The following is a 144,179-nucleotide window of genomic DNA, read 5'->3' as shown; positions in this document are numbered from 1 at the left end:
AATCAGATAAACAAAACACTGAAAATTTAATCAGATTTGGACAAGGAATATGTATAGTGAAGAACCAGAATGATGATGATAATGAAGACTGCCCTCTTGTGGTTATAGGATATATAGCTTGGTTGTTTCTTGCATGTGTTCCAAAACACTAATTTATACTTTCACTGGTTGGCTTCTTACCTTGGATAAGAAGAAGATAAATAGACTATACAAAGAATCAGATCCATAAGGAGAAGAATACACTATACAAAGGATCAGATCCATAAGAAGATAAAAATCTGCGCTCTAAAAAATGAAGAGCTAATTTAGCTCTTAAAGAGCATGTATAGTGACTGCACTTTGGAGTGGTGATTTGTCCAGTTCAAATTTGAACAAGAAAAATCAGCACTTCGAAGTGCAGTCACTATACATGCTATTAAAGAGCTAAATTAGCTCTACATAGCTCTTTGTTTTTTAGAGTGCATTCAAAGAATCAGATCCATAATAAGTAGCAATTGCTTTTGCTAGGCTTTTTCTTGGCTTTGGCTTGATTTTGTAAGCATAATGAGCAAATGCATTTATTTTTAATCCCAAACAATTGCTAACTGCCTGCTGGGTTTTGCTTGATGGGGTAAGAAATTCATATCAGCTTGCCAATTATGCTAATTCATGAAAAATAAAAGAATAGAACTTGAATTAGCTAAATAGTGATTTTTTGTCAAAGGTGAATAAAAGAACATAGATTGGAGTGATTTAATATCCTTTAATTTCTTCCTGGTCTTCATCTAATACCCTTTTCTCATAACGTTTTCTTAAAGAAGTACTTCAGACTGTAAGTATTTATATTTAAATAAGTACAGTAAAATTCACCAAGCAAAATGCAAAAAATATCATCAAAATCTGATAACAAATAACAAATATTGAATTTTAAAGTCAAGCAATATTTTGTGAAAAAAGTTGTATGCATGTCAAGAATATTCATTAGGCAGACATGTCAATCAATCCCTTTTTAGAGTATCTGTTCCTCTTTTGCTATAAATACACTAATACTTTTTAAATGATTTGTTACTTAAAAAAAAAATCCAATCATGGAGTATGATAAAATACTTTAAAAAACTATTACAAGTCTTTTCTTCAAGCTCACATTTAATAATATGTACATTACATCAGAGTATCTATTTGCATATGTAGTTATTTTTGTGCTGGGTTTGTCTGGCCTTAAGGAATTTCTCCTTTTAATTATATACTGGTATATTTCTATCCAGTCTCTGTTGCTCATCTTTTCTACTTTGGAGCTCATTTTATTTTTCACTTCTCTCCTATCTTTCACTTTCCATTTTATTTCCTTCTACATTTACCCCATCTCCTGACTCTTCTCTTTATTTCTACCATTTTTCAGCTTCCTGCTCCAACTCTGTGTTCTTCTCGTTTATCTATAGCTATTTTTTTTTCTTATTCAGGCTACCTTGCCTGCAGGCCTCTAGGCCTTTTTAAGTGTGTCTCACAGGCCTTTCATTATTTTTAGAACACATCCTTTTATTTTTCCTATTTTATTTTACCTCAATGCATTATGGAACATCATAATGTGATGAGCTGCTATACATTGTTATCTTTAAACTGTTTATACTGTATGTTGTTTTTAAAAGAGCTTTTTTAGCCGGATTGTGAAATAAAGATGAATTTAATTTAATTTACATGTATTATATACAGCGCATGACACTAGCGCCAGTTTGACAGTCCCAGGCTAGTAAAAATCAATGTCGGGCCGGTAACTTGTTGCATAAGAAGAACACATAAATTCTTGCATACGAGCACATGTTGAAAAGGGTGAATTATCAAGTTTTCAATTATCAAATTAGAGTAATTTCACGTTTTTTTCACCGATGTCACTACAACAGGCAGGCAATTGTTACGTTGAGACAAATTTAAAAAAACAACTCTTTTTTGTCCAAAAATACTTTTTTCCTTCTAAGAATACTTATTTTTTGAGAAGGTTGGCAGGTCTGATTAGGTCACTCCTCCACTTTACTTTTTTTATTGATGAAATCAGAATTCATTCATTTTTTTCATATAAGTGTAAAATATATGTCCCCCTTATGATAAAATATGTTACAGAAATGGATATCTAAATGCAATAAAATCATTTGTCATTTCAGTTCTTGGTTGAAAATTTGAATAAACATTATTTCATATTTTAAAATACAAAAGAACAGTGAATGAATCATTGAATTTTTCAGTGATCTCAAAATTTTGCACTCGTAGTTCTCCAACTAAGCTAGCAGAGAATTATGAACACTGCCCCCTATACACTGTAGTTGAGTAGCTTTTAGGTGCAGTATACGTCTCTTGTATTGGATTTTTATAGCATTGCAGCACTATGAATATAATATATTTCACCACAGTTACTTTGATCACATCACTTTTTTATTGCTTTCACTTTCTTTCTGTAGATGAGTGAATAATCTTTTTGCCTCCAATTACATTGACCCCAAATAGCGACAGTGCCATGTTCTTCTTATGTATTCCTATACTGCAATCATCTTTTTTTCTTCCACCAAAATCCCATTCATGTAATACATAGTTTGTGGCTCCTGCCCTGGCCCTGTCCCTCGTCTAAATTCTTCCAAACTTGGTAGGAATGTCGTCCAGAACCCCTAATTGTGTACCTGACATTCACTTAACTAAAATCACTCATGCATGACCATCCAAGCACCATTTTGTCCATTTCAGACCCATTTTCATACCATGCTACAGACTTCTAACAAATTGCTGTAGATTGCTGTTTAAGAGTTGGTCTTTCATCCGTGACATATAACTTATCTTCATATATGTGATAAATTGAATTTTCTTGTAAAATCTTTTTTTTTGGAGACACCTTGCGAGAATTTAAAGCAAAAGTGTACTTCTTTTTGGTCGATATTTTCCGTTTTTTACTCACCTGTTACGTATTAAAAAACGTCGATGATGTTGTTACTCCAAAAAGTAGAAGTAGTTCCTCAGATTTATAGCTGATTATTCTCATCAATACATGATGTATATGATTTTTGTGTTAAAACCACAGTTTTTTCATTATACTTTTCATTTATTCTAAATCCAGTAATATGTCATAAATATTTGTGATGTTGTGGAAGGATATTTACATAAGATAGCGTTCAAGTGTAGGTGGCGCGAAAGAATAAGCGTTTATGTTGTTACGGCGGTAGGATAAATCAGACAGCGATTTGTGACGACAGGGCACATTAGGGTTATATTCGTTCTTCCAAGTCTAGCTCGACAAGGAGGCATGTAAGTTTGAATCTAAAATATATTGTTTGTCAGTTTAGCAGCTTTGATTTTGACTACATTGATATTATTCTTAAGAATACAATTATTACAGAGAGTAGGGTTGAATGTCAATTCAATTTTGTATATCTGGTACATGATCGTTATATGCTTCATGTTATTATTATAGTCAATTTCACATTATAAAAGAGAAGATTTCTTATGATCAGTTTATAAAATGATATTATATTATGTTTATTTTCTATGAGATCGAGTATACTAAACGAAGTTGATATTCTCGTCAGTATTTTGTCACGATCAGTTTTGTATAACCCCCCCATTCACTAGATACGTAAAAAGTGAATGAACTTTATTTATTTTGATTTATAATTGGCGAGTGGTAGTAGTAGTCTTAGAAATTCAGACTCGATTAAATTAGATGAGTTTTATGAAAAACCATACTAGCTAATTTTGTTATGCCAATTTTTAGGGAATTTCATTGACGTATTCCATGTCTGAGCGATGCAGAGTGAAATCTCTTGAGGGTGACTTGGTGGATGTACCCTGTTATCTCTTGGCCTATAGTAGGGTGAGTTAGTAGATAGGATGGCCAAGTTATGGTTATTTTGTAATGATTTACATGTACAACTAGAATTTAATTCGTCATGCGGCCGAATTAGGTGGTCTGTCATGATTTGTTCAGTGTCGGCTGATGTATGAAATAAATCATTTAGATATCATTGATAATCTTGATCGTAGACATCCTAAGAATAAGTTTTGACCATTGCTAAATGTGATTATTGATGTGGTGATGACAATCGTCAGACATACATCTTCAAACAGATACATACAAGATAGATGATTATATATATAGATGGATGGAGTGGTGGATGGAGCGATGGATGGATCAAGTGATCGATTGAGAGATAAATGATAGGTGGTTATATTAATAAAACATAGATAGACAGACAGACAGACATATAGATAGATAAATAGATAGATAGATAGATTGATATAGATAGATAGCAAGACAGACATACATATAGAAAGATAGATAGAGACAGGCAGATAGATTGATGGATATATAGAACGATAGATCGATATACATATCTAAACAGATAGATATGTTATATTAGACAGAGAGAGAGATAGATAGACAGATACATATACAGAGTAGGTAGATAGACAGATAGACATATATATGGATAGATAGATGGATTTATAACAGATAGCGGATGGACGGATATGATTAGATAGATATAATACGAAAAAAAGTAATTACAATCTGTTTTATTTTGCAATATTTTAGCTATTAATTATTAGAATTGTTATAATTGATCGTGCGCAAGATAGTAAAAAAAAAAAGAAAAAAAAAAAATCATGTCCACCCGCGGACTCGAACCCCTGCCCGCATGATTGAATGAGATGCAAGTCTGACGCCTAACCGATTGAGCTAGCATATTTCCCATAGACTTTACACGTAAGCAAATTTGAGAATTACAAGTCCAATTTTGCAAGCGAAATACGGGCATGATCCCGGCATCTGATCAAAAAATGGAGGGCAAACTTTCGAAAGCTTAGAATCTCAGCTACAACATACTAAAAGCTCAGGGAAACCCGACCAGAAAAAATGGAGATATGGCTCACGAAATAGAGGAATGTCGAATATAGTTTTGAGAAAAAGTCATGTCCCATAGAGATTACACGCAAAATGAGGAAAAATGACATGCCTCTTTTCATCGCTGTTTTACACAATGATGCGTTTCTCAAAACGAAAATTCATGTTAATAAAGGAGAAAGAGTACATTCTAAACTACAACATATCAAAATCTGGGCGAAAACCAATTTATATTCGAGAAGTTACAACCAAATTTGCATAAATTCGATGACGTCATTTTTGAAAAAATGAATTTTTTAGTTTAGGCGCCATTTTGATGACGTCACGGGATAATTTAGGGACAATGGTGACATGAAATCAAATCTACAACTCATACTCTATCGATATATGAAAAGAAAATTGGGGGTCAACGGACTATTTAAAGAGCTACAGTGAATTTGCAATAGGCATGTTTTTGCCCATATATGGCCTACAGTGAGAGTAGTATAAGGTTGTCTCCAGCGTCATGACGTAATGTTACGTAACCCTCATGAATATTAATGACGGTCATGAATATTAATGAGGGTCTTGAATACATAATGAGGGTGTCTTGGGCGTCATGAAGTCACACGAGCCCTAGGCTCAACCCTAGCCGTAACCCTAACCGTAAGAGTACCAGCAACTGTAACCCTACCCGAAACCCTAACCCTAAATGTACCAGCAACCCTAACCCTACCCCAAACCCTAATCGTTCGATGTCCCTGACGTCAGTCAGTGACATCGGAACACGATGGAAGATGATGGTACTGACGTCAGTCAGTACCATCATCGATGACATCGATAATGACATCGTTGGATTGCAACAGGGAAATGCAATGGTAGGGGTACGAACACGATGTGACATGAAATGGGTGGGGGTATAACAGTAGGATAAAAAAACCAAGGGGATTTCTATGACATCATACTCGATATAGTTATCCATGACATCATTGGATTGCGACAGGGGAGTGTAGAACGTGATGGGACATGAAGGAAGGGGTAAAACAATAAGTTAAAAAACATGGAAACCTCTATAAAAGGTGTGGAAAAACCATCATCCGTCATTATTGCGACGAAGAAGGAGTAACACGTTAAAAAAAAAGAGAACAAAATGGCTGGATATTACAACTACATCGAATCAGGAGATCACCAGTTAACAGATACGTATTCTGAAAACCCTTTGATGATTGACGATGGCCTTGGCGCATACACGGAAACGAAACATTACAACCGAAGCCCTGAACAAGAAAGAGGTGAGAAAAAGGGGGATGGGAGCCCCTCCTCCAAAAAAATGAAAACGTCCAATCATCAACAATCTTGCAGAGACATGGCAGGTACAAGCACGGCTTGGATGCAACAACCCATGGAGAAAGACGGTGACGTGGAATCGGAGATTCTCTTCAAATGCCCAATCAGCTCGAAGCAAGACCGCCGGAAATACGTAGTGGCCAAGACGTATCTCAATAAAGTGTATGTGGACATCCGAGAATACTTCGAGAAAAACAGCGAGTTCTTACCCACCAAAAAGGGCGTGACTTTGACGGCGGCAGAGCTCAAGGCGTTATGCAAAGAGAGCCAAGCCATTCAGAATATTCTACAGAAGAAATGTAGGATGTAACTAGTCATTGTATATATTTGATGTGTATAAATTCTACCCGCATAATTACGTACACGGTGACAGGCTTAAAATTGAAAATTAGTATACAAAATTAAGAAGCCAGGTCCCCCCGCGTACTAGCGTGAAAAGAGAGGGTTGGATTAGCCAAAGCTCACCTCCGAAGTGGATTAATCTACCCCGAATCTACCCTCAATGTGATGATAAGAAAGTCTTCTTACATGGATTAAACAGCAAAAGTAGGAACAGGTGCCTTTCTAGGCGTACGAACGTCGACATGACCATCCGGTCTTTTAAACATTTCTATTATGAAATATTAGTTCTTTACGATCCTTAAATGTTGACAATTGTCTAATTAGCAGGTACCGAGGATTCAAGGATGGAGGGTTAGGGAAACCTATTTAAACAGTAGCACTCTCCATTCGAAACACATTTAGCCCCGCGGGTGACTGAAACCGTTTTAGTCTTTTCATAACTTCATAATGGGTTCTATTAATACACCATCCCCGTCGTCTTCTCCACGTAGTACAAGGCTTAGGGAAAATCTTCAAAACATATTTTCTAATTTGTACGATCTGACCCTTTCTCAAATACAACCTTTAGTGCATAGAACAATCAATGGTGGCCAGCAACTTGTTCAGCAGCATCCAGCTGAAATACAGCCTCCAAGTCAAGCAACAACGGTAAGTGAATGCAACGTTTCTTTACCAAATTCTGTAAGAGATGTGGGTCGTAGGGATAACCCTGCGAGCCATGGTGTTTCTGAAGCCTCCAGCATAGCAAATCAAATTGGTAATTGGTCTGATGGTGATGATGATGATTTTATCGAGGCTCCGCCTTCTGTGCATATTACTAAAAAGAGGCAGCGCGATCTTGCGCCAAAAAGCGATAAATCAAAGGCTAAAAAACGTATGGCAAACAGACATGCGCTTATATCAAACATCTCTAACGAAGGGGACATCCCCGCCCCTTCTCATCACGAAGGTTCGGGGGTTCAATACGCGTCAAATCACCCTCCACCTCCCCACGTCAACTTTTTTTCCTCGGGCGATGAAGAAGAGGTTCAAATTCCAAAAAAGAAGAAAGCAATACCGAGACCCATAAAAAAGAAATCAAATCCGTATTCAAAAAAAGGGGGGAAACGCATTAAGGGCGAGGGTAAATTTTGTTCCAACGTCTCAGTCCCCAAGCCTATTCTTATCAATTCGGACATCCCAGCCCCTTCCCATCACAAAGGTGTGGGGATTCAATACGCGTCAAACCACACCCCACCTCCCCACGTCAACATTCTTTCCTCGGACGATGAAGAAGAAATTCAAATTCCAAAAAAGAAGAAAGCATTACAGAGACCAATCCAAAAGAAATCAAAATTGTCTTCAAAAAAGGGGGGAAAACGTATTAAGGACAAGGGAAAATTCTGTTCCAACACCTCCGTCTCAGAGATCAATTCTGAAATTCCAGCCCCTTCTCATCACGAAGGCCCAGGAACTCAATACGTATCGAAAGAACCCCCACCTCCTCACGTCAACATTTTTTTCTCCTCCGACGATGAGGACGCTATTCAACTTCCCCCCAAACCCGAATCCCCCAAATCAAAAATGGAGCGTAGAAATAAACTTAGAAGAAAAAAGGCAAAACAACCCGATAATCCAAGTTCTTTTACGACAAACCCAGAGCCTGTCACTATTCCAATCAATTCTGATATTCCCGCCCCGTCTCATCACAATGGCCCCGGAACTCAATACGCATCGAAACAACCCCCACCTCCCCACGTCAACATTTTATCCTCCGACGATGAGGACAGTATTCAACTTCCCAACAGGACTTTGACGACACCGCAAAAAGGTGGAGGTCAAATAAATTCAAATTCCAAAAAAGGGGGAAAACAGAAAGAAAAGAAAAATAATGTCGAACCTGTTGATGACTCCACCAGTGATGAGTCTACTAATCCAAATTCAAAAAAAGGGGGAAAACGTAAACAAAAGAAAAATAATATAGAACCGATGGATTCCCCCCAAAATGATGACTCTCTTAATGCCCAATCGGATTCAGAAACACCGAAGTGGAAATTTGTTGATTCACGGATGTCCAAACGGTTTGGCGTAAGAGAGTCGTGGTATGATTTTGAGGGGAACATTAGAAATCATACATCGGTAAGGGATGTACTGAATTACATAGCGTCCTCTCTCGAGGAGCTAAAGCACATGTTACTTGAGGGAACCTCTCAAAGAGATTACGTTAGACTCGTGTTGGTCTCCGATCAACTGAACATACCCATTGCATTCCCTTGGTCCACCGTTAGGGATTTTGATATAAGCGCGATTCTGGACCGCATTGAGCGAGTTTTGAATAGCAACCAAGACTTTGTATTAAACCCTGGCTTTACCATCCGTTTCCATCATGTCATCAACCCTGCGGGTGGTTACGTGAGAAAAATGGACGGGGTGCGCGATGACGAGGCATGCTATCGAAAATCATCCATCATCACCGTCCCTTCTTCCAAGGAAGAGAAAACATGTTTTGCCTATGCAGTGGTCATTGCAAGGTACTTTGTGAACGACCGTAAATTTAAGCTTTGGTCGCGCACAGATCGTAAACCTACTGATGGGCTCAAACGAGAGGCTTCAAAACTCCATGAGCTGGCAGGGGTACGATTAGGAGAGGTAGATTCGAGCCATTATAGTAAATTTCAAACAGTGTTACAGCCAGATTATAGGTTGGTTATTTACAGAGGTCGCAAACGTCACTCTAGGATTTACGCGGGTCCTCCTGCCGATAAAAACATATACTTGTATCTGACGGAATCGGGCCACTATAACGTAATAAAGAACATGGCGGCATTCTTATGCGTGAAAAATGTTTGCAAAAAGTGTCTTGAAGTATACAATGATGCGCGGAAACACGAATGCTGCGAAATATGTCCTGACTGTTATTCAAAGGATTGCGATCGTAATGATCCCGCCAAACGTTCACCTCACACATGCGCAGATTGTAACATGGTGTTTCTCACAGACCAGTGTTATCGTCTACACAGCGTGACGTTGTTTAAAGATGCTACTGCTTGTGCCACCAAAACAAAGTGTCCAAAATGCGAGCGCGTGTTCGATGTCGGTGTTCTTCCAGGTAAAAGGCGAGACCACGACTGCTCTCAGGTATTTTGTACAGTATGCAAAGAGTATGTAAACGGGGCGACCCATCAATGTTTTATGAAGGTCACCAAAAAAGTCCTCATTATGTACCGACTGAAAAGGAGAAACAAATGAATGAAATTTTCAAAAAAAGAAAAAAGAACAAATCAAAGAAAAAGAAAGGTAATAAATCGAAAGTGGGAGGGAGGGAGAATGAAAATGAGAAAGAAAAAGAAGACTTGCCCACACCTCAGAAGTATATCTATTTCGATTTCGAGTGCACTCAAAATACGGGGTCCCATGTTCCGAATCTGGTACATGCATCATGGGAATGCACAAATTGCATGGATGGGATCCCTCCCGAAGACGAAGAAGAAGGTTGCTTGCATTGCGAGTCTAAATATGACAGGGAGATAACTTTTCAGGGGCGGGATACGTTAGAAGAATTTTGTGACTGGTTGTTTTCTTCGGATAATGAGGATGCGATAGCTATCGCTCACAATAGCAAGGCTTATGATTCCTATTTTCTCCTCAATCACCTCGTTTCGAAAGGAATCGTTCCTGAAATAGTAATGAATGGTGGGAAAATAATGAGTTTGCGTACAAAAGATCCTAAAATTGTGGTAAAAGACAGCCTGAACTTTTTCCAGATGGGCTTGGCGAAACTGCCGAAAACATTTGGGATAGAGGAACTGAAAAAGGGTTTTTTCCCACACTTGTTTAACGTAGAAGCGAATGAAAACTACGTAGGACCCCTTCCAGATAAAAAGTACTACGGTACATCTTCTATGATGAAGAAAACTCTTGACGAATTCAATGAGTGGTACGATAGTGTCCCCGAAGACTTTGTCTTTGATTTCCAGAAAGAAATTTTGGAATACTGTAAAAGCGATGTGAAAATACTTCATGAAAGTTGCAAGTTGTTCAGGGGTAATTTCAAGAAGATCACACAAACCAAAACAAATCCAGATGGGATCGACCCGTTTCTATACAACCTGACGCTCCCCGGCGCGTGCAATTTATTGTTTCGAACGAATTACCTGAAGCCAGACACCATCGCGCTAATTCCTCATGATGGATACACCAACCCCAAAGCTCATTCTCTGAAGGCGGGGGAGTGGTTACATTATCAGGCACAAGCATTAGGAATTGACATTCGACACGCTTTTAATGGCGGTGAAAGAAAAATTCACGGGCGCTATGTGGATGGGTACAGAGAAGATGGGGATAGCAAATTCGTCTATGAATTTTTAGGATGTTTCTTTCATGGGTGTAACGTTTGTTATCAACCCAACACTGTAAACAAACGATGCAGCAAAAGAATGGGAGTGTTGTACAATGAAACTGTACACCGGATCGAACTTTTGGAGAAAGCCGGATATATCGTTGAAGTTATGTGGGAACATGATTGGGATATGGAGAGGGTCAGACCGGAGGTGTCCCGTCACATACAAAATTTGGGTGAAAATTTCAAAGATCCCCTCAATCCCCGTGATTCATTTTTCGGTGGTCGCACCGATGGGTGCAATCTTTTCTACAAGGTGAAGCCTGGTGAAAGGATACAGTATTACGATTTCACCAGTCTTTATCCTTATATCAACAAATTTGGAAGGTACCCTCTGGGTCATCCTCGCATCTTCCATTCCAATTTTCCACCTATTGCTGAAATTTTTGGTCTGATCCAGTGTGAAATAACACCACCTAACAATCTCTTCCACCCTGTGCTTCCCTATCGCTCCTCTGGCAAGCTCACCTTTCCTCTCTGTGCGGCGTGTGCAGAATCCCTCAATCAGAGCAAATGTACCCATTCAGATAGCGAACGTAAATTGAAAGGGGTTTGGGTTTCGGAAGAACTAAAAAAGGCTCTGGACATGGGATACTACGGTCTGCGCATGTTTGAGGTATGGCATTTCGAACGATCCAGTCAATACGATGAAGCGACGCAATCAGGAGGTCTTTTTTCAGACTATATAAATGCATTCATGAAATTAAAGCAGGAAGCCTCGGGGTATCCTGCCAATGCAAAGACTCCTGAAGAACAAAGAAGCTATGTCCAAAAGTACTATGAACACGAAGGGATTTCGCTTGACCCTAAGAAAATAGAAAAGAACCCAGGTCTTCGAGCAATCTCGAAACAAATTATCAACGTACTCTGGGGAAAATTTGCCGAACGCAATCAAATCAAAATATCACTACGTCCGAAGAATTACTAAAATTGTTTAACGATGATTCGGTAATTGTGCAAGACTTAATCGTCATGAATGAAATGATGCAAGTAAATTATACCTCCAGTGAAGGGTTTGTCGACCAGAATGTAAATACCAACATAATAGTGGCAAGTTTCACCACAGCCATGGCTAGATTGAAGTTGTACAGTGTTCTAGAGATGCTAGGAGATAGAGTCTTGTATCATGACACAGATAGTGTGGTATTTAGGACGGATCCCTCCCTCGAACCCTCCGATCCTAAAACGGGCGATTATTTGGGAGAATTGACTAATGAAATAGACCCCACGAATGATGAATACATAGAAACGTGGCTCTGTGCAGGACCTAAAAATTATAGTTACAGAACTAATAAGAACAATACCGTCTGCAAAGTGAGAGGGTTTACCCTCAACAATGCAAACGCCCTTATAATCAATCATGAGACTCTCCAAGAGCTCATTCAATCTCGGTGTGAAGAAAAGCGCACGATCCATGAAACAAAGATCGTGCGCGACACGGAAACAAGGACCATTCACACCGTAGAGCGAAAGAAGGATTATCGCGTCGTTTTTACTAAAAGGGTTCGAGTGGGGGATGGTACCGAGACCTTACCCTATGGCCATGTAGAAATCCCGTAAGTAGCCAGCATAAACATATGACATTTGTGCTTACTTGATATCAATGTATAATTTCAATTGGAACGTCAATGAATAAATAAGTATTCGTTATATTACAGACTTCATATTTTATCAAAATGGGATCTTAAATCCTACTCTACAGGATGGTTTTAAATATAACGTTGAGACTACCCCCCCTTGAAAGTCTATTTATACCTCATGATGTTCTATTTTATACCATTTAGTCGATAACGACGTAACGAGAAGGTAGTATTTTTTTTTTTAAAGATCGTACATTCAACATGGATTTCAATACGTTTGTGCGTTTACGCGCATGTTTTATCGAATCATTACCTCGAAATACTTTTACAATGAATATTATCCTAGGCATCCTGCTTGTAGTTATTTTTATATTACGATTTACTCTCGACATATTGTTGATGAGTCAAAACGATAGCAATAGTAACTTTACTTATTCGTATTTAAACGATACCCTTATGGATGAAAGCTTCAGTAGCTCATTTTCGGGAGAATGAAAGGTTGCCCCTTTTCGGCTGTCTGGCTATTGTGTATTTATAGTTTGAATGTAATGTAGTTATGTTGTATATCTAATTATTTTGTAATAATTACTGTATTACTCTACCCACATCTCTTAGGCTCGAATAACGTTGCATTCACTTTCCTGTTTTGTTGCTCCATATATGTGTAAATATATATATATATTAACAATAGTAATAACATTACTGGAAGATAATGGATGTTAGACTGAGGCATCCTTTTACCATGTGTGTTGTCGGTCCAACCTTTTCGGGTAAAACTATGTTTGTTAAAAGAGTATTGAAAAACCTTCCGGCTATGTTCGATCGTACGCCTGAAAAAATTGTTTGGTTTTATGGTGAATTTCAAAACGAGTATGTCACCATGATGAAAACCATCCCAAATATTGAGTTTCATGAAAATCTGCCGGAAGATTTTTACGAATATACCGACAACACAAAACCTCTATTTATCATCGATGACTTGATGGACGCTGCGGGTGATAACAAAAAGGTGGCGGCTCTGTTTACCAAGGGCTGCCATCACAGAAATGCAAGTGTTATTTATATTAGTCAGAATTTGTTTCATAAGGGAAAAGAGTCGAGAGTTATATCGCTCAACACTCAATATTATTCTCTATTCAAGAATTGTAGAGATAAAATGCAAATTAATTGTTTAGCAAGACAAATGTACCCAGGCCGTGTAAAGTACTTTCAAGAGGCCTACGCCGATGCCACCAAAGAAAAGTATGGTTACCTTTTCATCGATTTAAAACCCGACACTCCCGATTCCTTTCGTCTGAGAACCAACATCTTTCCAGGAGAGACGCAGTACAGCTACCTCCCAAGAGTATAAATGAACACTTCGCCTCGGAGCAACGTTTATTCTTGAAAGATGTCCCGCCGCATCAACACCCACGCAGTTCTTCTCAAGACCCTTGCTCATTGTACCAGCAGTCAGCGAAAGGCATTGCTAAAAGCTGCAGACAAGGGTCTCGTAGATGCCATATGCGAATGCATCGTCAACGTCATCAATGGTAATATAAAACTTTCTCCCCATCACAAGCGTTCACTCGCTAAACACAAAAATAAACTGAGAAAACTGTCTGATCGCAGGACCTCCTTCAAGGTGAGAAAACAACTTCTCAATCAACGCGGTGGCTTTCTTTTACCCCTTCTGAGACTCGTTGTACCTGCTGTGGGAGCCATTGCAAGCGCCTTCTCCGGTAAAAAATAAATAAAGGACAATGAGCACTGAACATATTCGTAAAATGGTTCTTGTACCCCCGGGTGTACTGCAATCCATGCAAGGGAGCCCGGCTACACCTACCCAGCACACACTCGATGATCTCGACGAGAAAATGCGAGGTATCTTAGAAAGAAAGGATTTGAATGTGCACGATAAAGCACAGATGTACTCACAATATCTGCGAACATTTCTAAACACATCGGACAATGCTAAGAAACCCATTCCCATCGAAGTCCATGATGTTCAACCTCAGCCCAAAGGCAGCGGAGACGAAACATCCAACTTATCCAGTGTGATGAAAGGTGAGGAGCTGCCCGATCCTATCGAGCTCGACATCAAGCAACACATCCCTAAATCCTATGCAAATCGTGCGCACCAACTTGTTCAAAAATTAAAGACGAACCCAAGTTTCGGATGGACATCGACAGGTCAAGTTGTCATCCATGGCAGACCGATCCGGGGATCCAATCTTTGTGATTTAATGTATGACATTTTTCGCGAACGCAAAGACTACGTGCCAAGCGGGAGTGAACAGTTTATACGCCTTCTAGCGCAAATGAACATTCCTGAAACTTTCGTTTCCAACCCTAAGAGAAGGCAGGATCTTCAGCGGTGGAAGCGACAGGACGGGGTCGACAAGGAAGAGGGAGATGGGGAATGGTTGGTAAATCAAGATGAAAAGGTAACCAAGCGAACGGGGGCGTCTGTACATGTAACTAAGCCTGAACGTGAGAAGAAAATCAATGTAGCTCCTAAATCAAAAAAGTGGATACATTTCTAATGAAAAGTAACGGTTTCAGTCACCCGTGTTATACAGGGGCCCCGATTACTCTTTGGTAATCAATCATTCTATTTTTTTCAATTTCATGTCAATCATGTAACAATATTGTTATCATTATGACGTTTTGATATTTTAGGATTACGTTTGAATGCCTTAAATGGATGTGAATCTTGATAGATATTCTAATGTGCAGAATCAATGATAGTGGATTGTCTATGATTGACCGAATGAGTAAATGAGTAAATTGGCAAATGGCATAACGACCAAGTTGCCTTGTATGTTTATGGTTTTAACTCTGTATTTGTTTTACATGTTGTTACTCAAGGGTAGTATTGGTTGTATATATATTGTAGAGCATTAAACCATGTAAATAGATTCGTATACGGTGTATACACCGTTCAGAAATATGAATGAAATTTTAAATTCAGCACGCTTACATAGCAAATAGGATCATGATTTGTTTCAATTTTGTAATAAGTACATTAAGTACATTAATCTAATTTGTCCCTAAATCTATATAGAAATGTGATGCTTTTATTTTTAAGATCAGATTCACAAACATGGATGATCTTATTTTACTGTACATTTAAAACTCTATAGAAATGGGATCTGATGTGCGCAGTTGAAGGAAACAGATTCATGATGAATAGTTTTAAAAGATGTGTTATGACATACGTTTTTTAAAAGAGCTGTAGGTTTCTTAATTAGTGAAGGAGATTAGAATATAATATATATAAATAATAATATATATCGCTGAAAAAAGAATAATGTACATCTTATTTATTGACTAGAATATTATAGTATATACATTATGTAACGAATACAAAAGAACGGACTGTAAAAAAAGAAAGTCTTTGACACGTATATAGTTTGGATATAACTGTTTATTGTTCATTAAACATACATTTACACTGCAAATTATTACATTTCATTGTTTTATGTCAAAACGCATTCCTTGGTGAATAATCAGAGAGGGAGAGGTAGGGAGAACGAGAGGGGGCGTGGGGAGGTAGAGAAAGAGAGGGGAAGGGGTACATGAGAATCCATGAAAGAAGGAGTGTGAAATGAGAAAAGAGAGAAAGATGTGCATGTGTGGGTGTGAATGTGTATATTTCTTTAGTAAACATATAAATGGGAGGGGGGTGGAAGAGATTAAGAGGGGGTTGGCGTTGACGGGTATACTGAAGGTGGTTATCGAGAATTTAAACAGTGTGAAAGATTTCAAGGATGTGATAATAATAACAGCCCTTTATACCGCTTCATCTATTAAAAAAAAAGGTATACCGAGGCGACTTGTTAATATTATCATTACCCAAGTTTAAAGGCTAAATACATATAATTTTAGTAAATATCTTATTATGAAGGGTTCGTTTCTCGAGCTTCAAAACTGCGAGCAATTTGAGAGAGAGTGAATGTGAGATCATGCGTGGGGAACGATGAATTATATTTTCGATTAAACCATTCGTTAACCCTTCTATCATTTTCATTTAATTCAGTACCAAATACGTTCACAATATCCCTCAATTTCTTTCCTTCCATTCGTTTTGTCAAATAGTAGATACAATATTGTCCGCATACTGTCGAAAAGGTTCCCTGAAGTCTCCTTTTATTCGAATCCCATTCTTTGATGTCCTTGTTTAAAAAATCCTCAAAGTCGGGGCTGTAAAATTTAGGGTCATTTCCATAAGAGTCGAAAAATTCTCCGCGACTTCCGTCGTAGTAAAAGGCGAGCCAATGGGAACCGGGTTTGTCGCGGGTGTCTGTATTAAAAACATAACAGTATCTGTTTTGGGTCGAAAGGCGGGGTATCTCATCCAGTGCAAAAACCCCTTTAAATTGATCCTTGGTAGTGGGCTGGGTCTTGAGCACGTAATCTATCTGAAACGTATCCATGGCTAATTAATTATCTTCAGATCCAAGGGGTCGTCGTTTTTTCTCTCTCAACCTTTGAAATCGTAGATGACATTCCTACTTCTGTCAATCTGAAGGAGTCCTTGTGATTCAGAGTACACGATACAATTCAGGGTATTGGGTAGAGCAACATCAAATCCCGCTTCCAGACGAACGTTTCCCTCCTTTACAAGATTCAAATGACAGCCATCGCTTAGATCGGGGGTGAGGTCGAAGGCATAAAGTGTGTACCCTTGTGCATACTCTTCCCTATTTATAGCCATCCCACGGTCTGAAAATAATCGACTTGTTCCCATGAACAGTGTATTGTAGGCTTCTACATAGTTCTGATTCTTCCCTTCTTCGAAACAGGGGCGCAGCGGTCTCATTGGTAGGGGCTCTCCATCTACTGTGATGGAAATATAATTCAGATTGTAATGTTTAAAGTTATACGGGTTTTTTCCATAATTACCGTTGAAAGCGTTGTTGTCCACAAACCCTATAATAATTCGGTTAGGAATCTGTCCAAGAAAAAGATTATCTTTATTGATCGACATATTTCCAGAGGGAATAGTAAAGGAACGTACGTCCACTTTATTGATGGGGTACTTGGCTGGGGTGTTTTCCAATCCTTTCGCGTGCGATAACATCACGGATGGGTTGATTTTCACTTTTCTAACGTAGAGGGCAGCCTTCTCAATAACGATCTTGTATTTCATCGTAGCATGAGACGTCAAAAGGCAGAATGCATCTTTATTTCGATTGAGCTTGATTTTTACGTCCACGCCTGGGAGCATGAGTCTCTCTTGAAAAAAAATGTCCCCGTACAAAGGCCCCAGTAAGGATACAGTCTTGCTTTCACTCGTGAAATCGTGTCTTTTTTTCAATCCATCGTTCACTTCAGGGTGGGGGAGTAGAGGGTTCACCACATCCAATTTTCCCGCTTTATCCTTGTAAAATAACTGCTGGGTCAACTGAGATGACATTGAATCGTTCCCATAGTGGGTTAACACATCTATGAATGCTCTGTAAGCGTTTGTATTGGATGGCTGTGACACGAGGGTCTCATTCAGTTTGACATCTATCTGACTAAAAAGTGAGGGTAAGAGAAGATTAATGGGTCCAACCGGGGCATCCTCAGCAAGATCGGTGTTGTCTGGGTTGACGACTTTCACTAATACGAAGGATTGCCAGAATCTCAAAAAAAGAACTTTAACTTAATCAAGGCCAAGTTATCACAAGTTTTTGGAAGATCCCAGTACATAGAAACTTTCAAATCATGTATTACAGCCAGGGTTAGGCAGTACAACGAGCCCTTGGAAGTCTTTGCTTCTGCCATTATCACTATGGTTGAAGAGGCTTTTCCTAGCTACGATCAGGAGGCAAAAGAGGGGGAATGTTTTCGCCGGTTCATCGCTGGTCTCAACACTCAATTGCGAGTGAAGATACATGAACTTGGTGGTATGACTCTCAACGACGCACTTCAAATCGCATTAAGAGTCGAAAGAGCGCAGCAAACAGAGAAGACGCAACCAGTCTCCCTTAATCCAACTCCAAGTCCTGTTGCAGCAACATCACTAGATCCCCTGTACTTGAAGTTGATACAACGACTGGACAATATAGAGAAGAAGATGGATGGTTTGTCGCTTTCTCCTTCTTTGCATGACACCTACCATCGTCAGGCTGATCGCCATAGGTCTCCTAGTCCTCCACCCTATCCTCACCAATCTTCTCGTTATCGATCGACAAGTCCACGTCGCTATGATGATCGTCGGAGGTCAACACACCCTGAACGTTATCGATCACCAAGTCCACGTCGCTATGATGATCATGGTAGGTCAACACACCCTACACAACGACCTCGATCTCCATCCATTACTAAAGAACCTAGACGCAGTTTTGATCAACGATTCCAACGATCACCCTCTCGTCATGTTCGTTTTGAAGAGGGAAACTACCAATAGTTGGTGACGAGGGTCAGTCATCAACAGTCACTACCCCGACCCATGTTGACATAGAATATGACTCCTCAAAGGAACAGCAACCACCCTACATCCCTATCACTTTCGATAACAAGTATGTTTTGGCATACATTGACTCAGGCTCTTACATCTCTGTCATCAGCAGTGAGTTTTACGAGTCCATACCCAAATCTAAAAGGAGCCCCTTAATGAAGTGTCATTTAGCAGCTACTTCAATCACTCAAGAAGTACTAGACATTATAGGAACGATTCACTCCTTGGTCCATCTAGGCAACACCAGTAGACGACACACATTCATAGTCGCAAGAGGTATTAGTCACTCCGTCGTAATAGGATGGGACTTTTTCTGGAAGTTTGATGCTACAGTCTCCCCTACTTCCTTCACTCTACCAGGTCAGACAATACCACTTGTAAGCAAAGATCAACATCAAGAGCAATCATCCTTGAAATGCAGTGTTTCACTCCTCCCTACTTCAGACATTTCTCAGAGTCAACAGAAGAATGCTGAACAGTTACTCTCAGCCTACTCAGATGTCTTCAGTTCATCATCTGATGACATTGGCAAGACAGATTCAACCTATCATCATATCACCACCACAAGTGATGTTCCCATCTGTCAGAGAGCTTACCGCACTTCTCCAGCTATGCGTGTAGAAATTCAATCCCAAGTCGACGAACTTTTACGAAGAGGAATCATCGAAAAGAGTTACAGTCCTTGGGCAAGTCCGATCGTGATGGTCAAGAAAAAGGACAAGACGTTTCGCTTCTGCGTAGACTACCGAGCCTTAAATGCCGTGACCATCAAAGATTCACATCCCATACCCAGGCAAGATGACTCAATCGACGCCCTCTCATCCTCAAAGTTCTTTTCAGTAATCGACTTATCAAGCGGCTACTGGCAAGTCCCACTTAACCCAGAGGACAAAGAAAAAACAGCGTTCACTACTGGCACAGGGTTATACCACTTCAACGTAATGCCCTTTGGACTGAAGAACGCTCCAATGACCTTCCAACGACTAATGGAATCAGTTCTACATGGTCTTCATTGGTCCATCTGCTTAGTCTATCTAGATGATGTTATCGTCTTAGGGAAAAACTTCGAAGAGCATCTACGCAACCTAAAAGACGTCCTCCATCGCTTCAGAGAAGCTGGTCTAAAGTTGAAGCCGTCCAAGTGCCAATTCTTTCGTAGAGAAGTTACTTACCTAGGCTATGTGATCAATGCCAATGGTGTTCTACCTGATCCTTCAAACATCACCAAGGTATCATCCTGGCCTCGACCTCGAAGCCCAACCAACATCAGGTCATTCCTTGGTCTTGCCTCGTTCTACCGCCGGTTTATTCAAGATTTCTCGAAGATAGCATCTCCGCTCACCAATCTTACACAGAAAGGTGCCAAATTCATCTGGACAGAGCAATGTGAAGTCGCATTCAACACTTTGAAGAGAGCTCTTACCAATCCTCCATTGCTAGCTTACCCTGACTTCTCAGTAGAATTCAACCTCTCAACAGATGCCTCGCTCAATGCTATAGGTGCTGTACTATCTCAAGTACAAGACGGCCAAGAGAGAGTTGTTGCCTACTTCAGCCAGATGCTCTCAAAATCTCAGCAGAAATGGTCAACCTACGATAGAGAGCTTTGGGCCATCATCGCTTCTGTTCGCAACTTCAGGCATTATCTTAGAGGTCAGCAATTCACCATCTTCACTGACCATCAACCTCTTCTTGGTTATGAGAAAGTGCCTATTCAGGACGATCTCTCTGGATGACGAGCTCGTTGGATAATCGAACTGGATGCCTATTCTTTCCACATTAAGCATCGCAAAGGTCATCAGAACAGCAATGCTGATGCTATGTCTCGTCTTCCTACTTCTTCTCCTGAACAAGTCGCTAACGATGAGGTAATGACAAGGAACCACACTTCCTCTACTCGAGTCGCCCTTCCATTAGAGTGCAATGTGATGCAGACTCGTTCTTCTACTCAAGCCACACATGAAAGCCAAGCTGAAGACAAGTCCCAGCCTACATTCACTCAACCCCAAGATGCACCAGAGACCTTCACCCTTACTGGTCAAGAATCTGAGCTACGATACTATCAGAACAAAGATAGAGACATTCGACATGTAAAAGAGTTTGTCAAGGATGGATATAGACCCTCTGTAAGAGAAATTCGCAACTACAATCCGCGAATGAGGAAATTTCTTTGGGAGTATCCTCGTCTAGTCATCGACCAAGACATCCTCTATCGTACAAAGCTAGATCAGTTTGGTGCAACAACACAACAACCAGTAATACCAGCAAGCCTCATCCCGAAGGTATTACAAGAGCTTCATGGTCATCCGTCTTCAGGTCACTTTGGTCTCCAACGTACATTACTTCGAGCTGAAGCAACCTGCTACTGGCCATGTATGCGTAGGGACATAACTAACCACTGTTCAACATGCACAACATGTCAAGCATTCCGCTCTCCTAATCCGAAGTACCAAGCTCCACTACGCAACATAACTACAGATCACCCTCTGCAAATGGTCTTTGCAGATATTGCAGAACTTCCTACATCTCGCCGAGGATATAAGTATATCTTAGTCATCGTAGATCATTTCAGCAAATACGTTAATATCTATCCGATGAAGATTAATTTTAAAATGAGGACATTTTATTTGTAAGAGGAGATATTGTTTGTAGAGCTGTTGTGTGAACAGGGTTTTAAGTTGGAATAGTTATGTTACTTTAATAGATGTCTTCTGCATTATTCTTGATCATCCTCTCTTCTCTGTTAGTCATCAAAATTCCATCCTTTCTTCCATCACCTTCTTTACATGCCTTTCAACATACCAGATTCACTCTTCCATCCATTTCTTTTGTTCATGCTCATTTTCACTCATACTTCACTCTTGCTATTAGTTAGTTCTTATTCTCTGATTGGTTCTCTCCCTCTGACTTAAGTTCATTAATATTCATTAGCAGCTATTCATTTGCCATGTATATTCATGTATTTCTTTTATTTGCAATCTTTGATATTTTAATATTCATTATTTTCCTTTGTTATATATATATCATGCATGTTAATATTTTATGCCTAATAAACCCCTGAGGTTTAAAGTAACTCAGCCCAGGGCAGTTCATCACAGGCAATCACTGAGTGAGGTTGTCTCTGTAAGTTCTTAGAACCACGCCCTTTACCGCTCTGGCCACACTACACATGGTTTGGGATAGGTCCATGTATTCTTCGGCGGTACCGGACAGGTTGAATTCGATAGGGCCAGAATCGGTTATATTACTAACTGGATGGTATTCTATCCATGGTCCTTTTACTATACTCATCTGCGTATACGGTACCGAAAATATGTCCAATTCAGACTTGCAACAGATGTCACTTTTTTCATGAAGAAGGGCCATGATTTATGGATAAACCCGTGTAGAATTTGTAGAATTTAATCGAAAATATCCAATCGACGTCTTTTCACATGGGACTTCTGCGCTCGAATGACACGTTTCTTCCCTCGCTGTTTCCTTTTAACTATAATCACACGTCCACCTCCGCCCTGTGTTTTCTTTCTCGCACCATTTAAAGCTTTCCTGGCCATCCTTTTTCCAGCCTGTGAAACATTTCTTTTTGCTGCGGCTTTCAAGGGTTGTCCGCTTAATGTGTCCTGTACGATGTTCAGTCCTGTGTTCAAAACTTCTTTTCCCAATGACATTGCCCCCTTTTTTAGCAGAGGGGTGGCTGTTCGAAATAATCCTCTTACAAGACTTCCAAGGCCATGCCCCCGTTGCATCACGGAGCCCCTAAACACAGGGATTCCCATCCCATGTTGCTTTACATAGAGTGGGGTTTTGTGTATAATTCTGTTAAAGTTGTTCATACGGGTCATTTTGGATCGTTCTACCCTCACGGCAAATTAGAAGAGCGCTCTCGAAAATGTAGTTTCACAATGACTTTCCCACGTTCAAATGGTACCACTTCCCCCGTTTCAGTGGTTAATATAATCTCGATGGTTTCAAAATGATGAATCTTGAGAGGAACGTAGTGTGGAGATGTATAATACATGACGATATTCTCATGTCGTTTGTTTGGTACCACGGCAACCGTTCTTAGTAATGGGACAGCTGCATCCCCCACATGCTGAGATTGTACAATATCGGAATAGATGTAAAATGTATGAAACTGCATATGGACGTCTACCGGTAGAGGGCTCTCAGTCGATTCTCTAATACGGCATTCCCCATCAAATCCCAACAGTCGGGCTAAATAGCAAGATATGACAATTTCAAGCCGTTCCCTCATGTCTATGTGGCATCGTCGGGATCTTCTCTTGAAATAGAAACCGAGCTTTGAGCGGATCGCATCTGGAAGGATGGAGTTGATGGCTTCGCATAGGTCGTCTCCTGAACTGTAGTATCCGGTGGGAACCTTTAACATATGCGTTAAAGCTAGAGCGTTGTCGGGGTCTCCATTTGAGGTATACAGCTTTATCCAGTTTTGCCCGTCTTTCAAATTCCCCCATGTATTTTGAAATTGGATTTCCGCAAGCCCGACTTCGAAATCGTCGCTCAGTGAAAGTGGTCTGTGTAATTTAGTGGTGAAGTGACATGTTTTGTTTTCCGGAAAGTAACTCATGGAACTGTTACTTGGTAATGTGACATAAAACTGTGAACCCATTTTGTATATCCTATTCCTATCCTTCTCACACCCCAAAATGATTGTTCGGCTGTAGATAATCTACTTTTAACGGTTTTCGATTCTCTGTACCCAGCTATCAAACTCACTGCCATACCCTTTCCAACGAACCAGATATTCCTTTCTCCCCCTTTTCATCCGCGTTTTCAATACTTTCTCCACTGTATAGAGTTCCTCTTGCGATTTTGAGACTCTTTGCAGTTCGCGTTCATAGAAGGTACCTTTTATGACATGCCCATTGAAGTCCTTTATCCTATACACGACAATAGGTCTTGCTATTCTTGCCTTAATGGTAAATATTTCTTCCGACCAATTTGCTTTGTAACCCTTTTCAAAACGCAACTTACTTTTGCTGATACGCACCTTGTCACCTACCTCGAATTTGAATTTTTTACGCGACCTAGCTTTCTTGTATAGCTGCTTTCCATATAAAGCATCTAAGGCTTGTTTTTGATTTTCAATGTTTACCTGGTTCGGTTTCATGCGAATACTAGTATGGTATGTATCATTGTACCCTTTCATAACTTTCTGTATCACATCAATATATCTGTAAGAGTTTGTATGGGTAAAATAACGCCAAAGTCTTTCCCTTATCGTCCTGTTCAATCTTTCTACAACCGAACCTTTCACTTCGTTTTCTGTCGTGAAGAAAGAGATGCTTTTGGATTTAAGGTACTTTTGAAATTCATTGTTTATAAATTCGCTTCCCTTGTCCGTATGTAACATAACGGGAAACCGTTCATCGACCGTTATTTGTTTAAACGCTTCCGTTATAGTCTTTCCCGTTTTATTCTTAATTGGAATAGCCCATGCATACTTCGACAGCACATCGATACACATGAACAAGTAACGGTATCCTTCATTATAATCCTTCAGATTTTGGACATCTAAGAGATCGGCTTCCCAAACATCATCCATGCCTCTCACCACCACTCTATTGCGCACAAACCTTTTTCTCACAGGGGCATGCAAGGTGTAACTGTCTTGCTTTTCCAACCATTTTTTCACGGTTTCATAAGGTACTTTCTCGAATCCGTTCTTTTTCAAAGATCTCCATAATCTCACACTACCACCTAAACTCGCTTCATTGGAGGGGTCATAATAAAGTCGGTGTAATGTATTCTCTAACCCTTCCATTCTCCGTCTTCTCTCTCTCATGTCACCTCATGCAATGAAGTTACATCGTTCCTTACTCTTTATTTGAAAGAATTAACAAAAAACAACAACAGATAAATGGAGATCGATTGTAGTATTCAACATGGAGCTTCGTTTATATTTAATTACAATATGACAAACATGACCGATGGGATAGTGTATTATCGAATATATGACACAATATAATCATTCAAAACCTATTAAACACATGGACATCAACCGTCATTATGTAGTAAGCTATATACAACACTATGTACAATAACGAGTTGTATTTATACGGTTTAACGGTCCATTGTACATTACATTCACGCAGTTCTTTGATAAATGGGGGCAATAATTCTTTCTTAATCTCTTCCTCCTCTACTGAAAAGTAGATGTTGATAAAATAACATAAAGCCACTGTGGCCCGTTGCCTGATTTTAGGGTGAGATTTATCTCCGATACAATTTAAAAGTAACGTTTGAACAAAATCGTTCAAATCATCGTCACGGCATAGTTCGATCTTTTCTAAACGTTGAAATTCTTCCATCGTCATAATATATTGGCACGTGGTCCGTAGATTTGAAAGATCGGTTTCCGAACAGGACGTTGCGCTCGAACATTGGATGATCGTAGAAAGCAACCGCCATCCAGGTCCCTCCCCTATATGCAGTCTGGCTCCGGTAACCCCGTCTCTTCTTCTTCCATGGCTCTGTACACCGTCCGAGTAGCGGCATCCACCCCTTCGACATGTAACGCCATTTTCTCCCTCCTTTCTTTCAGCTCCTCTTCCGTGTCTCCCTTCAAAATATATTTGAGATACTCTGTGACGAGGTACGGGTCCATCAGCTCTGGTCTCAGCCACATCACTCTCGCTACGTGGGGGTAAAATTTGGCCACCTTCTGAGGGTCCAAGCACTCCACCGATTGCCGTACTTTCATCTGAGGATTGTCTTTGATCAATTCTTCCACCCATGTCGTGGGATATTTGTTCATGTCTTTGAAAATCTCGATAATGGCCAGATATTCGATAACCATGAGTAAGTCCGCCTTTTCCACTTGTTTCTGAAATTCTTCACACCAGTCGGTATCGTCTACGTTTGCGATTGTATTATTACACATGTTGAATGTAGACGGTCCCAGTTTCTGAGTGTTACTCCTTCTTCGTCGCAATAATGACGGATGATGGTTTTTCCACACCTTTTATAGAGGTTTCCATGTTTTTTAACTTATTGTTTTACCCCTTCCTTCATGTCCCATCACGTTCTACACTCCCCTGTCGCAATCCAATGATGTCATGGATAACTATATCGAGTATGATGTCATAGAAATCCCCTTGGTTTTTTTATCCTACTGTTATACCCCCACCCATTTCATGTCACATCGTGTTCGTACCCCTACCATTGCATTTCCCTGTTGCAATCCAACGATGTCATTATCGATGTCATCGATGATGGTACTGACTGACGTCAGTACCATCATCTTCCATCGTGTTCCGATGTCACTGACTGACGTCAGGGACATCGAACGATTAGGGTTTGGGGTAGGGTTAGGGTTGCTGGTACATTTAGGGTTAGGGTTTCGGGTAGGGTTACAGTTGCTGGTACTCTTACGGTTAGGGTTACGGCTAGGGTTGAGCCTAGGGCTCTTGTGACGTCATGACGCCCAAGACACCCTCATTATGTATTCAAGACCCTCATTAATATTCATGACCCTCATTAATATTCATGAGGGTTACGTAACATTACGTCATGACGCTGGAGACAACCTTATACTACAAGTGAGAGCTCGCGCGCACACGCGCTGCAAACTTTAACAGGTGTTAATTTCGTCATTAATGGTCGTAGAAGGTTGATCAAGGTATCAAATTGTTCAAAATTTCATAATCATTGCAATGATATTAAAAAAAACGATGTTTCTGCGTTGCGTTAAGGCATTACGCGCGGAAACGTGCACGCAAAATTTCGAAATGCTTAAAATGACCTAAAACGTACTCTAGTTTGGTCAAGAAGTGATTTTACAAAATGGCGCCTAGATGACGTGATCATGACCTGATGACATCGATATGTTCATATCCAGAGTAGATATGATTTCACCAGGTCTACTCCCAACTCCCCGATTTCACATAATCTATGTTATCTATATAGATAGGAGAGAGAAGGAGAGAGAGAGAGAGACAGTCAGTGAGGAACATGTATCTTAAAGCTAAATGATAGTAGTTGCAGTAAAACACCAATTTTGTGAGGAAGTATGTAAAACCAAGGTTAAGTATGACTATATCATCGTGGATCTAGATCTGGCACAGTTACATAAACTGAACTTTGTGAAATCATAAAATCTAAGCTGAAGTACGATCACACTGAAGATCGCCAACACAGATAGGCACACGTGGGACAGTGTATTATTATTGCTGGAATAAAGACCTGACGGAAGTGACCAAATCCGCACTTATTATGCGTATTTCTCAGCAATTACACAATTTCTTCGAGAATCCTTTGGCACATATTTTTTATTCATACAAACAAACACTTGGGTGGTCATTATATTAGATTCTGTAAAAAGTCATTTTGAGATCGTTACCAGAACTGGAATTTATATTTAAGACTGATAAAAATTGCCTCAACAAAAATCATATCCAGATTACATACATTCTAGGAATCCATGTTTTCCATACATTATATCCCTATTTCATCAGTTCAAAATTATGGTGAATTGCTAACGTCTCTGTTGGATTTCAAAGATTTCTTTCAACAGATTTACCCTTAACTGATCTTTAATGCCTTCATCCAATGAAGGTGGTTGCCAGAGGTGAAGTGTATTTGAGTCGTCCTTTAGTTAGTCTGCTTTTTGTTCTTGCAAACGATAATTCTTCCCTGTTCTCACGAAATGACGGGTACGAGCAGGGTGACCAGACGTCCCGTATTTCCCGGAATTGTCCTGTATTTTGCTCCTTTGTCCCGGCATCCCGACAAACCCTTCCCGGGACGCCTATTTGTCCCGTATTTAAGAATATTGAACAAAATGTAGTTAATACATTTAAAAGTGATGAATTTTCATCAAATAACCAACAGATGACGAAGCAGAGATAACAATGAAACTAATTTGGAGATGTAATCGGTGGAACAAAGTATTGAGTTTTCATAACTAGATCTTGTTGTTTCAGCTTTTGTTTTGAGTCTTGTTGTGTATGATGCTGCTATGTTTCATCTAATTTTTAAGTTTGACAATGTTACACTTTGAAATTTTATTATCTAAAACATTTTAGCTTTTCAAAGTTCTAAAAATATATAAAAAACAACAAATATCATTATGATATTTGTTAGATGACTGGATTTTTTGTTTGCTTGAAGTTGAACTTTTTTCCTCTTTCTTTCTTTTGTATCATTCATTGTTTGCCCTTTTTTGTTCCATCTATCTTTATTTCTGATCTTTTATCCCTGAACCTTTCTCTCTGTCTGTATATTTTTTTTATTGAATATCCATTTTTTATTTCCTGAATTCATTCTTTCAACTTTTCTTTGCTTCCTTCCCCCTTTCTCGCTTTTTTGTTCTTTCTCTCCTTCCATTAATTTCTCTTTCTTTCATTCTCTCTTCCCTTCATTCTTTCCCCCTCTCTTTCCTCCTTTCTTGCATTATTTATTGTATATTTCCTTCTATTTTCTTGCCCTTCCTTCCTTCATTCCTTCCTTCCTCCCTTACTGTTTTCTTCTTTCTTTGTTTCTTTCTTCCAAAGAATGAAGGAAACATTTTTCTTTCCATTATTCTTTCTTTCCACCCCTTTTTTCTTACTTTCTTATTTCCTTTCTCTCCTTTTTTGTCTTTCACACATTTATTCATCTTCCCTTCCTTTTCTTTTATAGGAGCGCCTTGAGCACCTAACAAGGTGGATGTGTGGCAATATAAATACCCTATATTATTATCATTTTTCTTTCTATATTCATTTCAAAGAATGAAGGAAACCTTTTCTCTCTCTATTTTATTCTTTCTTTCATCCTTCTTTTATTCTAACTTTTATTTTTTTCTCTTCATTTTCCCCTTTAGTTCGTTTTTCTTTCTTTCTTTTCAATTCATCTCTTTTCTTTTGTCTGTTCTTTCTCTCCTTCATTCTTTCGTTTTCCCTCCATTTCAATTCTTATATTTTTCACAAGTCTAACACTAACTTTTTTTATCCTTTGTCGATTGTCCCGTATTTCATTTTGTGAAATCTGGTCACCCTGGGTACGAGGAAAATCCCTTTTTTTTTCAATTTTGAGTTTTTTGCATTTTTGGAGATCTTTTATTCATATCTCGAACTAAAACAAGTTTCAGATCACAAAACTATCTAATTTCATTGCCATGACAACAGTGCACACGAAAATACCCAGATTAAGGATTTCTTGTTTTCCTGGAAGTGAAGGATAAGCAGCTGCCAATACGTGAAAATAAATGAACACGCTCTATTACTCAAGAGTTTTTCACAAAATGATGGATGAGGCTTTGCGCAAAGTCCGTCAATTCGTGAAATTGTCACCTGCTCATTTGTGCCAATTATTTTTTTCATGAAGTGACGGAAGGCAAATATTTACAGTTTGGAACAGCCGAAGATCATGAACTGGTGAGTTTTTGTAAATGTAGGAAAGTAAATAAATGTAATGCAGCCTTTTAAGTCATTTCAACCCTTCATTAAGTTTTCTGATCACAAAAATCCTTAAAATAATGCCCAATCTTTCCATACATTGCCCCACATATTTATTTTCGTGTCAGTGAAAATCATATGGAGTATTGCATGTCACTCAATTCAACTTGAATGTAAGTTTAGTCAAACTATAAGGGTTAGAATATTTTTCGAACATTAATCAAGACTAAATAGATTTAATGAAGTCTGAGGATTTGGTAAAATAATCGTATATAGGCATAGTTTAGGCCTAGATCTAGATAATTTACAAGAATTGCATTGCCACTGGACTCCATAAACGTCAAGTCGTTAAATTCTAACTTGTCTAGTATTGGCACTAAATTTTCATCAAAAAAATCTGAAATGAATACATCTATTGTCTGCCTTACCGTAGTGTTAGTTCATTCATCATCTAAATTCCTAGTACTTTTTATAAATGACAGTGTGAATGCTAAGATCATGAATTAATTTGGTAAGGTTAGTGGCCAACCCATGTGTGCAAATAAGTTGAGTCCTAACTGAGGATTACTGGAGATTTTAAAATTGATGTTTTAAATGAATCTTAAGTCAAGAGTCAGTCTACATCTAATGTAGATAGAGCTTTATACCCTGTTGTTTAATGACCACTCCCTAGCCATTCTCTCTATGACATTTTACAGGAAATGAAAGAATCTACAGAAATAAACTGCATCTTGGTTTGATCATAATCATTATGAAGGTATTTTAAATTTTTCTCAAATGCAGTATATACAGTAAGCAATGTGTCAGAGAAAAGTCCTGGAACGGGTACACTCCCTATTTAACAATACTAATGGTCAGATGAGGTGAGAATTTTCATAGTGTTATAATCCCACATGTGACATCCTGTCAGTATCAGCCATCCATTGATTTGCACTCAACACCAAGATTATTTTCAATAGCAAATCTAGTTAACAATGATGTTATAAAGATATGTTGACTAAAAGTTATAATAACCAGAAAGTATTAATTTTGGAATATGCTATCATTTAGCAGATATATTTCTAAGTTGTAAATGAACATGATTTCCATTTTGATAAATGCTTGGTGTACTGCACTAGAGCATAATTTGAAATGTGATCATATTTTCAGCTGAAACTTTCTTATAAATCGAAAATATTTAATAGGAATATTTTCTGTAAACAGAGTGTATGAAATAAAATATATTCTTTATAATCTTGTAGTAGCATGCTGACTGGGCAGGTTTTTGTTTGGTGAGTGCAATTTGAAATATTGAGTCTGCTATCTATTATAAAAGTATCAATGTTGGATTGACAAATAATTTGAAAACAAACAGTTAATTTGAATATTATTTCATTCTACATACTTAGTTTGGATCCAGGGGCCAATGTGCTTGTCAGATGAGTCATTGATGATTCTCTGAACACTGCAGATATGTGCTGACATAACAGTTGAATTTGTTCATTTAACAGTGTGCCCTGGTTTTGAATTGTTGAAGTAACCATACTAGAAACATCTTTTGAGAATGCTGACTGCGATTCTGATGATGAAACTCTGTCTACAGGAGTAGACAGAGGAGTTGGCTCTGACTCATGGCTTTTTAGGGCTCTCACTTAACTTCTTCAGTTTCCAGCTGGGTAACTGATGCCAGTTTTAATTTTCTTGTGATTTTGACTTCAACATAAGTTTAGTCTGTTTTCACTTTAGAGCAGTGTATTATTTAAAGAAACTATACTGCTTCAACTAGTCTGTGCTCTTACAGTGATATAATTATGAGCTCCTTCAAATATGATTTATATATACAGTCAAATATAAAGTTCAGAACAGTCATTTATCTGCTGTACTTACCACATTTTTAAATTGCGTTATATTACACACATTGTTAAATTTAAGAATTATACAATCACTGGAGACCTTCAAATCCAGACTGAAATCTTATCTTTTCTAACAGTATTAGTTATTGGCACTTTGACACTCATCCAAACTTTCTCATTCTTTCTTTTCTTGTGCGCCTCGGAATAGAATATTCCTAGATAGATGGCGCTATATAAATGCCTATTATTATTATTATTATTATCGTTCATATCTGGATGCAGAAGAATTACCCTTTATTTTCTTCTTTTTTTTTACTTGGTGCCATCTTAAAAATGGAAATACTGCATATCATATTTCTACATCTTTTTTAAAAACAGAATGTTACTAGCTTTAATGTGCCTAAATGTATTGTGTTAATACTTCATACTCTCTAATAATCACATAACCAATTTATACTGACATGCATTGTGAAGCTCAGTTGTTACAGGATATATTACTAGTAAGGATGTAAGGGTGAAAATCAGATTAGGTCTTCATGAATTTATTTTCAAAAGCCAGATGCGTTAATACCGACCCCCTCCTCTCTCTCTTTGACTAGGTACCGGTAATGTTTTATTGGTTTATCAGGGGTGTGAGAATTTTTAAGCTGATTGCAGCTATTTTTGCATTTGATTTTCAGCTTGATATCCCCTTTTCTGTAAAATAGTTTGAGAGCTCATTCAATTTCATTTAACAATTCTCTTCAGCATCTTCAGGTCTTGTCATTATTTGTCGTCACTCACCTGGTTCATGCAGTTCTACAGTTGATGTGTCATCATTATGTTCCAGAATACTCAACTGTTCATTTTTTTTAATGAGTGATATTTAGGAAAGAAATAATACATATTATTTTTAGCAGACAGTTTACATTAGCTTGAGATTGAAAATACACTGCAGCACATGTCTTTCTGATAATTTGTAGTAAGAATTTCACTTATGTGTATGATCCCACTATTTCAAAGATGTTATTTGCTAAAATTATGAAGAAGATTTAGTGTAAAGTTTGATTAGAAAATGTATCAATGATTGTAATTAGCCAATAACTTGAGAATGATGGAAAAACTATCAATCTAATTAGTCATTCATATTTTAATTTTTGCATTTTTTTGCTTTTGATGGTGCCATTCGGGATTTTGATTGTAAATTTGTTAATGAAAAATACTGTCTGATTTGAAGTTAAAATATTGATTTAAAATTATATTTCCTTGTTGGACTTTCATTAGTTGATCATTAATTATTCAAAGGTTTAAATGTTTCCTTTGGTAAAGATTAGCTTGTAGCACTAATAGACTTTTTAGTACTTGACAGTGTGTAAAAAGATGAAATAACTCTCAAAGCAATTGTGTCGACTGATTTAATTTTGACATTCTTCTCACAAAAAATGCCAAAGTGTAGTAAATGTAATAAGTATAGTGGTGATAATGTTACTTTTATTTTGATGGAAAAGAAATATACTATTGTTGAATGTGTTCTTGTTTGTAAGTGATTCTGTATTTCAAAATGTGGCATTCACAGACTAGGATTGCCGATTGTGTTTAGCAGGGCATGATATACAAATATATTGTTGCATATATTCAAGTTCTATTTCATGTCTAGAATTACAAAATTCTGTCTATTGTGTAGCTGATAATTCATTTCCTATACATTTCAAAGTGCAATATTAGATTTTTGATAAAAATGTCACGAGCGATGATGGTCCTGTATATTATTGAATTAAAGAATATGTCAAAAATAATTTCCATCGTTAACACAGTATTTTGTTGATATCTTAATGAATTTATTAAGCATAACTTTTATCAAATTGATTGTCTATTTGTCACAGAATTAAAAGTGTTCTTCTAAATTCATTTACATTGCTAACTTTGTAGAATTTATTTCATATAGTCAGTATTTTCAATGATATATGTGAAGTTATAACTCTTATTTTACATAAAAAGGTAGTTTAATATGATTTTCATTCTCTCTATAATTTGTAGAAAATCCCCGGATCATATTTATATTATCAAATTCTCATTCTACTCTAAAGAAGCTCAAAGAGAAAGCATGCAATCAAAATAAATACAAATGGCTTGGATCGAGCTCTAAATTCATATAAATCATTACTGGATATTGAATAATTAATTACAATTTAAAAAGGTTTAATGGCCATACTAAAAATATGGACAATGGCAGCAAAATATGCTATGTTTATATGGAAGTATTAACACTGTCTTTATTTTTATTCATCTCTGGACGTCTCCAAGAAAAGAAGCACAACGCGCATGTGCGTTTGATGACATATGACATATTTTCCATTTATGAATTCAGAGCCCAAAGTTGGGCACAAACGAGTTTCAAATTGATGGAAAAAAATATCAAACCTAATTTTCTCTGTTTTGTCATGTAAAATATTTTTATATGTTGATATTACGATCTTGAAAAGAGTTTCTGCATATTGACAATGTTCGAGAATCAATCCTGACATGATAATTTTTTAAGACAAGTGCACTCACGATGATCATGATGTGATGTCCGTCATTAAAAATTGTAACAAAAACATGTTTCACAACAAGCTCTAAATTCATATCAATGGTTATCATATGAAAATTATTGTTGGATATAATGATTAAATAATGTTCTATGGTCATGATATTGATATTCTTCATGAAAGCAAGGTGTATTTTCTTTTACGTTGATCGTTTCAATTTTCTGGTTTGATTAAAGCACAGTACTGCTATTCATGAATTCATCGTGCATAAATTATCTCAGCACGAGCAGATGAGTAAAACTCGAACTATGATCGAAATAAACTTCATATTAATGGTGAATAGACATCATAATTACACAATGGGTTTCATTTTGGGGGGAATTTAAATCAAGTAAGTAGTAGTCAAGTTAAACATTACTCTTTATTGTGGTGATTTGTGTGAAACAAACGAAACGGCTGGCCGACTTATTTTTTTTTCCGATACACTGATTTTGCACAATCTGCACCGGCACTCGATGACATCGATCGAACACCGATTTTAAAATCAATTTGACTCAGGTTTAGTTACAACTGTTGGGTAAAAGCGTTCTTATGAAAATCAAATTAATCATACAACTCTCCCAAATATCTGAAACATTACGTTTTATGTGGATTCCTTCTAAATATACATCTCTGTTTATTCAATTGATTTTCTTCTTTGATGTACGCTTCAGGGAATTCAGCAAAGAGGTTTCTCTCTGAACATTGACAATAAATGAAATTGCATTATCCATAAACCACTAGACATGTATGTATAGTTCAGAATATGGATACCGTTATGTAGCTTCTCCTTCATTAATGATCTGGCCCATGCTCAATTGAATTTGTTTTATTGAAGCAGACATTTTTGGGCTTTCTCTCTCTTTAGATATTCAGCAGTGATTAAAGGTCAATGAGTCTCCAAGCCCAGAAAAGAATCCCAAGTCTTATACATGCTGTTTGCTTGTGGAATGAAGAAATTGGAACACAGCAGTGTAGGCATGCCTTCCATCTAGGACAGACAGTGCATTGTTTTTGAAAAGCATAACTTGCATAGCAGGGCAGTACCACTAAAATGGTTCTTGCGTAAATGCTGAGAATCCATGTCATGCTGAATGCAACCGGTCTTGTTCTATCCCCCCATAGGGGTCTTTGGATCGAACATGTTCTTTGAGGTGTACATACATGCTCTTATGCGTATAAACTGATACGTAAGTGTGGTTACACAACAGTTGTCTTGGTAAGACTTGCATGAGAATTGCCTGTTGTTTGGACTGAGCTTTATAACCTTGGTGGGGCCCTCTCTGATCACCCAGAATGCCCGAGTACGAGATGACAGCTGTCAAACGAGATGCCTGTGATGAGAGAGACTTCATCATTGTTGGAGGTAGTATCCTTCCTGTTCTTGGTCCTCTTTCATAACATAAATACAATGCTAGAATGCTATCATTAATTTCATGTTAACCCACACTTCAGGAGCTTATAGCTTGCTGATATCAGGATCTTGCATTTGATGGCAATTAAGAATGTGGGTCCTCTTTTATTTAGGTAGGTTTCTGCAATTGACAATTTTTTTCTTACCAAGGTGTGTTCCCAGGGGGGGCACTTCCATTCACGAAGGGATACCATGCGCGACCATAGTGTCTCAAAAAGCACCCTAAACACAAATTTTCAATAGTCTGAAAATGCACCCCTTAACAAGTATTGGCATGTGAAACCCTACCCTTAACAAGTATTGGAAACAAAAAGATACTCTTGCCAAGCAGGGTTGGCGATTTTTTTTAATTTAAATCAGATTTTTTTTATTTTTTTGATTTTTTAAAAGTTCCTTCGAAAAAAAGGGTAATTATCCCCCCCTTACTCTTACAATGACATCAATATTGATGTTATACATTTCACCCCTAATATTGTTCTTAACCACATATTTTGTAATTAAAATCCAGTTAAAATGGACAATTAAAAATAAATTTGAGGAATCATGTATCTGAACTTAATTCTATCATACAGAGGCCTATGAAGGAATATTCCATAGGGAATTCCCAGTGAGTAGAGAAAATTCCCCTCTGGGATTTTTCATTCAAATATTTAAAAAATCCAAGAGGAAAAATCCCCAGGCACTCCTCAGTGGAAATTGTCTCACATGTGCACACAAAAGCTTGGTGGCAAAGAAGGCACCATGTCGGGCAGGAAAAGTGATCCAATATGGATTAATTTCCAGAAATTGAACATAGACTTAAAAGGTTTATAAGAGAAAGCTTTTCTCAACAGTCAAATTATGACTGTACTACATTACGTTAATGTGATTTTTATAATTATGTTATTTAAAACATCAAATGTATGATAAATGTAACAATACGAAATAAGAGGCATGTTAAATATGTTGATTACATGCAGATATCATTTTTTATTTTACATGACAGAAGTAGTCATGTGTAGGCGAAGGATCAAAACTGGAAAACTGCCAACAAACCTTTTCTCATTGACTTTTATATATTACATTTTTTTACAAACTGCTCTCTGAAAAGTCTTTGGATTATGTGAAAACTTTATGTTAAGAAAGAAATTGACTAATAATAACTGACAAAGAATGTAAAATTTCAGAAGAAAAACTCGACATAATTTACAAAAAATGAGTATCTATTGACAACATACATCTGTAGTTTTTAAGGAATCACCTGATTTTATTGATTTGATTTTAATTTGTTTTAAGTAGATATGAAAACTTTGTTGATCTTTTGTTGATATAAAGTTAATTCAAAGTTTTTCAGTTGACTTTAAGAATTAAAACTGCATTGAACAAATACTTTGTCCATGATTTGTACATTTTTCAATGGAAGAGATTTAAATCAATGATTTAAAAAAAAAAATGGTGATTTTCATCGTGATTTAAATCACGATTTAAATCAACGTGATTTAAATCCGCCAACCCTGTTGCCAAGTATTCCCTGAATTGACCCCCGAAACAAGTACAGCGATAACTTTATTGTTATGTCACGGTCGTCGATACCTACATCATTGGGTTTAGTACGACCTCCCACATCTCGTGCAAATCGTACTCTAAACACGTAGTGTTGCCTCTTGGGGCAAAAAGTACATCCTTTATATAACATTGTAGTCTTAATTTTTTTACACCCTCGCAAATTTGACTCTAAACACGTAGCTTTCGTAGCGAAAATAGATACAATTTTTTCATGATTTTAGCGTTTTTGACACCCTTATTACGTTACGTACATAACGTGCACTATCTTGTTTTTTGGGAGGCGCATGGTGTCCACTTGTCAATGTAAGTGGCCCCCCGGGGATGTGTTTAATACTTTTTGTTCTTCCTGTTTGCGAACCACTTTGCCCAAAAGCAATTTTGATGACCTATAAAACTACAGTGCATGTCAGCAAAACAGATATTACACATATGAAATGAGTTAAGTTTGTAAAAGAGGGGTTAACTAATAGAATTTTGTGCGTTATTAACTTATTCATAATCTTTTTGATTTAATTATAGCTCTTTAATTTTAAAGGTAACCATGCTTTCTAATGTAGTTATGCTCTCTCCCCCTTTTTATGTTTAAAAAGAGCCATAAGTTGTTTTTAAAATACATTATTAATTTGTTGTCCACATAATGTGCTGGATAGCCCTCCCCCCTTAGTTAAACAGTTGTTTTTCTAAAAGGGTCCCATGTAAATATTCTGTGCATGTGTTGGTTTGTTTTTCAAATTTGCTAAATATTAGTTAACAATGATTTTATTAAGATTTCTTGGCTCATTTCATCCATTGAACCATCGAAATAGATCCAGATGTCTTTCACATGATCAATTTTTGCTAAGATTTTCTAAACAGGAATCAATGTTGGTGATATAACTTTATCATTTCAACAACTGAACAATGATTTTTTATTCTAAATCTTTTTTTAATGAGTTTGACTTGTTCAGATCATGCAGCAATAAAAAAAACATGTTTTCTCAGTGATAGATAAAAAGCTGTTTTTCAGCTATGTTTACCATCCAAAATATAAGAATATGATAAATGAATGAAATTGAGCAAAATACTACTTAGGAATGAACCAAAAAATAGAAAAACAAATTTCTATAAGAACATGTTAACGTTGGCAGGAAAAAGAAATGAAAACAAACTAATAAAAGATAACATTTATTAGATCAAACACCTACTCACAAAGATTATGAAGTAGCAAGAGAAGAAAGAAAGAAAGAGAAAGATAGAAAAAGAAATAAAGGAAGAAAAAAAAGAAAGGAAGAAAGAAAGAAAGAAAGAAAGGAAGGAAGGAAGGAAGGAAGGAAGGAAGGAAGGAAGAAAGGAAGAAAGAAAGAAAGAAAGAAAGAAAGAAAGAAAGAAAGAGAAAGAAAGAAAAAGAAATAAAGGAAGGAAGAAAAAAAAGAAAGAAAGGAAGAAAGAAAGAAAGAAAGGAAGAAAGAAAGGAAAGAAGGAAGAAAGAAAGAAAGAAAGAAAGGAAAGAAGGAAGAAAGAAAGGAAGGAAGGAAGGAATGAAAAATTAAGAGAGAAAGAAAGAAAGAAAAATAAAGAGAGAAAGAAAGAGAGATAGGAATAAATAAAAGAAAAAAGGAAGAAAGATTACTTTAACACAAATCCTTTCCCCATACATATATCATTTACATTGACTGCAGCATAATTATCCATTAACATTTGTTTTTTGCATTGACGCCAAATGACAACAATGCCTTGTTCTTGTTCATTATTCCATAGACTTTGTAATTTTTTTTACTTCATTCCATTTAACATTGAATTCACACCTTGTAATCCTGTGTAACTACATTCTTGAAATTCTTACTTGACATCCTCACTGTATAAATACCAATGACTCTGTTAATAATTTTCAGGCTGAGGATGAGGTGCGACACCTCGAAACATGTTCCGTTTATTAAAATGTTATGTTCTATTCTTTATTTTGTCTTCAATTTAGTATCGTGTCGTTCTTTTGGAAAAATCTGATAGAGTAATAATATTTTCATTAAACCAAGTTTCAAAAAAGAAGTATGGTTTAGATTTTGAACGAATTAGCCTGTTAAACCATAGACATTGACAGGCAGAAAACTTATGGCCATAAAATTCTACTGTTGCTTCTTCTCTGTATAAATACCAAACACGAAGTGATTCAGCAATTTGTATATTACTCAATGACTTAAAAATAGATTCTGGAGCAAAGAATTCCACAAGATAGAAACATCACCATTAAATTTAAATAAAAAATAAAGAAGGAAGTTAATCATTCGAGACTGCTTTCTCTTTGTCTGTGTTTCTCTATTTAATCATATGTGTCAGTGCATGCACATCATTCTGATGCGATTTCAATTCTAGTCTTTAATTCTTCTTCTCTTCCTCTTCTATTTCTTCTTCTTCCTCTTCCCCCTTTTCTTTTTTTTCTTCTTCTTTGTCTTCTTATCATAATTATAATTTTTGTCATAGTTTGTTATTATTATTGTTATTATAATTGTTTTTCTTGTTGTTATTCTTTTCCTTCTACTCCTCCTCCTTCTCTCTTTTTTTCTTTTAGTTCTTCTGCTTTTTTTCTTTCTCTTCTGCTTTTGTTTTTCTTTGCTTTCTTATTTTTCTTCTATTTCTTCTTCTTTGTCTTCTCATCACAGTTATCATTTTCGTCATCATAATCATCCTTATTATTTCTATTATTATTGTTGTTACTATTGATATTCTTGTTATCTTTTTTCTAGTCTATCTCCTCCTTCTCGTCCTTCTTCTTCTCCTCCTCCTTCTACTCCTCCTTCTTCTCCTCCTCTTCTTTTTCTTATTTTCATCATTGTGATCATTTTCATCATTATCAACTTCATCATCATCATCATCATCATCATCATCACCACCACCATTATCATCATCTTCATCATTATCATTATTATTCCTATTATTCTAATTCTAAATTCGTAATGAAAGCTTTTAATGTTTACATACTGAAAACATGGACCTACTACCTACTGTCCATGCATAAAGCAAGTTGATGTTTGAAGCCAGGAATCCATTCAAACCTGCATGATTGGGAAAAGACAAGGTTGGATGTCAAGTGAGACATGATTTGCAAATGGGTAAGGCGTAAAAAATTGGCAGTTGGTCAACAATGTTGTGTGTACTGAGACCAGCGTGATGCTTGTCATGATGGTGCTTTAATTAACTACGATGAATGCCTACGATGTTCCGTTGATGTGTAGCAGCACTTTTATAGGGAACTAAATGTGATCTGACCTATACTTCAAGATGTGCCTTTAGAGGGCCCTTGTGGAGTTTGGAGTGCAGTGTTTCTTCAGTAAACTTGAGAAATGGATGGTTGGTTGCTGTCATAGAACTGTTCATAGTTAGTTGGTGATCACATGTAACCGATGTAGGGTGGGTCCATATTACTGCTGATCACCGTTGTATAATGACAGTGATTATATTCAGTGCTTGGGGAAAAAAATACACTGTGTGTAATAGGATTTGAGTTTGCAAGTTTCAACAACACTGCATAGTTGGATAATTACCCATTAGCAAACTAAATTTACTTTTACTGACCTATTCTGTGTAACAAGATGATAAGCTTTGCCAATACTGTTAAATAACATTGCTGATGCTCTGGGCATTCACAAAAAAGAACAGTTTTAACTTGATTGTTCTGGATGCTTTATAGATGATATAATCACTTTTTATTCTTCACTAGCGATTGAGATATCTACTTGGAATAGTTTGAAAGTGTCAATGAAAGAGGTCATTCAGACATTGCATTAATCTTTGGCATTACCTCATTTGATATCAGTTCACTTAATCTTTTCTTTGAACTATTGGCCAAGAATTTTAACATTTATCGGTCAAAAATACAGTGAGTAGGAAATGACGTCTGTGGAGCCTGAGAAGGAGTCAGTTGTATACAAGGAGCCTGCATTTGCCAATATCATAGGTGGTAAGACTAATGTTTCATTTTCTTGAAAAATAATGGATTATATGTGACCATTATGAGTTTGTTTGAATCGTTTTGTATATTTTTATTTAGTTTCATATTTATTGTTAATTTAATATAATTGCCATTATTTTTCAATATGCCTTGCCGACTACAAAAAATCCTTTTCCCTGGGTAATAGGTGGGGAGAGGGGGGTGGGGGGGTCTTAGCCCTCTTATGCTTGCTAGAAACATTTCTTTTTGAAATGTATAAACTTAACCCCCCCCTTCCAAAAAAAAATCTTTTACTTGCAATTCAACAAATATTGCATGGTACGTCAAACAAAAGACCTAGGATTTTTTTCCTCGTTCAATCATATCGCCGGTGGTCATATGAACCGTTGTATCACAGATACGACAGTGCAAACCCATTTCAGAGAAAATTGACTTCAAAGTTTACTATAATTTCCACGTTTTTTCCCCAGCCTTACAAGATTTTCATTGCTAAAAAATACATGGTAGGAAAGACCAAGACTGTAGCTTAACAATATTTACACAGAACCAGAGAAATATCGCTAAAGAGATACATGCTTGTAATTATGGTTTGAGTGGTTAAAAAATGCATTAGGGAATATACTACACTGACCCCATCTTCAATACGCGTGATCAGCCAACCGTCGTACCTTTCTTTCACATGCAAAGTCAATGCATATCTATGATGGTTTGCTGACCGCTTATTTGCATATATAAAAGCATGTAGCTGTTGTTTGCTTGGTTACAGTACATGTTTTCAATGGAATATGCACATTTTATCAAAAATTTGTATGGCATTGCCGGGAGAATCCCCATATCTTAGAATCTAAATAATTTGCTGCCTAAAAATTTAACTATGTATAGAATAGGACTGTCAATAGCTATAAATATTTAAAAATGAATATTTAGACCAAAACTGCAATGGTTTGGTTGAACACCAACGATATCTAGGTCAATTTGGTGCTCACGTCCAGTGAATTGGTGATATAAGCCAGTTTTTAATACAGCCCATTCTGACCCCAAGATAGGGCTTGACAGTTTTATCATAAATACACCCTCAAATGTTCATGTAGACTCAGCAATATAAATTGCCTTTATAAATTCAGGTAAAGTCCAACTAATGTGTTGGTTCAGTAGAGCGTCTGTCTCACAACCGGAAGGTTGGGGATTCAAGCCCTGGCAGTGTCAGACCAAAAGACGTTAAAAGATGGGAATTGCTGCTATCCTGTTTGGCATTCAACAATTCAAGGGATAGAGTTATGTTGATCTGGCACTGCAGAGTGGCTGCCTACTACACGATCACTTGGGTATTTCTATTTCAGATTTCATTTCCAACAAATAAAATATGGATTTTTTGTAATCATTAACTAGTGCAGCAACAGGAGCGTAACGGGGGTCCCTGGCCAGAGGGGGCGAGAGCCAAAAGTTTCCCGGTCATTTCATGGTATGAATAGGCAGTCAAAATTTTCAACGGGGCCAGATATTATGGCATATCTGGTATGATTTATCTTTTTAAAAAAGTAGAAGCGAGCACAAATTTTGAGATTTTTATAACAAAAATCAAATTTTGTGATAGATTTTGACATAATATTCAGAAAATGATATCATATTTCACCCTTCTCTCTACTTTTTTTTCTCTATCCGGCAGTAGTGTGAAGGGTAAAAAAAAGAGGGGCATAGTATAGCGCAGGGCCCAAAAAGCTGCTTAATATAATTGAGCGAAAAATAATCACCTTTTCATGAGAATCTAACTGTGAGAAAACTTTCAGTAAATTAAACATCACATCTTACACTTTTCCTGTGCTTTTCTTTCCTCTTTTTCATGTTTGTTCTTGGTTGTAGAACTTTTGGGGGCCATGGCCCAGCCGTTCCATCTGTAAACCAGTGCTATGTGGGGGGGGGTCCAAGGCGGAGCCCCTGGAAACTCTTGATATCAAAGCCATTTAAAACCCTACAGATTGCTGCTATTTAATCAAATTGTGGGTAAATACAGTATATAGCTTTTACATAACACATTAATTCAATGCAATTTTGAGGGGGCACAACATAGCAATATGGGAAAATTTGTAAATGGCCGCCGAGCGAAGCAAGCCTGAAAAAATTGGCCTTTTGAAATGTATTATTTTATTTCCCCTTTGGTGTGGAACCAAGACCTCCCCCCTGTATGCCAGTGATTGAATGTAAAGCTTAATGTATGGTCCATGGGGGGAGCCCTTTGAAGGTTACAGATGAAGAGCCCCTAATGCATTGGGTCTGGGGCAGGGGCCCCCAGTAGCTTTGGAGATCTAGTCAAAGTAAAAACTAACAGACTTTTTACCGGTAATTAAAGCTTTACCTGGGTAGGGGTGTAATGTATAAAAGGAGGATATTCAAGCCTGATTGCGACTGTTAATGCATTAAATTTAGCAAGCTTATAACACAATGTTATGTGCAGTCCATCTTTCTTCTTTATTTTCAATCCTTGATCATTAGCCCGGTTGTATTTTTAAGTTCCTCTTTCTTTTTTTTTCTTGTCCCTTCTTTTTCCAATTTATCTTTTGGCGTATTCCATTTTACCTTCATTTCCTGCTTTTGTCATCTTCCGATTTATTTCCCTTTCTTACTTATGCTATTAATGTATAGTAGGCATATTTCGGAATGATTTGTTCTTTTTCACATGTTCTTTCGTTTTTTTCCCACTTTCCTTCCATTTTTCATTTTTCATGTTATTTTTCTTAATTTTCTTTTCACTTTTTCCCTTTCCGAGTCCTCTTTCCCCCCTCTCCTTCCCCTTTCCCTTTCTTTCTCCTTCCTCTTTTCTCTTTTTCCTGATTTAAAAAAAAAAATTCCCAATGAAATCTGCCAGGGGGACAGCCTGCTCCCTCCTGCCTGTTACACCACTGTACAGCAAGGAAATAGTGCAGATTATTGTAATGGCAAGACAGTACAGTGACCCCTGGGCAGGGAAACAAAACCTTATACGACAGAATAACCCACATTGTTTGATAATTCTGTTCATCAATTAAAAAATGAAATTGATTGTGTATTGAATAAGAAGTCAGTCTTTTTAGTAAAATCAAATGATTCTGCTGCTTGATCTTTCATGTATAGAAGTAAGCTGTATCTGATCCGCACGTATGATAGGGGTTTTGTTGTCACATTGACTGACCACAAAGTAATATGAAAACTATGTCACATGGGGAAATAAAGTGTAATTAATTTTAATTTAGACTCAAAAGTTAAAGTGTCTTGGGAGTCTCAGGCACTTTGGCCTTCATGACAATTCAAACATAGTGCATCCAATACCCCTCTCATGGAGTCATAGGTGAATATTAGGTTACCTGGACACTGTTTAGTCAAAGGTTGTTTATATAGACTAAGTGTTTGATGGAACGTTCTGCAATTTAAGGTTTAGGATGAATAAGTCATGAATAAACTTCATGTTTTTAAACTATTCTGATTGAAGGTCTTTTAATTAGGGATGGGTAAGAAAATTTTTGAAAATTAAAAAGATCATGGGTTCAAATCCTATATCAGGCATCCATTTCCTTCAGCAAGAATTTTACCTAAATTCAGCTGCACCCGATCCAGGAGAAGTGAATAGATACCTGCAGGATTAATTCCTAGTACGCACTGAGAAATGGCAGCTCAAAGTGAAGAGTAAAATACTTTTACCATTTCACAATAGTTAAGGTATTGCAATGAATAAGCAAGCCATGCTTTTAGCTCTCACTTTATTTTAGATGATGTAAGAAAATTCATGATATTCACTGTCCCTGTGATAAAGGATAGGAAAATTATTCATTTATGGTCTTAAAAAGGTGATTATAAATGTACCATGTCTTGATACCAGACTAATTGATAAAAAAAAATTGAATCTCCGAAAAAATAATTAGTATGTGCAGTAGTGTATGACTATGCCCTAGGAGCTACATGCCATATATGGAATGCCCGGAAAATATATGTCAAGCATTTCCTTCTTAATCCTTCGTTATGTGGAAGCACCGTGGTGAAGCGGTTCTGTTTCTTGCCTTGTAATCAGAGGGTCGTGTGTTCGAATCCCATCATGGCCTAGCATCCTTTGGCAAGGCGTCAATCCACACTTTACCACTCTCACCCAGGTGCTAATTGGGTACCAGTAGGAAACAACCGTCATTGTGGTTGGTTTAGCAAGTGTGCGCCTAACAGGCTGCTTGAAATGCTATGAATCCAGTGACCAGGGGGGTGTTTCACAAAGATTTAAGTATGACTTAAGTCGCACTTAAATGTCGACGCGTACATGATATGCAACGCGCAATCTTATTGATCAATACGCAGTAGTGCGCGTCCTCTTGGCATGATCTGACCAATGCTGTCATGCCTCTTATACTGCGCGCAACAAGACATTTAAGTGCGACTCTAAGTCATACTTAAATCTTTGTGAAACACCCCCCAGGTAATACTAATTGTGAAGCTTTTTGAGCAGTCGTTGAGTGATAAAGCGCTATATAAGTGAAGATTATTATTATTATCACTTAATGTTTGATAAATTGTAGCTTCTCTATCATACACTGTTATGTTTAGCAGCTATTTTACACTAATCCACAAGTACATATTTAGTTTTTATTGTTATTACAACTATATCAAATAATCAATACTGCTTCAAAAACTTGTCTTGTATCAAGAGGTGACATAATTCACATTATGCCGCATTCAAACCAGGTTAGGTAAATAGGTACTTGGCAGTATTGAAATCTTAACCAAAGTTTTTGTAAGTAAATGGGTCTATTGCATGGATCTTGGACATAAGTGTAATCAAGTATCACTGATCATTTTTGCATGAATTTCAGGTCGTATGTCTAAGGACAAAGGTCATTTTGAATCAGTGAATTAGTTATTTTATTACCATATTGATTGTGTTTTTGTTATTCATTTCAGTTGTTTTCAGCATTGAACCTCATAATGCAGACAAGACTGCCAGAGGCTTTCCACTTGTTATTTATGTTTTTTTTCAGAATTCTATCATTTTAAAAGTCAGTGTATGTAAAGGTACATGACTGATTATATTTAGCTCTGTAATCTGCAGAGTTCCTTTCTCAGGGTTTGGTTCATACTGAATTTTCTGACAATATTGTCTCATAATGCTTGTATGTATTCTGTGTGGTAATTTGTAATTCATGTATGATGCATATCTCATATGATAGGACTTTGGTTTCTTGTATGTTATCCATAATCCCTCTATGTCAATCTCCCTCAGCCCATCTCTCTCTCTCTCTCTCTCTCTCAACCCTTGCCATGTGTTCTCTCCCCCTATTTTTATCAATCTATACTCTTTCCCTTTTTTCTTGCTTTCTCCTTTACTTTCTTCCTTTCGTACTTTTCCTTTTTAGCATACCTTGTAACATCTCTACCCTCATTCTTCTGCTTCCTATCTCCACTGTATATATTCACTCATGCTTGGCTTTGAACTCTCCACTTCTCAGCATGCCATTGGAGAACCCATACACATACTTCCACCACACACCCTCAAATAAACCAACCCCACATACACACACACACTCATGTTCCTACCCACATACACACTCCCTACAACACACATCTGCAATGCACATCCCAGACCCTTGTAAGTGCTGACGTATCCTACTCACTCACATATGGCACGTACATCTCATCATTGCCAGCCTAGGTTCAGTTTGATTTTTTTTTCTTTCATGGCATGGGTAACGATTCGTATTAGAGCGAAGTAGCTTGGTTTGCTTTCTATCATGGATTCCAATAAGGAAGAGGGTCAAAATACTGTGTGGAAGGAGCCAGCATTCACTTCAATCATCGGAGGTAAAAAAAAATCCCAATTTGGAAATAAGTGTTATATTCTTGTATAATGATCTTTTTAGCCAAGATCTTTAAATAGCCATTGTATTTCTCTTGGGTAGAGATGTCATTATGTTTCAACCGCATATCATTTTGAAGTCTGATCACCATATTGTTGAAATTCTTGTCTCGTTTTGACGTCGCTCAAGGCTCATTGTTTATTGATGATGTTTTTGAGAAGACGGTGTTCTGTTAGCAATTTGAAAGGTTCATTCAAGCAGTGATTGAACAATGTAATAAGGATGCAAACAATTTATAATTGTATTGACATTTTGAAAACAAATTCTGAAAAGTCTAGTGGTTGTAAATTAACATGCATTGTAAACAACCTGTAATTTTCTATTGAATTACCTTACTTTTTTAATAAATATTTTAGCATTGGATCTTAAATTGTTTTGCAAAAGTGAAAATTTAGTTGAATTTGCCATTGTTCAACCCTGCACACTCTTTAAAATGATATCATTTGTTGCCGACAAAATTGTTACTATGTGTCTGATTAAGGTTATTAATTAAGAATGGCCAACTTATAAATTGAATTGTACCAGAATTTGTCTTTTGTAGATTTTGGGGTCAGACACATAATATTATATTGGTTAAATTGACCACTCCTTTTAACTGCTTTAGTCACACAAATGGAATCAAACTGACTACTTTGATCTATCTGGAGTCATTTTGTTGTTGTGACTGTACAGCATAAGTTCTTCTTCAGTTTCATATTGTGTATCTTGGTATTACAGAATGAGAAAGACAGTAATAATAACAACTTAAATCTTTTAACATGACTCGGACTTGAGGAAAGTGATTTTTGTTTTTAAAGTATAAAGCAATTGTACTGTGTGAATTACATGTATTATAAATTGTATAACATGTATTACATGTATTATAAATTGTATAACTTTCATATTTCAAGGATTGATAATTACTAATAGTTTAAGATGAAGATCTTGAAAAGTTGACAATTATAAAAACATCTATGAAAGAACTGATGTTTTATACATATACCTCCAAAATGTACACACATACTAAACAATTAAGTAATACTAATCTTATAATACATGCCCATAATGATTTTCACTACCATCAACATAATCTGTCAAACAAGACCCCCCCACCCCTCCTTCCTCCCCCAAATGACCAACTACCTCAGTATGATAAAAATAAGAAATTAAATGAATTACACTACTACAGTAGCTCAGGTAAACACTGTTTTCATGACAAAATTTGGGTTTGATTTTTTTTTACTGAACTCAAGAATACATAGGGTGACATGAACCTGACTTTGTTAGTATGAAAAATGATCATACTGAATATTATCATTACAGCATATATATTATTGCTTACCAAAATACCATACCCCTTGCTGGAATGCCATGCTAATTCTGCCACTTTCTCTGTAAGAATACTTTCTCCCAGAATTTTTGCACATGTTTTTTAAATTATACATACAAACACATGGGCAGTCACTAGGTTTGATTTCGTTTGAACTCATTTAAGGTTAACTGTTTCTAAAATTGTCATCTTTGATGAAGATTTAGTTTTTACTGTATCTAGTTTGGTAACATTTCATGAAGCATTTGGTTAGTGATTTTTGACTGATTAATTGCTCTTAGCCAGTCAGCTGTAAGGATTGAAAATCAGTTATCAGTGAAAATCAGTTATCAGTGAAAATCAGTTATCAGTGAAAATTAGTTATCAGTGAAAATTAGTTATCAGTGAAAATTAGTTATCAGTGAAAATCAGTTATCAGTGAAAATTAGTTATCAGTGAAAATTAGTTATCAGCGAAAATCAGTTATCAGTGAAAATCAGTTATCAGTGAAAATTAGTTATCAGTGAAAATCAGTTTTCAGTGAAAATCAGTTATTAGTGAAAATCAGTTATCAGTAAAAATTAGTTATCAGTGAAAATTAGTTATCAGTGAAAATCAGTTATCAGTGAAAATTAGTCATCAGTGAAAATCAGTTATCAGTGAAAATCAGTTATCAGTGAAAATTAGTCATCAGTGAAAATTAGTTATCAACGAAAATCCCATCTCCGGTAGATATGAACATGTTTCATCTGAATCTCAGGCTAGTAAAAAAAATCTTGTGACAATTTATAGTGAGGGACTCATGTCAATGGTTAATATAACAGGTATAGCAACCAAGCCACTTGAAAAAATTACCCAATGTATAAATTACCATCCAAGAACAGCACCCTCAACAATGAGGATTCCTTTTTTCTTCTTTCTTGCGTGTTAGATATTTTGGAAGATAATTTTGACTGATTTCGGATTTGATAATCTTTTTTTATTTTCTTTGATAACCATTATGTATTCTTAGACCCCTCTTGGTATTCTAGGTCCATCATTGTCAAGGGTGTTCTAAAAAAATTTCAAATAAAAAAAACATTGATTTCTATGTTAGATCTTTAGTGATTTCAATGGCTATACCTTAGTTAAATATTTGATTTATTCATTTATTTTTTATTTTATTTCATTTCATTTCCAGGTACACATACTCGTAACAAAAGTCAAATTTATTAAATTAAAAATAATCATACAACATCCAATATACAATATCAAATAAAAAGAAACACTCAAAAAAAAGGAAAGAACATAACTGCTTTAAGCAAGTATTTGAAGTGAATGTATTGTTATGCCATTATATCGTGTACAATGTCCAATAAATTATTTTTACACTGTAATGAAGATAAAAATAAAAATTCCCAACCTATGGTAGTTGTCATGAAAGATATTGAATAGTATATCAAGGGAGAAAAGTGTAGATGGTTTGTTTTTCACCTCAATTGTGATCAGTCATGTATGAATGATTATGGATCATAAACAACAGACTTTGTTTTTAAACTTTGCCTGTATGATAATGATTTTTTTTCTCCCAAGATAGATGAGATAATGTGCTTTTGTTTGTATTTCAATCATTATTTCTTATTTTTCAAATAACTTTAGCAGAATGAATTTCTCTCTGCTATTTCCTCTTTAACTTTTGTGCAGGAGTGAAATTAGATTCCTTTTCATATTTCATATTTCCTGTCAAAATGATTAAAACTAAAAGTATCAGACTATTATATCAAATGAATTATAACACCCATTTCCAGGTAAAATAAAAAATAAAGTAATGATCATTGAATTGAAGCATTGCAAATTACACTTCAGTGATCATAGAGAGGTCTGAAAATATGAATTATGGCACTTAATGATTCAGGATATGCGTGACCGATCAGTATTTGCAACTAGGTAAAATAAAGGCTATACTATTCTCTCTCATGTACTATACAATGAATTAAATTAGGTTGGTATATCAACCCAAGGCCTGTAATCTTTTGTTTAGAAGAGTTTTAAAAGAAAATGAAAAAAAGGTAAAAAAGACAGTATTGTTTCAAAGCAGGATATAGATTATGCTTACATAGAACCTGCTAGAAGATCAGCTGATATCAGAAAGTATTAAAATCTTAAAAAAAGGGGGGGGGGGAGTTATACCTTATTCACCAATTTGCATTGATTTGTCTTCAATGCAGGATATAGGGTATTTACAATGTCAGTATTATTTCGTAATTTTTTTTTAAAGAGATTTTTTTAGGAGGCAGTGTGATGCAATATGACAACAGTCAGTTTTTATTTGAAGTTGATTTTTTTAAATTAAAAAAATTGTTTACTTTATCAAGTAGTAAATGAGGGTGAGTTGAGGGAGGGGGGGGGGGGGTATGCCCAATGTCTGTTTTGCTTAAGCTCAGTGAGGCAGTGATACATCCAGTTAAGACAATTTGCTTGTATGTAGCCTCCTTGTCTCTGTCCCAGCATCAAGAAGAGCTGGAGGAATATTATCCACCTTGCCTGTCGTGTGAGTCCAATCCATATGTCACCATCCAAAATCAATATCCAATATGCTACTCAATTTATGGCGGTGTCCTCAGTGCCAATAGCAGGTGATATATATTAGATGGGAAATGATCCAAGTGTAGTCTCCTTGTGAGAGAAGGAGGGCGGTGTGCGTTGAAAAGAATTCCTTTGCTTCATAGTTCTTTGACATTTAGATAGGGATGTAAACATGGGGAATATAAATGCTAGGTTGTTTGAGGAATGCAGATCATAATTCATCCTCATTATGTGTGGGTATGTCTGTTTGGGTGGGTGAATATTTGTATGGTCTTCTTCTTGTCAGGTCACTACACAAGACCTGTCCAGTGGAGGGGAGGGTACAGGATCTGGCTTTGGGCTCCAGATCTTTGGCAGTGCATGGCTGTGGTAGGAGGGGCAGACCAGAAGGTGTTACATTGTCTGATCCTCCCCACACTTGCAAGCAGTGTTCCCATCTATGTTGTAGCGCCATTTGTATGGTATCCAAGGAATTAGTCATTTCTTTTCAGATTAAAAGAGAGTGTGTGATTCTTTGAGAGTTTTAATCTCCCTTTATAATGAAAGAAATACATACTATTCCCTGTTATCCTTTATTTTCTAATAATGCAAGAAGACAATTTTATCACAGTGCATTCATTGTTTACAGAGTGGATGAATACAAATTTATTAATGCACAATGGACATTCCTTCTATATATTTAGTTTAAACACACTCTCTTTTTCTCTCGTGATTTTTTTCATGTTTTTTTTTCCTTGCTTTTTTTATTTCCCATCAATCTTTCATTCACTTAATCTGGCATTATCCCCCTTTTTCCTTTTGTCTCTCCATCTTTTATCTCTTCCTGTCTCTTCATCATCCCTTCTTCTTGTCTGTCCACTTTCCTCCTCCTATGTCTCTTAATCTTTATCTCTTCCTGTCTCTTTCTACATTCACCTCGTCATGTCTCTTGTCTCTCCACCTTTATCTCTTCCAGTCTCTTGTCTCTCCACCTTTATGTCATCCTGTCTCTTGTCTCCATGTTTATCTCATCCTGTCTCTTTTCTCTCCACCTTAATATCCCACTTCTCTATCTTGTTCTCTTCCTGTCTCTTGTTTCTTCATCTTTCTCCTATGTATCTTGTCTCTCAACCCTTATCTTTTCCTGTCTCTTGACTATCAATCTTCCACTCTCTATATCTTTTATATCTTCACCTCTATCTCTTTCTGTCTCTTGACTATCAATTTTCCACTCTCTCTATATATATCTTCACCTTTATCTCTCCCTGTCTCTTGACTATCAATTTTCCACTCTCTATATATATATCTTCACCTTTATCTCTCCCTGTCTCTTCATCATCCCTTCTTCTTGTCTCTCCACCTTTCTCCTCCTATATCTCTTAATCTTTATTTCTTCATGTCTCATGTCTCTTCCCCTTTCTTTCTGCACATCTCATGCCTTTCCATTTTTCTATAAAACTCTTATAACTCTTTGTCTCTGTATATTTCTTCTCTCCCAACTCTGTCACAATTCCCAGTCTCTCATCTTTCTGCTTATCATGTCTCTTCTCAGAGGGTTAGGGAATATACTGCTGATTATGGTTGTGATGTATGGAAGCAGGAGACCGTCAAAAACACGGATATACGTCGTGTCGTAATTCAATTTACTACACGACGTAAATAATTAAGTAGTGTAGCAATTCGAATTACTACACGACGTAAATAATTACGTAGTGTAGTAATTCGAATTACTACACGACGTAATTCCGAATTACTGCCCAACGATTTAATGTCATGACGTTAAATGAATTAGTGTCGCTACATCAAATAATTAAGGTCGTGTAGTAATTCGAATTACAACACTACCTAAATAATTACGTAGTGTAGTAATTCCAATTACTACACTACCTAAATAATTACGTCGTGTAGTAAATAATTACTACACGACGTAATTCCGAATTACCGCTCAACGATTTAACGTCATGACGTTAAATGAATTAGTGTAGTGACGTTAAATCAACCAATGAGACCGTTCGTTATATGAGCGCAATACGAAGAGCTGAGACTACAGAGCATTGTACAGGAACGTACCGGCAGGAAGTTAGTTGGATGTTCGACATTTGATATTCAAACTGTGAAGTTGGTTTGATATTCAGGTTCGATATTCAAACGCCTGTGAAGCTGGACCAACATTCGATATTCAAATATATTCAGGGGTTTTGAAAGCTAAGGGGTTTTACAAGTGCAGCACGTCTCGGGCAACCATAACAACACTGGCGTGCCCAAGTACGAGGACATTTAGGGGACAAACGTCAGTGAATAAAAGGGCAAGAAATTTTATTTTTTTTATTTTTTTTTTCGAGGGGCCCCCAGGGATACCCCGACGGCCTAGCCGGGGTAACACGTATCTTTACTTGTAGAAATCGACTCGGGCAACCATATAAACACTAGTTTGACCCGGTGCATGCACATTTAGGGGGCTCAAATTAACAAAATTAAAGGAATAAAGGACTATTTATCGCATTTTGTTTATTTTTTTTCAAGGGGCCCCCAGGAATATCCCGACGGTCTATCCGGGGTAACCACCTACCCTAACTTGTAGAACTTGACTCGGTTACCCGGCGCATGCACATTAACGGGGGGCTAAAAAAACGGAATATTTCAAGCATGGGGAACCACGTTCCTGACTAATCTCTTGGTGCCGCCAGTGGATAGAGTAAAAAAAACAAGGAAAGAGAGAATACATAATAGGAGAGAGAGAAGCGAAAGGGGGAGATTGGAAAGAAAAGGAGGGGGAACGGGAGAGAAAGAGAAGGGAGAACGGAGGGGTCATATCATTGTATGAACAGGATGTTTTATGATTGTGCCCCGAGCATTAGGGCGAAGCTCAATGCATGATAAGAACAAAAAGAGGGGGCACACAATGGCGCATGCAGCAAAAATTTGCTTCGTAATAAGTCTCGAGCCAGCGAGAAAAAAAAACACCTTTAACTTTGAGATTGATTTTGACATGGTATGCATAAAATAACGTATCTTTCATCTTTCTTTCCTTTCTTTCCTTTTATCAATTCCTATTGTTCTCGGTTGTAGAACATTTTTTTTTTTTGGGGGGGGCAGTACTATGCGGATCGGGTCCGTGGCAATATTGGTCCAGCTTCACAGGCGTTTGAATATCGAACCTGAATATCAAACCAACTTCACAGTTTGAATATCAAATGTCGAACATCCAACTAACTTCCTGCCGGTACGTTCCTGTACAATACTCTGTAGTCTCAGCTCTTCGCATTGCGCTCATATAACGAACGGTCTCATTGGTTGATTTAACGTCACTACACTAATTCATTTAACGTCATGACGTTAAATCGTTGAGCAGTAATTCGGAATTACGTCGTGTAGTAATTATTTACTACACGACGTAATTATTTAGGTAGTGTAGTAATTGGAATTACTACACTACGTAATTATTTAGGTAGTGTAGTAATTCGAATTACTACACGACCTTAATTATTTGATGTAGCGACACTAATTCATTTAACGTCATGACATTAAATCGTTGGGCAGTAATTCGGAATTACGTCGTGTAGTAATTCGAATTACTACACTACGTAATTATTTACGTCGTGTAGTAATTCGAATTGCTACACTACGTAATTATATACGTCGTGTAGTAAATTGAATTACGACACGACGTATATCCGTGTTTTTGACGGTCTCCTGCTTCCATAGACTTAGGGATCCAAATGCCATCTGTCCTATGGAAGCATGAGACCGTCAAAAACACGGATATACGTCGTGTCTTAATTCAATTTACTACACGACGTAAATAATTACGTAGTGTAGCAATTCGAATTACCACGCGACGTAAATAATCACGTAGTGTAGTAATTCGAATTACTACACGACGCAATTCCGAATTACTGCCCAACGATTTAATGTCATGACGTTAAATGAATTAGTGTCGCTACATCAAATAATTAAGGTCGTGTAGTAATTCGAATTACTACACTACGTAAATAATTACGTAGTGTAGTAATTCCAATTACTACACTACCTAAATAATTACGTCGTGTAGTAAATAATTACTACACGACGTAATTCCGAATTACTGCTCAACGATTTAACGTCATGACGTTAAATGAATTAGTGTAGTGACGTTAAATCAACCAATGAGACCGTTCGTTATATGAGCGCAATGCGAAGAGCTGAGACTACATAGTATTGTACAGGAACGTACCGGCAGGAAGTTAGTTGGATGTTCGACATTTGATATTCAAACTGTGAAGTTGGTTTGATATTCTGGTTCGATATTCAAACGCCTGTGAAGCTGGACCAACATTCGATATTCAAATATATTCAGGGGTTTTGAAAGCTAAGGGGTTTTACAAGTGCAGCACGTCTCGGGCAACCATAACAACACTGGCGTGCCAGTACGAGGACATTTAGGGGACACGTCAGTGAATAAAAGGGCAAGAATTTTTTTTCGAGGGGCCCCCAGGGATACCCCGACGGCCTAGCCGGGGTAACACGAATCCTAACTTGTAGAACTTGACTCGGGCAACCATATAAACACTATATAGTTTGACCCGGTGCATGCACATTTAGGGGGCTCAAATTAACAAAATTAAAGGAATAAAGGTCTATTTATCGCATTTTGTTTATTTTTTTTCCAAGGGGCCCCCAGGAATATCCCGACGGCCTATCCGGGGTAACCACCTACCCTAACTTGTAGAACTTGACTCGGTTACCCGGCGCATGCACATTAACGGGGGCTAAAATTAACAAAACGGAATATTTCAAGCATGGGGAACCACGTTCCTGACTAATCTCTTGGTGCCGCCAGTGGATAGAGTAAAAAAAACAAGGAAAGAGAGAATACATAATAGGAGAGAGAGAAGCGAAAGGGGGAGATTGGAAAGAAAAGGAAGGGGAACGGGAGAGAAAGAGAAGGGAGAACGGAGGGGTCATATCATTGTATGAACAGGATGTTTTATGATTGTGCCCGAGCATTAGGGCGAAGCTCAATGCGTGATAAGAACAAAAAGAGGGGGCACACAATGGCACATGCAGCAATAATTTGCTTCGTAATAAGTCTCGAGCCAGCGAGACAAAACACACCTCTAACTTTGAGATTGATTTTGACATGGTATGCATAAAATAACGTATCTTTCATCTTTCCTTTTATCATTTCCTATTGTTCTCGGTTGTAGAACATTTTTTTTTTTTTTGGGGGGGCAGTACTATGCGGATCGGGTCCGTGGCAATGACGGACTCGAATATTGGTCAAGCTTCACAGGCGTTTGAATATCGAACCTGAATATCAAACCAACTTCACAGTTTGAATATCAAATGTCGAACATCCAACTAACTTCCTGCCGGTACGTTCCTGTACAATACTCTGTAGTCTCAGCTCTTCGCATTGCGCTCATATAACGAACGGTCTCATTGGTTGATTTAACGTCACTACACTAATTCATTTAACGTCATGACGTTAAATCGTTGAGCAGTAATTCGGAATTACGTCGTGTAGTAATTATTTACTACACGACGTAATTATTTAGGTAGTGTAGTAATTGGAATTACTACACTACGTAATTATTTACGTAGTGTAGTAATTCGAATTACTACACGACCTTAATTATTTGATGTAGCGACACTAATTCATTTAACGTCATGACATTAAATCGTTGGGCAGTAATTCGGAATTGCGTCGTGTAGTAATTCGAATTACTACACTACGTAATTATTTACGTCGTGTAGTAATTTGAATTGCTACACTACGTAATTATTTACGTCGTGTAGTAAATTGAATTACGACACGACGTATATCCGTGTTTTTGACGGTCTCCTGCTTCCATACTGTCCGTCACAAACCTAATGACACATTACTCCACAATCATATGTCGCTTTTCAACCAAACTTGGAGGGTAGATGGACTTGGGTGACCTGCATGTTATGCTGCAGTCAGAGGTCACATGATTTAAGTAAAACATGAAACTTGGTATCACTTAATATCCTGTGTAGTTGGTTTGATATTCAGGTTCGATATTCAAACGCCTGTGAAGCTGGACCAACATTCGATATTCAAATATATTCAGGGGTTTTGAAAGCTAAGGGGTTTTACAAGTGCAGCACGTCTCGGGCAACCATAACAACACTGGCGTGCCCAAGTACGAGGACATTTAGGGGACAAACGTCAGTGAATAAAAGGGCAAGAAATTTTTTTTTTTAATTTTTTTTTCGAGGGGCCCCCAGGGATACCCCGACGGCCTAGCCGGGGTAACACGTATCTTTACTTGTAGAAATCGACTCGGGCAACCATATAAACACTAGTTTGACCCGGTGCATGCACATTTAGGGGGCTCAAATTAACAAAATTAAAGGAATAAAGGACTATTTATCGCATTTTGTTTATTTTTTTTTCAAGGGGCCCCCAGGAATATCCCGACGGTCTATCCGGGGTAACCACCTACCCTAACTTGTAGAACTTGACTCGGTTACCCGGCGCATGCACATTAACGGGGGGCTAAAAAAACGGAATATTTCAAGCATGGGGAACCACGTTCCTGACTAATCTCTTGGTGCCGCCAGTGGATAGAGTAAAAAAAACAAGGAAAGAGAGAATACATAATAGGAGAGAGAGAAGCGAAAGGGGGAGATTGGAAAGAAAAGGAGGGGGAACGGGAGAGAAAGAGAAGGGAGAACGGAGGGGTCATATCATTGTATGAACAGGATGTTTTATGATTGTGCCCCGAGCATTAGGGCGAAGCTCAATGCGTGATAAGAACAAAAAGAGGGGGCACACAATGGCGCATGCAGCAAAAATTTGCTTCGTAATAAGTCTCGAGCCAGCGAGAAAAAAAAACACCTTTAACTTTGAGATTGATTTTGACATGGTATGCATAAAATAACGTATCTTTCATCTTTCTTTCCTTTCTTTCCTTTTATCAATTCCTATTGTTCTCGGTTGTAGAACATTTTTTTTTGAGGGGGGCAGTACTATGCGGATCGGGTCCGTGGCAATATTGGTCCAGCTTCACAGGCGTTTGAATATCGAACCTGAATATCAAACCAACTTCACAGTTTGAATATCAAATGTCGAACATCCAACTAACTTCCTGCCGGTACGTTCCTGTACAATACTCTGTAGTCTCAGCTCTTCGCATTGCGCTCATATAACGAACGGTCTCATTGGTTGATTTAACGTCACTACACTAATTCATTTAACGTCATGACGTTAAATCGTTGAGCAGTAATTCGGAATTACGTCGTGTAGTAATTATTTACTACACGACGTAATTATTTAGGTAGTGTAGTAATTGGAATTACTACACTACGTAATTATTTAGGTAGTGTAGTAATTCGAATTACTACACGACCTTAATTATTTGATGTAGCGACACTAATTCATTTAACGTCATGACATTAAATCGTTGGGCAGTAATTCGGAATTACGTCGTGTAGTAATTCGAATTACTACACTACGTAATTATTTACGTCGTGTAGTAATTCGAATTGCTACACTACGTAATTATTTACGTCGTGTAGTAAATTGAATTACGACACGACGTATATCCGTGTTTTTGACGGTCTCCTGCTTCCATAGACTTAGGGATCCAAATGCCATATGTCCTATGGAAGCATGAGACCGTCAAAAACACGGATATACGTCGTGTCTTAATTCAATTTACTACACGACGTAAATAATTACGTAGTGTAGCAATTCGAATTACCACGCGACGTAAATAATCACGTAGTGTAGTAATTCGAATTACTACACGACGCAATTCCGAATTACTGCCCAACGATTTAATGTCATGACGTTAAATGAATTAGTGTCGCTACATCAAATAATTAAGGTCGTGTAGTAATTCGAATTACTACACTACGTAAATAATTACGTAGTGTAGTAATTCCAATTACTACACTACCTAAATAATTACGTCGTGTAGTAAATAATTACTACACGACGTAATTCCGAATTACTGCTCAACGATTTAACGTCATGACGTTAAATGAATTAGTGTAGTGACGTTAAATCAACCAATGAGACCGTTCGTTATATGAGCGCAATGCGAAGAGCTGAGACTACAGAGTATTGTACAGGAACGTACCGGCAGGAAGTTAGTTGGATGTTCGACATTTGATATTCAAACTGTGAAGTTGGTTTGATATTCTGGTTCGATATTCAAACGCCTGTGAAGCTGGACCAACATTCGATATTCAAATATATTCAGGGGTTTTGAAAGCTAAGGGGTTTTACAAGTGCAGCACGTCTCGGGCAACCATAACAACACTGGCGTGCCAGTACGAGGACATTTAGGGGACAAACGTCAGTGAATAAAAGGGCAAGAATTTTTTTTCGAGGGGCCCCCAGGGATACCCCGACGGCCTAGCCGGGGTAACACGAATCCTAACTTGTAGAACTTGACTCGGGCAACCATATAAACACTATATAGTTTGACCCGGTGCATGCACATTTAGGGGGCTCAAATTAACAAAATTAAAGGAATAAAGGTCTATTTATCGCATTTTGTTTATTTTTTTTCCAAGGGGTCCCCAGGAATATCCCGGCGGCCTATCCGGGGTAACCACCTACCCTAACTTGTAGAACTTGACTCGGTTACCCGGCGCATGCACATTAACGGGGGCTAAAATTAACAAAACGGAATATTTCAAGCATGGGGAACCACGTTCCTGACTAATCTCTTGGTGCCGCCAGTGGATAGAGTAAAAAAAACAAGGAAAGAGAGAATACATAATAGGAGAGAGAGAAGCGAAAGGGGGAGATTGGAAAGAAAAGGAGGGGGAACGGGAGAGAAAGAGAAGGGAGAACGGAGGGGTCATATCATTGTATGAACAGGATGTTTTATGATTGTGCCCGAGCATTAGGGCGAAGCTCAATGCGTGATAAGAACAAAAAGAGGGGGCACACAATGGCACATGCAGCAATAATTTGCTTCGTAATAAGTCTCGAGCCAGCGAGACAAAACACACCTCTAACTTTGAGATTGATTTTGACATGGTATGCATAAAATAACGTATCTTTCATCTTTCTTTCCTTTTATCATTTCCTATTGTTCTCGGTTGTAGAACATTTTTTTTTTTGGGGGGGGGGCAGTACTATGCGGATCGGGTCCGTGGCAATGACGGACTCGAATATTGGTCAAGCTTCACAGGCGTTTGAATATCGAACCTGAATATCAAACCAACTTCACAGTTTGAATATCAAATGTCGAACATCCAACTAACTTCCTGCCGGTACGTTCCTGTACAATACTCTGTAGTCTCAGCTCTTCGCATTGCGCTCATATAACGAACGGTCTCATTGGTTGATTTAACGTCACTACACTAATTCATTTAACGTCATGACGTTAAATCGTTGAGCAGTAATTCGGAATTACGTCGCGTAGTAATTATTTACTACACGACGTAATTATTTAGGTAGTGTAGTAATTGGAATTACTACACTACGTAATTATTTACGTAGTGTAGTAATTCGAATTACTACACGACCTTAATTATTTGATGTAGCGACACTAATTCATTTAACGTCATGACATTAAATCGTTGGGCAGTAATTCGGAATTACGTCGTGTAGTAATTCGAATTACTACACTACGTAATTATTTACGTCGTGTAGTAATTCGAATTGCTACACTACGTAATTATTTACGTCGTGTAGTAAATTGAATTACGACACGACGTATATCCGTGTTTTTGACGGTCTCCTGCTTCCATAGACTTAGGGATCCAAATGCCATCTGTCCTATGGAAGCATGAGACCGTCAAAAACACGGATATACGTCGTGTCTTAATTCAATTTACTACACGACGTAAATAATTACGTAGTGTAGCAATTCGAATTACCACGCGACGTAAATAATCACGTAGTGTAGTAATTCGAATTACTACACGACGCAATTCCGAATTACTGCCCAACGATTTAATGTCATGACGTTAAATGAATTAGTGTCGCTACATCAAATAATTAAGGTCGTGTAGTAATTCGAATTACTACACTACGTAAATAATTACGTAGTGTAGTAATTCCAATTACTACACTACCTAAATAATTACGTCGTGTAGTAAATAATTACTACGCGACGTAATTCCGAATTACTGCTCAACGATTTAACGTCATGACGTTAAATGAATTAGTGTAGTGACGTTAAATCAACCAATGAGACCGTTCGTTATATGAGCGCAATGCGAAGAGCTGAGACTACAGAGTATTGTACAGGAACGTACCGGCAGGAAGTTAGTTGGATGTTCGACATTTGATATTCAAACTGTGAAGTTGGTTTGATATTCAGGTTCGATATTCAAACGCCTGTGAAGCTGGACCAACATTCGATATTCAAATATATTCAGGGGTTTTGAAAGCTAAGGGGTTTTACAAGTGCAGCACGTCTCGGGCAACCATAACAACACTGGCGTGCCAGTACGAGGACATTTAGGGGACACGTCAGTGAATAAAAGGGCAAGAATTTTTTTCGAGGGGCCCCCAGGGATACCCCGACGGCCTAGCCGGGGTAACACGAATCCTAACTTGTAGAACTTGACTCGGGCAACCATATAAACACTATATAGTTTGACCCGGTGCATGCACATTTAGGGGGCTCAAATTAACAAAATTAAAGGAATAAAGGTCTATTTATCGCATTTTGTTTATTTTTTTTCCAAGGGGTCCCCAGGAATATCCCGGCGGCCTATCCGGGGTAACCACCTACCCTAACTTGTAGAACTTGACTCGGTTACCCGGCGCATGCACATTAACGGGGGGCTAAAATTAACAAAACGGAATATTTCAAGCATGGGGAACCACGTTCCTGACTAATCTCTTGGTGCCGCCAGTGGATAGAGTAAAAAAAACAAGGAAAGAGAGAATACATAATAGGAGAGAGAGAAGCGAAAGGGGGAGATTGGAAAGAAAAGGAGGGGGAACGGGAGAGAAAGAGAAGGGAGAACGGAGGGGTCATATCATTGTATGAACAGGATGTTTTATGATTGTGCCCGAGCATTAGGGCGAAGCTCAATGCGTGATAAGAACAAAAAGAGGGGGCACACAATGGCACATGCAGCAATAATTTGCTTCGTAATAAGTCTCGAGCCAGCGAGACAAAACACACCTCTAACTTTGAGATTGATTTTGACATGGTATGCATAAAATAACGTATCTTTCATCTTTCTTTCCTTTTATCATTTCCTATTGTTCTCGGTTGTAGAACATTTTTTTTTTTTGGGGGGGGCAGTACTATGCGGATCGGGTCCGTGGCAATGACGGACTCGAATATTGGTCAAGCTTCACAGGCGTTTGAATATCGAACCTGAATATCAAACCAACTTCACAGTTTGAATATCAAATGTCGAACATCCAACTAACTTCCTGCCGGTACGTTCCTGTACAATACTCTGTAGTCTCAGCTCTTCGCATTGCGCTCATATAACGAACGGTCTCATTGGTTGATTTAACGTCACTACACTAATTCATTTAACGTCATGACGTTAAATCGTTGAGCAGTAATTCGGAATTACGTCGTGTAGTAATTATTTACTACACGACGTAATTATTTAGGTAGTGTAGTAATTGGAATTACTACACTACGTAATTATTTACGTAGTGTAGTAATTCGAATTACTACACGACCTTAATTATTTGATGTAGCGACACTAATTCATTTAACGTCATGACATTAAATCGTTGGGCAGTAATTCGGAATTGCGTCGTGTAGTAATTCGAATTACTACACTACGTAATTATTTACGTCGTGTAGTAATTCGAATTGCTACACTACGTAATTATTTACGTCGTGTAGTAAATTGAATTACGACACGACGTATATCCGTGTTTTTGACGGTCTCCTGCTTCCATACTGTCCGTCACAAACCTAATGACACATTACTCCACAATCATATGTCACTTTTCAACCAAACTTGGAGGGTAGATGGACTTGGGTGACCTGCATGTTATGCTGCAGTCAGAGGTCACATGATAAGTAAAACATGAAACTTGGTATCACTTAATATCCTGTGCAAATTTTAGGTCACATGACACAGGTTAATTTTAGGTGTGTTTTGTTACTTCGATTTTTTGTCTCACCTGAATAACAGAGTGAGACTATAGGCTCCGCTTTTCCGACTGCGGCGGCGGCGTCAACACCAAATCTTAACTGAAGGTTAAGTTTTTGAATTGACAGCATAACTTAGAAAATATATGGACCTAGTTCAAGAAACTTGGCCATAAGGTTAATCAAGTATTACTGAACATCCTGCCTGAGTTTCATGTCACATTGCTAAGGTCAAAGGTCATTTAGGGTCAATGAACTTAGACCATGTTGGAGGAATCAACATCAAAATCTTAACCTTAAGGTTAAGTTTTTGAAATGTCATCATAACTTAGAAAATATATGGACCTAGTTCATGAAACTTGGACATAAGATTAATCAAGTATCACTGAAGATCCTGCATGAGTTTCACGTCACATGACCAAGTTCAAAGGTCTGGCCAAATTGGGGATATTTGTTGAATTACCATCATAACTTCGAAAGTATATTGGTCTAGTTCATAAGACTTGGACATAAGAGTAATCAAGTATCACTGAACATCCTGTGCGCATTTTCAGTTCAAAGGTCTATGAACTTTGGCCAAATTGGGTGTATCTGTTGAATTACCATCATAACTTTGAAAGTTTATGGATCTGACTCATGAAACTTGGACATAAGAGTAATCAAGTATCACTGAACCTCCTGTGCGAGTTTCAGGTCACATGATTAAGGTCAAAGGTCATGTAAGGTCATAGTAGTTTTCAAAGTCAGCACTGCTGCTATATTGAATCGCATGATGCAGGTGAGACGGCCAGAGGCATTCTACTTGTTTATTTTTTGACGTAAATATCCTCCCAGAAATTTCACATTAAATTTTTTTTTACAACATTAGACTAATAACAGTTTAGAAATGTATTACTTTCTTAATTCTGTTAGATTTTACACCATCAATTGTAATAAATAGTGAGATTTTGGCTTCTAAATATGTTTACATTATTTTGCAACGTTCAGATACTCTTGCCTATTTTATGCAATCATGTGCACTTGTAAACGATGAGAAGATCGTTAATTGGGGTGTAGCGCTGTGCCTCTAACAACGATGAGAAGACCGTTAATTGAGGTTTAGCACTGTTCCTCTAACAATGATGAGAAGATCGTTAATTGGGGTGTAGCACTGGAACAACGATATTGCACCAAGAATGGTACTGTGTCCAATCCGGATGGATACTTGCCTGTGAAGCACCATGCTATAACTTTGAAATTAATAGTGTCCAGTTCTACAGGCCTTTATTAGTATTTTTTTTTTACTGATCTTTGTTTATTTGACAGTCAATATGTAACTTTGAGATTTCAGCCTTAATATCTTTGTTTTATATTTCAGCTGGTGAACCTGATGGTGGAATAGGATGCTGTGGGATGATCTTAACTTTCCTCTCATGGATTGTTCTCATCTGTACTGTGCCCTTTTCACTCTTTGTCTGTATCAAGGTCAGTATGGTTGTCTTTGCTTTGTTGTCTTGCCTGCATAGCAGAGCAAGACTATAGGTGCTGCATTTCCGACGGCGGCGACGACGACATTATAGGGTTAAGTTTTTGAAATGTCATCATAACTTAAAAAATATATAGACATAGTTCATGAAACTTGGACATAAGGTTCATCAAGTATCACTGAACATCCTGCATGAGTTTCAGGTCACATGACCAAGGTCAAAGGTCAATGAACTTTGGCCATAATGGGGGTATCTGTTGCATTACCATCATATCTCTAAGTGTATTGGTCTAGTTCATAAAACGTGGACATAAGAGTAACCAAGTATCACTAAACATCCTGTGCGAGTTATACTAGTAGTAGTTTTCAAAGTCAGCACTGCTGCTATATTGAGTCGAGTGATGCAGGTGAGACCGCCAGAGGCATTCCACTTGTTAAAGTGTCATCATAACTTAGAAAATATATAGACCAAGTTCATGTAACCTACACATGAGGTTAATGAAGTATTACTGAACATCCTGTTTTTGAGCTTCGAAGGTAACATGACCAAGGTAAAAGGTCATTTAGTGTCAATGAATTTTTGGCATATTTGGGGTATTTGTAGAATTTATATTGTAACTTTGAATGTTTATGGAGCTAGTTCATAAAACTTGGATATAAGAGTAATCAAGTATCACTGAACATCATGTGCAAGTTTCAGGTCACATGACCAAGGTCATTTAGGGTCAATGAACTTTGGCCATGTTGTGGGTATTTGTTTAATTGCCATCAGTTTTAAAGTTTATGGCAGGGGTTCTCAAGATACGGCCCGCAAGACTCTGCTGTTTTTTTTTAATCACTGTTAAGTCAAAATATGAAACACAGCTCAATGTGATTACATTGTGTATCCATGTAGACCTAACTATAATAAAAGTAATGGCAATCAAATAAGTTTGACTTTTAAACAAAGTTTAGTGGAGTCTTTTCTGTCTGTTCTACTTTCTTATTAGATGACGAGCGCCACATTGAAAAAGTAGTTTCACATCAAATGTTGATAACACGTTGCATTTGAACACAAATGCACACAAATTCATACATGGCTTGCGATCAATTTTTATTTATAACGTAAACTTAATTGCTGGTTCTGCAGATTTTCTCAGGGGTTCATTAGTCATCATTAATTGTTAGCCAGGTCAAGATTGCATCAAATTCCGCAAAAAAAGGAAGGTGGATGCTGACAATCGTATTTTTCTGTGCATTCTTTCGAGAGGCGACTGGAGCTCTTCAAGAATGACATCACAGAGGCACATCTCCATTTCCCAACTCTACTGTGTCACACTTATGGCAATCATCATTACCATGTTTCATTCTTGGAGAAATTGGCTAAAAATTTCAAAACTCGCTTTTCCACAATGAACATTTTAAAGAACTCATACCAAAGTACCTTGACCAGTGAACCTTTGCACCATTGCTTTCGTCTGGCAATTACACCTTTTGTGCCAAAGTTCAAGCAACTTGTTGCTGACAGACAGTTTTACTTTTCTTATTGAACATGATTAAGAGACTGACACCCTTATTAGAGTCTACAAAAGACATACCTTATTATTCAATCTACTTTGGGTACAAAAAATTTTGATATTGATTTCCTAATAAAACATATAATTAAAAAAAAAAAAATTGATACTTCAAGACATTATCTGTCTCCTTAATTCCAGGTATGTATAGGTACAATCTAGATTCCTTTTAACAAAGTACTACAATTTCGTTATTACTATTGACTCTCGCTGTATTTTGAGATTTTATCAAATTTTGCCTGTGTTCCATATGAAACTGAAAAATAAGGACCAGATTACACAAGGGAGCATCTAGGACCCCGGCCGCAGGGGTCTTTGCGCTTTGCACACATTTTTTTGTATCCACTTCACCCTGGCCTTTTCAGGACTATTTTGTGTCCCATCTGGCCCTTCAAAGAAAAAGTTTGAGAACCCCTGGTTTGTGGATATACTTAATGTATTCAAAACTAATCTGCCAACTCCTCAATGGTTGATGGGTGAGTTCTTTAGTTAACTGATTACTTAAAAAAATGACTGATTATGTTTTATGAAATGATTCATTGAAAAAAGCTGAATGTTTTATTAATAATTTATTGAAAAAAGCTGAAGTTTTGAGTGATCAAATTGATTGAGTTGATTCACTGATAAATTTTTGATTAAATGATTCATAGGTAAAAGTTGACGATCAAATTTTCAGAATTGATTATTGAATTGACAGTCGGACGGCACTGGACTTCATGCGTACATGTAATAGCAACCAGTCTCGATCCCCAACAAGCGGGGGTGGGGTTTGTATGAAGAAGGCTTAATGTTCTGTTAACCCTCAACCCATCAACCTACTCCACCTACTGGAGTGCTACCTCACCCACATTCTCCTGAGTAACACACTGCTAAGATCTACAGGATAAAGTTGAAATGCTGCGCTAAAAATTGCAATTCATATTCACTCATGCATTAAATTTCAATCTAATAAGTCATGAATGATCATTAATTTATCACAACACCCTTAACTTTGCAAGTTCCAAGGGACTCGCTTCTCAAAGACTGAAAGAAATTGAAAACGTAATTCCTGCCCAGCCTAATTTTCATGAATATTGTCATGAATATTCATTAGGTGGGCTGATGCCCACATCCCCACTTTCCTTTTTTCAAATGTTATTACAGCCCAACAAAATTCATTGAAAATGGTAAAATAAGTTTTTAACTCCAAATACAGGTACATGCCTCATTACCAGGTCCCTCAGAGAGGACCTTAAAGCCTTTGGTCCTCTGGTTGCTCATTTACAAGCATTGATGCTTTCTTAGGAATCAGGTAAAAAAATCACTAATGCCAGACATGGAAAAATCACTACCCCTGATTTAGAAATTTAAACATTAGAGAAATAATCATTGTGGCAGTGCTGGCATTGATATTATTGTTTGTTTGGACAATTTCTTGAAATATCCAAACAGTGCTTAGAAATGTTGGTTGGACTCTAGTCTGGATATTGGTGAACACGGATATTTTCACATGGTAGATATGTGATCTTCAATGATGGCATTGGGTTTATCATGTGTGAAGTTCTTATTAGATCAGAGCCCACTGGAGAGTAAAGCCATTTGCATCCTCTCAGTGCTAGAATGATGTTAATTCATCATTTAGCATGGAATCTATGCCCTTCTTCCCCTCATCACCTGATTGGATCACTTGAATGCCTTTTCTGGGATCCCTTGTGGTTTAAGCTTGGACAATATCAAGTAAATTGCAAGTTTTTCAAAGTTACCACATAATAGTATTGATTGTGATGCATTCCAGGCTAGCAAAACAACTGGAAGTAGAGTATGTCACCCACATTTCTGTAGCACATGAGCTGACCAAGTGAATCTACAGTGCCTATCAATAGAAAGTTTATTTGGAGAGTAAATCTCCCTTATTAAAAAAATACAACATGGGGATATTTTTGTATATATTCTTAGGCTTTGGTTTTGTCTTTGTCTATCGAACTAGAATTACAATATTAAATCTTACACTTGAGTGAGCACTGTCTATTTTTTGTAAAGCTCACAGAAATTGGTTTACGCAAAAATGATGATTTTCTTGCTGTGTTCATGGAAAAAAGCAAAAAAAAACCAAGCCATGCCATGCCATACATTTTCTTTTCTCTTTTTTTGAGGGGGGGGGGGCACTTTGGGTCACTTAATATAAAACTTAGAGATATTTACATTTCAAGCGTAGGTAAACATTATTTTTAGGTTGTTTGTGCCAGTTGGATCTAAGGGCATAAAATGTAGCAAATCAATGTAAACAAAATTTCATTTCTAGCATTTTGTTTTGTATTAAGTTTGATCAATTAAAAAGGAGTACATTTAATCATTCAATTTATTTTTCCAAACTTTCCCCAGGTATTAAATAAAGCCTATTAGAATGACTGCTACATCTAAAGCAGACAATCATCACAATGGGAGGAGGGATGGAACTCAATGGAGTGTTTGGTCAAGGAAATCTTCACAGTGGTTTTCATATTTATCCTGGTGCTGTCACAGGACGGCAACACCTCTATAATCCTGCTCTAAATGCTATCACATTATAAGAGTTATCCACACACAGTGTTCAGATAAATTTCATGAACCCATCACATCATTGCAGCGGGTGATTTTTGTCTCGCCTGCATAGCAGAATGTGACTATAGGCGCCACTTTTCAGACGGCGGCGTCATCACCAACATTAAACCTTAACCAAAGGTTAAGTTTTGGAAAGGTTATCATAACTTAAAAGGTGTATGGGCCAAAGTCATGAAACCTGGACACGATATTTATTACTGAACATCCTGCCCGAGTTTGAAGTCACATGACTAAGGACAAATGAAAATCAATATTTTATCGTTCGAAATAGACATGAAATGAAATACTCTGAAAATTTGCTTTGCCCAAATGATCGTGGGCCCGGCAGCCACTGTGCAGCGCCAGATCAACGAGGCTCTATCCCTTTAATCGTTGAACGCCAAATAGGATAGCAGCAACTCCCATCTTTTAATGTCTTTTGGTCTGACGCGGCCAGGGTTTGAACCAACGACCTCTCGATTGTGAGGCAGATGCTCTACCAGCTGAGCCAACACACTGGTTCAATGTCATAGGGTCAATGAACTGAGACCATGTTGGGAGAATCAACATCAAAATCTAAACCAAAGGTTAAGTTTTTGAAATGTCATCATAACTTATATAATATGTAGATCTAGTTCATGAATATTGGACATAAGAGTAATCAAGTATCATTGAACATCCTTTGGGAGTTTCAGGTCACATGACCAAGGTCAAAGGTCATTTGAACTTAGATTTTGTTTGGGGAATTAAAACAAAATTTTAATAGACCAAGTTTAAGTTTTTTTTAATGTCATTAACTCTGAAAATGTATGAATCTGGTTCATGAAACTTCAACATAAGAGTATACAAGAATGAGTGAACATCCTGCATGAGTGTCTGGTCACATGACCAAGGTCAATGAACTTTGGCCATGTTTGGGTTATTTGTTGAATTGCCATCATAACTTTGAGAGTGTATGGATCTAGTTCATGGGTAATCAAGTATCACTGATCTCTTGCACAAGTCTTCGGTCACACAATCTAGGTCAAATGTCATTTAGGGTCAATGAACATAGTATTTTATCATTGTATGAATGGTGTTTTTTGTTAATATTATTCTATAATAATGTAAGAGTAAAACCTGTAAAGATTGTGTACAGTATAAACCACTTACTATAGGGGAAGGCGGGGCAAGTTGTGACAGTTTTTGCTTTTTGCATGTTAGAATTGATATGATTAATAATCTTGTCAAAATAAGTACCTTGCCTTGAAATTTCATTCTTCTGAAATATTTTCCACCTATATATAACTTTCTACCCCAACACTGAAAGTCATCGTGACCTTTGAAAAAAACGATGTCAAATGGCTCAACTTGCCCCATGTATGGGGTAAGTTTGAGCCACCTTCTGGGGTAATTTGAGCCACAAAAACTATGTACAAAATGTATGGGGGAGAACCAGCATGTCAATTTTTTGTTTAAAGTCTTTTCACTTGCTAATTTTCTATAAATACTAACATTCTGTAAAAGGAAAAGAGCAGTCATGTCAATTTGCTCCTTTGAGCCTGCATTTAAATCGACTTTTATGGTTTGTTTGTTTTTTAAGATACATTACCATAGCAATTACCATGGCTCAACTTACCCCATGCTGTTTGGCTCAACTTACCCCAGTCCGAACTTATTGCGATAATTTTGTATCCACACATTTATTATGCATCCATCATATAAAAGACTATGACAAGAATGAAGATCCATACCTAGACTAATAATGTTGTTATCATGTCTTTATTATATTTAAAGACGTGTGTGTTTATAAAGCACTTATCTATTTCACACTCTTTTTTACTTTTTTGGCTGAAATTCACATTTTCCCCTCTAAAAAACTACTTTTTGTTTCAAAGTTGGAAACAATGTGGTGGGGTTAGGGGTTACGCTATGGGTCATCAATACATGACACCACCACAATGTCTGACTCATTCATTATTGGCCTGGGGCTGGTGGCTCAACTTGCCCCTATGCTCAACTTACCCCGCCTTCCCCTACTGTTAAGAGTTCAGTGGTATAACAATGAACTACTAATGAGTAACACCATAATGAATACTCAAAGGATAAAAGCTATAATACTAGGATTTAAAACACAATACTTGGTGTGCACAGCCTACAAAGCTTTAGCTCAACTCATAAAGTAAAGCTGTTCTTTTATGTAAAAGATCTATTATTCACACTTAACATAATACTGCTGGCTAATTAGCATGTCTGCAGATATAATAACTGGATAAACAGAGACTTACATATAATCATACAGGGAAAGCAAGGATAGATCAATCTTGCTTCCCACCTTCATCAGGTGTAGACCCGTCTCTAAAACCCAGACCACCACTCATGTGGTTAGAGGTCAATATTGGGTTCATCCACTTTCATGACTTTGTTATAATAAATGTTCGAGAATATTAACTATTATGACTGTGCTTCATCATTTGTTCTACTAGATAACACTCATCCACATATTACCACGCTACACAATTTAAGAGTGTTACATTGGTGGCAGCGGTGGGACGCTACACAATTTAAGAGTGTTACAATCGTTTTCAAGTTCAAAGTCAGCACTGCTGCTATATTGAATTGTGTAATGCGGGCGAGACTACCAGAGGCATTCCACTTGTTATGACCTCTGCACCAAATCCCATGTATACTCATGATCCGATGAGTGACTTCGATATGACCAGAAGTGCTGGATATCTGTTCACTAGACCCTCGATCAAAACTCCCTATTTATTTGGTGGTCTGTCTCTGACAGATCACCTCATAATTTCATCAGAATTTGTTTATTATCTATTTATTAACTTTTAGCTCCAATGACTGTCGCCAAGTTTTCTCAAAATCTGTTTGATCATTTTAATTGAATTTCATGTAATCTATAAAGTCTCATCATAGAGTTGTGGTACTAAGCTTTTCAAGGTTATCAGGCCATGATGACGTCATCTACGTGCCATTTTGTAAAATTTGTAATTTGATCATATCAACATAATGGATCATAAATAATCAATCATATTTACATCAAATAAATTTAGGTCAAAGGACAAATATGGATGTCATCAAAGGTCATGACACATACGTCAAAATTAAAAAATGCTAAAAACTGCTTATGATTAATTTTTCATACGTTTCAGGTCAGGGCTTACTTTTTCTGAGTTATTGCCTTCATTTTTCATTTTGATAAATGGATCATTCTGAAAACTGTCAATTTTTAGAGGCATGTCATTTAGGCTCATTTTTCATGTAATCTCTATGGGAGATGACTTTTTCTCAAAACTGGATTCTACATTCCTCTTTTTTGTGAGCCACTGATATCTTCACTCTATCTGTGTATGTATCTATCTGTCTCTGAATCTATGTGTTTATCAAATATAATATCATAATCACAGTTATCATCATTATCGTGATCACCATCATCATATTTGTCATCAATCCTCATCATCTTAACTTTTTATCATCAATATCTATTTATCTTGTATGTCTGTCTGTTTATTTATCTTTCAATCTAATATCTATTAATCTGATTAAATAATTATGTCTGTTTATCTCTGACAGACCACCTAATTCATCTGCATTACGAATTAAAATCTAGTTATTTATTGTTTCAAGTCAGAATCGCATAAGTATCGGTAGTGCAACATATTTCATTTTCATCAAATTTAGGCTTATATTTAAAAAATAATTACGTTGACTCAATCTATCATTACCTTTATTTTCTATTTCACTTTATATACCTACTTGTGGAAAAAAATATTAAGTAAGAAAAATTGAAAGTGGTTTATCCCGGTGTTGTAGCTTTTACACTGAAGGCAGACTGTGATAGTCATGGGAGTGTCCTGTTGATATTACTATGGCTTGAGAGCTAACACAGGTAACACGGGATAGTTTATCACCGGTCTGAGCATTCACATTAATGCCAACACCACTTCTGTCACATTACAGTTCCGGGACTGTTGCAGTGTTTGAGGCCAGTGTATTTTCATAACAATCTTCTTAGCTAAAGTCCATGTGCTTTTAATGATTAACTTCTACTTTCATCCATGCAACTATTTCCAAGTTTTTCACAGATAATTTTTCACAGAACTTTTTAGAAAGATTTCGACACTTAAGCAGAAATATTGTTGATTGTCATATCATCATTTGCTTTAAGATAAATTCCAGTTTTGGTAACGATCACAAAATGATTTTTTACAGAATCTAATATAATGACCACCCAAGTGTCTGTATGAATAAAAAATATGTGCCAAAGGATTCTGGAAGAATTTGTGTAACTGCTGAGAAATCAGCAAAATAAGCGCGGATTCGGTCACTTCCGTCTGGTGTTTATTCCAGCAATAATAATACACTGTCCCATGTGTGCCTATCTGTGTTGGTGATCTTCATTGTGAACATTTTTCAGCGTAGATTTCAAGATATCACAAAGTTCGGTTTATGTAACTGTACCAGATCTAGATCCTCGGCGATATGCTGACAATTAAGCCTGGTTTTACAGACTTTCTCATGAAATCAGCGTTTACTGCAACTACTAGCATTTCTCTTTAAAGAGACCTGTTCAAATATGTAAATATTGAAAAAGCTTCAATATATGACAGATATATGATTTTATAGGAATATTTCAAAGTGTAAACCTTTTTTTGTACACACTGTAGAATGAATTTGTTTTCTAATTGACTTGAATTTATGCTTGTTTTAAATTAGAGAGCCTGAGGAAAGAGAGCCACATACAACAATATTCATAAACATGATTGGGGATTTATTTTTCTTTCTGTGCAATGTATTAAACCCCAAATTTAAATTTGCCAAAGTTACCTTGAAACAAACATTCAATATAAAGATTCCTTGATATTCATTTTTTGCTTCTTATCATTACTATTCATTGACCCATTCTTTTCAAGACTCCGTAAGTTCCCATTTTATTATTAATCATTGGCGTCATTCTTACAGTATCTCAGCTCAATTTAATCTAGCAGTTGCAAAATATGGATAGATTGAAAATGATGTTACGCATGACAGCGTGGAGATATTTCATTAAGGGGAATGCCTAATTATCAAAGTAAGCCAAAATCACTTGAAGTGTGAAATTGTAATTGATCCTGTTAATACTATCTCCCAAGTAATCAACTTGTTATTCTAGAGGACTGAGAAATTGATAGATGGTGAGAGAAGCAGAAGGGGAGAAATAGAGAGAAAAGGAAATGGGAGAGAAAGAGGTGGAGGGATGAGATGAGTAAATGGAAGAGAGAAAGAGTGGTGGGGAGAGAAGAGAGAGAGATAAAAGTGAAGAAGAATGAGATGGAGGAGTGTTGTTATTCTACAGGAGTGGCATATTGATAAAGGATGAGGGAGATGAGAGGAGAGAGAGGGATAATCACCGGTGTCACACTGATGATAAAGGGGGGGGGGAGAGACGCGACGTGAGTGTTTATGATAAGCCCCTCCCACCACCCCCCTATGTTTGAACTTCTGGTTTATAAACCTTCAGAATGACAAACCTTATTTCATTTTCGGATTAAAGGACCTTCGGAATAAGAAGCCTTTTTTCGTTTTCGGATTAATGAGCGTTCGGAGTGATGAACCTTATTTTGTTTTCAGACCAAGGAACCTTCGGAAAAGTGAACCCTTTTTTTCTTTCTGATAAACGAACCTTCGGAATAAAACCACAAGTGTTCGGATTAAAAAACTCTCTTTCGTTTTCGGATTAACAAACATCAAGGTATGGGCAGTTTACATGTTTCCTAATAACAAATCTTCAGAAATAAGAACCTTCGGAATAACGAAGTGTAACTTGCCACCCCTTTGCATTTGAGTTCCGCCTCAGTTCTGCTTCTGCGAGTCGTGTTCGCACCAGCATGTTGTCGCTACTGTTCAAACCACTAGCAATTGCTTTTTTGAGGAAAGAAAAAGGGTTTATAAAAGCACAAGCAACGGAATATGCATATAAATTACTACGGCTTGGATAGCAATTGCTTGTTCATGAAGCATTATTGCTTGCTAATTTGTATGCATCTGGCCCATTTATAGTAGATAGGTTGACATATAGACATACAGATAAATAGAATCTTTGTAGATAGGTCTATAAATGTTATGGACATTAATATAAATCAGGCAGATAGACAGAGTGAAATAAAAGAGAGAGAACTTAAGAGAAAGGGGAGAGTCATTGTACATTGTGTATGAAGTTAGATTAGAGGGTGAAAAGGAAGAAGAAAAGTGGAGAGGGAGAAGAGAAAGCCTTAAGGGGTAATTAGCTTTAGTAGATGTGAACGTAGCCCTGTCATTTCCCCCACCATGGACTAGAGCTATAATTGGACCATGACATTTCAGGGTTTGAGCATGCTACCATTTTTCTCTCTCCCTGTTAAGCAGGTTTCACACTAAGTCAAGGTAGAGAAATAATCGCCAGACTCACACTGGATTGGTGATTGAATATTGTAACGTTTTTTTTTTCAGTTTGACATGATCTAGATTGAGGCATCGACGTAAAGGTTTGTGAAACATCTCTCTTTCTGCTGAGCTGTAGCTTATCCCTGATTTTTGTATGTCTGCAAAACCATGATGGGGTACATTGCCTTGGAATATAAAATCAGGGTAGCTCAATAGCTTGTATTTCACATCTTCAGTGTAGTTTTATGCAAAAAAAACATTGTAGAACTCCTCATGTGCTTATTATGAAATATAGTTCTTCATTCCAGGAAATCCTATTGACAGGTTTGTTTACAAAGATAATTTATTTAATTACATGCCATATTTTCAATTTTGAAGAAAGCTTTACTGTGATTTTCTATGATTATCAGTTGTCATCCATGTTGAATTTTATGATTATTGGATCCAATGCAGAATTAGCTAAGCTGGGCTTATTGTATTCCTCGAACAGAATTCGGAGAATACTATGGATTTTGCCTCGCTGTGTCTGCCACCACAGAGATTTCCTTGTGAGCACTCTACGAGCTGTATTTCTTCTCAAATCATCTTCAAATGTGGCATGAAGGTCCAATATGGTAAAGCAAAGCCGCCTATTGATTTTGGTGTGGGCAGGGACATCATTGCCATGGTAATGAGTTTTTGTAGAAATAGCAGAGATGTCCTTGTGAGCACTCTACCAGCTGCATTTCTTCTCTGATCATCTTCAAATGTGGCATGAAGGTCCATTATGGTAAAGCAAGGCCACCTTTTGATTTTGGAGTGAGTGGAGACATGGTTGCCATGGTAAATATATTTTTTGTAGAATATTTGGTAAAACCTGTTACTTTTTTTTCCAGTTTGTCATGATAGTTGGCACACAAGCGATATAGGAAGGCACAGCGAAGATGCCTATCATTTTTGGTGGGGGGAGGGGTCTTAGAGTTAGGTTTACAAAATATATCCAGATCACTCTATAATTGTATTCCCCAACAGATGCTACTGGAGAATACTTCAGTTTCTGCAGAATCACCCCCACAGAAATTTTCAAGCTTGCGGCAAGCATGTGACTAGCTTGCGGCATGCTAGTAACTAGCATGCGGCTAGCTTAATAAGCGTGTAATATGCGTGCAGAGTATAATAGTTAAGCGATCTTTTTACGAGCAGGGACTTTTCGCTAGCATGCACTCGCTTATTAAGCCAGCGCCTTGCTTTTCGCATGCCAGTTACTAGCAAGCGGCACTCTTAATTTTCTGTAGGGGTGCTGCTGGGTCATATTATTGTCATCAAATTTGGTACCCAGAGGCAAAATGTGGGCAGGGTCATTGTTGCCATGATAATTGTATTCATTTGTCAAGTTTCTGTGTGAGCTCTATATATCGCAATGATGTGGTGGGTTCAGGGGATACATGTGCTCGGCTGCGCGACCCGCCAAGCATTTCTAGTTTTATATTCATTCATGCAAATCTCATGGTCAGCACATATTGATAAAAGTAAAAAACCTCTTGGGGTCTAAATGATAATATAGTGGTATGTCATCTGTAAAATAGTGGCTTTAAGTCTACGGGTGTGTTTATGCTTCCATTGCGGAGACAGAATCAGCGTTTTCAAATGTTGCTTCAGAACGCCGATTGCAAACGTGGTTATGGGATTGCTGTTTATGCTTAATTTTTCAGAGGCAGACTCGCGATCTGCAGCTGGCTTCGCATCGTAATTTTTTTTACAGGAAAACGTCAAATTTTTGAAATTTTTCGAGTTTTTTTTTTTAATGTTATTAAATGTTTAATGTTATGGTCAACTATTAGTTCAATTAAGGGATTTTAACTTCGAACAATTTTCGATCCTTAAGTAATTTCATGGAGCTACTTGACATAGCTATAGAATTTTCACCATGGTGAGGACAATAGTAAGATAAAATAAAGAATATTAAATTATATGTAAGATAATAATAAGATATCTATTTGTTTATACTACAGGGGCTTTTTGCTCAGCAATGTTTCCACATTAGAACTCATGTTCCTTTATTTGTGTAAATCCCTCAACATTCATAGTGATGACAAATTAGATGAATAGTCATAGTAATAATTGTACATGTACATTGGTCATTCATTATTAGAACCAAGGAGATGAATCCTTGGAGGTAAGTCCATGTTAGAACAATGCCACTATTTTTCATTACACCGGAAGCATATCATTTAAACATGCTTACGATCGTGGTACTGTTTATACTTCCCCAGAAGGCCAGATTCTGTTAAAACAACGTTTAGGAACAAACTTTTTGTAAGTTTAAAATTGCCATTCTGAAACATCATTTAAGTGTAAGTAAGTATGGATGCAACCATGTTTTGAAAACGCCGATTCTGGCCTGAAAAGTGGAAGCATATAAAACACGGTCTAAGAAGGTTTGCAGCTTAGAACCCTGTGGAGCATCAAAATTACTTGGAAATCGTGAGAGACAAGGTTGCTTGTTTTAATCTGTTTAAGACTGAATAAGATTCCTTTAACACATGTTGTCCATAGACTCAAGCCCACATACATGTATATGTGTGGCTGAAGTTTCCAATGGGTATTATCCAGGTATTACTCTATCCATTCAAGAAATATGTATTGAGAGATAAAGTATCATGCTTTATTTTCTTTAAAAAACTGCCTGGAAATCGTCCCTTTAGAACTTACAAATATTTGGAAAGCTTACTACAATCTCTAGAGATTTAACAAGCATGTAAAGCACTGTTGATGTAATTGCGTCTTTAGCAGCTTTTTCCAGTGATTGGAACATTCTAGGAATCTTGTTGGGTACACTTTCAGCTCATCTGGGTCAAATGTGGCAAAAAATGAGGATAAATTTTTTAACATTAATTAGGAGACATGAGTTTTCCACCATTGTCATTTTTCTGAACTCCTGTCTCTGAGCTGTTAGCCTATCATAGTCCAGGATAGAAGAGGCATTACCTTGTTTTTCATACATACAATATTTATTCATGGTTTCTTGTCAATTTGAGGGTGCTGATTACGAATCTGAATGATGCCACTCGTGTAACCTTGAGCATTTTCCGCAAATTGGCAAAATCCAATATGGCCGCCAAAATATGCAAATTACCCATGAAAATCATAGAATTGCCAGCAGATTGGCTATAAAATGTATGTAATTGTGTTGAAGAAGTGATATACTCTCTGAAATAATGTTTTTTGAAAAAATATTAATGTTCTTGATATTCAAAATGGCCACCATATACCCTATTATGTACAATATGAATAGGGAAAACTAATTTTCACAAGAATGATCCCTAAAGTGCAGGTAATTGTGATCTATGGACAAAGTAATGTATGAAAATCATCAGTGCTAACAAGATATATTATTTATTATGTCATAAATGGAAAGTTTTTGTATTTTATATTCAAAATAGCTGCCACTGGCTCAAAAAGTATTATGTACTATAGCAAAGGGGGCCAAAAAATCATAAAAGTGAGCACTAAAGTGTATATTATTAAGATAAACAAGTGGAATACTGACAAACGATATAATTGTTCACAAAATATATTATTTTATATGCCATGTATGTGATAAATGTTGTATTTTGATATTCAAAATGGCCACCAAATGCCCTAAAAGTTTTATGTACAATGAGAAAGAGGACCAAAGAAATCACAAGAGTGAGCACTAAAATACATTTATTTGTGATAAATAAATGGAAACACTGTCTAAAAACACATCATTTAAAAGATATATCTTTCAATTTAAAGTTCGTGTTTAATGCAGTATTTTGACTTTCAAAATGGCCGCCATACTACATTGATTGTATACAATGTACAATGCGAACTTGGAAATAAATTTTCACAGGAGTGAGCACAATAAATGCACGTAATACTGATCTATGAGTAAAATATTGTCTAAAAGCATAATTTCTAACAAGATATATCAGTTCTCCTGCCAGGTAGGTGATAAATACTGTCAAAATCTGCTATAGGCCCTAACACTATTATGTACAATGTGAATGGGGACAAATGATTTTAACAGATTTTTGCTATGCTTGACTAAATGGTGGTGTATAAGTAAAATATTGACTGCATGGCGAAAATCTTGCTTTGAAGAGCAGTATACCCCAGTTTCCCTTATCATCAATTCTCTTCTCCCAGTACTACAAACCCTATTGCCCTCAAGCATGAAATTTAAGTATAGAACCACCTGTTTCTTGACCTCGGTCCAAAGATAACACACCCCAGCATCAACGGTCACAGCAGGGGGCCACACACGATGGATTGCAATGTGTGTAGTTCTGGTGAGTGCATGGAGTTCCATGTATACACGCGTTGATAGAAACTTTTTTCTTTCTTTCTTTCTTCATTTCTTTCTTTCCTTCCTTCCTTCCTTCCTTCCTTCCTTTCTTTCTTTCGTTAAGACTGTATCATTGCGCAAGTGAACGGCATGCATCCCATATTTTCTTGCTGGACGGACAGAAACTATATGGGATGCATCGCGGTCCTTGCATGCTAAGCATACCGTAATTTTTATTTGCTTACTTTCCTTATTTTGAGGTCGGTTTTCTTCGTTCGAAATTGAAAATGGACTAGTATTGGATGTCTGAATGTAATATGCCTTTGAAAACGTGATTAATATCGAATACAATAATTTCATTCCGAAGATCATTCTCCAGGCAGACAAGTCTTACGTAATAGCACAGCTGTTGTTTATCATTTCGTCCTTGGCTCAACGCTCGTTTAGCTGGCCTGTGGTGGTGAAATTGAGACAAGGGGATTACCTGGCCAAGATGGGTTTATTGGGGTTGGAAATGTTGTTGAGATTTTCCAAATGAAAAATGGGGTATACGACCGCAGTTTGCAGTTCGAAGTGCGGTCGAGAATCGAACGGGAGATTTTCGTAATGGAAAACATGATTACTAACTAAATATACACAACAAAAAAAGTAAGACCCCCTAAATCAAATTCCTGTAACTTTTGAACGGAATCATTTCCTGAGGAAAAATGAGATTGATCAGTTGAGTCATGCATGAGTAATTAAAGATTGAATTAAAAATGACCATTTTTGAATGTCACAAGAGTCGTTTTTTTCAGATTGTGCAAATACAAAGTTGGGCAAAAGTTTTTTCTATGTAAATTTTATGGTGTTAATGCTGTTTTACTATCCATCATTTAGCCACTCCACACACAATTTTGATATCGTATGTTCGTGGTTGAGTGAGCACAATATTGCAGGAGCCGCGGAAGCGTGGTGGGGGGGGGCTAGGGGCCCCCCCTTTTTTTCCAAAAGCATGTACAAAAATGTAAAAATGACCATACGATTGTGATGATTTTTTGCATGGTCAGCCCCCCCACTTTTGGCTCAGCCCCTCCCCCACATTTTGTAAACTGTTCCGTGGCCCCTGTATTGTGCTCGCTCAACCCTGAAAATGTTGAAAGTTCGGAAAGTGTGTGGTGATAGAATTAATGGATGATAAAAACAATGTTCAGCAATTAAAGTCACATTTGAAACCTAATTTGCCCCCAATATTCACCTTATTACCCTTTAAAATGAGTCTGTGATGTTGAAAATACCCATTTTCCCACTTTGATGCATGCTCACTCATCCATGAATAAACAAATCAATTTCATTTTTGCACAGAATTCTGCCCATATGTTGATAAACATTACTGCCAAATGACATTGCTAAAGACCGCCTTGAAAAAAAGTTCCACCATATTGAATAAGGGGTTACTTATTCTTAAACATATGCACCCATAATGTACACAAGTCTATGAGAGAGGGAGTCAACATTTTAACACATATGGAATTAGGGTTTGTTTCATGGACAGTTTTTGTTACTTCTACCAACAGTTATTTCATGAAACTTCGCACATGGCTTCAGGAGTAACACTATCCAAAAGGCCCACAACCAAAATAACAATTCGATATGGCACAGAGTGGGGCCAAGGCCTTGAACTTTCTTCCCATTTGCATAATTTTTTAATACTGTGTGCTCACTGATGCATTAAACTTCGGGATTTTCATAAAAACCAAATCAAATGAACCATGGAAGGAGGTTTGTGACAGATATCCATAGTCACAAATTGCATTTTTTTCCAATAACATAAAAAGAGCTAATCACATTCCACATGTTCATTCAAGCGTGAATGTTTAATTAAACGCCTTTGAATCATTGAAGCATGTTAATTGGTCATGAACATAACGAAAAAGTTGATAGAAAATCAGTTTCAGTTACCAAAATGAAACAATACTTGCCTATGATAATTGAAAATCGCATTTTTGTCTCACCTGCATAGCAGAGTGAGACTATAGGCGCCGCTTTTCCGACGGCGGCGGCGTCAACATCAAATCTTAACCTGAGGTTAAGTTTTTGAAATGACATCATAACTTAGAAAGTATATGGACCTAGTTCATGAAACTTGGAAATAAGGTTAATCAAGCATTACTGAACATCCTTCTAGAGTTTCATGTCACATGACCAAGATCAAAGGTCATTTAGGGTCAATGAACTTAGACCATGTTGGAAAAATTAACATAAAATCTTAACCTGAGGTTAAGTTTTTGAAACGTCATCATAAATTAGAAAATATATGGCCCTAGTTCATGAAACTTGGACATAAGGTTAATCAAGTATCACTGAACATCCTGCATGAGTTTAATGTCACATGACCAAGTTCAAAGGTCATTTAGGGTCAATGAACTTTGGCCGAATTGGGGGTATCTGTTGAATTCCCATCATAACTTTGAAAGTTTATGGATGTGATTCATGAAACTTGGACATAATAGTAATTAAGCATCACTGAATATTTTGTGCAAGTTTCAGGTCTCATGATTAAGGTCAAAGGTCATTTAGGGTCAATGAACTTTGGCCGAATTGGGGGTATCTGTTGAATTACCATCATAACTTTGAAAGTTTATTGGTCTAGTTCGTTAAACTTGGACATTAGAGTAATCAAGTATCACTGAACATCCTGTGCGCATTTCAGGTCATATGACCAAGGTCAAATTTCAATGAACTTTGGCCGAATTGGGTGTATCTGTTGAATTACCATCATAACTTTGAAAGTTTATGGATCTGATTCATGAAACTTGGACATAAGAGTAATCAAGTATCACTGCCTATCCTGTGCGAGTTTCAGGTCACATGATCAAGGTCAAAGATCATGTAGGGCCAATGAACTTTGGCCATGTTGGGGTTTTTTGTTGAATAACCATCATATCTCTGTAAGTTTATTGGTCTAGTTCATAAAAAGTGGACATAGAGTAACCATGTATCACTGAACATCTTGTGCGAGTTAGAGTAGTTTTCAAATTAAGTCAGCACTGCTGCTATATTGAACTGCGTGATGCAGGTGAGACGGCCAGAGGCATTCCACTTGTTTGTTTTCAATAAATGTTCATTGAATCGTGAAGCGATGAATATTGTTGAAAATACTCTTCCCAAAAATAACTGTCACCATTTTCTATCATTTTTATTGATAGAATGTGTAAAAAATCTAATATAGCAAATTTGAACTTGTGTTTATTCAACCGTGAAATTTAGCCCAAAAAGTTGTATCGTCTTTTAGAAAGTAACTTTTAAAAGCCTTCTGAATATTTTTCAGGATGAGAATGTGGAATCAGTTTCAATAAAATGGAATCAAAGTCATGATATTTGGCTGGTGACTTTTGAAAAGTGACATTTTTGCCTTCTGATGGTGCTCACTGAAGCGTAAAATACGTCTATAACATTTGTGACTCGGCATACCGAAATGAGAGACAAGTCGGAATTTTTCAAATCCAACTTTTTTAGTGATTATTATTCCCCGTTTCTTTACCTTTAATTCGATATATCACTCGACCCTTAGGAGTAAATATTAGCGGAGATATCAGCTTTAGAATGGAAGAAGAATTGGGCTCTTGAAAATAAAAATCAAGAGAAAAACGCCTTCGAAGTTTGACTTCCGTTTTGACCCTGCTCCGTGAAAAAAATATATTTTGCCACCGCCGAGCTAACCGAAAGGCCCTAGTAACCGCGTGCCAAAAAAGGCGAAACGATTAACCAATGAGGAGGCTGCACTGAGAACAATAGTCAACTTGCTAGTCACGCGCGACTGCAAGACGAAACAACGTTCCACGTGCACACCAAGTTACAAATAATGCGTAAAGGATTTCCATGTATCTGAATGCAGGATATAAGAGCAAAAATGTCGTAGCCGCGGGGATCGGCGCCTGACCGCGCTCTCCATGTATAGCCAGACACAGCTCGGCCATGGCACCTCCAACATGAATGCTGATTCGGATCAAATCAAGCACGCAACCAATATTTTATTCTAACACAGTAACAGATAAAGAATGAGACCATGCAAAAGCCTTTGTAAGATTGAATGATTTATTTTGGAGGAGAGAGACCCCCTAAAAGAGAGAGAGAAAAACGTAATAATAATAATAAATAGATTTAAAATAAATAATAAAATCACCAAGTCTCATTTTAAACCTTAAAACTAGCCGCCATTTTAAATCTAATTGCAAGTATGATTCAAACATTAAAACAAGACAACCCGGTTGTGTTTATAGTTCTCTGTTTTCTTTGTCCGTTCTGTTAATTTTCCAATCGAACTTTTGACTCATTCCATTCTACCTCAGCTTGATTTCCCGCCGTTAATTGTTTGCTATTTTGTGCATCTTTGTCATTTATTTCCCTTTCTGACTAATCACGCTAGCATAATGGAATGATTTGTTCTTTCTCACATGTTCTTTCCTTCCTTTCCCGCTTTGTATGTTTTTCTTACTTTTTCATAGGCGGATCCAGCTTTTGGCGAAGGGGGGGGGGGGCGTAATGCCGAGCGGCATACATATTTTTGTACTTCACCGGCGCCATAAAAGTACAAATTGAAAAAGGGGTAAAGTCTGACCCTGTCAAAATGTTCTTTTCTTTCCTTCATTTTTTTAAGCGGCGCCTTTTCGTTCTTTTATTTTTTCAAATATTAGGCCCCCCTCCCTGGATCCTCCATTGTTTTTTTTTTCACTTTTCCGTTTCCATTTGTCCTTCCCCTATCCTCGCTTTCTTTCCCTTTCCTCTTTTTGCTCCCTTTCTTAATTCCGCCCCCCACCGTTTTTAATTCTATTATGGCGATGAAATCAGCAAGGGCAGCCTGCACCCCCCCCTGCCTGTTACACCACTGATATTATTTTACAAGAAGAAAATTAAAATTTTAGAGAAAGGACAACAGAATCAATAAAAGCTGTGTCATATTTTTTTTCTCATGTTATCACTGTATAATACCGATCCCCTTGCTCTTGTCTTTGTTTTCGCTAATTCCTTCCTATCCCTCTCTCCCTTGTTTTCGCTAATTCCTTCCCATACCTCTCTCTTTCTGCCCTGTTTTTGCCTATTTCTTCCTATCCCCCCTGTTTTCGCTTTTTCCTTCCCATCCCTCTCTTCCTCCCGTTTTCGCTAATTCCTATCATCCCTCTCTCTTTCTGCCCTGTTTTTGTTTATTCCTCCCCCCCTGTTTTCGCTTATTCCTTCCCATCCCTCTCTTCCTCCCCCGTTTTCGCTAATTCCTATCATCCCTCTCTCTTTCTGCTCTGTTTTTGCTTATTCCTTCCCATCCCTCTCTTCCTCCCCTGTTTTCGCTAATTCCTATCATCCCTCTCTCTTTCTGCCGTTTTTGCTTATTCCTTCCCACCCCCACCCCCCCGTTTTCGCTTATTCCTTCCCATCCCTCTCTTCCTCCCCTGTTTTCGCTAAAAAGAAGAAAAGGGGGAAAGGTGGAGGGTGAAGAAAGGGCAGAGAGAAGAAAAAAAAGAGGAGAAAATAATCGACATAGAAAAAAAAGAGATCGAAAGGGGAAAAGAACGGAAAGCAGAAGAGGAATTAACGAATAAGATTAAAGAAGAGAAAGGGGTTGAGGAAGAATAAGGGGGGAGATTTAGAAAGAAGAGACCGACTGATCTGAATGAAAATTGCGAACGAAAAGGGGGAGCAGTAGAAAGGAAAAAAATAAAACACAAGAAAGACGAAAGAAGAAGGTAAGAGAATAACAGAGAGGGAAAGAGAGAATAGATCTGGGCAAAGTCGAATGGGACAACATGACAATGACTTTTAGGAAATGATAATTTCAATAGGTGTATTTTAAATGACTAATATTTTCAATCAATATCGTAAGACCCATATACCATTATCCAAAAATTAAAAATGCAAGCCTACTGCATGGTCCCATATTTCATTGGTCAAAGTCAGGGGCGGATCCAGGATTTACCAAAAAAGGATTTTTTTAGATACTTCGTACTCGCCAAAAAACTGACAAGCAAAAAAAAAAGAATAGAAGTCTTCGATTTCAAAAAGGGGTACATCCCGGGGTACATCTCGGCTTCAATGGCATTTTTACATTACAAATTTGTTTTTTTTTCTTCTCGGGGGGGGGGGGGGGGGGACGTGCCATCCCCTGGATCCGTGCCTCAGTTGTCGAAGTTCTGACATTTATTTCTTTCTCTATCGTTCATTCAAACATGATAAAAAAATTGAAGGCAAAAATAGTTGGAAATAATAAAGCCCACAAAGCTTTCATGATGAACTTTTTTTCTTTTGTTAATGATATACTGCAGATCAATTAACCCACATTCGCGAACATACATCACTTTTATGTATTTTAAACCCTTTATTTTGAAACTAGAGTTTTCTCATCGAAACATCCCGATCACTTGCAAATAATAAAGAGAATCTTCAACATATCCATGTTATGTTTTATGAAATTAATCCTCGCCAACAAACCGTGTTATATAAACACTTTGCGTTTACGCATGACCTTTTTCGCGAGACAAGCTAGCTATACACTCTAAATCAGGTAGGCCTATCAATCTATCGCTAACGCCCCCGCCTAGTACAAACTACCATTATTACAAAAAATAGCCCTTTAGAAGTTGAATCCCGTTTGTTAACTTTCAGAAGCCCCCTTTTCAATTTTAGAATACCTATTGAAAGCGATGCTTTTGATCTTTCTTTTGAGGCTCATTGAACCAATCGATCGAGCGGACGGTCGGCGGACGCCGCCACCTGTACTTGAGTTTAAATGAATAGCCAATCAACAATGGCGTTACGTTGCTAGGGGCGGAGATTAGTATGAAGCGAAATTCGATGAAATCGAGCGAGCCAAGTATAAACAAATTTCGAACTGACCGAAAAAAAACACTCGCAGAAAAACTGTTTTTTTATCACTTTCCCATCATCAAATTCACTCATTTTTTTCACACAGTAATTATGAAACATGGAAGAATCTAAAAATGAAAAAAAAAAAATCTTCAAAATTTTGACTTTTTTATTAGTTTGTCGAATTTCTAGGAATTTTCATTTGCGACTTCTCTCTCATTTCGGTATGCCGAGTCACATTTACTCAGAGGGTAGGTTATAAAATTTCCTACACGCCCATGTAAACATATATCACAAACTCGCATCGGTTCGGAAATTATTGATGGCATATACAGTCACAGTAGGGGGCCACACACGATGCAATGGAGTTCCATGGATACATGTGAAACTGCACCTTTTTCTTCTTTCTTTCGTTCTTTCTTTCTTTTTTTCTGTCTTTCTTTTTCTTTATTCTTTCTATCTTTCTTTCTTTCTGCCTTTCTTTCTTCCTTCCTTTCTTTCTTCCTTCCTTTCTTTCTTCCTTCCTTCCTTTCTTCCTTCATTCCTTCCTTTTTTTCTTTCTGTCTGGCTGCCTTTATTTTTTTTTCTTTTTAGGCCTATTTTTCTTCATCCCTGCAAACCATGCCGTCATTTTTATTCCCTTACTTATTTCGAGGTCTATTTTCTTCGTTCAAAATTGAAAATGGACTAACATTGGATTTCTGAATAAAATATGCCTTTGAAAACATGATTAAATATCAAATACAATAATTTCATTCCGAAGGTCCTACTACAGGCAGAGAAGTCTTACGTAATAGCACAGCTGTTTATCATTTTGTCCTTGGCTCAACGCTCATATATTGGCCTGTGGAGGTGAAATTGAGACACCGGGGATTACCTGGCCAAGCAGGGTTGATCAATGCTTGGAAATGATTTTTGGGATTTCCAAACGTAAAATGGGGTATAAAACCGGGTCTTTCTCCAATCGGGGGTTTGACGTAATGAATCATAATTACTTGCATTTAGTCTTACTTTTGTAAAAATCATTTTTCCCCATTAATAATGTACATAATGTTGAATACAATAAAATGGCGGCCATTTTAAATATCAAGAAAACAAATATTTTTTTCAAAAAATTGGTTTCGCTCCTGCAACACAATTACATACATTTTATAGCCAATCTGCTGGCAGTTTTATAATTTTCATGGGTAATTTGCATATTTTGGCGGCCATATTGGATTTTGCCAATTTGTGGAAAATGCTCAAGGTTACACGAGTGGCATCATTCAGATTCGTAATCAGCACCCTCGAATAGACAAGAAACCATAAAAAAAATATTGTATATATGAAAAAACAAGGTTTGGTCAATTTTCTATGGGACCTATATTTTGGACCAAGGAGGTTTCAAATGAGATGGAGTAACAGCAATTAAAATCCCTTTGAACAAGGTTAAAAACCACCAGCATAAAGTATTTCAGGCATGCACTTTGCTCAACATCTCTTCCAATTGCGTAGACAAATGATTCTTGCATGACTCTGCAGCTATAGGTCATATATAAAGGGAAATATGCTATTGTGATGATAATTACTTTTTCGCCGCATCTGGTCTGGTTATATGAGTAGTACATAATTCGGAGGCATGCGAAAATAACCATGCAATATGTCCTCAAATTGTGACTCAAATTTCCTTGACTGGGCATGTGCGGGCACTCATCTGACATATACAGTAATGAATAGCAAAATTCCATCGACAACATTTGAAATTTTCATTTGCCGCAAACGATCGGAAAGGTGTTAAAATCTGGTTTCAGCAAAGGTCAAATTCTTACTTTGTCCACTAATTAAAGGTAAATTGATATAATCTGGGCAAATATCTTAGCGGAATAGTGCTTCGTTCTTGATGTCTTGTCATGCGTAAAAATTTATGTGTGTTTATTAATATAAAAGATGGAAAATCGATCTAAATGGATATTCGTAAAATTTCACTCCTCGGATTTCTTAACTGAAACTGGCGGCTTCGAAGGCAGACATCAAAATGATCTTAACTGCCATCCTTTCTTTTGTGCTTCTTTAGAAATGAACAGCTGCTTGAATAAATCTGTTGCCTGTTGGAACTCCAGTCATAGAAACTTCTTGCCTGGACTAATCAATGACACACATTTATGTGCTTCTTGAAATAATGTCTTTGATGAAAATTTAAAGAAAGCTTGCACAGTCAATTCAAGCACATAGATGAAAATAAGTTCAATGAATTTAACAAGACTTCCACCGACACTGCCAATTTAATTAGGGTATAGTGTGAAGAATACTGTCTTGGGTTGATCCTACTAAGTAAGGTCCCTGGTGTGATTTTTGTCAGGAAAGACAGGTGCTTGGAGGCTAAGACAAGAATTGAGGGTATCCCTAGAAAACCTTTCAGAGAAAAACATGTATTGTTAACCCTAGATGTTCTATTTAATTGCAAAAGAATACTCTGCCTGTACCTTTACCAGGAGATTATTGTATGAAGATTATTTCAATGAATGTCACTATCTTTTGTATATTGTTTTCACCAATATTCCTCCCAAAAATTGGTTGGTGAAAATCATCCAATGAGTGTGGAGATACAATGACATCAAATTAAATATTCATAAGGCTGCTGAGATTGTTGTGGCTAGATTCTAGTCATATGCGAAGAGTGACAATGAAATTTCAGGGAACACTGAATGTATGTACAGCAGGGTAGAACATTCTATCATATATTTTACATTATTTGTTAATTTGTAAATAAAATATGATGATGATTCAATGTTTTTCAAAGAAAATTTCTCAAAGCATATATATTTACAATTAAATCAAGAATACCGTTATGACATGATTTATCTGAATGTTTTTTAAAGAAAACGTTTCTTCAATTCTTCAATTGCCAGATAATGGACTATTCAAAACTCCAGTGGAAACACCCTGGACATTTCATTGGTGCATTTGCAGGGTGATTGTTAACTATTCATGAGAACGTGTACATTCATTAGTGTCTCAAGAATAATCAACTCAGATGTCAGGAGGCCCTGGCTTACAGCGTTGGTCAGACCTAACTCGCTTTTTGAGTTACAGAATCCCTCGTTTTGCTTGGGATCATAATTGATAGACAAGGAGCAACTGTCGGGGCCTTGACAAGAGGCTATGCTGGTAGATGCATCCGATAATCTGATTTCATTCTGTAGCTGTCTGATATCCAGTCATTTAATTTTTAATTTTCTCAAATGACCCTTTTTATTGTTTCGCCTGAATGAATTCAGCAGAGACGTAGTAATCACTATTGCTGTTATAGTCTGTTGGTCTGTTGATCTGTTTGTCCATTAGTCTGTTTGTTGAACTTGCTCTCATTTCTTTATTTGTGCATCAATTATCATGAGGCAAAAACATCGCTGGAGAAGGCCTTTTATGAACCATGGAAAACCTAAATCACCCGGGCCAGTTATTTAAGTATCTAAACATGTGTTTCTTGACCTCAATGGGTCGGGAAAAAAAACTAAACCACAATTACATACACAGTGCGCCGATTGAAGCAAACTCGCTCATCATGGCATGCAGTCATTTTTATTTTTCTTTGATAGTTTCCTTATTTCGGGGCGGATTTTCTTCGTTCGAAACTGTTTATGGTCTAAACCTCGGCTTGCCTGATAAGAGGGATTACCGGTGATACTGGGTTAATAGTGCTTGGAAATATCATGTATCCTCTCTCTTTCTGTCTCTCTCCCTATCTCCTTTTACGTTGGCTTTGTTTCCTCTTACTTTTGTTTTATGTTTATTCTTGTTTCTTTAAATGTTATTCTTTCTTTCTTCTTCCTTCCTCGGCTCCTATCTTTCTTTCATCCTTCCTCCCTTTGGCTTGTATCTTTCTTTTCTTTCTTAATTCTTTCTATTTCTTCCTTTCTTTATTGCATACGCAGCATGACGATTCAATCAAACTCTGCGGCCCAACAGCGCATGCAATCATTTTTATTCTTTTTAACAGTTTCCTTTTTTTTCAGGGCCAATTTTCTTCATTCGAAATAGAAAACAAATTTACATAAAACTTCAAAATACAATATGCCTTTGAAAACTTGATTAAATATCAAATACCGTCTGAGCAGTGCGTAGTACTGACGCACTGAGGACCTTCTTATCGTGTACTAAAAGCTCCATTGACGTAACATAGACGTAGTGGACATGGAAAGAACACCACTAACGCACCATGAACGTATCAAGGATGTAGGGCAGATGTAGCATGCACGGGACGATCTCATATTTCTCGAAAACAAGGAAGTTATCACTACGTCCCTACCATTTTTTTCGGAATTTCAAGGATGTAGCGGGAACTTCCCCGGTTTTAATGGGGGCATAAACGAAGCTGCATGGTGCCATGTTGGTTTGCTTCAGAACTTTTAAGAACATAGCGGAAACTTCATCTGGTGTAAAGGGGGTATTACATGAGAGGGATAATTGGTCGATTACGGGTTGATAGCTCTTGGAAATGAAATATCTTGGTTCCAAAATAATCCTCCAACAGGGATTTTGTTATCTGGGTATAAAATAGCAGGAAAGCCATGAGCTGGTGCGGTCGCCTCTGCAACGAGGGTTTGACATAATGTGTTCATCCTTGGTACATATGATCCTTGGGTAATACGAGCTAATGAGAATGATGGGGTCAAAGGTCATCTAGGGGTCAAAAGGTAAATTCATATGAGGTCATTATCCTTTTTATATTTTTTGTTCAAATTGCTCTCATTTCTTTATTTCAGCATCAATTTTGATCACTCTTGGTCCAAAGGATCCTTGGGTAATACCACAGGTTATTGTTGAGGATGATTGGTCAAAGGTCAACGACGGGTTGCCAGAGCTTCAGATGGGCTTTGAAAGTAAATGGGGTATCCCAGAATAAGAATAATTATATATTAATAAATAGTGTAACATAATAGTGTAACATTCACTGAGCAAAATTTAAAAATTTAGTTAGAATCTGATAATGATGAAGCTATTTAATTTGAAAGTTAGCAATATTTCGTGAAAAACAGTTATGTCACGTCCCCACTCTCCCTTTTTCTTATATTACATGAAATCATAACTTTTTCATATTTCAATACATGTGTGTATGATATGTCTCCTTTGTAGTATAATAAGCTCAAGCAATAAATATCCAATGCATCAAATAAGTTTTCTATCCATTTTTTTAGTTCGTAGAGGACATATTTTTCATAAACATAATTTGATATAATCGAATACAAAAAAGTGCAAATCTTAACATTTTCAATTATTGTGCAATTTTTAATCAAATTTTCAGGATTTTTATTTGACTTATTTTTCTTATTCTGTTTAAATTATATCATTTTTAGCCTTGAGTACCCGTTTAAAGTGAAGGATACACATATATGAGCTTATAATAATAACATGCTCCTTAATTGTAAGTGGAGGAATCAGCTGTATACTACTATTTTGAATGAGGTAACTTGTAGGTTCAACTCCTGGAAAGGAAGTTTATTTTCACTTACACATTCAGGCATCAACAAGGGTTAACACTACATGTATCCATTCAGAGCAGCATGTATGCATAGTCTTTCACACATTTCCAGTGCCAAAGACCCAGGGGGGGTCACTTCACTATTACCACGTTTACACACGACTCGGCACCAGTGCTCAATCAGGGTTGAACGCCGCTAAGAGGGCACCTGTGATCCCATTTATAATGAAGCAAAAAAGGCGAGTTCAACATGGCCCGTGGATCACGAACGGAAAAGTTATGCGGGTTCGACATAGCTTTCTGTTTTAATTCACACGAAAAAAATAGGTGAGTCTGATTTGGCTTGTGGGTTGAAACCCATGATTTCGGCGAATATAAAAAAGTCATGTTCAACACGGCTCGTTTTACACAGCATTAATTTGCAGTGTTGAGCACAGCTAGCATGGGCTAGCATATCAAACCCTAAAGCCGAGTCATTGAGTAAACGGTAGATATTGCTGTACATATGGGTGACCACAGCTTTTACAAACCCTCCCTAAATTAATTTTATCCTTTGGTCAAAGCTATACCATATTCAAGTAATTTCACATGCATTTTTCACAATTTTGCCTCAACAAGTAGCCTATAACCTGTAAAGAATATACTTATTTTACCCCACAACCGTACTCTTTTTGCCCAATTTTATCTCTTTTGACAACCTAAATTAATTTGTTACAAGCGTGATTGGTCGTGCACGTGTACAGCAATACAGTTGAGTGCCCCCCCCCCCTAGACAAAGATTTGTGGGGGGTTTTATGGGGGGGTCAACCAATTACAACCCGTATTGTGCTCAGATAAATGTATCTGGGTCTATATAAGCTTCATTTCACATTAAAAGCTAGATACCAGAAAGCTCTCTGTGCTCTAATTCATTGTTTAAGCTAGGCACTTCTGTTGTTTATTACTTCATTTGTTAATGTAATAGTGTGCTGATAGTAGCTTCAATAATTAAACATTATAAAAAGATTTGACAGATAGCCTGCCTACTACTTAAGCACCTTCAACTATTCTGTGACCATTTGGACAAACAGTAGGCTGTAACAGGCATCAATCACTATTTATCAGAAAGGCTTTGACAATTGCAACAGCTATCGTACAACAAAAGCGACCACCAGTATAACCTAGTTAGTTGCATGTGTTTGCATAGTGGCCATGTGTTCACATGATAGTGTTGCAGTGACTGGTTTCACACTTTTCTTAATAGTTGCTCCACATCTTTTTCTTTATATTTTATGAAGCTTATTGTGTGTTGTGCATCATAAAAGAGCTGGCTATTATTATCATTGCATTGTGTTGAGAGTGGACATGAAGCAGTGCAATTGCTCGTACAATTGAATGAAATTGATGTGAGTATACGTGCTATAGTGATGTGTTGTAAACCTCCTTTAACAATATGACTGATAGTCATTGTCAAGTTTGACATCGCTAAGGCAAGATGTAGAGTGTTTGCTTTCGTGTCTGGAAATTAATCAAGGTAACATTGGGCTCTGTATGATGCTTGTGTTTAATTTTAGGATCTACTATCTGAATTGTTTCATATCTTATGAAGATTGTGAGGGAATTGTCTGTGGGGTGCAGTATATACATGAGGGCGGTTAATGCACTGAGATCTCGATATATTCTTGTACCCAAACACAAGACTAGTCTTTATAGGTCACTAGCTCATATTGAAATGTTGCATAACCATGCCAACTCTTGCATAAAGTCATGCAATGTTGAAAAAACACTCGCATGACAATAGCACAACTTGTCGTTTGATCTGATGTGAGTGAATTGATCGCATTGGATTTTGACAATGTTCAAAGATCAGATGCGACCAGTTGTGATCCACTCCAGGTTCGTGCAATTACCTACCATGCGAATGCTTGCAGACACCATGTGATCGTGTAACACCAGAAAAAAATTGTGAAAGGGCCAGTAACCAACACAAGAAAACTACAGGATTTGGAATAAAGTATCAAGTTGTATAGTATCATGAATTTTTTTTTTTCACAATTGATATGTTCAATCTGTAAAATGACCTTAGCATAATGTGATAACTACCATGGTAAATGGCCACCTGGGGCCCCATTACAAAAAGGATTTGCAACTGTTGTAACTTTGCCATTATGGCAACTACCATGGTAACCTTGATTTTGATTGGCTGCTGGGCCCTGTTTTCATGGTAGTTGCCTTAATGGCAAAGTTACAGCAGTTGCAAGTCCTTTATGAAACGGGGGCCCCGAGCTGGTCTAGACTGGCCTGGCCCTCAGCTCTGATAAATTTCCACCTGGTCTAGACTGGCCTGGCCCTCAGCTCTGATAAATTTCCACCTGGTCTAGACTGGCCTGGCCCTCAGCTCTGATAAATTTCCACCTGATCTAGACTAGCCTGGCCCTCAGCCATGTATTAGAGAAGAGTTTACAATGGTATCTTGTGTAATTGTGACCTTGTGTGTTATTTATTTGTGCTGGACCATCATTATCATAATGTAATTGATATATTCATATTCCACAATCATCAAAGTACATTTCATCAAAGTACATTTCATAATCATGTGTGTTATGTATTTATCATTATCATAATGTAAATGACAACACTATTGACATTTCTATCCTTGTTTTTCCTATGGCAGGTTGTCCAGGAGTATGAGAGAGCAGTTATTTTTAGATTAGGTCGGCTTCTCGCTGGAGGTGCTAAAGGCCCTGGTAAGACTCACACACTTTCTTACATCAATATCTATGTCTGGTGCTGTACAATGTACTTAATACAAAAGTCAACTATACTTGCACTGAGCGGGGGCGAGAGATGTTTGCCACTCGTGCTCACATTTTCAAGAGAATGCATATCACATTACAGAATGCCTGGGTATAATAGTACATTTTCTCTGAATTTTCATGTCTTTTATTTGAGTGCAACGAGGCAACAAGGGATAAGTAATTTTTTTTTTGTAATACAGGCAGAGGAATTAAAAGAATTTTCTAGCCATTTGTCAGGTGCAGGCAGTTTCTGTGAAACTTCATTTCGTTTGGTATAAGATTTAGGGAGACAAGAAATGAACAAAACTTAAAGGGGTGGTCCAGGCTGAAAATATTTATATCTTAATGCATAGAGTAGAATTCACTGAGCAAAATGCCGAAAATTTCATCAAAATCGGATACCAAATAATAAAGTTATTGAATTTTTAAAGTTTAGCAATATTTTGTGTAAAAAGCCATCATGAATATTCATTAGGTGGGCTGATGATGTCACATCTCTACTTTCCGTTTTGTTATGTTATTACATAAAATCTTATTTTTTTCATTATTCCATACTTAGTGTGAATAATATGTCTCCCTTATAATGAAATAAGTTGCAGCAATAAATATCTAATGCATTAAATCAGCTGTCAATCTAATTTTTCTAGTTCTTGGAGGAAAAAAATTTGAATAAACCTTATTTCATATAATAAAATACAAAAGAACACGTGGAGATGTGACATCAGCCCACCTAATGAATACTCATGATGACCGTTTTCACAAAATATTGCTAAACTTTAAAATTCAATAACTTTGTTATTTATTATCTCTATTAATTCTACTCTATTTATTAGTCCAGACCATCCCTTTAATGTTGATAAAACTAAGTGGGTAACTTGTAGTACAGGAGGGGCAAGGGTCACTTGAAGCCCTAGCGCCACGATGGTATTAAAAAAATAATGTCTGATGATTTAAGGGGTGATATATGTCAGAAGGATTGAAGCACTTCCTATAATATTGACCACTTGTGACTAATGATCTTTTACTTGTGACTGATCATCTTTGGCATAATTATCCTCTACTTACATGATTTTGTCCTTTTGAATTAATGATTATAAGGTTGCATTTTTTTTTATTACATAAAAATAAAGATGCAAAGACTTAGCTTACCTCACGAGGGACATGTTGGTGAGAATACTAAATGCATTTCTGACATGAAGGTTGGTTTATGCAATATTGATAAAATTTTCAAAAAGTAAGTAATAAATATTTCTCCTCTGATTGTAATTTTTATCTTTAACAGGTATTTTCTTGATTCTGCCTTGCATTGAGAGCTACACAAAGGTGGATCTTAGAACTGTTTCTTTTGATGTACCCCCTCAAGAGGTAAGGAGGAGGGGTGGGGATCTCTTCAACTAATAATTTGTTCCCTCATTAAAAGTCGAGTATATGTGCCATCTTAAGGACTTCTTGATTGTTCATTTTTTTGAACCATACAAAAGGATACTTTCTACATATGCGGCTCTAAACAAAAAAATGTTGGCAGAGAAATATTGATTCCAAAATGTATTCAATGCAAGAGTTTCCTAGATAGTCTTTTCTTGAGTCACATATGTATGAAACTAAATACTTGAAATCATTCACTTCTTTAGGTTTGGCCCATTTCCTTTTCAATATTGATGCTTGATGATGAGCTTTGTTAAATGTCATGTCCTCGGTCTTTGGGGAATTCAAGAAGAGGCCAAACTTAGCAGATGCATCCTCTACTGCACAAAGTAGTTCTTGTGCATCCTTCAACAGAGCATTAGTCAATGCTATATCATCAGCATACTATAAAATAATTTGTTGGTTCTGATGTGTAGACCTAGTGTCCATTCCTTTGTTCTTACAGAATATAATGAATATCTTATAATGTAATCTACTACAGCTGACCTCAAGCCAGAATCATGATATGAAACACAACCATGAATCACAATGCCACAGGATCAGCATTTAGATGACCTTCATACTGCTGTTTCTCCTTGAATTTGGGCCAATCTAGTGCGCGTCACAGTGCACAGTTTGACAGAGGAAGTATAACTTTTTGCGCATGTGTCGGCTCTCGAAAAATCAATATTTTGCTTCCAGGATTCATAATGTTATTCCTCATTTTGTTTACTTCTGTAATTCATCTTGTCGGTTTATAGAAAATGGTGTTCGGAAGTGTATTTCAGCGTAGATCCAATTTAAAATTGACAATGTTAATAATAATAATAATAATAGTAGGCATTTATATAGCGCCATCTATGTAGAAATATTCTATTCCAAGGCGCATTGTTATTATTATTACCCCGGCTTTAGCTTGAGCTGCCATTCAGCGCTCAAGGAATTAACCCTGCCGGGTGCCCATTCACCTCACCTGGGTCAAGTGCAGCACAATGTGGATAAAATGTTGTGCAGAAGGAAATTACGCCATGGCTGGAATTCGAACCCACGACCCTCTGTTTCAAAGTCAGAAGACTTATCCACTGGGCCACAACGCTCCACACAACTAACTCAATAACAATAACTGATCATTGAGTAGTAGAATTAACCAGTTGTCTCACGATGGATCAAACGTAGTGGGAAAGCGTCGTTTCGTCTGCAAGCTGCTAGACTTCGTCAGGCAATGAGCAAAGACGCTGCTGCGTACGGGTTATATAGCATCGGGAGCTATTGTCCGGCTCCACTCAGTCTGTCCAGTTACTTAAGGTACTAGAACTTTAAGTTGAAGATAGGACAAAAATGAAAAGCAGTGGAAGATGCGATGACCAATACAGAACTTGAAGTTAAATGCACGTGCAAGAAATGCATGCATAGCACATATGTACATACACTGTGCATAGTGCGCCCCTTGAGCTTGGCAAAAGTCAAACCGAAAGTAGCCTGACAGTGACGTCATAGAATCATGATTTAAATCACGATTGCGTTTATACAACTTTTTTCCTTCGTGATTTTACAGAAACTTCTTTCCAAATGCCCCTTTTTCCATGTTTCATGTTCGTGAATTTAGAGACGTTATTTCACTTTTGACTAAATGCAATGTGATACTGCAGAATCATGATTTTAGTCATGATTATAGACTTACAAATAGAAAGGGTGCCGTCAAGCTGAAGATTTAAAGAATTTGTCAAAAACTGTTCAGTATGTTCATCTACACTTAGAACAAAAGAAAGTGGATCTGTATAAATTACATCAATATGCTTGTATTCATTTGGGATACCATAATTTGAAAAGAATTTCAATCATATTGCATTATATGGTTAATGCTATTTGAGAAATCAAGGAAGATGATAGAACCTTATTCACCAGATATTCTCAGTTCTTCAATGATTCGCCTTATTGAGAGAATATGGGAGGAATGGATCTATTTTGGCTTTTCCTTCATATTGGATCAACATATGGAATTAAGAAGCATTGAATCTTCAGCTCCAATCAGGGATGATGTTATACCTCTATAGATTGATGGTGATAAAAGATCCCCTTTCTTTAGAATGGGTATAATGGTTGACAAAGAGAAAGCTTTGGGCTTATTGTCATTTAGAGTCTCATTACAGAATTTGAGAAGAGTTTCGTGAGATAGATGACTCTTCCACATAACAGCAGGAATGTTATCGGGCTAAACAACTTTGAAACTTGCACCTTTTTCAGAGCACAAAGAAGCTCCGCCATAGGAAATTGCCCTGTTTTAATAGGGAGGAGACTCACATATTTTAAGGTACATTTTTTGAAAGAGCATGATTATAGTGATTCTTTCCTATCCCAGGGGGCCACTTCTATTGACGAGTAGATACCATGCGCAACCAAAAAAACATGTAAAAAGGATCTCTTTTTCAACATAAGCACGTTTTGTATGTATGTAACGTAATAAGGGTGTCAAAAACACTAAAAAATGAAAAAAAGGATATACATCTGTTTCGCTAGGAAAGCTACATGTTTACGGTCCAATTTGCGAGGGTATAAAAGATACTTTATAAAGGATGTACTTTTTTGCACCAACACTACGTGTTTATCCTGCAGGAGATTGGATGGAACATACCCATCAGTGGTCTTATTAACTTACATGGAAGCAGGAGACCGTCAAAAACACGGATATACGTCGTGTCGTAATTCAATTTACGACACGACGAAATTATTTACGTTGTGTATTGAATAATTACTACACAACGTAATTCCGAATTACTGCTCAACGATTTAATGCAATGACGTTAAATCAACCAATGGGATCGTTCGTTATAAACCTCCTAAGCAATGCCAGCGCGGGGGAACTTGAATGCGGGGCGCGGCCGATCGCGCTGGAGTTATCGACCAATAGCGCCCGACCAATAAGAATTTTGAAGATAGCGGACTATAAATCAATAGATTTTGTGTACCATGTCTACAAAAGCACAAATTGAAATTGAAAGTAAGTTAAAAGATATCGGTATCAAGAGTAAACGATTATCTATCGAAGTTGGAACGAAAAAACTTATAAACATCGATTAGCATTGGTAATGATTTATAATTATGTATTGGAAGATGATGAAGAAAATGAAGTACAATTTATGAGTTGTCAAGGTGTGCATCAATTTGTAAAGACATCCAACTTCTATTTGTTATACGTATTTCATTTTGTATATGAATTGAAGTTGTCAATAAAAACTACTCAATACAAAAAAAATAATGATAAGAATAATAAAACACATACTCATTGGTGGTTGCGGGAGCCGGATGTGTGCCGTTAGATTTATCTGCCGCGTTTGACACAATAGATCATAACATTTTCATATCTCGGTTATACAATAGAATAGGAATTAGGTCCACAGTCTTATCCTGGTTCCAATCATATCTGTCTGGATGGACTTCGCAAGTCGATATTTATGGCACATTGTAAAATTCCATAACTCTAGAAATTGGACTCCATCGGGGGTCAATAGTCGGACCCTTAGGCTACTCAATATATACTCTTCCAGTTGGTGATATCATCCGAAATCACTGTATCAATTTTCATTTTTATGCTGACGACATACAATTATATGTTTCTTTTGATCCGAAGACTCCTGGAGCTCTAAATAATGCAGTGGTTAAACTCCAGAATTGTATATCAGATATAAGACAGTGGATGATAGTGAATAAGCTAAAACTAAATGACAAAAAAGTGATTTTTTTTGTTGCGGCCTCTTCTTATAACTTGCGCAATCTTCCAAATGTTCAACTTGAGGTTGATGGTACACTCATTAGACCAACAGAAATAATACAAAACCTTGGTGTTGTTGTATACGTAGACCGCAGTTGGGCAAAGTCTACGATAAATAATATTTTACAGTAAGAATAGAAAAGGTATCATAACAATCCTGCCGACTACGCCAATTGTTGTATACGTAGACCGCAGTTGGGCAAAGTCTACGATAAATAATATTTTACAGTAAGAATAGAAAAGGTATCATAACAATCCTGCACTACGACGTTGCACTGACATGACTGAATACAAAAAGAATCTGTGTACAAAAGAATCTGAATACAAAAGAATCTGTGTGAGCAGTGAGCATAAACTGATGAAGTTGTAGGACCTAAGCTCTCAGATGACTGAGTCTCACCTGGTTCTTGTGCAGAGACGGCTTCGAGCAAGTCCACTAGCTGATCTGACTGAGCTGTTGAGTCCCGACTTGCTCTAAGGCAGAGAAAGGATACGCCGACGGCAGCTCCGTAGCGAAGTCTAAGTTGAATCTGGAGGGCTCAGCTCCGCAGTCAATCCAGGCCAGTGTACGGTGGAAGCGTTGCAGCGGCCAACCGACTGCGTAGAGGCTCGCTCCGCGGATATGGACGTACGCAAGAGATGAAGTATGGCGGTTAGTGAACCGGTATGTGAGAGAGTCAATGTCCGAGTCATGGGCCCCTGTATTATATGCACCGCGAAATATGAATGTACAAACGAAAAAGTAGGATGAAAATAAAGTCCTCCCCGTAGCTCGAAACACCCCAAACGTGCCCAAGGTTGGCCAGGTGGCGATCACTCGAACACACGCTGTCCAAAAATTGATCCAAAACTTCCGTATAACTCGACGGGATTTAGGATTTCCAACGATTCAAGAGGTACGTCGTAACGACTCGAAGCCATGAGAAAACACTGCTCTGGACGGTCCTCTGCCGTAGCTGGCGCTCTTTCCGATCGCACTCTGCTACTTGCTCACAATATACATGTAGCTTATGAGTTGCACAGACGTGCGTACTACAGTGTCATATTTGATTCCCGCATGTCAATGTTGTACCATATCTCTCATATCTGTAGCACAGTGACTTTTTATTTAAGGAACCTTTCTAGAATCAGAAGGTTCATTGACCATAGTCTGCCTGTCACAATGCCGTTCGTTCATTGGTTGTAGAATCAGAAGGTTCATTGACCAGTCTGCCTGTCACAATGCCGTTCGTTCATTGGTTGTAGAATCAGAAGGTTCATTGACCAGTCTGCCTGTCACAATGCCGTTCGTTCATTGGTTTTATAATCAGAAGGTTCATTGACCAGTCTGCCTGTCACAATGCCGTTTGTTCATTGGTTGTAGAATCAGAAGGTTCATTGACCAGTCTGCCTGTCACAATGCCGTTCGTTCATTGGTTGTAGAATCAGAAGGTTCATTGACCAGTCTGCCTGTCACAATGCCGTTCGTTCATTGGTTCTAGAATCAGAAGGTTCATTGACCAGTCTGCCTGTCACAATGCCGTTCATTTATTGGTTCTAGAATCAGAAGGTTCATTGACCAGTCTGCCTGTCACAATGCCGTTCGTTCATTGGTTCTAGAATCAGAAGGTTCATTGACCAGTCTGCCTGTCACAATGCCGTTCGTTCATTGGTTCTAGAATCAGAAGGTTCATTGACCAGTCTGCCTGTCACAATGCCGTTCATTCATTGGTTCTAGAATCAGAAGGTTCATTGACCAGTCTGCCTGTCACAATGCCGTTCGTTCATTGGTTGTAGAATCAAAAGGTTCATTCCAGTCTGCCTGTCACAATGCCGTTCATTTATTGGTTGTAGAATCAGAAGGTTCATTGACCGGTCTGCCTGTCACAATGCCGTTTGTTCATTGGTTGTAGAATCAGAAGGTTCATTGACCAGTCTGCCTGTCACAATGCCGTTCGTTCATTGGTTGTAGAATCAGAAGGTTCATTGACCAGTCTGCCTGTCACAATGCCGTTTGTTCATTGGTTGTAGAATCAGAAGGTTCATTGACCAGTCTGCCTGTCACAATGCCGTTCGTTCATTGGTTCTAGAATCAGAAGGTTCATTGACCAGTCTGCCTGTCACAATGCCGTTTGTTCATTGGTTGTAGAATCAGAAGGTTCATTGACCAGTCTGCCTGTCACAATGCCGTTCGTTCATTGGTTCTAGAATCAGAAGGTTCATTGACCAGTCTGCCTGTCACAATGCCGTTCGTTCATTGGTTCTAGAATCAGAAGGTTCATTGACCAGTCTGCCTGTCACAATGCCTTTCGGTCATTGGTTCTAGAATCAGAAGGTTCATTGACCAGTCTGCCTGTCACAATGCCGTTCGTTCATTGGTTCTAGAATCAGAAGGTTCATTGACCAGTCTGCCTGTCACAATGCCGTTCGTTCATTGGATCTGTCCTGTATCAATTATTGCAATGGGCTCCTTTCTACAATTCCCTCTAATCAATTAATCTGTATTCAACGACTACAAAATTGGGCAGCACGATTAATTTGACAGGTTTCCCGAGATCATCCTTCCCGACTACTCTTTAATTCTTTTCACTGGCTTCCTTTTAAACAGACAATTACGTTCAAATTACTCTTGATTGTCTACAAAACACTGAATAAACAGGCTCCACAGTACTATTTAAGTTACTGCTTGAATCTGTATACACCAACTAGAGCACTTTACATGTAGGTCGGCCAGTGATTACCTTTGCCTCACATATTCATTAACTTGTACATTAGCTGGTGACAGAACTTTTACGGTGTCGGCTTCAAAATCCTGGAACGACCTGCCACTAATAATTAGACAGTCTCCATCATTAGCAATTTTCAAAAAGTCAATAAAAACTCATCTCTTTCGTACATTGTAGTTTTTGTCTCACCTGCATAGCAGCGTGAGACTATAGGCACCGCTTTTTCCGACGGCAGCGGCGTCAACTTCAAATCTTAACCTAATAAGTTTTTGAAATGACATCATAACTTAGAAAGTATATAGACCTAGTTCATGAAACTTGGCCATAAAGTTAATCAAGTATTGCTGAACAACCTTTTAGAGTTTCATGTCACATGACCAAGGTTAAAGGTCATTTAGGGTCAATGAACCTAGACCATGTTGGAGGAATCAACATCAAAATCTTAACCTGAGGTTAAGTTTTTGAAATGTCATCATAACTTAGAAAGTATATGGACCTAGTTCATGAAACTTGGACGTAAGGTTAATCAAGTATCACTGAATATCCTGCATGAGTTTATGTCATATGATCAAGGTCAAAGGTCAATGAACTTTGGCCGAATTGGGTGTATCTGTTGAATTTCTATTTCCATTTATGCTCTATATTATACTGTTGTTTTTTTATGAAGTAAGAATGCCCTTCTGTAAAATTGTACTTGATTTGTATTGTTTTATATTACTTTGTATTATGTTTTAAATGGAAATGAAATAAAAGAATTGAATTGAATTTAATTGAAATTACCATCATAACTTTGAAAGTTTATGGATCTGATTCAAGAAACTTGGACATAAGAGTAATCAAGCATCACTAAACATTTTGTGCAAGTTTCAGGTCTCATGAGTAAAGTCAAAGGTCATTTAGGGTCAATGAACTTTGGCCGAATTGGGGGTATCTGTTGAATTACCATCATAACTTTAAAAGTTTATTGGTCTAGTTCGTTAAACTTGGATATTAGAGTAATCAAGTATCACTGAACAGACTGTGCCCATTTCAGGTCACATGACCAAGGTCAAAGGTCAATGAACTTTGGCCGAATTGGTTGTATCTGTTGAATTACCATCATAACTTTGAAAGTTTATGGATCTGATTCATGAAACTTGGACATAAGAGTAATCAAGTATCACTGAACATCCTGCGCGAGTTTCAGGTCACATGATCAAGGTCAAAGGTCATGTAAGGTCAATGAACTTTGGTCATATTGGGTTTTTTTGTTGAATAGCCATCATATCTCTGTAAGTTTATTGGTCTAGTTCATAAAAAGTGGACATAAGAGTAACCATGTATCACTGAACATCTTGTGCGAGTTAGAGTAGTTTTCAAAGTCAGCACTGCTGCTATATTGAACCGCGTGATGCAGGTGAGATGGCCAGAGGCATTCCACTTGTTAAAATATTACATTTAATTAATTCATTGTAAGCGCTTTGGGCCTAATGGGCCCTATTATTACAAATAATAAGTAATGATAATGATAATAATAATAATAATAAAGCGATGACCGGGAGTGATGATTGATAAGTAAACTTTCCTTTATCACATGACTGACTGATCTTATGGCAAGATTTGTAATGTGCTGAATATTGGTAAAGTTTTGAGGAATTCCATCAAAGAGACTTATGAATCATTAAAGATTTGATTTTGTGCTGTCATGTGGAAGCAGCTGTCCCATATGTCAGTATTTTCCTATATAAGAAATTAAGTTTCTGATGATATATTGAATGAACAAGTCTTTATCCTCCATTTTGAACTAAAAAATGACTGCCGTAAAATATTGTATTATGAAACATATCTCCTGTTTGTAAGCATTATAGACCATTCAAATTTGGAGGGAAATGATTGAATTGTGATGTGTGACATACTAGCTCGTTTAGTTGAAATGGCGGATCATTTTCATTAGCCGCCATCTTGAAATACGTACATATCCGGTTAGAAGCAAATAAAGTGATTAAAACTGGTAGGAAGTGAAACATAACCTAATCACTCCATTCTTTATTAAAATATGTCTCTAATGGTTGATCTTCTGGATTGACGGACATTTTGAATTGCATGTTTTCATTCAACAGGAAATTTGCCCACATTGTGTAGCACTCAACTCAGGTGAAATTAATGTGTACCTGGCATTCCTTGAATGCACTGCACAGTGGTCTGGAGATTGTAACAGAACAAGAACTATCTCAGAATTAGTGAAAATGCACAGAAAATACACTTCTCCAAAATGATTCAATGCAAAGGTGCATGGTTAATTGAATAAACAATCAATTTTCTTTTCTTTTTTCTTTCCCATTTCAAAGATTCTCACCAAAGACAGTGTGACAGTATCAGTGGATGCAGTCGTTTACTATCGCGTACAGAATGCAACCATCAGCATTGCTAATGTAGAAGATGCCAATGCCTCAACCAGACTCCTTGCTCAGACCACCCTACGTAACGTACTTGGAACCAAGAACCTATCAGAAATCCTCTCAGATAGAGAGGGTATCAGTCATTTCATGCAGGTATTTCTTCCAAAAGATTTAACCACCCAAACAAACACTTGATTTGAATAAAAATGGTAAACAATCAAGCCTAATGCTGAAAATTTTATCAACGTAAGGTGTAAAATAAGAAGTTATGATAATGTTAACTTTCGCTTAATTTCACAAAATTCTCCTTGTTGGTATATGAGGTAACCCTTGATTGTCACTCACTTACATGTACTACATGTAGTATGTATTCAGGTGAATGACATATTTTGATATCCTCATTAGAATGTTAAAACAATGTTTTATTTTCCCGAATAAGAAGAATTGCTATTATTGATTTTATGAGTCTCTTTCTTACATCTCCCATTTTTACCTTTGCCATTTTTACCTCTGCCATTTTCATTCTTATTACTTAAACTTAAATTAGACCAACTCAATTATAATAAACAAGGTTATAAGTTGAAAAAAGGGTCTATTCTTTCATTGTTTTTGTCGTACTGACTTAGCTTCACAATCACTATAATCCCTTAGGCGCTGTCATCCAATTCCATTCCGATGAACATCCGTTTAATATCCTTGCTACGTACTAGCCACGCCCAGTCTTTTCTGTTTAAATCTAGCCTCCTCAATTTTTCTGGCTAATTACAATACATAGATTAGTCATTTTTTCTTTGTTTTATGATAGTGCTCTTTCTGAAAGAAAAGGTACCGTTTATTCCAGTGCCCCCCCCCCCCCCTACTTTCAACTTGGCTCACACACCCCTGCTAACCACTATTTTCTTACCCAATTGCTTTCTTTGCTTGTTCATTTACGTGTAGATTGAAATGATCAGTGGCCTTTTTTATATGCCCATCCTAGACCGGACGTATTATAGTATCATGCTCAGTGTCCGTCGTCCGTTAACTTTTCCTTGTAAATGTGATGACTCCAGTTTAACTTAACCTAGGCTCATATAATTTGGTGTGTATGATACTAGCATAGATCCCAGGAAGCCTATTGATTTTCAGGTCAGAAAGTCAAAGGTGAACTTGCCACCTTCCACTTTTCTTCCTCTTTAATTTGTATGACTTTTAACACCTGTTGAAAGTGGTGATTGGGGTATATGCTCCTCACCCCTTAAATTAGATAGATACGCCCAAAGGAGTACATATTACCTGAACTTATATTTTATTTGTGCTATGCTTCAGGTGTTCATTTAGCTCTACTTATGTCAAAGCATTCGGGATTAAGAAATAAATGTTCTCAGTTATAAATACCTTCACAACATTTCATATGAATGTATAAACACATTTTTCTTCATTTTTTTCAGTCAAGTTTGGACGAGGCTACAGATCCTTGGGGTATCAAAGTGGAACGTGTCGAAATGTAAGTATGAACACAATCATTTTTTCTGTATACTCACACCCTTGTCAAACATATCCAACATAGCTTGGCCCACTAAACTATTTTGTGTTGTTAACTAACATGTACCAAATTTGTGTAACACCATAAGATATGCATAAATGTAACAATTAAAAACTCACAATTTTATGCATAAATCGATCCATTCAAAGAATACTGAGATAATATAATGACAGAAGGGATGTTACAGTATAGTTATTGCATGGGGAACTTATGATTTATAAATTACCTACCCGGACATGTTGCTGTAAAACGATTATGGGCATTGCTATTGCAACGGGTTAAGCATATCTCCATTTCTGTTTAAAGAGTTTGGTGGTGATTTAGCGTGCATTAAGAGACAGGTGAAGAAGGTATCCTATTGTGGATGGCCATTACTTGTAATAATGAGTTAATGGACAGCAGGTTGTGTTAAAAGCATTTATTATACTTGATGATGGTTGTTTCCATGGTGATAAATGTAATATAAGCTTACATTGTTTACCTGGACTAAAGTCGTGCACTTTGTAATCATGCATTTATCTTGTAGAACGAAATTGGGGAGGATAAATGGCAGATCTTTTTGGAGTATAATCATGTAAAAAATTTGTGTCACATGATTTATTGTCTAGTAAAATAATCATGGTCATCTTTCTGCTTCTGGAAACCTTTTCTCTTGAAGAAAAGACCTTCATTTCAAAGAGGAATATATTCTCATATTCACATTCAACAAACCATCAGATATTCATTTAGTATGAATAGTGGGCTTGAAGGCAGATGTATCGTGATTGACCCCTGTGAACCTGCTCCTTTAACATTATGTCTTACTCTTAACATCATTTAAATGTGTAAATGTTAATTGCTGAAAATTATTATTGTTCATTCATCATAAATGAAACATCTCCTTGATGGCATGCTATGTAGTAGATTAAAATTTCTAAACATTTCAATGTAATGATAAATATGATGATGGTGTTAATCATAATAAGAATAATAATAATTATCATATTTCCCAGGGTCGTTACTTCAGCTTGAGGAATAGTTCAGGCGTAGTCTACAGGCACAGACACTTGCTTTTTGCAATTCACATAATACAGAGTCTGAAGAAGTGAGACTAGATTCACTATGTATTGTGGCTATCAATCTATTTGACACTAACAGTCTTTGTAGTCTAGTCTTCACTCTAGACCTGTTATTGATTGAAGTGTCAAATATGAGTCTGTGCTTGGAGACTATAGCAGGCCCTTCACAACATAAGAATATTATTATGTTACCCTCTCTCATTCAATTATGACAGCACCTGACAAAAAGGTCCCATTTTTTAAAAGTCTGGAATTAATTTACCAGTTATTGAACTTATACCCTCCCGTTCATGAAGCAGGCACTATACTACTGGGCTACCATTCTGATATGATCATGAGTTGGAGGTAAAGGTGGTGTCACACCTTGGCGTTTTAGACAGCGTATGCCCGACGTATCAAAATTTCTCTAAAACGTCGGCATACGCTGAACTTTGATTTTTTTTTTCAACTCTGGGCGTATACTTAGCGTATTCATAACGAGTTGGACGTATACATAACGTATTAGTAACTTATATCAAACGCTTCGTTAACTTATAAGTAACGTATTCCAACGAATGCTTAGCGTATTGCTGGCGTACAGAACTTATGCCCTACGATAGCCTAACTTACGCATATCGCGCGGCAGCGTATCGCTGACGAACACGTGCCGTAGCCTATAAAAAGGCTGCCCCTCGACTATTTAAATCATAACCGCACGATACATCACCGTATCAACACCACTGCCATGCCGAAGAAAACTCCTGTGAACCCCACCTTTATATACCAATTCCTATAAACGTTGTCAATACGCCATTATACGGTAGCTGTAAGTTATAAACACGTTCAGTAAGTTTTGTGGTCGTCCGGAGCACGTCTTCATACGTCAATATACGTTGGAGTTAAGTTACACATACGTTCAAAGCACGTTACTCATAGGTTAGAAGTAAGTTTTAGGGTACGCTGGACATTATCTCGACGTACATCGACTTATGAGTAACTTACGAGTAACGTGTGTCAACGCGTATCAACGGTCGCGTAACTTGCCTACAACTTATGGCCCGCGTATGCGGGACGTATGAGCCATACGCTGGCATACGTCGAAAAATTTTGTGCAAGCACAAAATTTTTCGACGACCTTGCCGTATGACGACGTATACCAGCGTGTTTTAGCGTACTCTTAACATATGCAAAACTTACCCGTAACGTATTCGACGTACACCAGCGTATTTGCCAAATTCCTCATACGTCGGGCATACGCTGTCTAAAACGCCAAGGTGTGACAGCGTCTTAAATCGATGAATCAGGTTATTTTCTTTTTACTTACGCATATTTGAAAGGGGATTCTTTACAGCTGTATCTCCTTTCATTTGTTTATCAAGGGTTAACTGCAATGGTTCATCTTGCGTATTTTTATACGCCCGTCCTAGACGGGACGTATTATGGTCTCACGCTTGGCATCCGTCCGTCCGTCCGCCCTCTCCGTCTGTCCGTTAACTTTTCCACTGTAAACACGATAACATCAGTTTAACTTCACCTAGGCTCATATAATTTGGTGTGTATGATACTAGCATGGATCCAAGGAAGCCTAATGATTTCGAAGTCACAGGTTAAGGTCACAGTGACATATTTTCATCTTATCCTTCTGCAGTCCTTAAATGCAATAACTTCGGTTTAATTTAACCTAGGCTCATATAATTTGGTGTGTATGATTCTAGCCTATGTCCCAGGAAGCCGATCGATTTTGAGGTTAAAAGGTCAAAGGTTAAGGTCACAGGGACATATTTTCATCTTACCCTTCTGCTGTCATAACTTCTGAAGGTTTCCATGGTGAAGAAGAATAGTGTAGTAGGTTTCACGGTACACCATGTATCTTTCTTGGGCAAGTGTTGGTTCTGAAAAGGACCACCCAATCTCGACTTTTTGACAAGTGTGTTCTTGTCGTCCTCAGGAGAATGACAAGAACACAAGAACACACTTGTCGAAACATCAAGATTGGGTGGTCCTTTTCAGGACCAACACTTGCCCAAGAAAGATACATGGTGTATCATGAAACCTACCACACTATCCTTCTGCTGCCCCTGTAAATGTGATAACTTCGCTTTGACTTAACCTAGGCTCATATAATTTGGTTTGTATGATACTAGCAAAGATCCCAGCAATTCTATTGATTTTGAGGTCAGAAGGTCAACGGTAAATTAGCCACCTTCCACTTTTCTTGCTTGACCAATAACTCCATTTTCGCGTTACAGGCCGATGTATTTTGTGCTCACCTTCGACACTCTTGTTCAGATTTCTGTCATAGCTCACTTCTAGTACTGTAATATAATGATATTGTGTTCATGTTCTATGCATGGGACCTAACTACAAGTGTCACACAAATGTCAGCACATATAACCTACATACAAATTTAGAGTGTGAAACATACCAGACTTAAATATGATCACAATTATTATGAGTTATTACCTTCCAATATGGAGCAAAAGTATGAAGCACATGATTGGCCAGGGTTAGTGTTTAGCCAGCATGTCATGGTTCAGTAGATAGCCAGTGCAATAGGCAGTTTATCATCGGTCAGAATTTACTCCATCTCCTCCTGATCAACTCTTTTAATATTTGTCTTCAAATTCAACCTGTCACAATAGTAATAATTAATATGTGTTTTCCTAGCACCTTACGTCTACATGTAATCTGTTCCCAGGGGGCCACTTCCATTCACAAGTGGATACCATGCGCGACCATGGGGTCTCGAAAAGCACCCTAAACACGTAATGTCCATATTCTGAAAATGCACCCCTTAACAAGTATTGGCGTGTGAAACCCTACCCTTAATAAGTATTGGAAACAAAACGATACTCTTGGCAAATATTCCCTGAAATGAAACCCTAAACAAGTACAGGAATGTTTTATTGTTACGGGTCCTTCGGTCGTCGGCTTTACCTTATTTGGTTTAGTATGACCCCATCTTCTACACCTCGTGCAAACCGGACTCTAAACACGAAGAGTTGGGGCAAAAAGGACATCCATTATAAAACATTTGAATTTTGTTTTATCATCCCCGCAAATTCGACCCTAAACACGTAATTTTCCTAGTGAAATAGATACCCTTTTTTTCATTATTTTGGTGTTTTTGACACCCTTATCACGTTACGTACGTAACGTGCCCTATTTACGTGTTTTTTGGGTCGCGCATGGTATCCACCCGTCAATGTAAGTGGCCCCTCCGGGAATCTGTTCTGATCCGCACTATTATTATTTCTACCTGGCTGGCACTTTCAACTTTCAGTGCATTCATGGAATCATTCTTACCTGGTATGCATTCATCTCACCTGGGTTGAGTGCATTCATGGAATCATTCTTACCTGGTATGCATTCATCTCACCTGGGTTGAGTGCATTCATGGAATCATTCTTACCTGGTATGCATTCATCTCACTTGGGTTGAGTGCAGCACAATGTGGGTATTTTGGGGGCTAAAGGAAAATGTGCCTGGATAGGATTCTAACCTGTTGACTGTCTGCTTGAAAGAGGAGAGCCAAAGCTTATTATCTGACCATGGAGCTTGCGCATTGTGGAAGCATGCAATAGTATGCTTTAATGAAGAAGTAATCCTGCTCTAAAAATGTGAGTGCATCTTTGTTTGCTGGATAGTATTTTACATTGAATCATGAAATTGCATCTTATTTTGAGATTGATCTAATATGAAGAGTACTATAAGTTATGTAACACATGCATAATAATGCATTATCGTATTGACTTGTAAATCACCTGTATACCAATTCTGTGATCCTACTGCATACAACGTGGAAGTCATGTGTTTAATTCTTAGTGAAACATCCCCAATGATAGTCTGCTTAATGAGAAAATCATTTCAGGATCATTTGAAAACCAAAGCTGATGATGACAAGCTAGTTTTGCTCTTGCCCACATTCCTATCTAATGAGGGATAGGCAATGACATTATTTTGGGGCATTGTACTTTATGTGAACGGATGTGTTTGATGATACATGGATTTAATGACAAGACTGTGGAATAGACACCATCTGTGGTCATTGATTAGCTAGATATTAATCTATTTTCTACTGTAACCTTGGAGTCCTAGAGTGAAGAGGGAACTCAAGCCCGAACCATGGGGTAATGGAAATGTCGGACACAATTTTTAGAAGGCTACTGCTGAAACTTACTCCCAGCATCATGAATTTATGTTTCAAAGTAACTTGTGGTTAATCATTCTATACCCATTTCCATCAAGTTTCTGTTTCTTCCAAATATTCAAGCAATATTCTAAACCTGATAGATACTAAATTTGGTCATTCTCATGAAATAATATAGCCATCTAATTCATGTAGAGAAAGAATCAGAATAATGTTTATAAATAAACAAAATATCAGCTGAATATTTATTGACTTCTAATAAAATAAAGATTCACTATGTAAATTATAATTGTCAAAGGACAAAACACTAGGCCCTTTAAGATAGAAGGTAAAATAATTATATAAAACGATTACATGCTTGAATCGTGGAGAATATAATCAGAAAGAAAAAGCCAACAGTCTTTTTTCAGTACTAACTTACTTGGTGTTACCACAAACCTCATCATCCAAGGAGTGTTGTGGCCCAGTGGATTAGTCTTCAGACTTTGAAACGGAGGGTCGTGGGTTCGAATTCCAGCCATGGCGTAATTTCCTTCGGCAAGAAATGTATCCACATTGTGCTGCACTCGACCAAGTTGAGGTAAATGGGTACCTGGCAGGAATTTATTCCTTGAAATTCCTTGATTCCTTGCCATCGTGCTATAAAAGGTTGCGGGGCTACAGCCAGGATAATAATATCCAATTAAGCGCAAAGGGACACATTTGGCAGTGATATGCGCTATATTATTGGTATTATTATTATCCAGGCTTACCACCTTGCAAATAGATGAATTGGAAAAATAGTTTGAATCTGTGTAATGCAAGTTATAAAATGGTAATACAAAGGCATATGCCTGCTGAAATGGAGAGAATGACATGGAAGAGGATATCCTAAAAGATAATAATTTGTTAAAGAAATGGACAAGGGCCCACTGTAAATATGATTGCACAAAACCAAACAGCATGTATAACTTGCATCTAATCATGCAGAGATAATCAAACATTAGCATAAACGTGGAAATAACAGAGATATAAATGAAAAGCCAACTTGGAAAAGAATATTATTGGGAGTCTGTATATTCAATGCACATTAAAACCTTTGTGAAATGAATCGATTAATCGTAAATTATACAAGCAAAATAAATTTCATTACGTTTCTACAGTGTGATGGGTCTTTTTCAATGATATAGTTAGAGTTGGAGACGGCTGTCTGGGGTCGGTGAGTTATCACTAGTGGTACCCTACGGGGTACCCTCTTAGTTTTTGGACGATTTCTCTCCTGAAGAGCTTGCTGACGTGTCAACTTGGAGGCCTTGCGTACAGCACTTGCTATAACATCTTCAGGATAACCCCTTCTGCGGAAGAACATTTTCCTTAGATTTCCATGGTAATCAGCATAGCTGCTGCACAATCAGTGAAGCCTTGTGAGTTGTGAATAGGGTATGGTTACCACAAGTCTTTTACTCTTACATCATCAACAACAGTAGCCCTATGTTTGGTAATCACATTTGGATCATCACAAGTGTCACATCTGTTCATCTCATTCTCTTTTTTTTAAGTCATGACGTTTATAAGAAATATAGTGATCACGTTCATGGTTGTCAGCATCATTTCCATCAACATTCCTCCTCTTATTCATGTACGATAATGATGTTAATTTTTTGTTGTATGAAAGAAGACAAGTGTGTTATTTACCGTTGTGCTCATGGATGTAGATTTATCAAAGATAATTGGTGGTCTGTACAAAGGTTCTGCAGCCCACTGCATCTCTCATACATCCGTGAGGAATGGTCCTGGGTCTCGCGTTGAAAAGATTGAAGCGATAGTCTCATAAGTCTGCGAGAATATTGTTTTAGGTTGAAGGTGATAGTGTGGTTACTAAACCTCCCAAGGCAGTGGCAGGTCATGATGTGATATCCAACAGGAATGACGCTAGGTCCATCGTAGACATTACAGAAATTGTTCATATATATATATGTGAGCTTTTGTTTCCCTGAAGAAGACGTGTTTCTAACATCGAAAATTTGTACTTCAAAATAAACTGTTGGAATTAAATGTGCATTACACTTTGCCTCATTAATATATATGTATATGAGAGAGAGGGAAAGACTAGTGGGACTGTATTCAGAGTAGGGAAGCATGAAAACTAAGCAAGATTCTGACTCGGATTACTTGTTGGGGTTCTAATTTCTCTCTTGCAGAACTGTTGTGTGTTTTGTAATATTATGTACAAAGTAATATATATTTTGTCTAATTTTAATTACAGCAAAGATGTCCGCCTGCCTGTACAGCTGCAGAGAGCTATGGCTGCTGAAGCTGAAGCAGCCAGAGAAGCAAGAGCCAAGGTATTATTCCAAGAATAGCTGGCTTGGTTCAGACAATCATAGCCTGTCAAAGCTTTGTAGTATTTAATGTAAAAAGTCAATGGGATATAAGATTTCAAGAGAAAGTGACAATTTCTGGGTTTCCAACATGATAAAAGGCTAACTATGTAGCATATGATGTCCTAGTAGAAATAATGTCTTGAGCCACATCAGAAATTTATTGGAGACTTGTAAACAGTAGCTTTTGTTTATTGGCATGAGTGGCAATTTTGTCTTGCCTTGGATATGACAGGAGTGGAAATAAACAAAAACTTGTAAGATTTCATTAAGAAATTTTTTAGAATGCCTTCGTTAATACAAACCTATTTTTTGACAAACAACCATTCATTAATTAATTGTTAAAGATAACATAACAAGTGTCACATCGTATTGCACTGAAAAGGGAATAATTTTTTCAGCATGTGTTTTCTTTGTTTTCATAGTCAGTATGTTTAAAGAATATTCTAGGCTGAGAACAATATGATTTGAAGAAATAATTACAAAGTTATGACATCTTAAAGGTTTACATTATTTTTTATGAATGGTTCAATGCATGGCTTCATGCATATGCAATGAACAACCTGATGATGTATAGCCCCACTTCTTTGTGTCTCGCCTGAATGAAGTTCGGCAGAAACCTGCATGTAGCAATGACTTTTCCTATTAGTCTGTTGGGCTGTTATAAAAGTTTGTATTGAACTTTCATTTCTTTATTTTCGCATTAGTTATGTTCACAGTTGGTACATATTATTCATGATTGAATGTAGGATCATGTAAAGCATGATCTCAGTAAGGGCTGTTGAAATTTGAATCTCTAAAGAACGTCTCACTCACATCAAACACATGGTGAATCCAAGTTGAAATCTTCTTTTCTTATTGTGTCATTTTGGATTCATTTGTTCTGATACTTTCCAAAATAACTATCATTTTCGTGAACTTTATATTTAAGTGAAGAAGTAATAGATTACATGAGGTAAAACTTTTACATTTTATCATGTTTTCAAACAAGATTCCCCCAATTTGTTGACACAGTTGTATCCCTCAAGTGATGATAAATGATCAATTCTTATTTTCATTTGACTATTTATGGCATGGCAGATAAAGAACCTCTATGGTTTGCAGTCATTCTGCAGCTAGGTTCCTATGCTAATGTGTAAATAGATAAAATTCATCCAAATCATCCTGTGGCTGAATTCACCTCCCTTCAAGATCTCATGAATCTTGAGACTTTCTTTCTCAAATAATTGAACCTCTTTATCTTCAAGTAAAATGGAATGTTATAGTATAAAAAAGAAAGAGTAAATGTTACGCCTTCATATTGGTCATTACTTTTGAATAAAATAAGTAAGTAAATTTAAGGCCTGAAAAGATGCCTCAGAACTTTCTCCTCTTTTTTCTTTTGCAAAATGTGCAAAAATTGTTTTGATCATGAAGCTGAAAATCTCTACTTTCTCACAATGTCATTCTCAATATGTAACTCCTTTTAATTGGGTGAAGATGCACTACTTGTATTGATAGGGAGGGGTGACCGAGGTATCACGGACAGCAAAAACTTCCATGAAAAACACTTGAAAATAAAAAATCACTCAAAATCAATGACAATCTTTTCCTAATGCTTATCCAGTCTATTCTTAAATGCAATCACTGAACAAGCAGTGACTACATCTTTTTTATTATATTACAGCTTAGATCTTCAGCTTAATCATTATCTAAATATTATTTGAGCTCAATCAGAAATAAGTGTAAAAACTTTTGTCAGGTGAAAATAGTTATATTCAGATTTTATATCAAAAGTTTCACCTTACAAATTACAAATTCTTTTAAAAATTTAAACACATGACCAGAAAGACTTTACAAAGATAGCAAAACATTAAAATTGTTCAATATTTACAGCGGCAATGGCCAAATAAAAAGAGGTGTTTGATTTGGACCCAGCTCATTAAATATGCAGAACCTTTTTACTCAAGAATATCACTTGGATGAGAGAACCTACTTTTTGAGGATCTTCTTACTGTCTGTTAAATGTATAGATTTGTCTTTCCAACCTATAGGTGATAGCAGCTGAAGGAGAACAGAATGCATCACGAGCCCTAAAGGAAGCTGCTGATACCATCTCAGAATCACCTACTGCTCTACAACTTAGATATCTACAGACTCTAAACACCATCTCAGCTGAGAAGAACTCCACCATCATATTCCCTTTGCCCATTGATCTTCTTAAGTAAGTTACACCCACAGGCCCGGTCACATATGCGTGTCACATGAGGGGCACCCGGCCAGTGAATTGAAATTTTGCAGTTTTGGCCAGTTCATTGTCATTCACGAGGTGTGCGTCATTGTACATAATGCATTCGTCAAGTGCGTTATACAAATGTTATCTATTCGGCGCCATCTGCTGGTGCAATTTTTTAAGCATGTTGAAAAATTTGTGCTGAGCTTGACGCATGACTGTACGCGCTAGACCAAAGCAAGACACATGCGGGCACACATTGAAGGGGAAGTCCACCCTGAAGAAAATTTTGTTGTAGAAACAGCTGAGAAAATAATGAAAAATATCGGTGAAGCTTTTGAGGAAAAGCCATTAAAGATTAAGAAAGTTATTAGAATTTCAATATTTTGATTTGTGATGTCATAAGCGAGCAGCTGCCGTATATGTGATGTGATGTAATGTAAAATGCATGAATTTCATTTTGGTCTCGCCTGCATAGCAGACTATAGGCGCTCCTTTCCTATGGTGACGGCGGCAGCGTCGACATCAAATCTTAGCCTAAGATATAATAATGTTCATGTCTGGAGACTGCTGGCCAATTTTCAAGACATTTGATCTTCTTGAGCTGAAGTGTGACAAGGAGTTCTGTCCTGCTGGAAAATCTGCCCTTGTGCATGAGAATGTATAGCTGAGGAAGTCAGAATCTGTTGATAATGCTGTCAGTGTTCCCATCTACTCTGCATATCTTTCTTGTACCACCTCATCTTGTGTAGCCCCACACCATTATTTTCCCAACTCCAAATTTGACGGTTTTCGGGGCGTATCTTGGATCTAGACGGTGCCCTATTGTGAAAATTCAGTTGGCCAGCACAGTCTCCAGTCATGAACATTATTGAGCATGTATGGAGCAGAATGAAAGAGGACACAAAGCCAAAGAATGTGGGGGAGTTGTGGAACGCCTGTGAAGCAATTTTTTATGCTATTCCTGATGCCATCATCAACCAACTGCAGTACAAACCCCCCCCCTCCCCAAGACGTATGGTAACTGTTATCAAGGCCAAAGGAAGTCACATCACAAACTAAATTGTTAGTTCCTGGTGTTGCAGTCAGTTTGATGTTGATATGATGCAAGAATTTTTTGTTTTCATTCAGTCTGAATGATTTGTAAATTGTGACATGACATGTGTAGTGGAGAGGTGCAATTATTGACTGATTTTGTTTTGAGTTGACCTAAAAAACGCTTGAAAGTTCACAAGAGGGTTTCCTGAAACCGCTGAGAAAGTGTCGCAGTAAAACTGCCATGACGTTTGTAAATAATCATGAATCTGAGTGATGTTTATATTTTTGGAAAGAATGATTATTTTGACTGTTTATATTGTTAGTTTTGTCGTTTGTGGAGTAACAGAACAAAAAAATATGTTAAAAAATCTCTGCGAAAACAATAAAAATAAGTTGTCGAAACTAGCTGAGATATGTCAGAAAATTACTATTAAGGTAACTTTGTGTGAAAATCAGTTCTTGGAAAAATGGGATACGGATATGTCTGGAAATAATCCAACTCCTTGCAATTTTCAACCCGAGAAGTTTGTTTTCATGCCGAGTAAGCACATCATCTTTGGTATCACAGCGCAGATTGACCAATGAAATGTAGCTTCTTGTAAGCTGCATTTCATCACTGATCACGATCATGTTGATAAAGACAGAAGGAATTGAGAAAAACAGAAATATCTATCCTTACCTTGTACTTTCGTTCAGCTGTTAAAGGGCCCACCTCGTGGTGTGGGTGAGACTTGGGTTCGTCAAAAACTCCTTGTTATTTTGTGTCTGAACCCCATCTTTACACAGAGATTTCTCAAGAAATAAGTCTTCAGCACAGCGTAAACTTGGCATGCAAATTCGTTCATATCTCATAAATATGCACAACGAATCTCATGAATATTCAATGCAGAGTGTAGATGTATCTGAAAAAAATTTTAGGGCACTATGATATCATTTTAGAAAGTCCTGAAATTTTGTGTATACATACCGCAGAAATATAAGCAAGTGAATTTTTCATTAGAAAATGAACTCTGTCTCTACGTCATATCTCAGGCCCCACGGACTGATTCGCACCAAATGTTGGTAGTGGTGGTATTTTATCATGCTCTACCAAAATATGGTATGAAAATGCTGAAATACAAAATTGTAAAATTGATGATGTCACATTTCGGTACTCAATGGATCTTCCCCAAATATATTTCCTCGCACTTCAAGTTTTTATAATTTTATGTAGTTACATATGCTTCTTTTTTATGACTACTTAAAGTGATTGTCCCCTTTTAATATCTAAATCTAAAATATTTCCAGTCATGCTTACGTTTGCAATAGTGGATTGTCTGCTCTCCATGAATTCCTAAAAACAGTCTTTAAATGTCCCTTTCCTGGTCTGAATATAACAAATTATCAGCTCGCGTTTCGCGCTTGCATCATATGGTTTGAATTCCTACAAACAAGCCTTAAAATAAGATCTGATTTTCAAAAATTTTCAGCTCTCTTTTCGTGCTCGCATCATTTGATTAGTGAGTGCTTCATGTGTATAGGTGTAATTCTAAAAAAATCATCTCTTGGGGCTGGCTTTAGATTCCTGGCAAGATATGTATGCTCTTCATGAATTCCTAAGAAATAGTCCTTAAAATGTCCGTTTTGGGGTCAATATATACCAAAAATAAATCAAAATTTCAGCTTGCGCTTTGCTCTCGCATTGTTTCAGTAGTGAGATAAGTAGGCCTACGTATCTTGATTACTGACAAACATTTTCTTATATTTGATCAGTGAGATACATACAAGTTTAATGGCACAGTCCTTAAAATATCTCTATTAGGTCAGTATACCTGGCAATTGAGCACACTTCGCGTGTCCACTAAGTTACTGAAAAATTTGCTGGTGACCCACGGTACGCCCCTGCATATAAGAGTGGGATATTTGGTGGACAAACTTGCCCTTTCATCATTTTACTCAGGGATCATGGGGTTTTAAATTCCTGTTTTGCTTGAAATTAATGATATTTTCTGTGGATCCAAGAAAAAATGCGCCAGCCCAAATTCCAAGCTGGTAGCTATTTTCCCAGAAAATTATTTTTCAGCAACTACTTTTGTCAATTGCAAAATGCTTTAATCTCTTTTCATCTCTTTAGATGTTTTTACATGTGCCATAGAGATCATTTAATCCATTTATGCATACAGAAGAGTCACAGATAATTTGGTATCCTTTTAAGCAAATTTTATGATTTTTTTATGGGGCGTCCACAGCCACCTTACTGCATGGTGTTGTGTTGAAGAGTCTGCAGAAGCTGTGTGTTTAACAGGCAGTGCATGCGCTAGCTATTCGTCCATCACGTTTGCAAAACTTAGTGTATTCGTTAGGATGTTTCAGATATATACTCTATGTACGGTCTGTATGCGCCCAATAAAACGCGCAGCACATCAGCAACGCGTAATGCATTTGGCGCAAGCTCGCTAGCCCCACTCTCAAAACCTGAAAGGAGTTGGGCGCACAACGACGCACTAATCATTTTGTAAAATTTTCAATGCGCGGGCTGTGCGTCCCTCATGCGACACGCATATGTGACCGGGCCTTTACGCAGTAAAAGAATGAGTGCGAAAAGTTAAAAATGGTCATGACGAGTAATCATCTTTAGTTTTTAAGCGTAAAAGCCCTAAAACACCCCAGGCCATGTGTTATGAAGTTAATCAGTCAGAATCATAGCAGGGGGCCACACACAAGGCTTTGTAATCTTGAATACAAAACTGGATGCATGTATCTAGTGCGGTATGGTGTGTCATCCCGTAGGACTAGCGTGCCAAAATTGATTTTTTGGTTGTTTTGGCTTCAATAGGGTCCCCTTAGACCAAAAACGATGGTGGTCAAATTTTCAGACCCCTCCTTCCCTTTGTGGGGGGTCCTTTTTGGCACCATATTGGCCTGTACAAAGCCCAATAGGATAATCCATTGTTTTCAACCTTATTTCTCACTTTTCTTCGCCAATTTTATTTTTAAGTTTTCTGAGGTGTACAAGAATGAATATTTGATGATGTTGTGAAGTCAATATTTTTCACTTTTGCCGTACGGGGGGCGGATTTTGCAAAAAATGCCCCAAAATTCCAAAATATTACCCCAAAAATGTAATTTTCCCCCTTTTTGGCACTAGGATTAGGACAAAAAGATTACAAAATGAAGTGCATATGTCTTGTTGTACAGTTCAATAACAGAGGAATACATCACATGTAATTTATATGATTATTATTGGTAAATTAATGTAAAAGTCACCCCCATTTCAGGATTTTATGCAGTGAAAACCTAACTACAACACTAGAGGGAGCCATAATAATAATAATAATAAGGCATTTAGGAACGCTATACATAGTACACTATATCATAGCGTTTACACTGTAGATCAATTTACAAATACTTAAAAAGCTACATAACTTATCATGATGATATTAGTGTGGTACGGTATATCATGACACAGTTCCTGCAGGATTTTTGTGCCAAAATTGTTTTTTTTTATTCACTTGGGTCCAATCTATCAGGAAATGATAGGGTTCCAATTTTCCCCATCCTCACCCACTGCCTGAGGGGGGGGGGTCACCTATATCAAGACCCACTAAAATCAGGAGTATTAGTAATTTTGCGCCCGGTTAAACAATGAATTATTTTATCATCCCTAGACAGCTAAAATGCCTATATCTGAAGGCTTCAAGTTGGACGAGCATCCTACCAACCATATCCCCTACTCCCCCCCTCCCCCAACTGACTGGCATACAACTTTCACCATTCGGCCACTCGTTCTAGAGTACAATTTACGATTAAAGGACTTCTATTCGAATTGTCAATTATGTACTTCTCGGCTAATTTCCAATTACTGATAGACAGAAAAAACATAATTTTAGCCCCCCCCACACACACACGCACATATGCACATATTCATTATTGAAATAACATGTGATGTTTACAGAACTTCCAAACTTACATTGTTTTTCAACAGTTGTTAGTACTAATTGACCTCAGGAATAATATACTAAAAATCTACCAAAATCTGCATCAGGGAAAGTGGTTATTTTCACGATACTATCCAAGATGGCCACCATTCACTTAAAATTAATGAATACGACTCACTCATTATCCACCCTAGAATCCTAATTAGTTTCATACTCCATGGTCTAGGAGTTAAAATAATTTGTTGACACAGGGTAGAGTGAATATAAGGACCCCAGGATACCTGGAAAATATAAGATGGCATCAAAAAAGCCTGCCGTGTGCTAAAAATCCGCAATTTGGTTTTGATTCAATGATTTTAAGGGTGAAGTAGTAAATTGGAAAAAAGTTACAAGGACAGTGAGTGGTCTGGTGGGTCCAAAAATCCATGATGGCTTCAAAAAATTTATTCTGAAATGGCTGTTAAAATTAAAGCAGACATAGCTGATTTCATATCGTCCATGGAAATGTGATTTCGATGTTTAATTTTAAACCACTGGTTTGGGTTAAGTATTATATAAGGATAAGTTACAAGGACAGTCAGTAGTCTGGTATGTCCAAAAATCAAAGATGAATTCAAAAAAATGATCTTAAAATGGCTGCTGATACTTAAAGCGGACAAAGTTCGTTTCATATCGGCCTGGGAGATATCAGGTGGGTGTTTCATAAAGATGTTCGTAAGATAAGACGACTTTAAGAACGACTGGTGATCCTTTCTTTTGGTAAATGGTATACACCATAAGGGATGATTTAGCGCGTAAGAAAGGATCACCAGTCGTTCTTAAAGTCACTCTTAACTTACAAACAGCTTTATGAAACGGCCCCCAGTTTGGTGTCTAAACCAATGGTTTCAAGGGTCAAATAAGACATTTGGATAAGTAAATAAGGGCTGTCAGTGGTCTGCTATGTCAAAGAATGCGATATGGCCTCCAAAATGCAGGGTCTAAATTGACTGTGGTTCTTAAAAGTAGACATAGTTCATTAGAAATGCACATTGTGGATTTGATTTTGGTGTCTACACTAGAGTTTAAAGGATCAAGTATTGTTTCAAGTTGAAAGAACAGTCGGATGTCAAGTTTATCAAAAATCCACGATTGCTTAAATGACTGCTATTACTTTAAAAGTGGATATAGAACATTAAACATACACCTGGGGATATTATTTTGGTGTTTACACTAGTATTTCAAGAGTTGAAATTAAAAATACATATTAAGGACTGGCTACAATGACTATGCAGTTATCCATTTTGCCTTAAAATCCAAGTGGGCTTTACAAAAATGGGTTCCAAAATGACTACTGTTACTTAAAAGTGGAGACATTATTCAAACAATACCAACCTGTGAGAAATATTTTGGTGCCTACACTTATATGTATGGAATAAGTTATCATATTGATTCATGAGTTTGTAATAGCACCCACTTGATGATTTTTTTTAATCTACCATGGATTTTAGACAAAATGGAAAACTAAATAGCCTTGTTATTTGTTGAATGTATTATCTAACCCTTTATACCACCATGTAGACATCCAAATTATTCCTCACATATTAATATTGTATAAACTCTGACCATTATTAATGAGTTTTAGGAATCATTTTAGATGCAATTTTGAAAGCTTTCTTGGATTTTTAGGCAAAATGGACAAGTGCATATCTTTGTAACTAATCGAAAGTATTGTTATAATCATGAAACCATTGAGTGGACACCAAAATCATATGTCCTTGGTGAATTTTAAATGAACGATGTCCATTTTTAAGTAGCAGCATTCACTTTAGACTCAGATTTCTTCACGACATCTTGGATTTTCCGACATAGACCAATGACTGTCCTTGTTATGATATGGTAATATTAATAATATAGGTATATTTCCCTAGGGAAGCCACTTCAGTTCTAAAAACTGTTCTCCCAGCGGGCCTTGCTATTATTATTACCCCTGCCATAGATGGGCTGCCTAGGCGTTTTAGCATTCAAGGAATTCCTTCGCGCATTCAGGGAATTTCTACCGGGTACCCATTTACCTCACCTGGGTTGAGTGCATCACAATGTTGATAAATTTCTTGCAGAATGAAACTATGCCATGGCTGGGATTCGAACCCACGACCCTTTTAAAGTCAAAAGACCAATCCACTGGGCGACAACACTCGAACGGTTGTAACTAATTTTCTGACTTTAAAAATCATGGTTTAAACATGAAGCCATATTCTTGATGGATATTACATATCCACTTGTAAATAACAGTGGCTATTTTATACTCTATTGTTTAACATACTCGTCCAATGACTCTCCTTGTAACTTATTCTAATGTATTATTAGACTCTTCCATGGTAGTCACACACATTATATTCCCGGATATTGAACAAACTATATCGGTTTTTCAAGCAGCAACAGCAATTTCAAACTCCATTTTTGGATTTTTTAACATACCGGACCACCGACTGTCCCGGTATGTTGAGTCCAAGATGGCCTCCAAAAGTTAAATAATTAAAGAAAGGAAACGGTATTCTTGTCCCAATTATGATCGTTGAAACCATGGTCTAGACACCGATTCCATCTATCTCAGGTATATAAAATGTGCTATGTCCATTTAAAGTATCAACAGCCATTTTAAACTCCATTTTTGGAAGCCATCTTGGATTTCTGGGTCCTTGTAACTTTTCCTGATATAGTTCTTCACCCTTAAAAATCTTTGAATAGAAACCAAATTAAGGTCACGTAAGTAAAAAAAAAAAATCCAGGGGTGGTATTCTGTAACTCTGTCATAACTTTTGTCATAAATTTTGTCATTTCTCTACGAGATGTGACACTGCTATGATTGTCACAAATCGGTATTCTGAACATTGTCTTTTCCCTGTCATATCTCTCAAAGTTCCCACCCATCTTTTCGGAAGCAAACCAATCAAAATCATCGTTAGTTCCAAGTTGGAGCCCTTCTAGCCAATAGGAAAGCCCCGTGGCAAGTAGGGCGTATCCCCAAAACAGTTGCTGGCATCGCGCAACTACGCGTATATTGATGCGCTTAATTACAAAGAGAGACAGGGAGCTGTGAAGAATTTTAGAGGAGAAGTATAAAAGTAAGGAAAACAGAGAAAAAAAGGATGAATAAATATGTAGGGCCTAACTAATTGTAGCATGAAAAAATAATTTTGAAAATTGTCATGGATGATGAGTGAAACTAATACCACAATCTAATCTAAATAATATAATTGTTTGCTAGACATTCAGTCGGCATGGTATCGGGGTATTTGGTACTAAAAGATATGACAAAATTTATGACTGCTACCCCCTGTCATAACTTTTGTCATATATTTTGCTTGTATAAAAGGATTACGTGCATTTAAAGCCGCGTAATTTTGGTGCGCGCTAAAGAGAAGAGACAAAATTTATGACAATTTTTGTGACAAAAGTTATGACATCCACCAGAATACCGATTTTGTCATATCTCTGAAATAAGATAAAATATGGAGAAAAGACAATGTTCAGAATACCGCCCCAGGATTTCTTATTTTAGCCCAAGGCAGCCATTTTGCCCCCCCCCCCCCCGTGGGGGGGCGAGAATCAAAACAAATTAGATGCCCATACTATGAATCGGCATTGGAAATAATTGCTCTTGAAATGTGTCAGCTTTCAAATTTATTGATAAAATTACAGTGCCGAGAATTTGATTTTTTTAGGGAAGTGCTTATCATAAGTTATGGCGCCCTCTAGTGTTGTAAGGTTTTCACTGCATAAAATCCTGAAATGGGGATGATTTTTACATCAATTGACCAAAAATAATGATATACAGTACATGTGATATATTCCTCAGTTGTTTGATTATATAACAAGACATATTCATTTCATTTTGTAATCCTTTTGTCCTAATTTTAGTGCCAAATAAGGGAAAAATAATATTTTGGGGGCAATATTTTACAATTTTGGGGCATTTTCCGTAAAGTCCGCCCCCGTATGGTAAAAGTTAAAAAACATTGATATCACAACATCATCAAATATTCATTCTCATACACCTCTGACAACTTGAAAATATAATTGGTGAAGAAAAGTGAGAAATAAGGTTGAAAACATTGGATTATCCTATTGGGCTTTGTACAGGCCAATATGGCGCCAAAAAGGACCCCCCACAAAGGGAAGGAGGGGTCTGAAAATTTGACCCCCATCGTTTTTGTCTCACCTGCGAAGCAAAGTGAGACTATAGGCGCCGCTTTTCCGACGGCGGCGGCGACGGCGGCGGCGGCGGCGACGGCGGCGGCGGCGGCGGCGTCAACATCAAATCTTAACCTGAGGTTAAGTTTTTGAAATGACATCATAACTTAGAAAGTATATGGACCTAGTTCATGAAACTTGGCCATAAGGTTAATCAAGTATTACTGAACATCCTATTAGAGTTTCATGTCACATGACCAAGGTCAAAGGTCATTTAGGGTCAATGAACTTAGACCATGTTGGAGGAATCAACATCGAAATCTTAACCTGTGGTTAAGTTTTTGAAATGTCATCATAACTTAGAAAATATATGGACCTAGTTCATGAAACTTGGACATAAGGTTAATCAAGTATCACTGAATATCCTGTTTGAGTTTCAGGTCACATGATCAAGGTCAAAGGTCATGTAAGGTCAATGAACTTTGGCCATGTTGGGGTTTTTTGGTGAATCTCTGTAAGTTTATTGGTCTAGTTCATAAAAAGTGGACATAAGAGTAACCATGTATCACTGAACATCTTGTGCGAGTTAGAGTAGTATTCAAAGTCAGCACTGCTGCTATATTAAACCGCGTGATGCAGGTGAGACGGCCAGAGGCATTCCACTTGTTTGTCTAAGGGGACCCTATTGAAGCCAAAACAACCAAAAAATCAATTTTGGCACGCTAGTCCTGCAGGAGCTGTGTCAGTGACATACCGTACCACACTAATCTTTCTAACTTCTGCTTTTTTCTCTTTTAAAAATTTTTTTTTCTCATTTTTGTCTCACCTGCATAGCAGAGTGAGACTATAGGCGCCGCTTTTCCGACAGCGACAACGGCGGCGTCAACATCAAATCTTAACCTGAGGTTAAGTTTTTGAAATGACATCATAACTTAGAAAGTATATGGACCTAGTTCATGAAACTTGGCCATAAGGTTAATCAAGTATTACTGAACATCCTATTAGAGTTTCATGTCACATGACCAAGGTCAAAGGTCATTTAGGGTCAATGAACTTAGACCATGTTGGAGGAATCAATATCAAAATCTTAACCTGAGGTTAAGTTTTTGAAATTTCATCATAACTTAGAAAGTATATGGACCTAGTTCATGAAACTTGGACATAAGGATAATCAAGTATCACTGAACATCCTGCATGAGTTTTATGTCACATGACCAAGGTCAAAGGTCATTTAGGGTCAATGAACTTTGGCCGAATTGGGGGTATCTGTGAATTCCCATCATAACTTTGAAAGTTTATGGATCTGATTCATGAAACTTGGACATAATAGTAATCAAGCATCACTAAACATTTTGTGCAAGTTTCAGGTCTCATAATTAAGGTCAAAGGTCATTTAGGGTCAATGAACTTTGGCGGAATTGGGGATATTAGTTGAATTACCATCATAACTTTGAAAGTTTATTGGTCTAGTTCGTTAAACTTGGACATTAGAGTAATCAAGTATCACTGAACATCCTGTGCGCATTTCAGGTCACATGATCAAGGTCAAAGGTCAATGAACTTTGGCAGAATTGGGTGTATCTGTTGAATTACCATCATAACTTTGAAAGTTTATGGATCTGATTCATGAAACTGGGACATAAGAGTAATCAAGTATCACTGAATGTCCTGTGCGAGTTTCAGGTCACATGATCAAAGTCAAAGGTCATGTAAGGTCAATGAACTTTGGCTATGTTGGGGTTTTTTGTCTAGCCCACCAGAGGTGAAGGCGAGACTTAGGGATCCAAATGTCGTCCGTCCGTCACAAATCTAATGACACATAACTCCACAACCGTAAGTCGCTTTTCAACCAAACTTGGATGGTAGATGGACTTGGGGGACCTGCATGTTATGCTGCAGTTGGAGGTCACATGGTAAGGTCAAAGGTCATTTTCGGTCAACGTTAAAGTTTACATGCAAGACTCTCTTATGAAACCTAACTCTGCAACCGTAGGTCGCTTTTCAACCCAACTTGGATGGTAGATGGACTTGGGGGACCTGCATGTTCTGCTGCAGTTGGAGGTCACATGGTAAGGTCAAAGGTCATTTTCAGGTCAACATTTAAGTTTACATGCAAGACTCTCTTATGACACCTAACTCCGCAACCATAGGTCACTTTTCAACCAAACTTGGATGGTAGATGGACTTGGGGGACCTGCATGATATGCTGCAGTTGGAGGTCACATCGTAAGGTCAAAGGTCATTTTCAGGTCAACGTTAAAGTTTACATGCAAGACTCTCTTATGACACCTAACTCCGCAACCGTAGGTTGCTTTTCAACCAAACTTGGATGGTGGATGGACTTGGGGGACCTGCATGTTATGTTGCAGTCGGAGGTCACATGATAAGGTCAAAGGTCATTTTCAGGTCAACATTAAAATTACGTGCAAGGCTCTTAAGGCAGGTGTTATTCCATCCCAGTCATATTACAATGAAGTTTCGATACAATTCTGTTGCATGCCCTCACAAATCACGATATTCTGGTTATTTTCATACGTGGGCGAGACACAAAATCGCTTTTGCCTTGTTGTTGAATAACCATCATATCTCTATAAGTTTATTGGTCTAGTTCATAAAAAGTGGACATAGAGTAACCATGTATCACTGAAGATCTTGTGCGAGTTAGAGTTGTTTTCAAAGTCAGCACTGCTGCTATATTGAACCGCGTGATGCAGGTGAGACGGCCAGAGGCATTCCACTTGTTTTGTCTTTCCCCTTTTATGATTCTGTCTCTCTATCTCCTTTTATGTTTCTATTCTCCTTTCCTCTTAATTTTCCTTCCTTTCATTTCTTTTGTTTCTGTCAATGTTGTCCTTTCTGTCTTCCTAAATTCTGCTCTTTTTTTGTTCTTTTGTGCGTTCATACGCAGTAAGACGATTCCGCTGATCTCTGCTCACCAGCGCATGCCATCATTTTTATTCTCTTTAATAGTTTCCTTATTTCAAGGTCAATTTTCATTGGATTTCTAAATACAATATGCCTTTGAAAGCTTTATTAAATATCAAATACAATGATTTAATTCCAAAAGGCCTACTACAGGCAGAGCTGCTCTTACGCAATATTACAGCTGCTGTTTATTGTCTAACCAATGCTCATCGTTCAGGCTTGCCAGCAGAGGTGAAACAACCATGCAGGGTTGATAGAGCATGGAAATCAAATATCTTGGATCTTCTAATATGCTTTTCACACTGCATTTCCTTAACCCCATACTATCCTTAACCCCGGACTATCCTTAACCCCATACTATCTTTTTTTCGATTCACACTGTCTTTCTTAACCCCATACTATTTGCTTAGCTGTGGTTAATGCCTTAACCCTGGACTATCACAGCTCATGAATATTGATGATTTTACCGTACAGAGCACAATAAACATGCAATTTCGACTTTGATTGGTTAATGCTTAGCCCCACTTTTCCTTAGCCTGTTTCGTTTCACACTGCATCTCTTAGCAATGCAATTGTGGTGCTATCACCACAATAAGCCGGCTAACCCTGCTTTTTTGCAGGGCCAGATAGTACCATACTGTTTACCATGCTAGACCACTTTGCTAAAATATAGTTTGAAAACAAAGTGGGCTAAGCTTAACCCTGGGAAATTGCTAGGGCTAAGACCCCCCCCCCCCCACCCCCTAGCCCAACCAATTTCTGGGGGTTAAGGAAAAAATATGCAGTGTGAAACGCATATAAGGAGGTTTTGAAACCTTGGTATAAAACTGCAGTTGAGATCTGAGCAGCAGTTGTCTCCCAGTAAAACAAGGGTTTGACGTAATGAGTATGGGGACTTTGTGGGGTTTTAAAAAAAACAGTGAAATAGGCCAGTTAGAAATGACTTTTGAGTAAATATTGCAGTTGTTACTTATTGAAATATTACAATATTGCTAAGTATACATTCTACTTCTTAATGTCTTTGTTGTGTCACATAGTTTGCTCTTGAGAATGCATGGAATTCTTTATCACATTGACTGTCATTATGATCTGTTGCTTTATAAAATGACAGAATGAAAATAAAATCAAATTTGATTTATCAATCCTTGGCACTATTCCACCTGCAGCCTGTTTTGAATACGTTTATATGATAAGTAGTTTTCAGTGCATAATCCTACTTTAGATGGCTGGTATTATAAGTCATATTTAATGACTAGATCCCATTTTTAAGCAGGCAATAATGTATTAAAGTTGACCTGCTCAGATGTCTGATATGGTTAATAATATATTTTATATCTACTATAATTCAGAAGATCAACTCATCTTCTACCTTTGACATCACACATGATTGGATAACTCTTTGTGCGACCTGTAAACCCTCTGCGTGTTACATTATTTTAGCAGTGAACCCTGTGGTATAATACTTTTATTTGGACAGCTATAACTTTAATCTGACTATTTAGAAAGGAAACGTTGTGAAGTAAACTCATAGAGTTTGATGCCCTTGATCTTGTGTCATGTACATGTATGAATTTATTGCATAGATGTAATAAAGCATTGCAAATCATTATTTTACCTGATGCCATCATCACCATTTATTTGAGTCACAGGTGGTTTAAGAGTTACAAGAAAGGTATTAATTAAAAGCTGAGGAAATGGTCAGTCATATTTTGGTAAATTAAGTGTAATATTCAATTATCTCTGAATATAAGCTTTCAAAAATTAGGCTTTTCTTTGATACATTATCAATTTGATGCATTTGAGTTATTTATTGTTATGATAACTACACTGCAGTATCAAATTTGTTGCCTCTAATGATGCATTCAATGTAATTTCCCTACAAATTCAAAATGTCAAATACATGTATGTACATGCTGACTTATTTGAAGATTTGCTTCAATTTTGATTGGAAAATTATGATTGTTACCATTCTGTGATATTCCTTCATTTTCACTCAAGAACCTTTCAATCGCATGATAATTTATATTTTATAAGGCATGTGGTAAATTGCCACTTAGTCCAAATCTACTTAGTCTACTTTCCATTTGGTTTCATCCTACATGGTCTAATTGTATACAACTCATTTAGCCCATTATATTTTGTCTAATTCTCAGTTAGGTTATGTCCATTCTGTCTAATATCTCTGGTCAAACATCACCTAGTCCGCGATAAATGAACTGTGCTTAAAAAAATTTCATTTGACAAAGTGCAAACTGATAAGTAGATGAAGCGAAAAATAGGCCATGCAGGCATCAGTCTAAGTTACATTTAGGCCAAGTGATGGTTTGACAAATTAATAGACAAAGTTGGTTCAGAGCTATGAGAAGTCTGAGAATTAGACAATCTGATAGTAGACAAAGTGGATATAACCAACAGGGGCTGCGGAAGCGGGGAGGGGGGGGGGCTTCAGCTCCCCCACTTTTTTTAAAAACCTTGTACAAAAACGAAAAAACGACCATATGATTGTGAATTTTTGGATGGTCAGCCCCACCCCCACTTTGAAAACCGTTCCGCGGCCCCTGACCAAGGCATGTTGTTTATCATGTGATCACTCTTCCATTTTCTCTCCTTTTTTTGGCACTGCTATCATATCACAGGAGCCTCCAGAAACAGAAATAGGAAGTGCTCTGTATCTCTTGGTCAAACTATCATTTCCTTCATAGGTATGCATTTTTCAGCACAGAGATTAAAAAAAGCATGTTCATTCTGTTATGCATTTTGTCTAATTTATTTCACTTTAATTTATCTCTTGATTTTTTAAAAACAAAATATCTTTAACTCATATTTGAATAATTGTATTTCTCAACTATATTTTTTCAATTTCATTGCCATATTCAGTTTTAATATTAGTGAGTTGCCTCTATAGTAGAATGTGCAATTATGAATTCCTTGTTTTTAGGAGGCAAGTCATCAAACACATGTTTTTATCAATAAGGGATATGTATATGCATTTCTCCATCACAAGTACACCAAATCATTAACCTTCTTTGACAGTCTGGAAATAAAATAAGATTTATTTTGCTGTTGTATGTTGAAATATGTGATTACTTTTAATATGAACATGTATATGACATGTGTATTTCATTCATATTTGTTTCTCTTTTTGTGTTTTTAGTGCCCTGAAGAAATAATAAAGCAAGTGGAGATATTCTACAAAGATATGAGATCTCTCAACTCTGTATATTATATTACATGATATTACTAGAACCTGCCCCTTAATATAACAACTGTATTTAATACATCTTCTGTGCTTGAGCAAACCAGTGGCTTGTTAATTGACAAATACATTACATCCCAACAAAAAGGAAACCCTTTTTTCACTCAGAGATAGATTTCACAATTATTGAATATGTTTTTACTATGAATTTGCTACTTTATGGCAAGATTGGAATCTCATCTCTAATTTTAGACCAACAGCTTAGCAAATCATTCACGCACGGCAGATTGCAAACAATATTAATATGGAGACATATCAGAAATGATTTGCGCAGAAATTTCATGTGTTCTGAAAACACTCTCATTTCAGAGATCAGTGATAGAAACTTAACAAAAGAAATGCTGAAGAGTCACTGTCGAATAAGCGTGGTCGTCATATCATGAACCAATCTTGTCCAATTTTTCTGAGCAACCTGGATTTGACATTGAAATTTCAAACTCGTCTTGCTCATTAATTTGTAAAATATTTTTCTCATTATAAGGTATAAATCTTAAGAGGAATAATTGAAGTGAAGTGAATGATTATGTAAATGAAATATCATTTTTTATTTGCCTTTGAATAAATAATGAGATAGGTATCCGTGTTTCCTTTATAATATGCAAGAAATATCCATTGATGTAGTAAATATAGCTTTTTGGGATTATCTTAATATTTTAATCAAATAGGAGGTGCTTGATATCTGTGCAATAGTTTATTTTAGCTGTGTAAATTCTGCCATCCAATATTCCTTCAGTAAATGAGCATATGTTTTGCCAGAATTATAGAAGGAGGTATTATTGATGAATTATCTTAGAAAATAGTACAGGCATGTATGCAAAGGTCTTATGTTACTGCCAAATGTATAGCTGTGTAGAAAATTATGATTAGATGAAATTCATGTGATATTGTATGCTGAATAACATGAAAAGGTGTCTTTTATGTTGGAAATCTGAGGATATGGAAATATCAAGACCCAACATTCATTCTAGAACATTTAACCCATCAAAATAAGCTTCACTTTAAACCATTGTAATATGCTTATGCTAAGTTGTACTTGTATTATTTGTAGTAATGTTATTTATGCATGATGATTATTTTTATTTTTTGTATTATGTCAGAAAATTTCATTGCACCAAAATTAAGGAAAGGATGTGAAAGTGGTGTCTTCTCTTTGTTTTATTTTTTAATCAATATAATGAAATATTGAGATATATTCCGGGAATATTTACTTAATAGTATTATGAACATGAAGGTTTCAGGAGAAAGGTAGCTAACTAAAGAGTATTAAAAGTTTAATAATTAAGCAAAAACAGTATGGCCCCTAACATGGTGTAATGTTCAACCTGTCTAGATCTGTCACAGGTCATAGTAAGGACATTATCTACTTTGTATAATTGTTATACCCATTCTGTATCCCCTTTGTCTAACAAATTATGATATGATGAAATATTTATTTGACAAAGTACGTAGGAGACAAAGTGTGAATGATACCATGAGACCGAGTGATGGTTAGACCAGTCACTGGCCTAAGTCCAAGTGACAGACCTTTTGTTCGGGGGGATGATCTAGTATTTCATCTCTATACTTGAAGAGTATGACTTTACTCATTTACGCCAATAAACGAAGTGGTTACAAACCCTAATTACTGTTCCCAAGTTCCCCTTATACTTTGCCCTTGCGGGCAAGGACATTTTGTTTTCTTTGCCAAGAACAATATTTTGGAAAATAAAAGTAAAAAAAAGTAATTTTAATTTGTGAGAAGGAAAGGAGTGTGGTACATTTTAGTGTTGTACATATCTACATTTTGTAAAAACAAAGTACAGAAAACATATCTATTTATTACAAAGCATTGTTCATTGTATCGTCATTGGCTTAGTTTATCTCATTATTGGATTAATAGTTAACATTAAAAGGATCAGAGAAGCAGTAGTAGATTTTTGTCTTTCATGAAAGATTAGAAGTTTGTATTTGTAATTCAATTAAAAAAGTCAAATTAGCACCTACTCCTTTATGACAAATATTCAGTTATCGAATATCACACTATCTTGAAAATAAAGAAATTTATTTGTTTTAAAGTTATACGTACAGAGAGCTAAGGTGGTTCAGTCGGTATGTCTGTCTATCGAACCAAAGGTCGTGGGTTTTGAGTCCACCCCGTGCAGATGACTGAAGCCAGTGGGTTCTGCATTCCCTCAACCAGTTATATTGGGAGGAGACACCTGCAGGTCATAGTTCTGTGTACGCGCCCTTCTAGCTAGGCGACCAAAAAAGCGCCTTTGAATGTCTTTGACAGATATATGACGCTATACAAATGCTGTGCATATCATCATCATATCATTTTCAAGTACATGTATTCTTATATTACATCATTCACTTAGTAATGAAGAGTATGGTTGTCAGTCTTCTTGAATATATTTTTGAGAAGCAAAAAAAAATGGATTTAAAAGAAATGATATACATGTGGTGGTATAATTTGTAGAATATTTTCTTAATTTATATTTGCATGTTTTTTATCACATGTTTTGTGAATTATTTGATTCTTTTAGTATATTATCCAATGCAACAGTAATAACTTTGTGTTGACTTGTTCTCAAACCAACATTTTTTGAGGCATATACTAAAGTGATATTATCTTTAAACATGTAATGATGCATGAAGTATTGGTAGTATAGTGTCATTTGATAACGCAAGCTTGCATAGGTTTTATATTTGAAATGTGCTCAAAAATTTTAATTAGTAAAATCAAAAGTCTAATGATTTAATAAATAAGGTAGAGTTTGTCTATAAGTAGCTGCTAAATCACGTTATCATTTTCACCTTGCTGAGTGAGTTGATGTTTCTGAACATAATAGTCAATTGATACATGTATTTATCTGAAAAAAATGATGTGTCTATTAGAATTTTTATGTATCCAATATTTAAAATGAAAGTATTCAATCAATACAAAATATAACATTATAAAGCTGTTTTAACTGAATCATGACAATTTTACTCTGATGACTTTTTTTTTATCATATGTAATAGATTTGTACCAGTTTAATAATTCCAAAGTCTTGCCAGTTTGATAGACTTTGAATGAACGCCCCTCATGAGGATATTTTTAAAAGTAGCTCTTTGAAATATTGAGGAAAATGATAAACTACCAGGAAACTAGTAATTATGTTCATCTATTTGCAGCACTAAAATTGCAACGGTATGATCGTTTCATATACCCCCTTTGTAGAAATTTCCTTCTTTGCAGCTTGTCCTCTTTAATTTCCTTGCACAAATGTGTTTTAATTTTAATTTGTAATGAATATAAATTTAATAATTCATCAGTGTCGATTGTTTCATACATTGTGTACCTGTTAATAAATGTTGATACTCTTTCATGTTATATCTCTGTGTTTGAGTAATTTGTATTACTTTACATTGGCGGCGGAAGCATCAAAATTTAGGGGGTGGAATTTTTTTTTCTCCCACGTTTCTCACTATTGGCTGCTGAAAGCTGATACAGGGCGTTTAAAAAACAGGACAGTTTTGAAAAGTCTATAAAAAATTTGTTTAAAATCATAATATCTAAATTTTGATGTTAATAGATGCTCTGAAATCTTATCTTTGAAATGCAATTTAAAAAATATATATATTTTGTTCATGCTTGAGCAAACAAGGGACATATTTTTCACTGGTTCGAAAAGAGGCTTGCGCCAGAATGGCAGAATATGAATAATATGATGATCAGACTTCTTGCTAATCCATTATCTGTGCCATCATTTTCGAATTATGCTTTCAAATTTTATTTACAAATTTATTCATTTACTTCAATTATTTTTTCTTTAAATCAAATCTCTTTTACCTTTGAATTTTCACTCATATGGAAGAAAAGAAGACTTTTTGTCAACCCAAACAAGAGGATTTGCATTATTAATTGGGAAAACTTGTAATCATTCAAATCCTTTTATTATGTAAAACAATTTATGTTATAGTACCTTTAAAAGACATGAATCAATTTTTCAATGGGTTATCGATTCCTTGACCAAGTTTAATTATATGCTTGGCAGGACAAACATGAAGGGATTCATGTCTTTCAATGGCAATAGTGTATTGAGTCAATTTTGAAGATGTGGCAGATCAGGAAAATGTAATAAAAAGTTGTGAGCGAGCTATGTGAGCACACAAAAATTCCCACTTTTTTTTTATTACAATATCAAATTTTGTGATAGATTTTGACATAATACTTAGAAAAAATATCATATTTTACTTTCTATCTTTCCCTAGTTTCCTTTCCACTTTTTTCTTTGTCATGAATTTTGTTTAATTGACGGGGGGGGGGTGTTTAATTGACGGGGGAGGAGCATCCCCAAATCCCCGCCCATCTGTATGACGCTGTTAAAAGGCACCATAACCTTTGTAGCGCACAATGAAAGGATTTGAAAAAATACAAGCTCTCCCATACTTCAGTTGAAAAAAAATGTTTTTGCTTTTAGGAATACTCAAAGCTAAAAGAGAACATATTACAAAGAAACAACAGAACAATTCTAGCAAACAAATAGATTTGAAAATGAATTTTGACAGCATAATTTGAAAATTATGGCAAAGATAAGGTTAAGAGGAAGTCTGCTGATTAGAAAAAAGTCTGATCATTATATTTATCATTTTATGCCATTTTGGCGCAAGCCTCTTTTTTAACCCCAAATACATTCCGTGTTCGCTCAAGCATGAACAAAACTAACAAATTTAATGGCATTTGAAATATAAGACCTCAGAGCACCTATTAACACCAAAACATTAAATATGAAACGAAAAAAATTACAGACTTTTCTAATCTGTCCCGTGTTTGTCTCACCTGCATAGCAGAGTGAGACTATAAGCGCCGCCAGTAGCGGACCGTGACCCGGAGGAGACAAAGCATTGGGGGGGGGGCACTGCATTGTTTGTGAATGCCGTGCCCCCCCCCCCCAATGCTTTGTCTCCTCGGGGTCACGGTTCGCCACTGAGCGCCGCTTTTCCGACGGCGGCGGCGGCGTCAACATCAAATCTTAACCTGAGGTTAAGTTTTTGAAATGACATCATAACTTAGAAAGTATATGGACCTTGTTCATGAAACTTGGCCATAAGGTTAATCAAGTATTACTAAACATCCTATTAGAGTTTCATGTCACATGACCAAGGTCAAAGGTCATTTAGGGTCAATGAACTTAGACCATGTTGGGGGAATCAACATCAAAATCTTAACCTGAGGTTAAGTTTTTGAAATGACATCATAACTTGGAAAGTATATGGACCTAGTTCATGAAACTTGGCCATAAGGTTAATCAAGTATTACTAAACATCCTATTAGAGTTTCATGTCACATGACCAAGGTCAAAGGTCATTTAGGGTCAATGAACATAGACCATGTTGGGGGAATCAACATCAAAATCTTAACCTGAGGTTAAGTTTTTGAAATGTCATCATAACTTAGAAAATATATGGACCTAGTTTATTAAACTTGGACATAAGGTTAATCAAGTATCGCCAAACATCCTGCTAGAGTTTCACGAAACATGACCAAGGTCAAAGGTCATTTAGGGTCAATGAACTTTGGCCGATTGGGGGTATCTGTTGAATTACAATCAAAACTTTAAAAGTTTTTGGATCTGATTCGTGAAACTTGGACATAATATTAATCAAGTATCACTGAACATCCTTTGCAAGTTTCAGGTCACATGATTAAGGTCAAAGGTCATTTAGGGTCAATGAAATTTGGCCGATTGGGGGTATTTGTTGAATTACCATCATAACTTTGAAAGTTTATTGGTCTAGTTCATAAAACTTGGACATAAGAGTAATCAAGTATCACTGAACATCCTGCGCGCATTTAAGGTCACATGACCAAGGTCAAAGGTCAATGAACTTTGGCCATAATGGGGGTATCTGTTGAATTACCATCATAACTTTGCAAGTTTATTGATCTGACTTTTGAAACTTGGACATAACAGTAATCAAGTATCACTGAATATCCTGTGCAAGTTTCAGGTCACATGATCAAGGTCAAAGGTCATGTAAGATCAATGAACTTTGGCCGCATTGGGGGTATTTGTTGAATTACCATCCTATATCTGTAAGTGTATTGGTCTAGTTCATAAAACGTGGAAATAAGAGTAACCAAGTATCACTGAACATCTTGAGCGAGTTATAGTAGTTTTCAAAGTCAGTACTGCTGCTATGTTGAACCGCGTGATGCAGGTGAGACGACCAGAGGCATTCCACTTGTTTTTTTATACGCCCTGTATAGGCGCCGCTTTTTCGACGGCGGCGGCGTCAACATCACTCTTAATGTCACCATAACTTAGAAAGTACGTAGACCTAGTTCATAAAATTTAGACATAAGGGTAATCTAGTATTACTGAACATCCTGCCGGAGTTTCAGGTCACATGACCAAGGTCATTACGGTCAATGATATTTGGCCATGTTGGGGGTATTTGTTGATTTCTATCATAACTTTTCAACTTTATGGATCAGGTTCATGAAACTTGGACATAAGAGTAATCAAGTATCACTTAATATCCTTTGTCAGTTTCAGGTCACATGATCAAGGTCAAAGGTCATTCAGGGCGATTCCACACTAGAACTTTAATATGAATTCTAATATGCTTTCAATAAGTCATAGCTTTACTATGATACCTAAATTTTATGAAAATTAGAAGTTATAACCATAAGTCATAGATATTTTTTGGGGGGATAGGGGGAATTGAATTTTCAATTTTCAATAATTTTACTGATTAATTATTAACGTACAAACAATGCCTGAAACTATTATTGGCAAAGCACAAGAAGATTGAAAATATTGCAGGTCAATAGAATAATATATCATTGATGGTTCCAAAAATTTCATGATCCTCTAGTGGCAGCTCTGATTTTTGCGATTTTTGGCAATGTCCCGTACGACACATGAAAATGTAACCGTTTTTCCCATACTTTTGTTTTTGATGATGCAATCTTACGATTGCAGTTTCTCTATCGTTGACCCATGGGTGATTGATTTATCCTATAAGAATCTCATTACTGCTCTCATTTTTTAATACTTGTCCTATGAAAAGTTGTCTGGTACGACACAGTCACAGTGTGTGTCGTACGGGACATGTGGCACACAATATGTATTGTATTTCATTGCAGGATTTCTATTACTATAATGTTCAGAAAAGTAGGTCTACTTGAATTTAAGTAATTGATTTTACATCAATTGAACTGGACATGTATTGTTTTATCTCCAGAGAACAAGAAATAGGTGATTTTTAGTTGGCTTTTTCTCTTCAGCTAAACTGGTGATTTTCACTGGTCAAAGCTGGTTAATTTCTATGTCATTGATGATTTCTTGCATGCTATAGTGAATTCATTTTAAAATTTACAATAAATTTACATATCAATTATCTATTTGGATCTTCTTGATGATCACTTTTTTATGTATCGAAAGTCTTTCTTTTCTCAAGTTAGTTTTAAAAATCTGGAAAACTATGGTTTCATGAAATGCAGATGGAATTACAAGTGGACATTTGTGACATATATTGTATCATGTAGGCCTATATATTTTTTAAATGAAAAATCAGAACATTTTAGCCCAATAATCTACACAGACATAGTTTCATTCATTCAATGTTTAATAGTAATTGGAAATCACCACAGTGGTGGTGACTAAATTCATTAAGATTTAACTTCACCCAAACCCCAAGTTTTTTTTAAATCTCTTAAAAGATGCTTTGAACAACTGTATATTTCTCATTATGAAAAAAAAGAATGATGATATATTGCTCCCAATTTTGTATAAGAAAGATGGAGTAAGGTATATTGTCCTGTGTGCCGGGGAAAGGGGGGGGGCCTCTGAGGCCCCCTCAACGATTCACGCAATATTTTTTTCATGCAAATATTTTGTGACTGTGCCGCTTGCTGACTATAGAACTATTAACTTTTTTTTTTGAAAGCTGACTTTTGTGCATTTTTTCACATCAAATATGCGACATCCGGGTAAGCGGTTCGGAAATTTAAAGTGCATGTAAGGTAAAATTGCTCAAAAACGTGATTTCATGTACGAAGTCAACAGCAGTGTATGCAGGATTTTTAAAGGGGGGGGGGGTAGGTTGGAGTTGAATGAACATTTGACAAGCAAGAAAAAACAGGGTTGCCTAAAAGAGAGGGGGGTTGAGACCCTGTAACAAAAATAATATTATGTAAGAAATTGCCAAAAAATATAATATTTAAGAACTATAGATCTGATATCACACTTTTGCTTAGAACACCACGAAGAGTTTCCACACCCAATATAATGTTTGGAGGTTTATTGGAGTTAGAATAAAAAGTATGATTTTACATATTAATTATGCATAAATAAGCATAATCAAATAATAGCAATTTGCATGAAATTAATCAATACAGAATTTTACAGATTATTTCTCAGACAATATTTGTGCCAATTTTCGGCGAGGACCTGCGATCGCCGACCCATAATTTCAAGGGAGGCCTGGGAGCCCCCCGGCCACATGATCTCCCAAAATACCTCGGCCTAGATAGGGTTAAGGTTTTTCATATCCTTGGGGACCATCTTTAGTTATTGGAATATTTTTTGTTCTTGTCGAATAGTCCCGTACGACACGTGTTGAATCACCCTTTTATAGGGTCGGTGAACTTGGATTATGTAGGGGAAATTCATATGAAATCTTTACCACGGTTAAGATTTTTAAATGTCGTAGCTCTGAATGTATTAAAAGTTATTATATTTTAAAGTTTCGTTTAATTTCACAGAACAATTCCATGCACTTCCTGGTCGGTATGCAAATGAGGGGACTGATGATATCACTCAAGCACTCACTATTTATTTTGTATTTCATTATATGAAATATGATTTATCCCCATTTTATCCTTATTGCCCTTGAAACAAAGTTTCATTCCTCCCTGAACACGTGGAATTGCATGGTTCAGTCTAGTTGGTCATTATTGTCAAATCTGTAAAAATTGAAATATTCTATATTTCAAATAATAAAAAACAAAAGAAGTGAGTGAGGAACATCATCGACTCTCTCATTTGCATGTCTTTGAGTTGTGCATAACTGCTTTGTGAAAAATAAGTGGAAATATAAAATGTCATAACTTCCTTATATATCCGATTTTGATGAAATTCTCAGCATTATGCTAGTTTGATTTTTCTCTATTTATTTAAATCAACATTTTTTCTGAGGTAGACTTGACCTTTAAGCATCACAGTGAACATCCTGCCCGAGTTTCAGGTCACATGATGAATGTCAATGAACTTTGGCCTTGTTGGGGGTATTTGTTGATTTTCCATCATAACTTTAAAGGTTTGTGGATCTAGTTCATGAAATGAAGACATACTGGTAATCAAGCATCACTGATCGTCTTGCACAAGTATTCGGTCGTACGATCAAGGTTAAAGGTCATTTAGGGTAAATAAACATAGTATGAATTGGTGTTTTTGTGAATGATTATTCTATAGTCCTTTTCAAAGTCAGCTCTGCTGCTGCATTGAATCGTGTAATCCAGGCGAGACTGCTAGTAGTCGGGTAGATATGATCAAAATTATTGTATGACCGTCAAAATGGGTATTGCTGCGATTTTTTTGCTTCAAAAATCCGACGAGTGCCACCTGGGCACCCTAGCTTGGGCATTTTTTTGTTATTGACGTCATAGGCCATGCCCATGAATTAAAAATGTCATAATAAGCCGGGGGGGGGGGCCACTTCCATTCACAAGTGGATACCATGCGCGACCAGGAGGTATCGAAAAGCACCCTAAACACGTAATTTCCATATTCTGAAAATACACCCCTTAACAAGTATTGGCATGTGAAACCCTACCCTTAACAAGTATTGGAAACAAAACGATACTCTTGGCAAACTTCCCTGAAATGAACCCCTAAACAAGTACAGGAATGTTTTATTGTTACGGGTTCTTCGGTCGTCGGCTTTACCTTATTTGGTTTAGTACGACCCCACCTTTTACACCTCGCGCAAATCGGACTCTAAACACGTAGTGCTGGGGCAAAAAGGATATCCTTTATAAAACATTTTAATTTTGTTTTATCATCTCCTCAAATTAGACCCTAAACACGTAATTTTCCTAGTGAAATAGATACCCTTTTTTCATTATTTTTGTGTTTTTGACACCCTTATCACGTTACGTACGTAACGTGCCCTATCGTGAAAAAGACATCCTTTTTACGTGTTTTTTTGGTCGCGCATGGTATCCACTCGCCAATGTAAGTGGCCCCCCGAGCATAATAATAATAGGCATTTGTATAGCGCCATCTGTCTATAAATATTATATTCCGAGGCGCGTTGTTATTATTATTACCCCGGCTTTAGCTCGAGCTGCCTTTCAGCGCTCATGCATTCAAGGAATTAATCCTGCCGGGTACCCATTCACCTCACCTGGGTCGAGTGCAGCTCGATGTGGATAAATTTCTTGCTGAAGGAAATTACGCCATGGCTGGGATTCGAACTTATCCACTGGGCCACAACGCTCCACAACTAATTTGACATCATGCTTGATATCAAATTAAAGCTAATTAAAAATCAAATGTAAATTAGGAATCATTGGACAATTAAATCACGTATACGTCAGTTAAAGGTCATAAAAGGTCAAACTTGGCCACAAATGTAATAAATGCAACATAATATTAATGTGGAATATCTCATGTTTGGTTGAGGGTGTGTATATTAAGGATGTGATGAGGTGTACCTCCTGGGGACATCCCGATAGACCGCGGGTCCGATAGTCCGCGGGTCCGATAGACCGCGGGTCCGATAGTCCGCGGGTCCGATAGACCGGGGGTCCGTTAGACCGCGGGTCCGATAGACCGCGGGTCCGATAGTCCGCAGTGCGTGTAAAATTATGATCAGATATATCAAATGTCATCGAGAGGTCCAAAGGTCAAATGATACGAGACCATGGGGTTCTATCAGGTGCGGATCCATGGGGGGCGAGGGGGAACTGCCTCACCCATCCCCCCCCTCAAAAAAAAGAGGGGAGAGCGGAAAAGGAGAGAATAAAAAGAGAGAGGAAGATGGGAAGAGAAGATAATAGAAAAGAGAGCAAGAGGGGGAAAGGAAAGACAAAGAAAAAGGGAGAAGAACAGGGGGAAAGAAGAGTAAAAGAGAGGAGGGGAAAAGGAAGAGAAGAAAAGAAAGCTAGGACAAAGGAAAAGGAGGAAAAAGAAGGAAAAAAAGAGGAAGGAAGAGAAGAATATTTAAATGGAGAGGAAAATGGGAAGAAAGATAAGAAAAAAGAGAGATAGAGGAAGAGGGGAAAAGAAGAGAATAAAAAGAGAGAGAGTGGAAGGGGGAGGGAGAGAAGAAAAAAAATTAAAAGAGAAAAAAAGGAAAAAGGAAAGAAATAGAAAGAGGGATAAGTAATGGGGGAAAGAGAAAAAAAGAGGAAGAGGGAAAAGAAAGAATAGAAAAGAAAGGAAAAGAAGAAGAAAAGATAGGAAGAGAATAATATTAAAAAGAGAGAAAGATGGGAAGAAAGATAAGAAAAGAAGAGATGGAAATGAATGTCGAATGTCCCATTGGGGGATTTGAATTCTCATCTTTTTAGGTTGGAATATTAAAAATTTTCAGTTCAAACGTTGAAATATGTATCGTCTTGATGACTAACTTTTCGACCAGTCCATAATATTTAACATTTCTGCTCGCGCTTCGCGCTCACGGTATCTAGTTACATACGCGTCCTGTTCAGGTTCTCAAACATTGCCCAGAATGTTAATATACAATATACAATGAAATTTAATTTTTAGCTTGCATATGGCTTATGAGATTATAACACATTTATGTTGCTTATTAAGTAAATCTAGGAAATGACTGTTAGGACATGTGCGTTTGCCCCCCCCCCAACAAAAAAGAGAGAATCAAGGCTAAGAAAAAATAGAGAGAAAAGGAAAGGGATTAGGATGAAATATACTATTATTTTCAAAATATTATGTCAAAATCTATCACAACCTTGTATTTTTGTAATAAAAGTGTCAACATATTTGCTTGCTCGCTTCGCTCACTGCCAACTTCTTATTAATTTTATGCTATACGCCATATCGAGCCCCCTCGAAATTGTTGGGTCATTACGGAACCTGGACAAATCAACTTTGAGCGGCCGATCGGGGAAAATATGGGTGAAAAAAATGGCCCCTCCCCCTATTGGCGGAAGCTGGGTCCTCCCCTGACTTAGGCTTTCAGGATAAAATACAGGAAAATTCTTTTAAAAAATCAGATCGCGCTTCGCGTTCTCATTATTTATTTAGGCCTTGTGAGATACCTCAATGTGTTTATCAAGAATAAAATCTCAGATTTTCTTTAACGTCTACCCCCCCCATTTCATTTATTTTTTATCTTAGTGCCCTCAGCCCCCCCCCCCCTCCTGCACCCATGCTGAATAAATACGCCACTGATGAGGATAATTAGTCGAGATTGCATATTTCCTGGAGGTTATCATTGATAATATTGAAGGGTATACTAAAACAACAGTACAGAAACTACAGCTCCCGTTCACAATATTCTAGTAGGGCCTACTCTGGTGAGAAGTTACACCAAATTGAACCCCCCCCCCCCCAAATTACTCGTGCTTCGCGCTCCCATTGATATTACATCATGGGTGGAAATCCCAGGGGGGACGTGTCCCACCTATACTCAAAATAGTAGGGGGGGACACAATATCAAATGTCCCCCTACTATTTTGGTCTTTGATAATCATAGAAATACATCATTCTAAATCGAAATAAAACATGTATTTTGGGACGAGATGACCTTACTTTGGCGATGATAACCCTTTTTTCCCCGCCCCTTGTCCCCATAGGCGGATCCAGGGGGCCGAGCTCCCCTCCCCCCTCTTGGCGGAGCAAAAAAGAAAAAAAGGAAAGAAAGAAGGAAAAAAGGAGGAAATTAAAGAGAGGAGAAAAGGAAGAGAAGGACGACGAAGGCTTAAAATAAGATGAGGGGAAGACTTGGAAAAAAAAAAAATCTTTCGTGCAACTATAAAAAACTTTCGCTCGCGCTTCGCGCTCACATTGTCTATTAGGTGATTTACATATCTTGGTCAATATGGAGTTCGAATATCAAGTTTGGAAGTCAATATACAACACATATTTCACCTCGGAAATCGAACTTTCATTATTTTGTGTCATTTACAATTGGTTTTTAAAAAGTGTTCTGTAAAAATGTCAATTTTATGGTGTGAATGTTAACATTTGCTGCTTGCGCTACGCGCTCGCAAATTTTGATTTATCAGGTACCTATATTTTCGTGTAATCCATAATGTTGTCAAAATATCCCTTTTCTGGTCTGATTGTTAAGGCGCATCAGCTATAGAGCGCTGCACTCTCGCATTTTGATTGGCGAGTTATATAAATGTTTCAATATTGTTTATACAACAAACTACTTAAAATCCCCTTTTCATGACAGTTTATCAAAAATTATAGCTCGCGACTTGCGCTCGCATTAATGGTTAAAAGTATATAAACTGATGCATCTTATTCATAATCACAAAAGTGAAATGTCCAGTTTTATGCCATGATATCATCAGATTTCGCGCCTCATTAGGCATTAATAAATATGATATCAATTTAATAATTAAATTGTCCCTTTGTTTCATCTCGCGCTTATCAAGATGAATAGGAAGATAAATAGGAAGTGTGTGATATGTACAGCATTGGCATACCATATTCCTACCTGT

General features: G+C 37.1%; 2 protein-coding genes across 5 annotated transcripts; one reads left to right on the top strand and one right to left on the bottom strand.

The window, feature by feature from the left end:
- Window positions 1-16,949: 16,949 nt before the first annotated feature.
- LOC121428955 (uncharacterized protein F54H12.2-like) lies at window positions 16,950-18,238 on the bottom strand. The gene is made up of 2 exons (XM_041625850.1): window positions 18,214-18,238; window positions 16,950-18,073 (listed from the first exon to the last, which is right to left on the bottom strand). Exons 1-2 carry the CDS (start codon window positions 18,236-18,238, stop codon window positions 16,950-16,952), a joined length of 1,149 nt encoding a protein of 382 aa, XP_041481784.1.
- Window positions 18,239-34,966: 16,728 nt separating this feature from the next.
- Window positions 34,967-133,862, top strand: LOC121428371 (band 7 protein AGAP004871-like). 4 transcript variants are annotated; one of them, XM_041624957.1, is made up of 10 exons: window positions 34,967-35,055; window positions 63,677-63,783; window positions 93,532-93,604; window positions 94,938-95,020; window positions 103,861-104,064; window positions 105,342-105,397; window positions 112,869-112,947; window positions 115,017-115,186; window positions 129,888-129,953; window positions 130,406-133,862. In XM_041624957.1, the coding sequence occupies exons 1-9, from the start codon at window positions 34,986-34,988 to the stop codon at window positions 129,907-129,909; spliced, it is 864 nt and encodes a 287-aa protein (XP_041480891.1). In that variant the 5' UTR covers window positions 34,967-34,985; the 3' UTR covers window positions 129,910-129,953; window positions 130,406-133,862. The 4 variants fall into 4 exon arrangements, with proteins under 4 accessions (XP_041480891.1, XP_041480890.1, XP_041480892.1 ...); XM_041624956.1 differs by lacking the exon at window positions 34,967-35,055 and adding an exon at window positions 39,842-40,582; XM_041624955.1 differs by lacking the exon at window positions 34,967-35,055 and adding an exon at window positions 46,216-46,384.
- The last annotated feature ends 10,317 nt before the right edge of the window (window positions 133,863-144,179 follow it).

The sequence above is a fragment of the Lytechinus variegatus genome, chromosome 15, assembly GCF_018143015.1.
Source record: "Lytechinus variegatus isolate NC3 chromosome 15, Lvar_3.0, whole genome shotgun sequence".
Lineage (NCBI taxonomy): Eukaryota > Metazoa > Echinodermata > Echinoidea > Temnopleuroida > Toxopneustidae > Lytechinus > Lytechinus variegatus.
Note: the sequence above shows the minus strand (reverse complement) of the source record. Positions and strands in the feature narration are given on the sequence as shown.

Bases quoted from the DNA above. Each gene is read 5' to 3' on its own strand.
- LOC121428371 (XM_041624957.1), top strand. From the start codon at position 34,986: ATGCCCGAGTACGAGATGACAGCTGTCAAACGAGATGCCTGTGATGAG. The intron at 105,398-112,868 runs GTAAGTATGAAC...TTTTAATTACAG, and splicing joins AAAGTGGAACGTGTCGAAAT to CAAAGATGTCCGCCTGCCTG. The intron at 115,187-129,887 runs GTAAGTTACACC...ATCATATCACAG, and splicing joins TTGCCCATTGATCTTCTTAA to GAGCCTCCAGAAACAGAAAT.
- LOC121428955 (XM_041625850.1), bottom strand. From the start codon at position 18,238: ATGGCAGAAGCAAAGACTTCCAAGG. The intron at 18,074-18,213 runs GCTCGTTGTACT...CCTTCGTATTAG, and splicing joins AGAAGCAAAGACTTCCAAGG to TGAAAGTCGTCAACCCAGAC.